The 144,179-nt window shown below is 37.9% G+C and overlaps 10 protein-coding genes and 3 pseudogenes across 10 annotated transcripts; 3 read left to right on the forward strand and 10 right to left on the reverse strand.

The window, feature by feature from the left end:
• The first annotated feature begins 4,617 nt into the window (after positions 1-4,617).
• LOC138092257 (olfactory receptor 5D13-like) lies at positions 4,618-5,568 on the forward strand. The gene has a single exon (XM_068988068.1). It carries the CDS (start codon positions 4,618-4,620, stop codon positions 5,566-5,568), a length of 951 nt encoding a protein of 316 aa, XP_068844169.1.
• Positions 5,569-11,478: 5,910 nt separating this feature from the next.
• On the forward strand, positions 11,479-13,883 carry LOC138092811 (olfactory receptor 5D13-like; annotated as a pseudogene).
• Positions 13,884-20,288: 6,405 nt separating this feature from the next.
• Positions 20,289-21,233, reverse strand: LOC138092864 (olfactory receptor 5W2-like). The gene has a single exon (XM_068988919.1). The coding sequence runs from the start codon at positions 21,231-21,233 to the stop codon at positions 20,289-20,291; it is 945 nt and encodes a 314-aa protein (XP_068845020.1).
• Positions 21,234-32,930: 11,697 nt separating this feature from the next.
• On the reverse strand, positions 32,931-33,860 carry LOC138092818 (olfactory receptor 5W2-like). The gene has a single exon (XM_068988863.1). It carries the CDS (start codon positions 33,858-33,860, stop codon positions 32,931-32,933), a length of 930 nt encoding a protein of 309 aa, XP_068844964.1.
• Positions 33,861-39,156: 5,296 nt separating this feature from the next.
• LOC138092882 (olfactory receptor 5W2-like) lies at positions 39,157-40,089 on the reverse strand. The gene has a single exon (XM_068988939.1). The coding sequence runs from the start codon at positions 40,087-40,089 to the stop codon at positions 39,157-39,159; it is 933 nt and encodes a 310-aa protein (XP_068845040.1).
• Positions 40,090-55,462: 15,373 nt separating this feature from the next.
• LOC138092874 (olfactory receptor 5W2-like) lies at positions 55,463-59,147 on the reverse strand. Its single transcript, XM_068988930.1, has 2 exons — positions 59,135-59,147; positions 55,463-56,394 (listed from the first exon to the last, which is right to left on the reverse strand). The coding sequence occupies exons 1-2, from the start codon at positions 59,145-59,147 to the stop codon at positions 55,463-55,465; spliced, it is 945 nt and encodes a 314-aa protein (XP_068845031.1).
• An 8,718-nt stretch (positions 59,148-67,865) lies between these two features.
• Positions 67,866-68,798, reverse strand: LOC138092890 (olfactory receptor 5W2-like). Its single transcript, XM_068988948.1, has one exon. The coding sequence runs from the start codon at positions 68,793-68,795 to the stop codon at positions 67,866-67,868; it is 930 nt and encodes a 309-aa protein (XP_068845049.1). The 5' UTR covers positions 68,796-68,798.
• A 5,573-nt stretch (positions 68,799-74,371) lies between these two features.
• On the reverse strand, positions 74,372-75,409 carry LOC138092258 (olfactory receptor 5W2-like; annotated as a pseudogene).
• A 15,530-nt stretch (positions 75,410-90,939) lies between these two features.
• LOC138092259 (olfactory receptor 10AG1-like) lies at positions 90,940-91,799 on the reverse strand (annotated as a pseudogene).
• Positions 91,800-96,817: 5,018 nt separating this feature from the next.
• Positions 96,818-97,786, reverse strand: LOC138092907 (olfactory receptor 10AG1-like). Its single transcript, XM_068988967.1, has one exon. The coding sequence runs from the start codon at positions 97,778-97,780 to the stop codon at positions 96,818-96,820; it is 963 nt and encodes a 320-aa protein (XP_068845068.1). The 5' UTR covers positions 97,781-97,786.
• A 13,072-nt stretch (positions 97,787-110,858) lies between these two features.
• Positions 110,859-111,827, reverse strand: LOC138093016 (olfactory receptor 10AG1-like). The gene has a single exon (XM_068989102.1). The coding sequence runs from the start codon at positions 111,807-111,809 to the stop codon at positions 110,859-110,861; it is 951 nt and encodes a 316-aa protein (XP_068845203.1). The 5' UTR covers positions 111,810-111,827.
• Positions 111,828-125,895: 14,068 nt separating this feature from the next.
• LOC138092956 (olfactory receptor 10AG1-like) lies at positions 125,896-126,834 on the reverse strand. The gene has a single exon (XM_068989031.1). The coding sequence runs from the start codon at positions 126,832-126,834 to the stop codon at positions 125,896-125,898; it is 939 nt and encodes a 312-aa protein (XP_068845132.1).
• Positions 126,835-140,060: 13,226 nt separating this feature from the next.
• LOC138092260 (olfactory receptor 5T1-like) lies at positions 140,061-141,053 on the forward strand. Its single transcript, XM_068988069.1, has one exon. It carries the CDS (start codon positions 140,061-140,063, stop codon positions 141,051-141,053), a length of 993 nt encoding a protein of 330 aa, XP_068844170.1.
• Positions 141,054-144,179: the final 3,126 nt, after the last annotated feature.

Raw genomic sequence — 144,179 nt, forward strand, 5'->3', positions numbered from 1 at the left:
TGTGGTTGGTTAACTAGCTGAAAACTTTAGTAGAATTTTGAATAAACAGCAAAAGTGGATATCCTTGACTTCCTCATCTAAAAAGGAAAGTATCAATACTTAACATTTCATGCTTAAAATGTTAAGCAAAGTTATCTCATGTATTTTTTTGGTATGTGTCTGTTTGTTATATTTTGTTTTTTAGTGAGTGAATGTTGAATTTATCAAGCTAATTTTCCTCATTTTAACTCCTTTAATATTTTGATGTGGTAAGTTATATTTTAAAAAAATTTCATTTTTAATTTTTTTAAAATATATAAATTTATTTATTTTAATTGGAGGTTAATTACTTTACAATATTGTATTCGTTTTGCCATACATCAGCATGAATCTGCCACAGGTATACATGTGTTTCCCATCCTGCACCCCTCCTTCCACCTCCCTCTCCCTCCCCATACCATCCCTCTGGGTCATCCCAGTGCACCAGCCCCAAGCATACAGTGTCATGCATTGAACCTGGACTGGTTATTCGTTTCACATATGATATTATACATGTTTCAATTCCATTCTCCCAAATCATCCCACCCTCTCCCTCTCCCACAGAGTCCAAAAGACTGTTCTATACATCTGTGTCTCTTTTGCTGTCTCGCATACAGGGTTATTATTACCATCTTTCTAAATTCCATATATATGTGTTAGTATTCTGTATTGGTGTTTTTCTTTCTGGCTTACTTCACTCTATATAATTGGCTCCAGTTTCATCCACCTCATTAGAACTGATTCAAATGTATTCTTTTTAATGTCTGAGTAATACTCCATTGTATATATGTACCTCGGCTTTCTTATCCATTTGTCTGCTGATGGACATCTAGGTTGCTTCCATGTCCTGGCTATTATAAACAATGCTGCGATGAACATAGGGGTTCTAATCAAAATATATGTTTTATCCTGAGAAAATTCCTAAAAGTATTGTATATTTACCTTTCCTTAGTTGATTGGTTTAATGTGTCAACATTTTATGTATAATTTAATATCCAATGATCATTAGTAATGTTGTTCTGTCCTTTTCTTTTATTGTCTTTTACTTGTTAGTTTTCGCCATCAAGATTATATTTGTCTAAAAAAAAATGGTAAGAGAGTCTTCTTATTCAATTCAGTGAATATTATGTAGAAATGAAAAACAGAGTGCGGTAGGGAGATACACAAGGACAGAATTCATATCAAAAACACCTATAAGTTAATTGCTATTCAGTTCAGTTCCGTCACTCAGTTGTGTTCGACTCTGTGACCCGAAGGACTGCAGCACGCCAGGCCTCCCTGTCCATCACCAACTCCAGGAGCCTACTCAAACTCATGTCCATTGCTTCAGTGATGCCTTCCAACCATCTCATCCTCTGTTGTCCCCTTCTCCTCCCACCCTCAATCTTTCCCAGGATCAGGGTCTTTTCCAGTGAATCAGCTCTTCGCACGAGGTGGCCAAAGTATTGGTGTTTCAGCTTCAACACCAGTCCTTACAATGAGTATTCAGACCTGATTTCCTTTAGGATGGACTGCTTGAACCTCCTTGCACACCAAGGGACTCACAAGAGTCTTCTCCAGCACCACAGTTCAAAAGCATCAGTTCTTTGGTGCTCAGCTTTCTTCATAGTTCAGCTCTCACATCCATACATGACTACTGGAAAAACTATAGCTTTGACTAGACCAATCTTTGTTGGCAAAGTAATATCTCTGCTTTTTAATATACTGTCTGGGTTGGTCATAACTTTTCTTCCAAGGAAGAAAGGTCTTTTAATTTCCTGGCTGCAGTCACCATTTGCAGTGACTTTGGAGCCTTCCCTCCCCTCAAAAAAATCTGCCACTGTTTGCACTGTTTCCCCATCTATTTGCAATGAAGTGATGGGACCGGATGCCATGATCTTAGTTTTCTGAACGGTGAGCTTTCATGTTTATTCAATGAATACCTATATTTCAAAAGTTCAATATCAAACAAGTAGTTAATGGGATAAATGTGGTGGTGTAATTATCTTTAATGATTTAGAAGAAAATGCATCCACTAAAATGACACAAGAGACAGTGTTTCACCTAATTAAATGGTTTCTGGTCCATTGAGTAATACTCCAATTATAATTCTATGTACTTCATATAATCATGGTTACGGGGGGAAATATAAGACCCAGGGTTTGGCAGAATTTAGATTGTGAATTCAGCTTTAAAATTTTTCTTTGTATTTTTTGATATTTCTAATGTCCCTAAAAATAAAATGCCATTTTCCTGGCATGCACATTGAAATATACTACCATTTTTGCAAGCCTAAATTCTTCTAATATCTTAAAGAATGTTTGAATGCTGAGAAGAAATATACCTGAGACTCATTAATCCTAAAAAGAAATTCTCAGTAAATTAATCAAGAACATCTGGTTTCAGGTCAGTTCATGTTTCTTTCTGTATCTTTCAAATTAAGTGGAAAAGATGGAGCTACAGCTCATATAGATTACTCCACAAACTATAGACAATCCCTTTCTATGATCAGAAACATTTTAATTTGCACTAATATGGCATGAAGTGGTTTAGACAATTAAGATTTGTATTACTGAACCTGGCAGCAATGAGCAATAGGGAAATTGAAAAAATACATAGAATTCTGTAACTCCATACAGTTAGTTCCAATTTGAGTACAAACCTACCATTAATCCACTGATTTTCTCCAAAAGCCTTTGAAATTGGTAAGGTTGAACACCAAATCAAATGTCCAGTCTCTTTTGCTATTGATGTGAGTATCCCATCAGTAAACCAAAACAGTGGTTCCAGTCTCCCTAATATACCCAGGTATTGGTAATACTTTCAAATGTTGAAGGAAAGCCATTTATTAAAATAGTCTGAATCATAATGGGTATTTACAATGTATCTGCCCAGTCCCTCTTGCTATTGGAAAAAATATTCTGATGACATATTGTTTATGTCTAGGGTTGTTTGTAGCGGATATCAAGTAGGCCTTCATGGAGCTGAGTCTGTAGCCTGACACTTGATCTGGACAAAACTAAGATGAAGCAGACCATCCATCTAATTTTACTGAAGTTTTATGTCTGTATCTCGGGGCCATTCATATTAAGGCATGGCAGCTCTTGCTTCCCCAACTTCTCCAAGTTTGCCTCATCATAACAGAGGTTTACTCATTGGTAGAGAAAATCTGTAATTTTCACTGTATCTTGAATTCATTTTGTATAAAATTATTGTTGGTGAATATAATTAATTGTATATAATTATATATAATTTATAAATATAAATTATATCCTTTTTCTCATAACATAATATATACTCTATATTATATATTTATTTATATATTGGTGGCTGAGACAGTAAAGAATCTGTCTGCAGTAGACCTGGGTTTGATCTCTGTGTTGGGAAAATGCCCGGGAGAAGGGAATGGCAATCCACTCCAATATTCTTACCTGGACAATCACATGGACAGAGAAAGCCAGCGGGCTACAGTCCATGGTTTTTCAAAAAGTCAGACAGGAGAAATAACTAACACTCACTTATAATTTTAGATATATATCAAAAAGGTTTAGCTGCTAAGTCATAGTGGAGTGGGTTGCCATCTCCTCCAGGGGGGCTTCCTGACCTAGGGATTGAACTCAGGTCTCCTGCTTTGCAGGTGGTCTCCTGTACTGCGGGTGGATTATTTACTGACTCAGGCATCAGGGATGCCCACAGCAATACTGTGGTGGGTTGCCATTTTCTTCTCCAGGGGATCTTCCCCACCCAGGAATCGAACCTGTGTCTCCTACATTGAAAGTGGATTCTTTACCATTAAGCCACTGTGGAAGCCTTATACATTAAAATAGATGATCTAAAATCACATTTACAAATAATTAATATGTTAATTAGATTAAATTCAATGTTAAGCAAAATGTCAATATAAAAACCCAAAAATCATCCCAGGAGGCAGTATAACCTTAATGGAGGTTTTGATGGAAGGTACAAGATTATTTCTAAATAAGATTCTATAATTAATTTAAGCACAAGATGGAAGGCATAAACTAGTTACAACTTAAGACTTATGCCAATTCACTCACTTTATGGGTGCTTAATTCTTTAATATGACTAGAATATAAAAAAAGTTATATCAAGATTTATACGGCACCTTTTACACATCAGGTGATCTCCTTGATCCTTGATGTAACTCTTAGAACCATAACACAGTACTCTGCTTCTTTTTGGCATCTCAAAATTTTGTGATTTACAATATTTCTTTCTTAAAATATAAACCAAATTTATATTTTAGTTGTATATTAACAAAGTAACCAAGGGCTAAATTTTAAATGATAGGATGAATAGTCTGTATTTTAGTGGTTCTCATAATTTATCATGCATCAGAAATCACCTGGAGGGCTGGATAAATCACAAACTGTGGGCTCCATTCCAGAGTCTTTGATTCAGGACGTTGGAGACAGGGCTTGAGCATTTGCGTCCCTGACGTATTCTTAGGTGTCCCTGCTGCTGGTGGTTTGAGGACCATACCCGGAGAATATATACCAACTCCACGGAGACATAGGAAGCTTCTGCCTTCTCTGTTTCTCTTTTCTATTCATTTCTATTTTTCAGGAATAATGTTCGGTCCTTTGTTCAACAGGAATCATGCTGCTATCAGAAGGAAACCAGAGTTTCATACCCACATTTATTCTCCTGGGTTTCTCAGAATATCCAGAACTCCAGGTCCCACTCTTCCTTGTTTTGTTGTCTGTCTACACAGTCACTGTGGTGGGGAATTTAGGCATGATCATAGTCATCAAGGTCAATTCAAAACTCCACACGATCATGTACTTTTTCCTTAGTCACTTGTCCTTTGTCGATTTCTGTTTTTCTACTGTAGTTACACCCAAACTGTTGGAGAATTTGGTTGTGGAGGACAGAACCATCTCTTTCTCCGGCTGCATTGCACAATTTTGTTTCGCTTGCCTGTTTGGTGTAGCGGAAACGTTCATGTTAGCAGCAATGGCCTATGACCGCTTTGTGGCCGTCTGCAGCCCCTTGCTCTATATCACTGCGATGTCTCCGAAGCGCTGTGCTCTCTTGGTGGCTGGCTCTTACTCATGGGGTGTAGTGTGCTCCGTGACACTCACGTATTTCCTTCTTGCATTATCCTACTGCAAGTCTAGCACCATAAATAATTTTATCTGTGACCACTCTGTAATTGTTTCTGTCTCCTGCTCAGACCCCTATATCTCTCAGATGTTATGTTCTATTATTGCAATATTCAATGAGGCGAGCAGCCTGGTGATTATTCTGATGTCCTATATATTCATTTTTATCACTGTTATGGGGATGCCTTCTGCAAGTGGGCGCTGGAAAACCTTTTCCACCTGTGCTTCCCACCTGACAGCCATCAGCATCTTCCATGGAACCATCCTTTTCCTTTTCTGCATTCCTAACCCCAAAACTTCTTGGCTCACAGTCAAAGTGACTTCTGTGTTTTACACAGTAATGATTCCTATGCTGAACCCCTTGATCTACAGCTTGAGGAACAAAGAAGTAAAAAATACATTCACAAGATTAATTTTCACAAAACCACTTTGTTACTATGCATAATATTTTAAAATTCATTATTTCTGAAAAAATAAATGATATCCTATGCTACAGATTGTTCAGTTCTTGCAGTGCAATTGATGATTCAAATCTTTTGATAAATATGCTTTACGTTAATATATCTATGGCAGGATAGCAGTTTATTGATGATTATTGAGTTTTACATACGTCAATGTTTAGTAAAATAGCCATAAACCATATGTAAACCAAAATTTTAAAAAATGACTGCTTTTTGTAGTATTTGTAAGTCATTTTTGAGTGAATTCAAATGGATTAAAAGTTTATGGGTATATGATGAAATAAACTATTTTTTTCTGCCTTGGCCTGTTGGCATGTACATCATAAGAAAAATGATTAAGGAGAAGGTTCAAGCTTCAGACAAAGAAGGCATAAACCTTTTTATGACTTCCTCTTCAAAACACAAGTCTGAGAAAATTAAAGACCGGAGGGCAACATGGACTCCAGGAACGAATCAATCCAACACAGAGTAACAAAAAAATATGAGTAACCAACCAACAATGCAATTACTCCAATCATGCAATGACCAAATGTTGTCTTAGACTAAAGTGTTTAGGCATGCATGACAGCAATCTGTCCTTCACTATATCCCAGAGTTTGCTTGTACTCATGTCCATTAAGCCAGTGAAGCTATCCAACTATCTCATCCTCTGTTGATCACTTCTCTGCCTGTCCTCAACCTTTCCCAGCATCAGGGTCTTTTCCAGTGAGTCAGCTCTTCTCATTTGGTGGCCAAAGTGTTGGAGCTTCAGCTTCAGCTTCAGCCTCAGTCCTTCCAATGAGAATTCAGGGTTGATCTCCTGTAGGACTGACCTGGTTTGATCTCCTTGCTGTTCAATGGACTCTTAAGAGTTATCTCCAGCACCACAATTTGAAAGCTACAATTCAGCCCTCAGCCTTCTTTATGGTCCAACACTCACATCTATACATGACTACTGGAAAAACCATAACTTGGACTATATGGACCTTTGTCAACAAAGTGATGCCTCTGCTTTTTAATACACTGTCTACAATCATCATAGCTTTCTTTCCACGGAATCATAGATGAATGAATCATAGATGCAAACATAGAAATGAAAACTAAAAAAATATTTAGCATAAAACAGAAAAGATCTTTCAAAAGCTAGGATGATAATTTTTTGAATGAACATAAAAAGGATGGATCTTTAAAAAACAATAAAAGGAGCTTCATTGCCATTAAAAAATGTTTGGTAAAAGTTTCTTAAGCATAAATGACACCATTAATAAGGTGAAAATACAAGCCATAGATTGTGAGTAGGTATTTGCAGAACTAATATTTGATAAATGATTTCAATGTAAAACATACAGAGGAAGTCTTTGTACTCAATACAAGAAAAAAGCCTGCTTAAGGTTTTCATGAACCATCTGAGCACACATTTGACAAAACGGAACACACAAATACACACATGAAAAAATGCTAAGTATAGCTAGTCATCAATGACATTCTTATTAAAATTAAAGCTTAAACCACAAGGAGAAACTACTGTACTCCATTTAGAATAGCTAAAATGAATAAAAGTTTCAAATACGGGTGAAAATGTGGAGCAAGTTAAATGCTTATGCATTTCAGAGAAGACTACAGGGTTAAATAACTTTGAAAATAGTTTAGCAGTATCTTATGAAGTTACAAAAAGACTTCCCAGATTATTATGTTACAGAAACTGTGATAGCAGTTTAAGCCTCGAAGTTGGTGGCAATTTGTTATGCAGCATGGAAAACTAATGTCCAACAAGGTTGCTAGCTCTGGGTGACTAGGGTGTAGATATTGGCTCCAAAGCTAGTCTAGGGGACAGAGGTGTCAGCAATGGGGGGAAGATGCATTGTGGAACTCAAGCCTATCTCAGTGAAAGAATAACCATGCAGACTTGTGGGATTTTGGATCAAGCCATACTATGTACAATACTACTATGCCTGGTGGGAAACAGCCTTTGGCGTGTTATGCCTTCACGGTAGAGTCTGGCAAGTGTTAGGTTGTCAGGAGCCTAGGGAAAGCATTTGTTGCTGCTGTTTAGTCACTAAATTGTGTTCAAATCTTTTGCATATCCATGGACCGCAGCCCACCAGGCTTCTCTGTCCGAAAGATTTCCCAGGCAAGAATACTGGAGTGGGTGGCCATTTTCTCTACCAAGGGTTATTCCCAACTCCAAGCAGGGATAGAACCTATGTCTCTTGCACTGCAGATGATTTTCTTTTTTTTTCTTACCACCGAGCCACCAGGTAAGACAGTGGATCTAATTGTGTGATATTTCAGTATGGTAGAACCAGTGGATTGATTGACACTCAGAGGTTTTAGAGATTTAAACATGTTTCCAAAATGCATTTTCCATTTATGAGACTGTATTATTTAATTGTATTAATATAAGCTTGAAAGTGTGGATTGCTTATATGTATTGCTTATAAGAAAACACGGTTTAGTTTCAGTAAAGAACATGACTGTTTCTGAAGACAATAATATTTATTTAGGTTAAGCAATAAAATCAGAGACCAAATTATATTGTTTATACATCTCAAAACACATGCATTTCATGCACAGAATGGGAAAGAAAGAGCACACTGGAAATATATATGGTAGCAGTTAACATCTCTGAACAGTTTCATTTTAGCTTATTTATCTTTTGTTTGGGGTTTTATTATAGTCGCCAAGTTTTCTTATTCAGTTTATATACTTTTTTATAATTATTTTTAAAGAAATTAATGAAATGGGCTATTTGAGCTGCCATCTCCAGTGATTCAGAAGGAACTACCTTCTTGCAAATTGCCACATGAAAAAAGCATTCAAGCTAGTTTATTCATGTGTGATATAAAAATAAATACCTCAAGAAATACTCTCTGGGGCCTAAATCCCCGAGGTCCTGGAAGCATACACAAACCCTACATTTTGTTCATAGGAATCAGATTCAGCTTCCACATCTCTCTCCCCCTCTCTCTGTTTCTTCTTTTCTCTGAGTTTCTCTGGATGTTAAGAAAGAAGTATATTCTGGTCACATTAAATTTTTGTGGGCTCCTCCTATATTGGTTAACTCCTTAAGGTTTTACATGATGTTTGAATTCTGAGTGGAAACTCCCCTGGAGACAATTAATAGTAGAAACAGAATCTTCAGGTGAGTTGGTTCAGGTGGGATGATCTATCTTGTTTCTTTTCCCTCCTTTGGGGAACACTGAGATCCTGAAACCTCTAAAGCAGTGGACACTGTCAGTCTCCGTGCGGTAATGTCTCCCAAGTCCGTTTTCCTGAAGGCTGAGCTTTGATCTCCTCCCCTGTCACTGGGGTATCATCCTGGATTTTGCTTTGATAACATCCACACTGTGCTTTGCAGAGTAGTCACAATGAACTTTTTAAAAAGAATATTATAATTCCTCAACACCTCAAAATTGACTTGAAAGAAGATAAGAATCATCTGTATAAAATAACAATGAACCCCATAGTATACAATTCCATTTTTCTGACAGTAATGTATCCAGGTATGTCAAGGGCGTGGAAAATATGGCTGAAGTGAAAAGGAAACGTGTCCTCGTGACAGTAATTTGCATGAAATGCTTTATATACTGTTCAAGTGCTGCATCAGTGTGTAAGAAAAAAGGAAATTGCAGGCATTATCTTCTGAGAATACTGACTTGATTAAAGAGGGTTGAAAATTGAATATAGCTAGGATAAGGGTTTAGGTAAAATGGAGCAGAGAAATTTAGATTTGATAAATTAGTTAATGGGGAGAAATTAAAGTTTTTAAGAGTCAGAAACTGTCATAACAGCCACAGTAATCAAGAAAAGAAGAAAGTGATTTTCTCACAGTGCAGGTTACCAGCAGCACAGAGCAGCTGGCTGAGCCTCGGTGACCACAAGATTAAAAAGGGATGATTAATAAGAGTCAGATAATGATGAGAAAACACAGGGGGAACAGAGACAGTTACTGAAGGACAGTGATTGATGAATTAGCATGAACAGGGCCAAGAGGAAATTGAGAAAAAGAGCTGAGCTACTCTTTGACCTCACAAACTGTTCCTGCAGTTCTGTTGCTGCCAACTTTGAACCTTGATCTGTTTCTTAGATTGTTTAAAATAATAGGTGTTTAAAAATAATACCAGTTATTCAGAGTATTAAGAATTAAAATGGATGAGGGTGGGAAAACCTATATATTTTGAATTGCACAACTGTCAGACTTTGTGCTAATTATATTAACGTCATCTCCTAACTTAATACTTATATACCTATAAAATATATATTATCATGTCATTATTATTGATAAAGAAGCTGAGGCTCATAAAATTTGAGTGATTCACCAAATATCATACAGTAAATGCCAAAGCTTGGAGCTGAATTTAAATCTATGTTTCCAACTCCTTGCTTCTTTCACTGTGCCAGTCTGTCTGTCACTAACTCTCTTCCACTTCCCACCCATTCCCTTTTCTGCATATGGGAAATACATTTTTTGAGTGTCAAAAGTACCATGAAGCTATTAAGAAATAATGAATTATTTCTCCCTTCACATGATCAGAAAAAACTAAAATTGCATCTGTGTTTATGAGAGTTGAACTAATAGTCCGTTTATTAATGAATATTTCAGATGTGTGCTTGTTATTGGTTAAACTTATTTTAAAATCTTTGCTAAATAAATATACTTCTGTTGTTATAAACTGCTTACCAGTACAAGATGTTTTTGGTTTCTGAAAATAATGTATACAAATAATGACTGTATGACTCAAAGCAAAATTATCACCTATAGTTTTAATCAAACTCAATATTCCTGTCACCAGAAGTTTTGAGGGTGATAATGTAACCACTTGTGTTTATTACTGTATTCTCTGATTTTCTTGAGAAACAGTATAGAATGTGAAAGAGTTGAGCAAAACATATTTTAAGTTACTCTGTAATTCAGATATTCTATAAGCCTTTAATGCTATAAGATTCCTAATAAATTTATTAGATTAGAAATATTGATAGTAGATTAAGAGATATTGATCAAAGAGTTTAAAAGGCTATACTGAGAGCATCAGTGAGAAGCTGAGAGACATCAGTGGCAGTATGTGAGATAAAATGATAAACAGTCAAATAGGAAAGAAAACAAAAGGGAGCATACAATTATAATATAGCTTCCTGACTTTACCAGGTCACTGCGTTGAACCCAAGGCCAGTAATTTTAGCATCAAACTGCAATCACTGGAAAACTTGAAGATAGAGCTTTATTTTCTTCAATGTCCATTTATGCTTTCCAAGATGTGAAATTCTTGTGGTGACTCATGACCTCTGCCTTTTCAATGATCTTCAGTTTGAACATTATGATAGAAGTACTACGGCCTCTAAAAACATTACACCTCCTGCCTTTTAAAATAAATCTGAGTGCCATGTTTTCCTTTATTGTTCTGTTACTCCCACTAAACAACACAGGCCTTCAGAATGGTGGAACTGTGAAAAACATGTTTTTCTACAACACTATAGAAAATATTTCTCGCTCACTCTACACTAAATTCAATTTCTGTCACTCATGATCAACTTCAAACCTTACTCATCACTAGCAGGCTGTGTTAATTCAAACAAGTGTCTTAACTCAGATATGCTTCCATTTCCCTTTGTAAAATATGAGACTGCTTGTTTTGAAATTCAAAGTCTCTTTTTTTCAAAGTCGTATTTACTGGTCAAAATTGCTACTGCTAAGTCGCTTTAGTCGTGTCTGACTCTGTTCGACCCCATAGATGGCAGCCCACCAGGCTCCGCCGTCCCTGGGATTCTCCAGGCAAGAACACTGGAGTGGCTTGCCATTTCCTTCTCCAACGGAGGAAAGTGAAAAGTGAAAGTGAAGTCGCTCAGTCGTGCCCGACTCTTAGCGACCCCATGGACTGCAGCATTATCACTGTCTCAGATTTTCTCCAACAACAATTATGTGGTTTGCTGAAGGAAATCAGAGTGCCGGAGCCATCTTCACCCTTTGGGCTTGTCAGAATATCCCGACCTCCAGGTTCCCTTGTTCCTGGTTTTCCTCACCGTCTATGCAGTCACCGTGGTGGGGAGCCTGGGCATGATCACCATCATCAGGATCAGTCCCAAACTCCACATCCCCATGTACTTTTTTCTCAGTCACTTGTCCTTGGTTGATTTCTGCTATTCCACCACAGTTACACCCAAACTCTTGGAGAATTTGGTTGTGGAAGACAGAACCATCTCGTTTACAGGATGCATCATGCAATTGTTCTTGGCTTGTATGTTTGCAGTGGCAGAGGCATTCATGTTGGCAGTGATGGCCTATGACTGATTTGTGGCCATTTGTAAGCCTCTACTCTACACTGTGGTCATGTCCCCAAAGCTCTGTGCATCCTTAGTGGCCTGTCCCTACATGTGGGGTATAGTCTCCTTGCTGACACTCACCTGTCCTCTCCAGACATTATCCTTCTGTGGGTCTAACGTCATAAATAATTTCCCCTGTGAGCACTCTGCCATTGTCTCCGTCTCCTGCTCTGACCCCTTCATCAGCCAAGTGATCTCTTTTGCCATCGCCATATTCAACGAGGTGAGCAGCCTGGCAATTATCCTCACTACGTATATTTCCATTTTTGGCACTATCATAAAATGCCCTCTGCTGGGGGACGCCAAAAAGCCTTCTCTACTTGTGCCTCCCATCTGACCGCCATCACCATGTTCCACGGGACAATCCTGTTCCTTTATTGTGTACCCAGGCCCCAAAACTCATGGCTCAGGGTCAAAGTAGGTTCTGTGTTTTATATAGTAGTGAGTCCCATGCTAAACCCTCTGATCTATAGCCTCAGGAACAAAGATGTGAAAGAGAGTGTCAGGAAATTAATGAATCACTTAATACAATTTGGTTGAAGATCTGTATGTCCAAAAGAAATATGATCTATTACATAGTGTTGATTAAATCTTCTTGTAGAGATGATGACTCAAATTATGTAGTCAACTCACTAGATCGTAAATTTAGAGCCATAAATTGGCTATTTGATCTCTTAGTTTTTGTTCAGTTCAATGCCAAATAAAAGAGCTGTATATCATGTGTAAAATGATGTGTGTTGTGCGTGTATGAAAAGTGAAACTGTGAGTTGTTCGGTCATGTTTGACTATTTGCCACCCCACGGACTATAGCCTGCTAGGTTCTTCTGTCCGTGGAAGTCTCCAGGAAAGAATAATGGAGCGGGTAGCCATTGCCTTCTCCAGGGGATCTTCCTGACCCAGGGATTAAACCTGGGTTTCCTGCATTTCAGAGAGCTTCTTCAACTTCTGAGCCAACATGGAAGCACTGTGGGTGAAAAGTGTCTCCCAAATATCCATGTCGCCCAACACTCAGAATGTCACCTTATTTGGAAATAAGAGCTTTGCAGATGTAATTAAAGTAAGAGTCAAGATGAGCTTAAAGTGAACCCAAAATCCAATGAGAGTGTCCTTATAAGAGACAGAAAAAGATACACAGAGACACAGGGAAGGAGGGTGTGTGACTCCCACTTCTCTCTCTTTCCTCCTAAACCACACACAACTCTTAAACAACAACAACTAATTTTTAGTATTGTTGTTCATAACTGCTTCCTGGCTGTTTGTAAACCTGCACTCTACACAGCTGTTGTGCCCCAGAAGCTGTGTTCCATCCTTCTGGCTGGTGCTACAGCTGAGCATAGACTGTTTCTCACACTCATCCTTTCAGTTGTACTCCCTACTGTGAGTCCATCTTAGTAAACATATTTTGTATGAGTATTCTGCTGCCCTTTTGGACCTTGTTTTACTTTAGCCAATTCAATGAACTAAGAAAGTTCATAGCCATCATTTCCTAGCTTTCCCTTCTGTCACTATTTTAAAGATACTTTCTACCTGTGGGCATCACAGAGTCCTGTCTACCTGTGCCTTCCACACATCATCATCCTTTCTCTCTATAGCACGTGCGTGCTGTGTGCTAAGTCACTTCACTCATGTCTGGCTCTTTGAGACCCTGGACTGTAGCCTGCCAGGCTCCTCTGCCCATGGGATTCTCCAGGCAAGAATACTGGAGTTGGTTGCCAAGCCTTCCTCCAGGGCATCTCCCAGACGCGGGGACTGAACCAGAATCGCTTATGTCTCCTGCAGGTACCTTATCACTAGCGCCAACTGGGCAGCCCTCTATAGTATGCTCAGTTCCAAATGCTCATAAGTGATTGTTCAAGTAGAGTCTGTTTTATACCATGCCAATCCTCACACTGAACTCAGTGACATACAGTATACATACTGCCACACTCACTGACATAATAGCTTGAAATGGAGAAAGATGAAACACCTTGTAAGGAAGTTAATAGGCTCCAAAATATTTTAGTGCTCAATACACTGTTAATAAATATATTTCTATTAAATCATGTATGTGCCTATTCAAATACCACCTACCAAGAAAGTTCTTTTCTGAAAATCTAATAAAATGAGATAATCACTCCTTACCCCCTTAATGATAATTTTTTTGTAGGAACAGATGATATGTTAAATACATGCAATAATTTATTTGCCTCATTTCCTTCTCCCTCTATACACTCCAAGAGAGTAGAAATTTCTGGTATTATTATTGGATCTTATATCTCTAATTCCTAGAAATTTACCTAGAAAACACATTTGGCCTTCAATGAATACTTGCTGGATGAATAAAAATGAAAATTTCTGACTAAATTCATAACATTTACTACTGTGCTCACCTAGGTAAGGGTGCTTCGCTGGTGGTTCAGATAGTAAAGAATCTCCCTGCAATGCAGGGGACCCAGGTTCAATCCCTGGGTCAGGAAGATGCCCTGGAGAAGGAATGGCAACCCACTCCAGTATTCTTGTCTGGAGAATCCCAGGGACAGAGTAGCCTAGCTACAGTCCATTGGGTCACAAAGAGATGGACACGACTAGGTGACTAACTCTTCACCTGGGTAAGACTTTAGATGATGTCTCCTTAATGAATATAGTTGTCACATGAGATTTAAAAAGCTAAAATAGCATACATAATACACTCAGTGACTTATATGAGTGCTTCTATTGCTGAGCACTCTAACTTGAAGTATATTTCTTTGTCTAATTTTAAGTCTTTAGCTGTAGCTGCACATTCTATAAACATTTGACTCTCCTGCAGTTTTCAGAACCACAAAATGACACTTCCATTATCAAAAGGGTATCTCGCAAATAGTCCTTGAATGTAGTTTATTAACACTGGTCATGATCAATTTAGAGATCCTGCCCTTTCTAAGCTAATACCGATTTCAGAAAATCTGAAGAGTTTATTCAAAATTCTCCAAGCCAGGCTTCAACAATACATGAATCGTGAACTTCCAGATGTTCAAGCTGGTTTTAGAAAAGGCAGAGAAACCAGTGATCAAATTGCCAACATCCGCTGGATCATCAAAAAAGCAAGAGAGTTTCAGAAAAAACATCTATTTCTGCTTTATTGACAATGCCAAAGCCTTTGACTGTGTGGATCACAATAAACTGTGAGAAATTCTGAAGGAGATGGGAATACCAAACCACTGGACCTGCCTCTTGAGAAATCTGTATGCAGGTCAGGAAGTAACAGTTAGAACTGGACATGGAATAACAGACTGGTTCCAAATAGGAAAAGGAGTGTGTCAAGGCTGTATATTGTCACCCTGCTTATTTAACTTCTATGCAGAGTACATCATGAGAAATGCTGGGCTGGAGGAAGAACAAGCTGGAATCAAGATTGCTGGGAGAAATGTCAATAACCTCAGTTAGCAGATGACATCACCCTTACCGCAGAAAGTGAAGAAGAACTAAAGAGCCTCTTGATGAAAGTGAAAGAGGAGAGTGAAAAAGTTGGCTTAAAGCTCAACATTCAGAAAACTAAAATTATGGCATCTGGTCCCATCACTTCATGGGAAATAGATGGGGAAACAGTGGAAACAGTGGCTGACTTAAATTTTTTGGGCTCCAAAGTCACTGCAGATTGTGATTGCAGCCATGAAATTAAAAGACGCTTACTCCTTGGAAGGAAAGTTAAGACCAACTTAGAGAGCATATTAAAAAGCAGAGACATTACTTTGTCAACGAAGGTCCATCTAGTCAAGGCTATGGTTTTTCCAGTAGTCATGTATGGATGTGAGAGTTGGGCTGTAAAGAAAGCTGAGGGCCAAAGAATTGATGCTTTTGAACTGTGGTGTTGGAGAAGACTCTTGAGAGTCCCTGGACTGCAAGGAGATCCAACTAGTCCATCCTAAAGGAGATCAGTTCTGTGTGTTCATTGGAAGGACAGATGTTGAAGCTGAAACTCTAATACTTTGGCCATCTAATGTGAAGAGCTGACTCATTTGAAAAGACCCTGATGCTGGGAAAGATTGAGGGCAGAAGGAGAAGGGAACGACAGAGGATGAGATGGTTGGATGGCATCACCAACTCGACGGACATTGATTTGGGTAAACTCCGGGAGTTGGTGATGGACAGGGAGGCCTCGTGCTCTGTGGTTCATGGGGTCGCACAGAGTTGGACATGACTGAGCGACTGAACTGAACTGAAACTGAGGGTGTTTGTGTCACTCAAGAGCTTTGCTACCATTATCTACTTCTCTAGTCACATATTTGAACGTTGGAGTTTATCCTTGCTTACTTCACTATGATTATTTTCCAAAATCACTTTTTCCATCAGGCACTTCTCTATTTCCAGGGATAGCAGATCTCTTAGGCTTTCACTCTGTTAAGAAGCACTTAAATTCTTGTCTTGTTCCTTATCTTTGAGGGAAAGATTTTGCCTTTTCACTATTTAATGTCATGTAAGCTGAGTGTCACATATGTCCTTTATTTATGTTGAGATAGGTTCCCTCTTTAACTGGTTTACTGAGAATTTCATCATGAAAAAAAATTGAATTTTGTCATTTGTTTTCTGCATTTATTGAGATGATTAATTACTTTTACTTGTGTTTGTTAATGTGGTATATCACATTAATTGATTTGCACATGTTGAACTGTCCTTGCATGCTTGGAATAAATAACACTTGATCATAGTGTATGATCTTTCCAATGCAGTTTTGAATTTGGTTTTCTGAGAGAAATTTTTGCATTTATGTTCATCAGGAATATTGACTCTTAATTTTCATTCCTTGATGTGTTTTGTCTGGTATTGAGATCAAGGTAATGCTGGGTTCATAACATGAGTTTGGAAGTACTGCCTGTGCTTCTATTTTTTTTTTGGAAAAGTTTAAAAATTATTAACTCTACAAATGTTAGAGTTCACCAATGAAGCCATGTGGTCCTGGGCTTATCTTTTGGGGGAGCTTTGGATAACTGATTCATTCTCCTTATTAGTATTTTGTCTATTCAGATTTTCTATTTTTTCATCATTCAGTCTTTGTAGGGTGTTATGCTTTAGGAATTTAACAATTTCTTCTAAGTCATTTGATTATTTTTTTGGGGGGGCAAGGGATGTATATTGTTCATAGCAGTTTCTTATGATCCTTGGTTTTTGTGTAGTATTAATGGTCATATCCCTTCTGCCATTTATAGTATTATTTATTTAAGACTTCTCCCTTATTCTTGATAAATTTAGCTATTTTTTCCTCTATTTTGCTTACCTTTTCAAAAGTACAGCCTTTATGTTGATTGACTTTTTCTATTTCATTTTTTTAAACTCTGATCTTTGTTATTACTTCTCTTTTACTAACTTTTGACTTAGCATGTTCTGCATTTCTAGTTCCTTGGGGTATAAAAGGTCTAGCTTTTTTTTTCTTCTTCTTCTTAATGTAAGCATTTTTTCACTGCAAACTTTTCTCTTAAAGCTGTGTTTATTGTAATTTGTTATTGTCCTCTAATTTTGGTCATGATATTTTTCTATTTCCATTTGTCTCAGGATATTTTTAAATTCTTTTCTGATTTCTTCTCTAAACTACTGGTTGTTCAGGGATATGTTTAATCTCCATACATTTGTAAATATTTAAACTCATTTCTCTAGCTGAGTTCTAGTTTTACACTGTCGGGGTTGGGAAAGTGTTGGATATGGCTTAGATTTTCTGTGACATCCTTGAATGAAGGTCTTACTGTCTGCCAGAGTCAGATGATCTGGAGACATGCCAGCCCTTAAAGCGTTAGTCACTCAGTCACGTCAGACTCTTTGTGACCTCATGGACTGTAACCCACCAGGAACCTATGTCCACAGAATTCTCCAGGCAAGCATACTGAAGTGGGTAGCCATTCCCTTCTCCAAGGGATCTTCCAGACCCAGGGGTCAAACCCAGGTCTCCCATATTCCAGGCAGATTCTTTACCATATCCCTAAGGATAGTCACAAAAGCTGAGGTATATCTACGTGTACAAGTTCCTTCCTGGGAGATACTGGTAAATTGGGGTTGGAAGCCCTCAGACAATTGAATAAGTCAATTTTAATTTTATAATTCCATCGATAGGACTTAAAATATTCTAGCCTTTAGTTCACATCCACTAGATCTCATAATAACAGCCAATTTGTAGATCAAATGAATTTTTAGATGCTCTGATACAGGGCAGTCAAATGGAGAGAGATTACTTAACCAGATTACACATTTATATTCCCTAAATTAGCAACAATCCACCAACACTCCATTTTTCTTGGACAATATAGCTCAAAAAATGATTTCTACCATGTTTCTGCTGATAAATAACAGTTCTAAAATATTGTGTGTAAAATGAGAAAACATAGTACAGGTGAAAACCCCTGAAGTCTTTTTTTTTTTTAAATTATTCATAAGTTCTTTCCAGTATGATTCTGTGGAAGAGGTCAGTTTCTCACAAATGCCCCCTGTGGAAGCCAGAGAATCTTCTTGGGCTTTAATTTCATTCTGAAATGTTTTTGCACAAAGTCACTCTACAATGATAGCTAGAAAATCTAAGAAACAGTGGGTTTTTTAACTTTTGCAACTGTAATAAATAAGTACATGAATTTTACATGCTTCTTCAAATATATCTGTATTGTTTAGACATACTGATTCAGTGCTTTAGCATCAGATTCTAGAGCAGAAACCCACAAAATAGATACATATTAAGAATGTATCCAGATGAATGCTCTTTACCTCTAGTGTGATATGTATCTTCTTTATAGATCAGCACCCTAGTATTCACAACCATTTTATATTCTTTCTTAAAATTTATTATATATATATATATGTATTCAAGCCACATACCATATCTTCAGTTAATTTTTATTTCGTTAATTATTGATGTCTAATAAACACTCACAAATGTTATCTACTCTTTTTATTCCTTCCTTTTTCTTTACTTTGTTCTCTCTCTCTCTCTTTCTCCACTTGTGTCCCAAACATTAGGTAAGTGCTTTGGATAATACAGACAGAATGTAGAATCCTTGAGCAAAGATTGTTCACAATCTCATACTGTAGGCCATGATTTCACAAACAGGACAATATTAAATAGAATGATTAAAGAAAATGGTGGTCTGTGAACTATGAAAAGGAACATTTAATCAGAGCTAAGAATGGGAGGAGTTGATAGCTAGTTATTAAACAAAACTATGCAATTTACCAAGGCACTTTATTTTTTATTTATTTATTTTTCGCTAGGCAAATGTAATTTTATTTATTTATTTATAAATATAAATTTATTTATTTTAATTAGAGGTTAATTACTTTACAATATTGTATTGGTTTTGCCATACATCAACATGAATCCGCCACAGGTATACACGTGTTCCCCATCCTGAACCTCCCTTCCTCCTCCCTCCTGGTACCATCCCTCTGGGTCGTCTCAGTGCACCAGCCCCAAGCATCCAGTATCCTACATCGGACCTGGACTGGCAATTCATTTCATATATGATATTATACATGTTTCAATGCCATTCTTCCAAATCATCCCACCCTCTCCCTCTCACACGGAGTCCAAATTGCTTTCAGTTTTGGATTTCTTAATTCTAAAAATGTGTGTGTATGTATGTGTCTGTGTGTTCAGTTGCATCCAGCTCTTTGTGACCCTAGGGACCACAGCCTGCCAGGCTCCTCAGTTCATGGAACTTTTCAAGCAAGAATATTGGAGCAAGTTGCCATTTCCTATTCCAGGGGATATACCTGACCCAAGGATTAAATCCGAGTCCTCTGCATCTCTTGCACTGGCAGGCAGATTGTTTACCACTGAGCCACTGGGAATCCCCTGAAAAGGTATACAGCTGCTCAACTCAAGACCTCTATAAGTGTCAAATTATCTTCCTAGAATCATTTCCTTCCCAAATTTTTGGATCTGACAATATCTCCTTTAAAGAAAACCTTTCTTCTGCACACTATGTTTTGACATTTGTTCCTAGATTTTTAACCCTAGTTTTTTTTTTTTAATTAATGAAAGTCTTAAACTTTACTATGAATTGGATGTGTGGTTAGTTAGTAAATGTTTCTTTATTCATCTAGATTATACGGTTCATTTTTATATAAACTAATGGGTTTTTAAAGAAATGTAAAGCACTTAGAGGCAGAAAAAGAAGAATTAAATAGTTAATAAATATTAATACACTTGAAATAATAATGTTTGAATGAATGGATACATACAAAACGTATGATAGAATTTGAAGAGCCAGGAAGTTTTACACAGGGTTTCACAGATAAGGTCAAGACATAAAACGAAGCATGACAAGTTTTGAAAACTGCAACAATTTCCTATGGCTGAACTTTAGTATAGATACTCATTTATTAAATAATTTGATAAAATTATATTTCTCATGTATCATACCATATAATTTTGCAAAAACAATAACCACTATATGTGTGTGCATGTGTGTTATATAAATCTTTGAAACCATCTTTTATTTTTTAGTTTTCCTAGAGCATTTTTCACATCCTTGTTCCGTAGGCTATAAATCAGAGGATTTAACATGGGAATCATAAGGGTGTAAAACAATGAGGTCATTTTGTCTTGATCTAAAGAGTAGATTGAACTTGGCCTAAAGTACATAAAGAGCATAGTTCCCTGGAAAATTGCCACAGCAGTTAAGTGAGAGGCGCAGGTGGAGAAAGCTTTGAACCTCCCCTTAGTAGAATGGATCTTTGAGACTGCTAGGATGATATAACAGTAAGAGACAAGAACTCCTGAAATTGAGCTCAATTCAATGAAGCCGAAAACAATAAATACTGTCCATTCATTGACCTGTGTATCAGAGCAGGAAAGAAGGTAGAGTGGAGGTAAGTCACAGAAGAAGTGGTTAATCTCATTTGACCCACAAAAGCATAAGTGGAATGCTAATGTCGTGTGGATCAAAGCATCTGTCATTCCCACCAGGTAAACCCCAGCCACGAGCAGGGAGCACACCCCACTGGACATGCTGACCGCATAGAGCAAGGGCCTGCTGATGGCCCTATATCGATCATAGGCCATCACTGCCAGCAGGAGACACTCAGAATCTGCAAAGGTACAGGCAATCAAGAACTGTAGGGCACAGCCGTAGAAGGGGATTGATTTGTTCTTGGCCAAAAGGTCAACCAGCATTTTGGGCCCAATGGCTGTGGAATAGCAGAGGTCACAGAAGGAGAGGTGGCTGAGGAAAAAGTACATTGGCGTTTGCAGCTGGGGATCCATTCTAATCAAAATTATCATTCCAAGATTTCCCAGAAGATTAATGAGATAGACCATCAGCAACATGGCAAATAAGGTCACTTTCACTTCCAGACCACTGGTAATCCCCAAGAAAATGAATTCAGTCACAGAGGAGCAATTTTCTTTCTCCATTCTTTAATTTTTCTTATCTAATTTTTTGACAAAATGATCAGGAAAAGTATAGATAAATGTGCGGACATCTGCAAAATATCTGTAAAGGAGAGCACAGTCTCTTTGTGTAAATGTCATTTTATACTCAGAAAATTACCCAGTCATGTCCCTACTTTTTGAAGGAACATTGTTACCTACCTGGAAAAATAAAAACAAACAAAAAACTATATTACACATTGAAAAAGTTTTATTTAAGTCTGCATGTCATTATGATGTATATAAAACTCTGCGAGTTTTTCATTTTCCTAGGTTTTTGCCTTCTTACCTCTGGAGGTATAATTGGAAGAATTAATGTCTTATTTTATGTGCAAAATACCATAGAAGAGATGCCAATGTTTGAGAGACCTGGCTGTCAGTTATAGGATTATGCATTTTCCATCTCTGGAAATAGTTATTTGGGCACAAAAATTTGTTACCATTGTTATGTTTCTTAGAATACAGCTCAGATAATGTTGATTTGAAATGATTGTCTATACATTCTAGAGCATATCAGCAACCATTCATAATGAAAATTACTATGTTACCGTCCTGGTCTGTTACCTTCAGCATCTGGTAGACATAAAATAGGCATTATTGAGCTTTACTGTAGAAACGTGTTGCTCCTTCGCCACACTTCTCATTACTGATCTCTGCTTCGCCCTGGTGCCAGAGGATGGATCCCTTGACCAGCCAAAGAAGAACGATACAAAGAAGTGAAAACAACAGAATTTAACACACACATTTGTGTGTCTTTGATTTTAATTGACTTTTATATTAAAAAGAAAATGAGATGTGGTGTAATGAACACTTCCGATGTGTCGAGTGTCCTCCTTGTGTATGTATCTGCTTGCGTCATGTCTGCATGTCTCTATTGATTTAAGAATTAGCACATTGGTGACAGGTTTTCTTTAAGTATATATTGGCATATGATTTACATGGAGTTAAGTTTGCAAATATTGCTATTTATAGTATTCTGCCTATATTATGTTTGAAATAAAATTTTAAAAAATATGTACATGCTTCCCCAGTACAAAGAGTAAAGGCTTTCCTGTGAATCTAAATTAGAAGAAAATAATTAAACAATCATTTTATAGATGCTAGAGACAGATTCTTCCAATTCTGAGAAGAAAATATTTTCTGATTTTTAAACTCATGAGTTTATTATATTGAATTGGTAGGCATAAGTAATTAATTGATAAATTTCTCATTTTTTAATGCTAAGTTTTTTTCCTGTATTCTTAAATCTGGAGACTCAAGAACATACCTGGAATGAGCAGGGCTTTCTGTCCTTGCTGCTGCTGCTGCTGCTGCTAACTTGCTTCAGTCGTGTCCGACTCTGTGTGACTCCATGTCCTTGCTACTGATGTCTAAAAAATGAACAGCTAACGTTTTATTTTGCCAGGTAGCATTTGGGACTTAAGTCTCTGAAGCATCCACCCTCTGGCTCAGTGTTTGCTAACATTTGGTTAATTATATTTTATGCTCTGTATTTTCCCCTGTGAAAACAGTAACAATCTTTGCAAAAATTAAGCTTTATTTCTTCACTATTGTCAACATATTGATCTGACAGTAAGAAAAATACAGATTATGTTTAGTCTAAGCTGCACAGTTACACTGAATCTAAACTCCCCTTACCTAGTCAAAGCAGAGATCCGATGAATTACAAGATTTCCCAAGTTAGTAATTTACATCTCCCTATTATTCATTTGGTTTCTTCCTTTTTGAAATTCACCTTCTCTATGTCATTTAGCAATATTTCTAGTAATAAAAGTATATGAAGAAATGTCAAAGCAATGCATGAAAAGCCAATAGATTCAAATAATCCATACCTAAAATCAATTATTTTTGATTAAGGCAATGATTTGATGTAGTTTGTGGGGATACTTGGATTCCACTAACAAACATTAGAAATGAAAAGTGGGGAAAATGCACTTATTTTATTCCTGCACTATATCTTTTTAGAAAAAAGATTGACTTAGGTGTTAAAGCCTTTTTATGGCTCACAATTTCCTCTCTTATTAAAGGTGCAAAAATGAGATATGTGTGTTAAAGAGAATTGATGATGAATTTAAGTCCTCTTATGCTTCAAATCACTGCAGATGATGACTACAGCCATGAAACTAAAAGATGCTTGTGACTTGCCTAGTGGCTAGATGGTAAAGCGTCTGTATACAATGCAGAGACCTGGGTTTGACACTTGGGTTGGGAAGGTTGCCTGGAGAAGGAAATGGCAATCCACTCCAGTACTATTGCCTGGAAAATCCCATGGATAGAGGAGCCTGGTAGGTCTCAGTCTATGGGGTTGCAAAGAGTCGGACACAACTGAGCGACTTCACTTCACTGTGCCTTGGAAGAAAAGCTAGGACTAACCTTGGAAGGAAAGTTATGACCAACCTAGACAGCATATTCAAAAGCAGAGATATTACTTTGCCAAAAAATCTGTCTATCAAGGCTATGGCTTTTCCAGTGGTCGTGTATGGATGTGACAGTTGGACTGTGAAGAAAGCTGAGCGCCAAAGAATTGATGCTTTTGAACTGTGGTGTTGGAGAAGACTCTTGAGAGTCTCTTGGACTGCAAGGGGATGCAACCAGTCCATCCTAAAGGAGATCAGTCCTGAATGATCATTGGAAAGACATGCTAAAGCTGCAACTCCAGTACCTTTGCCACCTCCTGCAAACAGTTGACTCATTGGAAAAGACCCTGATGCTGGGAGGGATTGGGGGCAGGAGGAGAAGGGGACCACAGAGGATAAGATGGCTGGAAGGTGTCACAAATCGATGGATGTGAGTTTGAGTGAACTCCAGGATTTGGTGATGGACAGGGAGGCCTGGTGTGCTGAAATACATGAGATCACAAAGAGTTGGACACAACTCAAACGACTTAACAGCAGCAGCAGCAGCAGGCATAAAATGTTTTATTTACAAATTTATTTTACCAAAACAGTAGCTATTTGTTCTAGAGTCTTGAAATCATTACCTGGAAACCTTACCTGAGATGAGTAGGACTTGGGCACCTGAATAAGCAGATAGGCTTTTATTTTACCAGGCACAGTTCAGTTCAGTCGTTCAGTCGTGTCTGACTCTTTGCAACCCCATGAATCTCAGCACACCAGGCCTCCCTGTCCATCACCATCACCCGAAGTTCACTCAAACTCACGTCCATCGAGTCAGTGATGCCATCCAGCCATCTCATCCTCTGTCGTCCCCTTTTCCTCCCATCCCCAATCTCTCCCAGCATCAGAGTCTTTTCCAATGAGTCTACTTTTCGCGTGAGGTGGCCAAAGTACTGGAGTCGCAGCTTTAGCATCAGTTCTTCCAAAGAACACTCAGGGCTGATCTCCTTTAGAATGGACTGGCTGAATCTCTTTGCAGTCCAAGGGACTCTCAAGAGTCTTCTCCAACACCACGGTTCAAAAGCATCAATTCTTCAGTCCTCAGCTTTCTTCACAGTCCAACTCTTGCATCCATACATGACCACTGGAAAAACCATAGCTTTGACTAGATGGACCTTTGTTGGCAAAGTAATGTGTCTGCTTTTGAATATGCTATCTAGGTTGGTCATAACTTTTCTTCCAAGAAGTAAGCCTCTTTTAATTTCATGGCTGCAGTCACCATCTGCAGTGACTTTGGAGCCCCCCAAAATAAAGTCTGACACAGTTTCCACTGTTTCCCCATCTATTTCCCATGAAGTGATGGGACCAGATGCCATGATCTTCGTTTTCTGAATGTTGAGCTTTAAGCCAACTTTTTCACTCTCCTCTTTCACTTTCATCAAGAGGCTTTTTAGTTCCTCTTCACTTTCTGCTTTAAGGGTGGTGTCATCTGCATATCTGAGGTTATTGATATTTCTCCTGGCAATCTTGATTCCACCTTGTGCTTCTTCCAGCCCAGCGTTTCTCATGATGTACTCTGCATATAAGTTAAATAAGCAGGGTGGGAATATACAGCCTTGATGTACTTCTTTTCCTATTTGGAACCAGTCTGTTGTTCCATGTCCAGCTCTAACTGTTGCTTCCTGATGTGCATATAGGTTTCTCAAGAGGCAGGTCAGGTGTTCTGGTATTCCCATGCTTTCAGAATGTTCCACAGTTTCTTGTGATCCACACAGTCAAAGGCTTTGCCATAGTCAATAAAGCAGAAATAGATGTTTTTCTGGACTCTCTTACTTTTTTCCATGATCCAGCCTGTATGCAGGCCAGGAAGCAACAGTTAGAACTGGACATGGAACAACAGACTGGTTCCAAATAGGAAAAGGAGTACGTCAAGGCTGTATATTGTCACCCTGCTCTTTTAACTTATATGCAGAGAACATCATGAGAAACGCTGGACTGGAAGAAACACAAGCTGGAATCATGATTGTCAGGAGAAATATCAATAACCTCAGATATGCAGATGACACCACCCTTATGGCAAAAAGTGAAGAGGAACTAAAAAGCCTCTTGATGAAAGTAAAAGAGGAGAGAGAAAAAGTTGGCTTAAAGCTCAACATTCAGAAAACGAAGATCATGGCATCTGGTCCCATCACTCCATGGGAAATAGATGAGGAAACAGTGGAAACAGTGTCAGACTTTATTTTTTTGGCTCCAAAATCACTGCAGATGGTTATCACAGCCATGAAATTAAAAGACGCTTACTCCTTGGTAGGAAAGTTATGAGCAACCTAGATAGCATATCCAAAAGCAGAGACATTACTTTGCCGACTAAGGTCCGTCTAGTCAAGGCTATGGTTTTTCCAGTGGTCATGTATGGATGTGAGAGTTGGACTGTGAAGAAGTCTGAGTGCCGAAGAATTGATGCTTTGAACTATGGTTTTGGAGAAGACTCTTGAGAGTCCCTTGGACTGCAAGGAGTTCCAACCAGTCCATTCTGAAGGGGATCAACCCTGGGATTTCTTTGGAAGGAATGATGCTAAAGCTACAACTCCAGTACTTTGGCCACTTCATGCAAAGAGGTGACTCATTGGGAAAGACTTTGATGCTGGGAGGGATTGGGGGCAGGAGGAGATGCGAACGACCGAGGATGAGATGGCTGGATGGCATCAGTGACTCGATGGACGTGAGTCTGAGTGAACTTGGGAGTTGGTGATGGACATGGAGGCCTGGTGTGCTGAGATTCATGGGGTCGCAAAGAGTCGGACACGACTGAGTGACTGAACTGAGCTGAACTGAACTGAGCGGATGTTAGCAATTTGATCTCTGGTTCCTCTGCCTTTTCTAAAATCAGCTTGAATATCTGGAATTTCACAGTTCATGTATTGCTGAAGCCTTACTTGGAGAATTCTAAGCATTACTTTACTAGCGTGTGAGATGAGTTGGATATTTATCCAAATCTAACATTGTTTTTTGTCATATTTACACTTTTTATTTCAGTGGCAAGGATGAAGGAAGAGGTCAAAATATATGACTATAATATTAACACATGACACACTCATTGATAAATTGCATTTGGACAATGATATTTACCATCACACATTGCACTGGTTGTGTGAGAAGAATGTGGTGTTGAAAGACTAAATGGGTTGACCAGTTTTCCCAGTACCACTTGTTAAAGGGATTGTCTTTACTCCATTGTATATTCTTGCCTCCTTTGTTGAAGATAAGGTGTCTATAGGTGCATGGATTTATCTCTGGGCTTTCTATTTTGTTTCATTGATCTATATTTCTGTCTTTGTGCCAGCACCATACTGTCTTGATGACTGTGGCTTTGTAGTAGAGCCTGAAGTCAGGCAGGTTGATTCCTCCAGTTCCATTCTTCTTTCTCAAGATTGCTTTTGCTATTCGAGGTTTTTTGTATTTCCATACAAATATTGAAATTATTTGTTCTAGCTCTGTGAAAAATACCGCTGGTAGCTTGATAGGGATTGCATTGAATCTGTAGATTGCTTTGGGTAGTATACTCATTTTCACTATATTGATTCTTCCGACCAATGAACATGGTAGATTTCTCCATCTATTAGTGTCCTCTTTGATTTCTTTCATCAGTGTTTTATAATTTTCTATATATAGGTCTTTAGTTTCTCTAGGTAGATATATTCCTAAGTATTTTATTCTTTTCGTTGCAATGGTGAATGGAATTGTTTCCTTAATTTCTTTTCTACTTTCTCATTATTAGTGTATAGGAATGCAAGGGATTTCTGTGTGTTGATTTTATATCCTGCAACTTTACTATATTCATTGATTAGCTCTAGTAATTTTCTGGTAAAAGAATGAAATTAGATCACTTTCTAAAACCATACACAAAAATAAACTCAAAATGGATTAAAGATCTAAACATAAGACCAGAAACTATAAAACTCCTAGAGGAGAACATCGGCAAAACACTCTCCGACAAAAATCACAGCAGGATTCTCTATGATCCACCTCCCAGAATACTGGAAATAAAAGCAAAAATAAACAAATGGGATCTAATTAAAATTAAAAGTTTCTGCACAGCAAAGGAAACTATAAGCAAGGTGAAAAGACAGCCTTCTGAATGGGAGAAAATAATAGCAAATGAAGCAAATGACAAACAACTAATCTCAAAAATATACAAGCAACTCCTGCAGCTCAATTCCAGAAAAATAAATGACCCAATCAAAAAATGGGCCAAAGAACTAAACAGACATTTCTCCAAAGATGACATACAGATGGCTAACAAACACATGAAAAGATGCTCAACATCACTCATTATCAGAGAAATGCAAATCAAGACCACAATGAGGTACCATTTCATGCCAGTCAGAATGGCTGCAATCCAAAAGTCTACAAGCAATAATGCTGGAGAGGGTGTGGAGAAAAGGGAACCCTCTTATACTCTTGGTGGGAATGCAAACTAGTACAGCCACTATGGAGAACAGTGTGGAGATTCCTTAAAAAACCGGAAATAGAACTGCCATATGACCCAGCAATCCCACTGCTGGGCATACACACTGAGGAAACCAGAATTGAAAGAGACACGTGTACCCCAATGTTCATCGCAGCACTGTTTATAATAACCAGGACATGGAAACAACCTAGAAGTCCATCAGCAGATGAATGGATAGAAAGCTGTGGCACATATACACAGTGGAATATTACTCAGCCATTAAAAAGAATACATTTGAATCAGTTCTAATGAGGGGGATGAAACTGGAGCCTATTATACAGAGTGAAGCAAGCCAGAAAGAAAAACACCAATACAGTGTACTAACACACATATATGGAATTTAGAAAGATAGTAATGATAACCCTGTATGTGAGACAGCAAAAGAGACCCAGATGTATAGAATGGACTTTTGGACTCTGGGGGAGAGGGAGAGTGTGGGATGATTTGGGAGAATGACATTGAAACATGTATACTATCATGTAAGAAACGAATCGCCAGTCTATGTTTGATACAGGATACAGGATGCTTGGGGCTGGTGCACAGGGATGATCCAGAGAGATGATATGGGGTGGGAGATGGGAGAGGGGTTCAGGACTGGGAACTCATGTACACCCGTGGTGGATTCATGTCAATGTTGGCAAAACCAATACAGTATTGTAAAGTAAAATAAAGTAAAAAATAAAAATTAAAAAAAAGAAAGATTAAATAGGAAAAGAATGAAGACTATTGAGATAGACAGAGTGTTAACATATATTAGTAAGCCAATAATTAATGGCATAACATTGAAACCATGGGCTTCCCTTGTGGCTCAGCTGGTAAAGAATTTGCCTGCAATGCGAGAGCCCTGGGTTTGATCTCTGGGTTGGGAAGATCCCCTGGAGAAGGGAACAGCTACCCACTCCAGTATTCTGGCCTGGAGAATTCCATGGACTGTTTAGTCCATGAGGTGGCAAAGAGTCAGACACGACTGAATGCCTTTCACTCACTCATTGACACCATATATTATCTGACTTTAGTATATTCCAGCCAATGTTTTCTGCCATGTTACTTCTCATAAGCAACAGTTGAAAAGAAGTTTGAGTAAAGTAATAAAATATACCAGAAATAGAAACCCATAAATCTTTTATATTATAGAATAGCTATTTTACGGTGTTTTCACCATGATAACTCTTCTTAACATGCCATCAGTTCAGTTCAGTTCAGTCACTCAGTCGTGTCTGACTCTTTGCGACCCCATGAATCACAGCACGCCAGGCCTCCCTGTCCGACACCAACTCCCTGAGTTCACTCAGACTCTCATCCATCAAGTCAGTGATGTTATCCAGCCATCTCACCCTCTGTCGTCCCCTTCTCCTCCTGCCCCTAATCCCTCCAAGCATCAGAGTCTTTTCCAATGAGTCAACTCTTCACAAGAGGTGGCCAAAGTACTGGAGTTTCAGCTTTAGCATCATTCCTTCCAAAGAAATCCCAGGGTTGATCTCCTTCAGAATGGACTGGTTGGATCTCCTTTCAGTCCAAGGGACTCTCAAGAGTCTTCTCCAACACCACTGTTCAAAGGCATCAATTCTTCGGCACTCAGCCTTCTTCACAGTCCAACTCTCACATCCATATATGACTACTGGAAAAACCACAGCCTTGACTAGACAGACCTTAGTCGGCAAAGTAATATCTCTGCTTTTGGATATGATATCTAGGTTGCTCATAACTTTCCTTCCAAGTAGTAAGCGTCTTTTAATTTCATGGCTGCAATCACCATAGTGTTTTACAAATACCACCATGAAAAGCAAAGGAATTTCATAAGCTTTATTTTTTCATTCTGAAATATTTTTACATAAGGACATTTTATTTACAATGGCAGCTGGAAATTTTAAGACCATCTGAGGCTTTTAACTTTGCAATTTTAATGTGTAAATAAGAGTGTTCTTCAGTAGTTTATGGCATTTCAAATATATGATTGGATTGTAGCCTAGCTTTCTCAGCAAACTGATTCAGTGTTTTAGCCTTCAGGAAGCCATATCAAAGTCAGATGTAATAGTCAAATATCAAGAAGTTATACCTTCTTACTTCTAGTGCAATTAACAAATACATGTGTCTTTATAAGAATATTATCTTAGTGTCCATAACAATTTTATGCACCTTCCAAAAAACTGTTGTGTATATACATACAATATATATACACTGTTGTGAGATATGTGTCTATGTGTGTGTGTGTGTGTGTGTTAAGATACTTAACAAATCTTCAATGAATTTTGTGTTATTGAGACATAAGTAATAGTCAAAAAATGTTGCTGACTATTTTTAGGTAAATTCATGTTTATTTATTTTATATCCAAGGCAAAATTCAGTGCTTGTTAACAAGGATGAAATACTAGTTCTTTAGCAAAGAATGCTCACAAAAAGGGTTATATAAAGCAATGCCTTAAAGGTGATTGTTTGTAAACCACACAGAGGTGGGCATTTAACCAGGGTTGAAAATGAGGAGGCAGGAAAGAAAATTATCTTGGAAGAAATGCAGAAGAATTGATAGTTGATAACAACAACACGATATTGTACTTTAACAAGTAGACAGCTCTTCTGTATGTCTTTAAACTCTAATCTTTAGATATCTTATTTTTATCTAACTTTAACTTATATGCAGAGTACATCATGAGAAACGCTGGGCTGGAAGAAGCACAAGCTGGAATCAAGATTACTGGGAGAAATATCAATAACCTTAGATATGCATATGACACCACCCTTATGGCAGAAAGTGAAGAGGAACTAAAAAGCCTCCTGATGAGAACGAAAGAGGAGAGTGAAAAAGTTGGCTTAAAGCTCAACATTCAGAAAACAAAGATCATGGCATCTGGTCCCATTACTTCATGGGAAATAGACGGGGAGACAGTGGAAACAGTGTCACAAGACTTTATTTTTGGGGGCTTCAAAATCACTGCAGATGGTGACTGCAGCCATGAAATTAAAAGACACTTACTCCTTGGAAGAAAAGTTATGAGCAACCTAGATAGCCTATTCAAAAGCAGAGACATTACTTTGCCAACAAAGGTCCGTCTAGTCAAGGTTTTGGTTTATCCAGTGGTTATGTATGGATGTGAGAGTTGGACTGTGAAGAAAGTTGAGCACCGAAGAATTGATGCTTTTGAACTGTGGTGTTGGACAAGACTCTTGAGAGTCCCTTGGACTGAAAGGAGATCCAACCAGTCCATCCTAAAGGAAATCAACCCTGAATATTCACTGAAAGGACTGATGTGGAAGCTGAAACTCCAGTACTTTGGCCACCTCATGTTAAGAGTTGACTCGAGGAGAAGGGGACGACAGAGGATGAGATGGCTGGATGGCATCACCGACTCAATGGACATGAGTTTGGGTAAACTCTGGGAGTTAGTGATGGACAGGGAGGCCTGGCGTGCTGCGATTCATGGGATCACAAAGAGTCAGACACGACTGAGCGACTGAACTGAAGTGAACTTATTCAAACGTAACTGGCTAACACCATGTGTAATTGTAAGTACAGAATGTGATATAATGTATACATTGAGAAATGATTAGCACAATAAGGTTGATTAACACAGGCTTCATCTCACAGTGTTACCATTTTGAGTGTGTGTATGGTGAGGACAGTTAAGATATACTTTTTTTTGCAAATTTCTCATGTTTTCATTATTGCTAACTAGATATACCATATACATTTAGATCCCCCTAAATTATTCATCAAATAACAAAGTTTGAACACTTTCTCCAATATCACCAATTTCCCTTACCTTTTGGGCCCTAGCAACATTCAACTCAGTCTGTTTTTGTGAATTTCATCTTTTTTTGTTTTTTTTTTTGGACTGTAGCACTCAGCTTGCCGGGATCTTAGTTCCCTGATCAGGGATCAAACTGGACTCAGTTTGTGAATGCATTGAATTCTAATCACTGGGCTGTCAGGGAGTTTCTGAATTTGACCTTTTAGATTTTACACATATGTGAGATCATATAGTACTTGTCTTCCTCTCTATTAATATTTCACATAACACATGACCTCACAGTTCTTCCATGTTGTAGAGAACATGACTTCTAAAAGACATAGACATGTACACTTCAGTTCAGTTCAGTTCAGTCACTCAGTTGTGTCCAACTCTTTGAGACCCCGTGGACTGCAGCATGCCAGGCTTCCTTGTCCATCACCAATGCTGGAGTTTACTTAAACTCATGTCTGTTGAGTCAGTAATGCCACTTTAAGATCTGAATAACTGTCAGATCCTCTGACTACAAACTTTTCATTTCCCAGATTGAATCTTTTTAAAATTTGACTGAAGATCTCTATCCAAAGTAGCTTTTCTTTTTGAATAGTTTTAGATATTTTTGTTTTGAAATTACATCCCTTTATATTTTATGTCATGATGAATTTGAAGCCAATTATGAATTACTTGACTATTTTTAAAATTTGTTTTTAGTACTAACTTCCATAGTGCATAAACTATAAGATCTAGAATAATAAACAAAAAGGCTACAGGCTCAAAGATCACTGAGTAAATGCATAATAAATCTTAGTGTAGTTGAAAACGATGTTTGAATTAAACAATGAACAAAATTACTACAATGGGAAAGACAGAAAATTTTTCACACAAAGTGCTACACACACACACACACACACACACACACACACACATAAATCCTTAAAGCATAATGAAACATGACATGTGTGGGGGAAACAGAATTAGGATTTAGTACAAATATCACTTTAATAGTTTGAGAAATTATTATTCTCATGTATCCTATCATTAATTTTAGTAAATCAACAAACAATATATGTATATGAATGCATAGGTGTACACAAATGCCTAATACAAAAAACTAAACCCATTTATTTTTCAATTTTTCCAGGGCCTGTTTTACATCCTTGTTCCTTAGGCTGTAAATCAGAGGGTTTAACATGGGAATCACGAGGGTGTAAAACAATGAGGCCATTTTGTCTTCATCTAGAGAGTAGGATGAACTCGGCCTGAAATACATGAAGAGCAGGGTTCCCTGGAAAATTGCCACGGCAGTTAGGTGGGAGGTGCAGGTGGAGAAAGCTTTGAACCTCCCTTCAGCAGAGTGGATCTTCAAGACTGCTAGGATGATATAACAATAAGAGACAAGGACTCCTGAAATGGAGCTTAGTTCAATGAAGCCAAAAATTATGAATATCACTAACTCATTGACCTGTGTGTCTGAGCAAGATATCAACAGGAGAGGAGGAACATCACAAAAAAAGTGGTTAATCTCATTTGACCCACAGAAGCATAAATGGAATGCTAATGTCGTGTTTATCAAACTGTCTATCATTCCCACCAGGTAAACCCCCGCCATGAGCAGGGAGCACACCCTACTGGACATGCTGACTGCATAGAGCAAGGGGCTGCTGATGGCCTTGTACCGGTCATAGGCCATCACTGCCAGCAGGAGACACTCAGAATCGACAAAGATACAGAAGACCAAAAATTGCAGAGCACAGCCATAGGAGGGGATTGATTTGTTCTTGGCAAACAGGTCCACCAGCATCTTAGGGCCAATGGCTGTGGAATAGCAGAGGTCACAGAAGGAGAGGTGGCTGAGGAAAAAGTACATGGGTGTGTGCAGCTGGGGATCCATCCTAATCAGGGTGATCATTCCCAGATTTGCCAGAAGATTGATGAGATAAACAAGGAGAAACATTGTAAATAGGATCACTTTGTTCTCAGCGTTATCAGTAATTCCCAAGAAAATGAACTCAGTCACGGAGGAGCAATTCTCTCTTTCCATTCTTCTTAGATCTTGTGCAAACTTTTGAGAAAGTTATCAAGAAAATCACATATGCGTGTTTAATGCTTCTGCACAACAACAACAAAAATCATAAGGCAGAGCATGCTTTTTTTCCTTAATTGTCTTTTTATCCTTAGAAAATAATCCAGTCTTGTACCTACTCCTTAAAGAGACATAACTGTCTATTCTGCAATAATAAAAGGCATATGAGGAAGACCTTTGAGAATGTTTCAAGTCAATCTAGTTGCCACTCATGAGGTTGCTACTTTCTACAAACTCTTCTCTGAGCCTTATTTTTCTTATATCAGAGAGAAAAGCTGGATGATTTTGCCTTTCTAAAGTTCTTTAAAACCACGCGGAAGAGACACCAGTGTTAGCAAGACCAGATTCTAAGACTTTGTACTGAGCTTTCCCTTTGTTTAAAAATATTCACTTGAATACAAAAAAGATTACTATTTTTTGTCTCTCAAAAAGACATGATTGGTTTAAGAATGTTCTTCTTAGTTCCAGAAGCAGTGAGTACATCAATGACTAGTAATAACAAAAATCATTGTGTTACTGGTTTTAGCTTATCTTCTGCTTAGCATTTGGTGAGACATGGAATAAGTTATTACTGACCTGCTCCTAGAAACTTGCTATTGCTTTCCCATAATGCTCATTACCTCTTTGTGGAGAGGTTACCATCTAGGATGACTCTCTTGACCAGTGGAAGAAAAAGAGCTAACAACAGAATGTACCACATATATTTGCATCACTTTAGATTTTAAATGGCTTTCAATTTAATTGAATGTAAATTAGATGAGGGATAATTAATGCTTCTAAAATGCAGAGACCTTGCTCTCTCTGCTGTGTTTATGTGTATGCCTGTGTAAGTGAAAGCAATGGACTTTTTTTTTTAGACCTAAGTAAATATAGTACCTGGTTTACATGGAGGTGAATTTGTACAGGTTTTTGTTTTTATTGTGGTATCTATGCTATACAAGAAAACACACCTTAATTTTTTTGTTTCTATAAAGCAAAACACACTTTAAATTCATGTACAGTTGCTCATTGAAAAAAGAGCAAAGACTTTTATGTGAGCCAGCATGAAAATAAAATTACATTATGAATGTTAACAAGTTCAGACAGATTTTTCCAATTTTGTGAAGAAAATATTATTTACCATTAAATGCAGATTTTAGTGAGTAGGTAGGCATAAAGTCCTTCATTTACAAACTTTTATTTTTCCCCCAATTTAAATATTTTCTCTTAATTTTCCTCAGTTAGGTTCTGCAAACGTACCTGGAAAGAGCAGGTCTTGGGTAGCTGAACAGTAATGAGCATTTGGTCTTTTATTTCACCAGGTATATTGGGACTTAAATCCCTGTGCTATGGCCCTTAGGCTTTAGTGTTATTCAAACACTTCATTAATTATATTTCTGCTTCCGTATATTCCCCTGACAGAGGAAGACATGGCTAGATAGCATCACTGACTCAATGGACGTTAACTTGAGCAAACTCTAGGAGATAGTGGAGGACAGAGGAGCCTGGTGTGCTGCCATCCCTGAGGGTGCAAATAGTCAGACAGACTTTGAAACAGGACAACCAGCCCAACATTCCCCTGTGAATTCAGAAACAATTAGCAGAAGCGGAGTTTTTGTGCTTCATTATTGTGTCCAAATTGCTCTATGGAAGGAAGGGTACAGCAAATGGTGTGTATGGTGTGTGTCAGCTACCCGAAAACTACCTCCTCCTTCTCGAGTCAAAGAGGAAACTAAGTGAAATTCTAAAAGATCCCCCTTCACCCAACTCTTTTTGATTGTTCATTGTGTTTTTGAACACAAAATATCCTCCTTCACTACCTCACGTCGGAATATTACACTTTGACCACATTTTCTTTTATCTTGAAATATGACCTGTGTCATAAACTCATCCTTCTAATGTATGCAGTTCTTTGATTTTTAGTGCACTTTCAAATTTGTTCACTCATTACTACTGTCTACTTCCAGAACATCTTCATCAGCCCCAGAAGAAATCTACACCTTCCAGCTCTCACTCTCCTTTCCTCCCTCTCGAGCCTGGCAACTGCTAATCTACTTTCTGTCCTGTGTGGTTTCCTATTATTGGCCTTGCATATAAAGAGAATCATGCTGTGTGTGTGTATGCTTCTTGTCAGGTTTATTTTCTTTGGTAAAATATTTACAAGTTTCATCCATGTTGTTACATGTGTTAGAATTTTGTTTCATTATGTGGCTGAATAACATTTCATGTTAAGGGTATAATATAATTTGGCGATCCATTTTTCGGAAGGATGAACACTGGCTTGCTTCTACTATTCAGCTGATATGACTAATGACACTGTAAACATTCCTGTCAATCCCTTTCAAGATAGCCCTCTTTACCAAATATCAGCTTTTTCCCATTCTCCAACCACATATCATCCAAGGACATTTCACTGCTTTTGTGACTTCATCACATTGTCTAAATAGTGCACTCTTTTCTGAATTATATTTATTTTATTTATTAAAAAATTTTTTTTTTACTACATTAAGGCCACGGGAATGAAATCAATGGCTGCTTTGTACTTCCTAAACTAATGGTACTAGGATTTGTAAAGTTAGTGGTTTCTAAATATTTATTGTTATTCACTTTTCACTATTAAATGAAGAACAGAGAACAATTACAAGGATAAAAACATACTTGTTTTGGGAATTTTTTATGTATATAGATCACATGAGTGAAGATGTCTCATTTTAAAAGTTGTGCATGGTGACGATTTTTTCTAAATCAGCGGAGTTCTATTCAGTTCAGTTCAGTTCAGTTCAGTTTAGTTGCTCAGTCGTGTCCGACTCTTTGCGACCCCATGAATCGCAGCACGCCAGTCCTCCCTGTCCATCACCAACTCCTGGAGTTCACTCAGACTCACGTCCATCAAATCCGTGATGCCATCCAGACATCTCATCCTCTATCGTCCCCTTCTCCTCCTGCCCCCCCCCCCCCCCAGTCTCTCCCAGCATCAGAGTCTTTTCCAATGAGTCAACTCTTCGCATGAGGTGGCCAAAGTACTGGAGTTTCAACTTTAGCATCATTCCTTCCAAAGAACACCTGGGACTGATCTCCTTTAGAATGGACTGGTTGGATCTCCTTCCAGTCCAAGGGACTCTCAAGAGTCTTCTCCAACACCACAGTTCAAAAGCATCAATTCTTCGGTGCTCAGCTTTCTTCACAGTCCAACTCTCACATCCATACATGACCACTGGAAAAACCATAGCCTTGACTAGACAGATCTTTGCTGGCAAAGTAATGTCTTTGCTTTTGAATATGCTATCTAGGTTGGTCATAACTTTTCTTCCAAGGAGTAAGTGTCTTTTAATTTCATGGCTGCAGTCACCATCTGCAGTGATTTTGGAGCCCCGCAAAATAAAGTCTGCCACTGTTTCCACTGTTTCCCCATCTATTTCCCATGAAGTGATGGGACCAGATGCCATAATCCTAGTTTTCTGAATGTTGAGCTTTAAGCCAACTTTTTCACTTTCCTCTTTCACTTTCATCAAGAGGCTTTTTAGTTCCTCTTCACTTTCTGCCATAAGGGCGGTGTCATCTGCATATCTGAGATTACTGATATTTCTCCTGGCAATCTTGATTCCAGCTTGTGCTTCTTCCAGCCCAGCATTTCTCATGATGTACTCTGCATATAAGGTCAATAAGCAGGCTGACAATATACAGCCTTGATGCACTCCTTTTCCTATTTGTAACCAGTCTGTTGTTCCATGTCCAGTTGTAATATTTTTCTTAAAATAATTTGTTTTCTATTATTTATATTAGTTATATATAAAATTGGAAAAAACATCTTGGACATTACACTTTTATGTCCTCCTTATAAACAGATAGCAATTGAATTCTCCATACTCCTCAAACATGGTCTACCATCTAGGTATCTGGTGTGACTGGGCTGCTTCTTAAGGTCACAGAAAGTAAAATAATGCCTTAAGTAGATGGTTGCTTGTGGAACTCAAAGAGACAAAGAAAGATGTTTAACAATGGCGGAAAATGGGGGAAAAGGAAAGGAAATTGTCTTAGGTGATATGACACAGTGTTGATGGCTGATAATGGCAGCGCAGTAATGCAGTTTACCAAGGCTTTCCCCATTGCTCTTTGTAACCTAATTTCCAACTTCCTTTCTTCTTTTTTCCCCTTATTTATTGAGATATGACTATCAAATAGCATTTACATTCATTAGATATACAAAGTGATGATTTGATATATGTATACACTGTGAAATGATTACCACACTAAAATTGGTTAACACATTCACACCTCACATAGTTACCATTGTAGTGTGTGTATAGTGAGACCATTTAAGATCCACTTTTGTAGCTAATTTCAAGCTTATAATATGGCATGGTTAACTAGAGTCACCATGGATATTAGATCCCTAGAACTTATTCGTCAAATGTAATAACAAAAGCTTTGCACACTTTGAACAGCATCACCCATTTCTCCCACCTTCCAGCTCCTAGCAACCAAAAATCTTCTTTCTGTTTCCATGAGTTCATTCTACCTTTTTAGATCCCACATGTACATGAGATCATACCTTACTAGTTTTTCTCCGGCTGACATAGTTTACTTAGATTAACATCCTTGGAATATCCCACGTTGCAGAAAACATGACTTCTTTACCGCTAAAGACAGGGGATTCTCTACTTCAACACTTGTCCAATGGTCACATCGTCTGACTGCTATCTGTTCATCACCCAAAATGGATCTTTCTTAGATATGAGACAGAATATCTTTATCCAAAGATGCGTTTACTTTATACTAGTTTTATAGAGTTTGCTTTTGGATTTACAGCACTCAATTTTTTATTCCATGATGATTTTAAGTCTAATTATGACTTACTTGACTGTTTAGTTCATTATTGTCTAATATTAGCACCAACTTAAGTTCATTAAAATCTAAAAAAAAAATGTACTATATAAAATATAAAGAACCTAAGTGGTGGAAGATTGCTCAATACATGCATAATGTCTTAGTGAAATTGAAATAATGTTTGAATGGAAAATTACTCCAGAATTAGCACAACTAGAAATGTCAAAAGCTTTTTCAAAAATAGCAAGTGCCTTATAGAAACTCTGGCCACATACTAAGCATAACATTTGAGGGGAACTGCAATATCTCTTAAGAGCGGGGTTTAATACAAATAATTGTTCATTTAGGAATCTGGAAAAATTATGTTTATAGTGTATTATGCCATATAATTTTAATTAAGCAATTACTATATGTGTATAGCCATATGTACAGATATATAATAAAAGATTTAAAAATATAGTTTATTTTTCAATTTTTCTAGGGCCTCTTTTACATCATTGTTCCGCAAACTATAAATCAGAGGGTTTAACATGGGAATCACAAGGGTGTAAAACAATGAGGTCATTTTGTCTTGATCTAGAGAGTAGGAAGAGCTTGGTCGGAAATTCATGAAGAGCAGAGTTCCCTGGAAAATGGCCACCGCAGTTAGGTGGAAAGTGCAGGTGGAGAAAGCTTTGAACCTCCCCTCAGCAGAGTGGATTTTCAAGACTGAAAGGATGATATAACAATAAGAGACAAGGACTCCTGAAATTGTACTCAGCTCAATGAAACCGAAAACAATAAACAACACCAACTCATTGACCTGTATATCAGAGCAGGAAAGGAGGAAAAGTGGAGGTAAATCACAGAAGAAATGGTTAATCACATTTGACCCACAGAAACATAAGCGGAATGCTAATGTCGTGTGTATCAGAGCATCTGCCATTGCCACCAGGTAAACCCCAGCCACGAGCAGGGAGCGCACCCTGCTGGACATGCTGACTGTGTATAGCAAGGGGCTGCTGATGGCTTTGTACCGGTCATAGGCCATCACTGCCAGCAGGAGACACTCAGAATCGGCAAAGATACAGAAGACCAAGAATTGCAGAGCGCAGCCACAGAAAGAGATTGACTTGTTTTTGGCAAACATGTCCACCAGCATCTTAGGGCCGATGGCTGTGGAATAGCAGAGGTCACAGAAGGAGAGGTGGCTGAGGAAAAAGTACATGGGTGTGTGCAGCTGGGGATCCATCCTAATCAGGGTGATCATTCCCAGATTTGCCAGAAGATTGATGAGATAAACAAGGAGAACCATGGTAAATAGGATCACTTTGTTCTCAGTGTTATCAGTAATTCCTAAGAAAATGAACTCAGTCAAGGAGGAGCAATTCTCTCTACTCATTCTTCTTTGTTCTTGTCTAAAGTTTTAGCAAGTGATCAAGAAAATGACACCTGGATGTGTAACACTTCTGCACATCTGCAAAATATAAGATAGAGCATGATTTTTTTCTATATTTTTATATTTAGAAAATAATTCATGTCAGGTGTATGTACACTTGAAGAGGGATATCTGTATGCTAAGCAGTAATAAAAACTATCTAAAATTGAGCTTTGAGAAATAGTGATGTAAATTTAGATATCATTCATGAGGTATGCTCCTTTCTACAAGCTCTTCTCTGAGTATTATTTTCCTTATCTCAGTGGGTAGATATCAACAAATTCCACTCTCCTTATCTCTTCAAAATAATTTGTAAGAGACACCAGTGATAGAGAAGCCAGGTTTAAGACATGAGACTAAGCATTTTCTATGCTTGAAAATATTCACTTGAATACAAAAAATGATTAGAAAAGATAATTACAAAATTTATGTTTCTCAAAAACACATGATAAATTTAAGAGTCTTTAACTTAGTTCCAGAAACGAGTATAACACTGTCTAGAAGTAATAAAAAAAATAATTATGGTACAGATTTTAGTTTATGTTGTGTTTAGTATTTGGAGATACATGAAGTATCATTTACCTTTTTGCTAGAAATTTATAATTGCTTTTCCACAATGCTCATTATCTCTTTTGTAATAGTTGTAGTCAAGGGATGAATCTATTGACCAGTGGAAGAAAAAAGTTAAAAAGAAATAAAAGCAACAGAATGTACCACATACATTTGCATCACTTGAGATTTTAAATCTCCTTTCTGGATTCAATTTATGATAGGAACATATTTCTATCTCAATTTGTAAACACTGGACCATTCAGAGATGGCTTAGTTATTTCAGCCCCAAAGTATCAAATCAGTAGTTTAAAAAAATATTCAGCATAGCAGTTGGCAAAAGAAATTTGGAGGTAAATGGAGTCCACAAGTGAGAAAACAATAAAAAAGTGTAGGAACAATAGCATGCCATAAAAAAGAAATCTGAAGAAAAAGCCAAATGCTCTTTCTGGCTCATCAACAAGGATTTGTAGGGACTTCCCAGAGGAAGGTGCAATTTCTGGGGCTGTGGGAGGCCTGACCTTGAGACTACGTCGCCAAGTTGCCTTTCCCCTGTAAAATAGCATCATTCCTGTGGTTAGGAGAAGGCCCGGCCTGCAGGCCTGCCAAGGTGAAGGCAGTGCTGAAGGAAAGAGGGGAAAGGTTTAGCATCGGGATGGTTCTGTAAGAACAGAGGGTGATGTGGGTGACCAGCCATCCCCGTTTGTCTGGGATTAAGGTTTCCTGAGTGCAGAGCTGTCACTGAGCCTATGACCAGCAGCCATATGTCTATTCATTGCCAGGTACCTCATGTTCTTTCCCCTGAAATCTCAGATCCTGTTTCCCCACATGAGCTTTCATAGGTATATCAGCAAATGTTACACAACTCCCCAAAGTGCAGGCATAGCTTGTTTTGTTGGGCTTCTCTTCACTGTGCTTCTTGCATGTGGTATGTTTCACAGATTGAAGGACTGTGGCACTCCTTCATTGAGCAAGTCTACTGGCGCCATTTTTCCAACAGCATTTGCTCACTTTGTGTCTTTGGGTCACATGTTGGTAATGCTCACAATATTTCAACCTTTTTCATTATTACTATGTTTGTTATGGTGATCAGTGATTTTTGATGTTACTGTTGTGATTGTTCTGGTATTTTTTAGCAATAAAGTGATTTTAAATACAAAAAAATCTCCTTTAATTTAATAAAATATAAATGAAAAGAGTGACAATAAATACTTCTAAAATACATAGACTTCTCCCTATGTTATATGTATGTATTTATGTGTGTGAATGTGTATATACATATTTAATGTATCTGAGAACAGAATATAAGTAATAGACTTTTTCCCTTAGTTCAGTTCAGTCGCTCAGTCATATCTGACTCTTTGTGACCCCCAGGGCATATGGTTCATGTGGAGATGAATTTCTACATATTTTTATTTTTACTGTGGTACCTACACTATTTTTTCAATAAAACAATATATACCTGAAATTGTTTTTTATTACTTACAAAATGAGAAAAAGAGTGAAGGTGTTCCCATGAACCAAGAATAAAATGAAATAAATTAAAAGTAATTATGTGTGGATATTAACAAGTTCAGACTCATTCAGTTCTGAGAAGAAAATATTACTAGCCATTAAATGCAGATTTTAGAGAATAGGAGGTATAAAATATTCTATTTACAAAACTTTTTCTCAAAAAGTTAAGTGTTTTCTCCTATATTCCTTAAGTTAGGATCTAGAAACTTACCTGAGATGAGCAGGGCTTGAGTAGCTGAACAGCCACCAGGGTGTGTTAGTCACTCAGTCATGTCCAGCTCTTTGTGACCCCGTGTGACCCTCTCTGGCTCCTCTGTCCATGGACTTCTCCAAGCAAGAATACTGGAGTGGGTTGCTATTCCCTTCTCCCAGGGATCTTCCCCATCCAGGGATCACACCTCGGTCTCTTGTACTGCAAGCAGGCTCTTTACCACCTGAGCCACCAGGGAAGACCCACAGGCAGGTGGCCTTTTATTTTACCAGGTACATTAGGACTTAAATCCCAGCCTACTGCCCTTAGGCTTTGATGTTATATAAACACTCCATTAATTATATTTCTGTTTCTCTATATTCCCTTGAGAATTCAAAACAACTTAGTACCAGCTGAGTTTTTGTGCTTCACTATTGTTACCAAATTGCTCTGTGAAGAAAACTGCAAATTTTAAGACTGCTTAACAGTTATCCTGAAACCATTTCCTCCTTCTCTAGTAAAACAGGAAACCTAAGGAAACTCAAAAAAGGTCCCTCCCTCCATCACTTCTAACTTCTTCACATTATTCATTGTTTTTGAAACATTCTCTTTCATACCTCATTTAGGAGTATTACTACATTCCTATTGTATTTTCTTTTATATTGAAATATAATACTCATATCACATATACCATAAAATTCACCCTTTTAATGTAGATAGGTATTTTTTTGTGTTTAGTTTTATTGTGTTGTCAAGGATTTTCAGTCATCGCTAGTATCTACCTCCAGAACACTTTCATCAGTTCAGTAAAAAGCCCGCACCTATTAGCTCTCATTCCCTGTCCCTGCTGACCCCAGCCCTGGCAACCGCTAATCTATATTCTGACTCTGAGCAGTTTCTTAGTCTTGCATATAAACAGAATTATGCAATATGTATTCTATTTTTTCTTCTCTCAAGCTTCTTTTCTTCAGTGAAATATTATCAAGGCTCATCCATGTTGTTCATGTGTCAGAATCAGAATTTTGTTTCATTGAAGGGCACAACAACATTTCCTTTAATGGATATTACACACTTATTGACCCATTGTTCAGTTGGATAAATGTTGGGTTGTTTCTACTCTTTATCTGTCATGGATAATGATGCTATGTTATTCTTGTCAATGCTACCTTTCAAGGCAGGCATCATCACCAAACATTATCTTACTCCTATCTTCCAACCACATACCAAAGGATATTTCATAGATTTTATGTCTCCCTCACATTCTCTAAACTATGCACTTTTTTTCTGAGTTATGTTAATTTGTTCTTGTAAGAATCTCTGATAAATTTAAGACCTCATAAATTAGAGCACTGATTATTTTGTATTTTCTAAACTGAATGGCACAAGGATTTGAAAAGGTAGTACTTTCTAAATATTTGCCATTAAGTATTTATGACTATAAGGATAGAAAATAATGTGCTGTGCTCAGTTGCTCGATCATGTGCAACTGTTTGCAACCCCCTGGACCATAATCAGCCAGGATCCTCTGTCCATGGAATTTTCCCAGCAAGAAAACTGATACTCCTCCAGTCTATCTTCCCAACCCAAGGATGGAACCTGTGTCTCCTGCATCTCCTGCACTGGCTTGCAGATTCTTTATCACTGAGCCACCTGGGAAAACAATGTAAAAATAGTAGTATACCTGCTTTGAAAATTTTTCTACAGATATAGCTCAATTATACAAAAAAGGTCTTAGTGACCTGGATAACCACGATGGTGTGGACACAAACTTAAAGCCAGACATCCTAGAGTGTGAAGCCAAGTGGGCCTTGGAAAGCAGTACTATGAACAAAGCTAGTGGAGGTGATGGAATTATAGCTGAGTTATTTCAAATCTTAAAAAGATGCTGTTAAAGTGCTGCATTCAATATGCCAGCAAACTTGGAAAACTCACAAGACTGGAAAAGGTCAGATTTCATTCCAATCTGAAAGAAGAGCAATGGCAAAGAATGCTCGGACTACCATGCAATTGTGCTCATTACACATGCTTGCCAAGGAAATGCTCAAAATCCTTCAAGCTAGGCTTCAACAGACATGATGTAAGAGCTTCCAGATGTACAAGCTGGCTTTAGAAAGGGCAGAGGAACCAAAGATCAAATTGCCAACATCAGATATTCCGGAAAAAAAAAAAAAAAACATTTACTTCTGCTTCATTGACTGTGCAAAAGCCTTTGACTGTGTGGATCACAAAGAACTGTGGAAAATTCTTAAAGAGATGCAAATACCAGACCACATTACCTGCCTCCTGATAAACCGGTATGCAGTCAAGAAACAACAGTCAGAATTGGACTTACATCAAGGTTGTGTATTGTCACCATGTTTATTTAGCTTGTATATGAAGAGTACATTGCTCAAAATTCCAGATAGGATTAAGCCCAAGCCGGAATCAAGATTGCCTTAAGAAATATCAACAACCTCGGATATGCAGATGATACCACTCTAATGGCAGAAATGAAGAGGAACTAAAGAGTCTCTTGATGAAGGTGAAAGAAGAGAGGGAAAACGATGTCTTAAAACTCAACATTCAAAAAACAAAGATTACAGCATCTGGTCCCATCACTTCATGGCAAATAGATGGGGAAAAAGTGGAAGCAGTGATAGAGTTTATTTTCTTGGATTTCAAAATCCCTATGGACATTGAAATTAAAAGATGCTTGCTCCTTGGAAGGAAAGCTATGACAAACCTAGAGTGTGTATTAAAAAGCAGAGATACCACTTTGCTGACAAAGACCCAAACAGCTAAAGCTATGGTTTTCCCAGTAGTCATGTAAGGTTGTGAGAGTAGGACCATAAAGAAGGCTGAGGGCTGAAGAATGGATGCTTTCAAATTGTGGTGCTGGAAAAGACTCTTGAAAGTCCCTTAGGAGCAAAGGGATCAAATCAGTCAATCCTGAAAGATATCAACCCTGAATATTCATTGCAAAGACTGATGCTGATGCTGAAGCTCCAATATTTTGGCCATCTGCTATGAAAAGCCAACTCACTGGAAAAGACCTTGATGCTGGGAAAGATTGAGGGCAGGAGGAGAAGGGGGTTACAATGTATGAGATTGTTGGATGGCATCACTGACTCATTGGACATGAGTTTAAGCAAACTCCGAGAGATACTGGAGGATAGGAGAGCCTGGCATGCTACAGCTCATGGGGTCACAAAGAGTCCAACATGACTTGGCAACTGAACAATAATAACAATATTGGAAAGTGAGGAAAATGTTTGAAAATCATGTATGTATATATCTGACAAATAACTTGTATCCAAACTTTTTGAAAATCTCTCATAAATAATACAAATCAAATTAATAAATTTATACAAAGGATTGGATAGGTAATCTCACCAAGAAGATGTATAAATAGCAAGGTCATGTATAACAGTTTGCTCAGCATCTTTACTTCTTAGGGACAAGACAATAAAGTAAATTATGATCATGCCTAATTTTCTGTTTTATCTGAATTTTCATTTGGTATTTAACAGAAACAAAGATTATATTTTTATTTGTTTGGATTACATTTCTATTTGTTTGTTTCCTGCTTTTTTTTTGTGTGTGTAAACCTAAGAAACTCATCAAGCTAAATTTTGTATCATTAGTACATTTTTAATTTGGGAAGAAAGATTTATAGGGACAATTGTTGATTCATTTTTAATGCGTTGCCATTCTTGGTGTGATCAACCCAATACTCAAATATAGCTGAGTCCCTTCACTGTTCACCTGAAACTACCACAGCATTTTGTTAAATGGCTGTACTCCAATACAAAACAAAAAGATTAAAAAATAAAAGAACTATGACTTACGAAAAAAATCAAATATCTAATGTATTACTGTGGAGATATTGTTGAGACAAAGCTCAAACCACATAGCTAATTGCCAATAATTTTCCACTGGTTAAAATCAAGAAATTGATGCATTTATGTCACAAAAGAATTTCAGTGTCATTATTAACCTCTCTGGCACATATTTGCTGTATGTAGAATTGTCCTTGATTACCCAATTCTATTTCTATCCAAATTAATTTTCCCTCAGGTACTTCCTGATCTTCTGGGATTCAAAAATCCCTTGAGATGCATTTTATTCCCCCAGGACCTGACTTTAGCTTTGTAACAGCTCCTCAAAACCATGTAGACTATTGTGGCTTCAGTCTGGTCCCACCTAGCCACTTAAAACTGAGTTTGGATAGCTACATTACAATTGTAAGTTGGATAAACTAAAGTATTTCCCAAAGGGATCTATGTCTCGTTACAAATGGAGACCTGAAATAATTGGAAAACATGTCTTAAGGAGAAAATATATTCCTCTGGTACAAACAAGTGAGAGAAAAGCAATCTATACTTAGAGTTTTTCTAGTGCCCCTGGTGACAGTACAATTGTGTGTAGGTAGCTGTCTACCCAGAAGGTCACTTTTTCAGGACACAGTTGTATGTTCCTCACACTTGGAGTATTGAGATGCAGAGTTCACTACATGATCGGGCACCAAAGTTCATTATGTCCCACTGTTGGTGGGAGTAAGACTAGGAGAACCTGTGAACGGATACAGACTGTGCTGTTCTGTAAACAGAGCAATGCTCTAGTAGCATAAAGGTTAATTATGCACTGAGATAATCTATGAAACAATGCGCCACATCATTTTCACAAATATATCAACACTTATTTGCACAAGAAACTGTTAGATAAAAAAAAATTAAAAGTTAACAACCTGCAGTGAGGGTACTTTGTTTATGGAAATTTCTTTTTAGAGTGTGATACACATAAAGAAAACATTCTTCTATCAAAGTATACTACAAGAAAATTTTCAATAATGAAAAGATGCTAATCCCAGAACACCAAAGATAAAACATGCTTAGTGTCTCAGAAACTGTCATCTCACATCTGTCACAAATTGATGTCCAATACAGTACTTTGTGTTTCCCTGATGGCTCAGTGGTAAAGAATCTGCCTGCAATGCAGGAGACACGGGTTCTATCCCTGGGTCAGGAAGATCACCTGAGAAGAGGGAATGGCACAAACTCCAGTATTCTTGTCTAAGAAATCCCATGAATAGAGGAGCCTTGTGGATCTATGGGGTTGCAAAAGAGTCAGACAAGACTTAGCAACTAAACCACCACCACCACCACAATAATTTAGTTTTAATAGTTTGAGTTATATATTAGTATAATCATAGGTTTTATATTTTCACTTCTGACTTCTTCCACTAAATATTTTTTTATGAAATTTCTCTACACTTTTGTGTCTCAAGGCAGTTCATTCATCCTCATTGTTGTGTAGTCTTCCTAGGTATAAACTTACCATATAGTAATTTATTTAATCAAGAGCAGGTATCAGTGTACTTGACCTATAAGTTTTCATTGAAACTAAACATACCATTTATTTATATGCTATTCATGGTTGCTTTCATAATTCAGAGAAAACCTGAGGGTTGTGACGAAGTTTATGAACTGTGACCTCTAAAATGTACATTATTTAACACTACTGAAAAGTTTGTTAGGTCTTTAATGTGTTGAAGAAAATTGAGTTTAAGAAGAAAAGCTGAAGAAAATTTTAGTTCTATATTATTATAAATAAAGCAGTGAAGAATAGTTTGTGTACATCTTTTGGTTGGCATAGTCACTCATTTATTTTGGGCAACATTCAAAGATTTGCAGTTTTTGAGTTGTATGACGTGTTACATGTCCAGCTATATTAGAACCCCCTTAGAGTTTTACAAGACTTCCCTGGTGGCTCAGATGGTAAAACGTCTGTCTACAATGTGAGAGACCTGGGTTCGATCCCTGGGTTGGGAAGATTCCCTGGAGAAGGAAATGGCAACCCATTCCAGTACTCTTGTCTTGAAAATCCCATGGACAGAGGAGCTTGGTGCAGGCTACTATCCATGGGATCGCAAAGAGTCGGGCATGACTGAGCGACTTCAGTTTTACAAAGTGTAGCAACAAGTTTTATTCTACTGTTAATATGTCAAAGTCACGGTTGTTCCACATCCTTACCAAGAGTTTCTAATTCAAATATTTGCATCTTGCAATTTTTTAGATTGATTAATTTGATCAAACCAGTCAATCCTAAGGAAATCAACCCTGGATATTTATTGGAAGAACTGGTGCTGAAAACAAAGCTCCAATACTTTGACCACCTGATATGAAGGGCTGACTCATTGGAAAAGACCCTGATGGTGGGAAAGGTTGAGGGCAGGAGGAGAAGGGGGTAATAGAGGATGAGATGGTTGGATGGCATCACTGTCTTAGTGGACATGAGCTTGAGCAAACTCTGGGAGATCGTGAAAGACAGGGAAACCTGGTGCTACAGTTCATGGGGTCACAGATAATTGGACAATTTAATGACTGAACAACGAAGAAAATCTTTAGATGGATCATAATACTGTGTTTATTTACTGTTATCTTTTAATTTGTTTTACTTACTGGAGTGCCGGGTCCAGCCCCAGTGGATCCAGGGAACTCAAAGCGGGGACAGCGTTGGCGTGGAAAGACTTATTTGTTTATTGATATAAGATTAGATTAAGAAACAATAGTATAGTAGGAAAATTAAGTGGAGAAAGAGGGCTGAATAACTTGGATTACATGAAAGACCAATAAAATTCCAGACAAGAAATTTGCACCATCTACGTTGGGCCACTGGCGCTCGCTTGAATGTCTAAGGGTGCCTCACCTTAGGCTCCCTTTTGTGTGGGTCTTAACAGCCAGGGCAAGTAAGTAGACTTGGCGAGCCTCCACACCCCAGATGGGAATTCAGCCTGAAATTAAAGTAAAGAGGAGAGGGAGGGAAAGGGAGAAAAGGAGAGAGAGAGAGAGAGACACGGGGGAAACCAGTCCAGCGACTGGCTCCGTCCTCTATCATTCAGAAGGCCTTTTATACTTTTGATAAAACATGGAGATCAATGGGTAAAACGGGCCAATTAACATTTTACAGCCTTTTTTCTGATAAGGGTTTGTCAACCGGAAGACTTATTTGTGTTGATCTTCCCAAAGTCTGGTGCCATTCTCAGAAAGCACTAAATAAAGTTACATTCTTACATAGCAAGGACACAAGAGGAGTGCAGTGATATATAACAAAGAGAAAAGTAATTAACTCAAAGTCTAGTGTTGCTAACATCAAAACTACTATATATCTTTTTCCATATCCCGTTTACATTGATTAACATCCTCTCAGGTGCCTAAAAGATAAAGAATATGGAGGCCTGGCGGCAATCATTGAGTCAACGGTGAAAACCCGTCACCAATATGATTTTTAACTCTTTAGAAAAGGCTCTGTATCTTTAAGATGCTTTTAAGCTTTGTGCCTCTCGTGGTTGGGGGCTGCAAGCAGTTCACAAGTTGTAAGAGGTCGGGGAACCTAGAGAGCAATCAGAGGAGGTTTTACTGAAACATCCCTTTTAAATGCAGAAGACTAAAGCCCTGAATTGACTTTTTTCCAGAGAATATCAGAAGAGTGGAAAAGCAGAGTACAAAGGCCGGCAGATTTTTGGTTTTGGGGGTACATGCTCAGGAAATGCCAGGGGGAACTCCTGAAGTCTGATCACGACCTTGCATATGTCAGCTTCCTTCCTCATGACCTTGTCATGGGTGGGATTCCTCACACTGGCTTCCGACACTGGAGGGCTACTAAATTTGGATATCCACTTCTGTGAGGAGTCTATATGATTCTGAATTTGAATAACAAGCCACACCAAAGAGCCATGATTAAAAGCTTATGGCTTCCTGAAACTCATTCTATCCCCAAAGCTTCATGTCATCATTATTGCAGGTTAATACAGCCTAGATTAATAGTATAATTTTTTTCCCTTGAAATTAAATGACTTTTTAAAAACATTTTCCAAATTTCTAGTACGTTTCAATAGTAGGCATGGATTGAAACATCAGCAGAGTCATATTTTATAGACAAAGAGTGTATCAGCTGGAGAGAACATTACAGGTAATCTAGTTGAAGTCTTGTTTTACACAGGGGGCTCAGAGGCATTGAAAAGAAGTTTTGCTTTAGAGTTGCACTGCTACCGGAATCATAGCACATTTCTAGAGAGAGATATCTAGGGACATTAAATGTTGCTGCTTCTGTATTTAACACAGAACTTTGTGCTTATTGAATTGCTGAACACTCATACTGCTCTATTTTTGCAAATATAGTTATACAGCCAGTGACCCACATGTATCTCTCTATTTTCTGCATTGGACATATGCTCAAATCTATCATTGTTGCATCATATTTGTACTTAAGTATTTCAGTGACAGACGCTTCTTTGATGGCTCAACACTTACAGAATCTACCTGCAATACAGGAGACATAGGAGTTATGGGTTTGATCCCTGGGTCTGGAAGATGTCCTGGAGAAGGAAATGGCAACTCACTGCAGTATTCTTGCCTGAGAATTCCATGGACAGAGGAGCCTGGCAGGTTCCATGGGGCTGCAAAGAGTCAGACATGACTGAGCAACTAAGCACATACACACATTTCAGTTGCAAAGATGAAGGGGTCAAACTACAGGAACTTGACTACAGTATCAGTCTACCAACGGGGTTCCCAGGGGCTTTCTTTATGGTCCAGCTCCCACAACCATATGTGACCACTGGGAAGACCATATCCTTGACCACATGGACCTTTGTCGGCAGAGTAATGTCTCTGCTTTTCAACACACTGTCTGGATTTGTCAGTGCTTTCCTGCCAAGAAGCAATTGCCTTCTGCTATCATGGCTGCAGCCGCCCTCCACAGTGATTTGCCCAAGAAGAGGAAATCTGTCACCGCGTCCACATTTTCCCCTTCTGTTCGCCAGGCAGTAATGGGGCTGGATGCCATCAACTTAGTTTTTGGTTTTTTAAAAAAATATTTATCAACTATCAATTTCATCACTTTCTCCATGATAATTTCCTTCCCTTGTTTCCTCTTCTCATGCCTGTTTTGACGTCTCTGTCTTTTTGTGATGAACAGTCATCTATTTAAGTGTTATTTTATTTTATCCTATGTGTGAGCATTCTTTGTTGAAGGACTGAGCATGCCATACTGTTATCCAAAACACTCTATGTTGTCTGGGTCACAAAAGGAAAATAAACAAACACCTAATAAAAAATTACCAGAGGAATAGTATAAATATATGCCTGTCTATGCAGGAGACACAAGAGACACAGGTTCAACTCCTAGGCGGGGAAGATCCCCTGGAGGAGGAAATGGCAACCCACTCCAGTATTCTTACCAGGAAATTTCTGTGAACAGATGGGCCTTGCAGGGTACAGTTCATGGTGCCACAAGAGTTGGACACAACTGAGGAACTGAGTACACAAACACAGATTAGCCTACTACACACTGTCATTGATAACACTGCAGTTGTACGATGGCACTTTTTATTAGTCATTGGTGGATATATGAGATGGAAGTGATGTAAGAAGGGGAGTGAAGTGATGAGATTGAAGCAGATAGGCTAGAACACATCAATGTCTTTAGTGCAGATTTCTTATTTTGTAAAATCTCAAGATGGAAGAGTTATTATACATTCTTATACATTTTTTAAAATTTTAGTTTTTGATTCCAAAAATAATTTTCTCATAATTGGTTATTCAACCATGCAAGGAGAAGGCAATGGCAACCCACTCCAGTACTCTTGCTTGGAGAATCCCAGGGATGGAGGGGCCTGGTGGGCTGCCATCTATGAGGTCGCACAGAGTCGGACACGACTGAAGCAACTTAGCAGCAGCAGCGGCAGCAACCATGCAAATTCTGGGAGAGGCAGAATCAGTCAGTCAATTCCATGTTGGCTTTCCATTTAATGGGCTTTTTTTTTTTCTTTTTTATACCACACAAGTAGATCTAATAAAATGAGCCAATTTTGGGTGAAATTAGTCTTTAGATACTATAAGAAATTTCCATTATATTAATGAAAGTTGGTTATTCATGGCAATCTATTGACAGTCTATTCTGCTTGGAATTTAATATATTTCAAAGTTTTTCTGCCATATTTCTGCTCATAAGCAGCAATTCCAAAAGAGTTAGCATGAATTGATAAAATAGGTTAGAGATACAATTTTGAAGCTTTTCTCTAAAACAAGAATTTTCTGGAGGTTTTTAATCTATCATGAGATCTTTGCCTAAAATGCCATAATCTCTAACAAAGGCCTCCCTGAGTATTAGAGGCATTTCTTAGACTTTACTTATATCTAGAATATTTTCACACAGGAAATTTTATAGGGCAGTGTGAACACCTAAAACCTCAGTGGCTTTTAGCTTTATCATTTTAATAGGTAATTAAGAATGTCTTTCAGTCTTGCAAGGTTTTTCAAATACATGACCACATCCACACTTTCTCAACAAATAGATTTAGCTTTAGCCTTCAAGAAACAAAAACAAAAACAGATGAAATAGTCAAATATCAAGAGCCTATAGCTCTTTGTACCTGTATGTGTGTGTGCTCAGTCATGTCCTACGCTTTATGACCCCATGAACTGTAGTCTGCCAGAATCTTCTCTCCACAGAATTTTCCAGGTAAGAATACTGGAGTAGGTTGCCGTTTCCTCCTCCAGGGGATCTCCCAATCCAGGGATTGAACTTGCATCTCTTGCATTGGCAGGTAGATTCTTGGCCATTGTACCACCTAGTATAATTAATATGCACGTCTTCATCGTGCCATTATTTTAGTATCCACACTGTGTGACGAACCTTCCCCTAAATCTGTTGTGTATACCATATATATACGTATATATTTGTACTATTCCTCTGGTAATTTTTTATTAGGTGTTTGTTTATTTTCCTTTTGTGACCCAGACAACATAGAGTGTTTTGGATAACAGTATGGCATGCTCAGTCCTTCAACAAAGAATGCTCACACATAGGATGAAATAAAATAACCCTTAAGTAGATGACTGTTCATCACGAAAAGACAGAGACGTCAAAACAGGCATGAGAAGAGGAAACAAGGGAAGGAAATTATCATGGAGAAAGTGATGAAATTGATAGTTGATAAATATTTTTTTAAAAAACCAAAAACTAAGTTGATGGCATCCAGCCCCATTACTGCCTGGCGAACAGAAGGGGAAAATGTGGACGCGGTGACAGATTTCCTCTTCTTGGGCAAATCACTGTGGAGGGCGGCTGCAGCCATGATAGCAGAAGGCAATTGCTTCTTGGCAGGAAAGCACTGACAAATCCAGACAGTGTGTTGAAAAGCAGAGACATTACTCTGCCGACAAAGGTCCATATGGTCAAGGATATGGTCTTCCTAGTGGTCACATATGGTTGTGGTAGCTGGACATATGGTAAAGAAAGCAGAGTGACAAAGAATTGAAGTCCTGGAACTGCGGTGCTGGAGAAGACTCCTGGAGGTCCCTTGGACAGCAAGGAGACCAAACCTGTCAATCTTAAGTGAGATCAACCCTGAATATTCACTAGAAGGACTGATGCTGAAGCTGAAGCTCCAATATTTTGGTCATCTGATGCGAACAGATCACTCATTAGAAAAATCCCTGATGCTGGGAAAGATTGAGAGCAGAAGGAAAAGAGGGCATCAGAGGATGAGATGGCTGGATGGCATCACCAATGCTATGAATGCGAACTTGTGCAAACTCTGGGAGATGGCCAGGGACAGGGAGGCCCGGTGTGCTACAGACCACAAGGTTACAAAGAGTTGGACACGACTGAGCGACTGAACAACAACAAAGACAGCATGGTGATGCACAAAACTAATGTCCTGTCCATTGGTCTTTATATTGATACTACTGTCCTGTCCATTGGTCCTTATAACAATACTACTGTCCTGTCCATTGGTCTTTATACCGATACTACTGTCCTGTCCATCAGTCCTTATAATGAAACTACTGTCCTGTCCATCTGTCTTTATACCTATACTACTGTCCTGTCCATTGGTCTTTATACCGATACTACTGTCCTTGTCCATTGGTCCTTATAACGATACTACTCTTCTGTCTATTGGTCCTTATAGCCTTCTTTCCTTCCTTTTATCCAAGCTTTATTCAGTTAAAATTCACAAATAGCACGTATAAGGTATTCAAAATGAAGATCTGATATATGTATGTGTTGTGAAATGGTCACCACCGTATGGTTAGTAAACAGTTCGTTAATTCATAGAGTTAACATTTAGAGCGTGTGTATGATAAGGACCATTAAGATCTACTCTCCTGGGAAATTTCAAGTTTATAACATAGAATGATTACCTAGAGTCATCATATACATTAGATCCCCAGAACTTATTCACTAAATAATAGTAAGTTTGGCCATTATTACTCATTTCGCCCACCTTTGAGACTCTGGAAAAAAACACCAGTCTACGCTCTAATTCTATAACTTTGAACTTTTAAGATTCAACATATATGTGAAGCTATACAGTATTTATCTTTATCTGTTTGCCTATTCTAGTCAGCATAATGCATTTATGGTTCTTCCATATGTGGTAAGCAAAGCTTCTTGAATTCTAAAAGACACAGTCTTGTCCCTCTCAAGACCCATCTAATTGTCAGATCCTCTGCCCACTATCATTTTATCTCCCAAGTAGAATAATTATTAGGTCTAAGCCTGAATATATCTATCAAAAGATACACTAGTTTTAGATTTTATTTTGGATTTTAAATCCTCATTTTTTATTTCATAGATTTTGAGATTTCTTAAAAGTTATATAGCTATTTAATCAATTAATGCTTCTTATTAGCATTAGCTTATATTCATTTGTATAGAAAGTACAGTGTATACCATAGAACATAAAGAGACTCAAAGATTTCTCAGGAAATACAATAATTCTTAAGGTAGCCAAAATATTATTCAAATGAAAGAATAAAGCAGCAATATTTGACAAAATTAGAAAATTCTGGAAAGTTTTCAACAAAGGGAAAGCACCATATGTAAACTCTTGATACATGAATCGAAGTATGCAATATTTCAGAACTAAAATATTTTCTAAAACTTAGACTTTATAACAACAAATTCTCATTTGAACTGTTTAAGACAACTGTTTCTCTTGCATTGCTCAGTATAAGTTTATATTAAAAAAACACAACAATGTGTGTGTACTTGTGACTATGAGAGTGTGTGAAATAAAAACCTTTAAAATCACATTTAAAGTTTCAGTTTTTCCAGGGCCTGTTTCACATCCTTGTTCCTTAGGCTGTAAATCAGAGGGTTTAACACGGGAATCACGAGGGTGTAAAACAACGAGGACCTTTTGTCTTCATCTAGAGAGTAGGATGAACTCGGCCTGAAATACATGAAGAGCAGAGTTCCCTGGAAAATCGCCACGGCAGTTAGGTGGGAGGTGCAGGTGGAGAAAGCTTTGAACCTCCCTTCGGCAGAGTGGATCTTCAAGACTGCTAGGATGATATAACAATAAGAGACAAAGACTCCTGAAACGGAAGTCAGTTCAACACAGCCAAAAAAAATGAATAATGCCAATTCATTGACCCGTGTATCAGAGCATGAAAGGGAGAGAAGTGGAGGTAAGTCACAAAAAAAGTGGTTAATCACATTTGATCCACAGAAGCATAAGCGGAATGCTAATGTCGTGTGTATCAAAGTATCTGTCATTCCCAACAGGTAAACCCCCGCCATGAGCAGGGAGCACACCCTGCTGGACATGCTGACCGCATAGAGCAAGGGGCTGCTGACGGCCTTGTACCGGTCATAGGCCATCACTGCCAGCAGGAGACACTCACAGTCTATAAAGTTAGAGAAGACCAAAAATTGCAGAGCACAGCCATAGAAGGAGATTGAGCTCTTTTTGGCTAAAAGGTCCACCAGCATCTTGGGGCCAATAGCTGTGGAATAGCAGAGGTCACAGAAGGAGAGGTGGCTGAGGAAAAAGTACATGGGTGTGTGCAGCTGGGGATCCATCCTAATGAGGGTGATCATTCCCAGATTTGCCAGAAGGTTAATGAGATAGACAATAACAAACATGGTAAATAAGATCATCTTGACTCCAGGCTTATCCGTGATTCCCCACAATATGAACTCAGTGAAGGAGGAGCAGTTTCCTCTTTGCATTCTTCTATCTTCTGGTCTAAACTCTTGAGGAAATGATCAAGAAAATGATACACGTAAGGGAACCACTTTGGAGTGTTCACAAATATCTGCAGGGGAGAACACAATTTATTTCTGCAACGGTCTTTTTTTTTTTTTCTTTAACATTTTCAGCCTGATGTCTCTAAGATTAGTGTTTTCTGCACACTATTTTGAAGATGTGATGAGATATTAGTTCATCCAAATATCCCTCCTGATACAAGGAAGGTAGTGCTCAGAGGAACTGAAGAGTTCATGACAGCAACCAGTTGATCCCTAAAGGAAATTGGAAGGACCCACTGTTGCTGCAGCTGAAGCTCCAATAGTTTGGCCACCTGTTGCAAAGAACCAACTCATTAGAAAAATCCTAATGCTGGGAAAGACTGAAGGCAGAAGAAGAGGCAGCAGAAGATGAGATGGTTAGATAGCATCACCAGCTCAATTGACATAGATTTGAACAAACTCCAAGAGACAATGAGGGACAAGGAAGCCTAGAGTGCTGCAGTCCATGCGGTCACAGAGAGTCAGACATGACTTAGTGACTGAACAACAACGTAGGCAGTGACATACTTCAGCAATTACATCTAGATTTGCACAGGTTTCTCAGCTGCCCATCTCAGATACTTTTATTATTATCCAGACTGATAGCAATACCTCTTTAAAGAGTGCCCATTGATCAAGTCATTTTCTGAGTGTGTGCCTCCATGCATGCTCTGTTGCTAAACTCTGACTTGTTGTGTTCTAATAGGCTGCAGCCCTCCAGGCTCCCTATCCATGTGATTTTCCAGGCACGATTCTTATCCCGTGGAGAAGGAAGCCTGGTGGGCTGCAGTTCATGAGGTCGCAACGAGTGAGACAGAACGTAGCAACAGAGCATACACTCAGAAAATGACTAAGTCAGTGGGCATTCTTTAAAGCGGTATTGCCATCTACTTGATAATAATAAAAAATACCCGAGATAGATAGTTTTGAAACTTCTGTCTATTTCTAGATGTTGTTCCTAACTAAACTACTGCCATAAGCTCTTTAATTTCTCTGAGCACTGTATTCTTTGTATCGAGAAGGATATTTAGATGAATTGACATCTCGTTACATTGTCAAAGCAGTGTGAAAAAACACCGATGCTGGAGACAGCAGGCTGAAAGTATATGAATAACCATTTACTATGCTGAAAAAATTCCTTGGATAAAAAATTTTATTTTCATTATCATGTTGCACATAAAACATAATTGAAAATATTTATTACTAGTTTTACAATCTATTAGTATAGCATGCACTGATAGCAATGAAAATAATTGTTATTGATCCTAGTCTTTAGTATATAGTGAGACATGAAATAAGTAACACTGAAATTTTTCTCTAAATATTCATCACTGCTTTGCCACATGACTTATTACCTACTTACAGAGTTTCTGCTGCCAAAGGAGGAAGCTCTTGAACAAAGAAAAATGCTAAAATGAAGTGAAGACCACAGAATCTAACACCTACTGTTGCATCTCTTTGGATTTTAACGGACTTTTATATTATAAGAGTGGAAATAGGTTTAGGGACGATAAGTGCTTCTGTGATACGTAGGTTTCTCTGTCTAGGATGAACGCATTATGGGTCTGTCATATGTTTGCATGCAGGTTACAAGTCTCTGATGTAGATAAGAACAGTGAGTGGGTAAGGAATTTTTTCTTTTGATCTTAGCAGCTATGGGGCTTCACATGAAGATGAATATGCACATTTTAACTTTTAAATTCACTCATACATTATATTTTAAATAAAGAGAACAAACCCACCAAGCCCCCTTTAAATTCACCTATATGCTACTCTGATTATAAAAGGAGTAATATCTTTCCTATAAACCAGGATAAAAATAAATTAATAGTTATATTATGAATATTAACAAGTACAGAATCTGCCAGTTCTAAGAAGAAAATATTGTTCCTGAACATTAAATTACAGAATGTATTCAACTGAGTAAACAGGTATAAAATGTTGTATTTATAAATTGATTTTCCCCCAAATGGGAATGTTTTTGTCCTACGTTCTTTAAATCAGGACCTCAAAACCTACCTGAGATGAGCTGGTCTTAGGTAGCTGAACAAGCAGATAGCATTTTATTTCACCAGGTACATTGGGATTTAAATCCCTGGGCCACTGCCTTTGGGTGTTGGTGTTGTACAAACATGCCATTAATTATGTTTCTGCTTCTGCGTTTTGGCTCATGAATCAGGGACAATTTTAGCACAGGATGACCTTGTACACATCAGTTATTTAGTGATCTTGTCACTAAATTAATCTAGCATAAGGGGGGCTTCCCTCGTAGATAAGTCGGTAAAGGATATGCCTGCAATGCAGGAGACCCGGGTTTGATTCCTGGGTCAGGAAGATCCCTGGAGAAGGAAATGGCAACCCACTCCAGTACTCTTGCCTGGAAAATCCCATGGATAGAGGAGCCTGGCGGGCTACAGTCCATGGGGTCCTAAGGGTTGTACAAGACTTAGTGACTAAACCACCACCACCAAGGATGAAGCAGTGTGAGTGAATACAGAGAGAAATATCTCCATAATATATGATGAAAATACTTAAAATATTGAGAAACCATGCATTTGTATATATAACAATTTGTATCCAAAATATATGAACTTTCATCAATAGCAAAAAAAAAAAAAAAAAAAGAAAAAGTGAGCAAAAAAAAAATTGAACAAATACTCTCAACAAGATGATAAATCGGCAAGACGTTAATGCTTAAGAATTCCATTCTTATGTGAATCAGTAGGTATTAAGGCAGTGGCATGGAGAAGCAATGGCACCCCACTCCAGTACTCTTGCCTGGAAAATCCCATGGATGGAGGAGCCTGGTGGGCTGCAGTCCATGGGGTCGTGAAGAGTCGGGCACGACTGAACGACTTCACTTTCACTTTTCAGTTTCATGCATTGGAGAAGGAACTGGCAACCCACTCCAGTGTTCTTGCCTGAAGAATCCCAGGGATGGTGGAGCCTGGTGGGCTGCCATCTGTGGGGTTGCACAGAGTTGGACACGATTAAAGTGACTTAGCAGCAGCAGCAGCAGCAGCAGCAGCAACAGCAAGGCAGTGGCAATAAAGCCACAGTAAGATAACATGACTTAAATGTTAATGGACTGAAATTAAATACTGATCATAACTAATTTTCTGTTTCATCTGAATTCTCATTTGCGAAATACACAGGCTTTCTTATCAGTTTGGGTCTTTTCTCAGTTCTTTCCATTTTTTGTTTGTTTTTCTACTTTTTTCCTTATCAATCTGAGAAATTATGCTAAAATTCATAAATGTAGTACATATATAATTTTGTAAAAGTGATTCTCAATTTTTAAAAATGCCTTTATATATGTCATTGTCATTCTTGCCTACGAGGAGCTCAACACTAAAATGTCACCTGTAACCTGGGGAGATTTCATTGAGGCCAATCTCAGACCACAATATGATTGCTAAAAATTTCCCACTAAAATTAAGAAGGGCTCCCAGGTAGCTCAGTGGTAAAGAAAGAATCCAACTACCAATGGAGGAGACTCAGGAGACATATGTTCGATCCCTGGGTCAGGAAGATCCCCAGAGGAGGAAATGGCACCCCACTGCAGTATTCTTGCCTAGAAACTTCCATGGACAGAGGAGCCTGGCAGGCTACAATCCAGGGGTTGCAAAGAGTTGGACATGACTGAGCACATGCACACACACGTGCACACATACACACACACATACACACAAAATCACAAAACTGATTATGTTTCAAAAGCATTTTGATATCATTACTTACTTCTCTGTTACACATATGGTGTATGTACAGTTGTTCTCAATCCCCTAATTCTACTCTTATCCAAATTAATTTTTCCCTCAGGTATATCCCTATCTTCAGGGATGCAAAAATGCCTTGGGTTACATTTTGTTCAGCCTGAAGCAAGCGTTAATTTTTAACAGGCCTGCTCCTCAAAAACATGTGCACTAACATCATTTCTATGTTCCCCCACATAATAATTTAAACCTGAGTTTGGGCAGCTACATTAAAAATTGCAAGGTGAGTCACCTAAAATATCTCCCAATGGGATTGGTGCTTCATTAAAAATGGAGATTTTAAGTAATCAAAAAACATCTTAAGGAGAAATGTATGCTTCAGATACAAGTGAGGAAAAAACAATTGTTTTCTCGTGTTCTGCTGACACGAAAACAATTTTATGTTGGCAAATACTACCCAAAGATGATCTTTTTTTTAGACTATAATGGTCAGTTCCTCAAACTTTGAGTAGTATGACACAGAGCTCATTGCATGGTCTGATATTAAAGTACATTTCAGCTCCCCGCTGCTGTGAGAGTGGCCAGGAGAGTCAGTGGGTGGACGAACGCAGTGCTGTTCTGCAAGAAAGGCAGCGCTTTCAGTGATATAAAGATCAAGAAGGTGCTGAGATACTCTGGTAATTATACTCTACATCAATTTCATAATTCTATATGAATAATCATTTTATATAAGAAAATTTTAGACAGAAATAAATATTAATATTTTTCATAATCTCATAGAAAAACATAAAGACAGTTATTTTAAAGTATAATATACATACAGCCAGAGAAGGCAATGGCACCCCACTCTAGTACTCTTGCCTGGAAAATCCCATGGATGGAGGAGTCTGGTGGGCTGCAGTCCATTGGGTCGCTGAAAGTTGGACACGACTCAGTGACTTCACTCTCACTTTTCACTTTAATGCATTGGAAGAGGAAATGGCAACCCACTCCAGTGTTCTTGCATGGAGAATCCCAGGGATGGCAGAGACTGGGGGGCTGCCATCTATGGGGTCGCACAGAGTCAGATATCACTGAAGTGACTTAGCAGCAGCAGCATACATACAGGAAAAGTTTCCATCTAAAAATGTAGACTTCAAAAAATCGTTCAAAATTGGAAAGATTCCTGCATCCAGAACCAAATCCAAAAAAAAAAAAAAAATACTAGATTCTCAGAAACTGTCCCTACATCCATCAGAAATTGATTTTCCATATGATATGTGAGTCTGTATATTTTTAAGGTATAAAGTAGTGAGATCATACAGCTTTTACACTTCTATGTTTGGCTTTTTTCACTTAAGATTATGTTTGTGAAGTTTTCCCATGCTCTTGTATGAGGGTGTGGTTATTCATTTTCATTGCTGTGTACTTTTTCAGCATACAAACTTATCATAAAGTCATTTGTCTAATCTAAAGCAGGAGTCAGTGAACTTGACCTGTGAAGTTTTATTGGAGCTGTGACACACCATTTATTCATGTTTTATGGATGGCTGCTTTTGTGGTAGAGGACAAAACAGTTCAGATGTACCAAGATTTTATCATCTACAAACCCTAAAATATACATTATTAAATACTTTCAGAAAAGTATGTCATCTTGATATAATGTATTAAAAGATATGAGTTGCTTTTGGTGTTATACTACTGTAATTAATACAATGGTGAACGTTTCTATGAATGCCTTTTGGGTGCATTCATTCTATATGCTTGGACATGCTTCTAGGAGTGATATTTTTGGACATTTATTTGTTCAGCTATAGGAGACTCAGACATAGAATATTGCCAAGTGCAGTGTCAAATCTCAATCTACTGTCAATGCATAAAAACCATGATTGTTTCACATCCTCAACAATAGTAGATATTTGTTTACTATTTGGTGTGTAAACAAGTACTTTTGCCATTTGGTAAACTCTTAACATTTTATTTCACTTCCATTTACTTCAGCACTAATAAAGCCAGATATCTATCCGCTTCTATCAGCCTCGAGCCATGAGCTACTCCAGAACTCGTGACCTCCAGAGGAGAGGATTTTGATCTGGAGTCAGAGAGGAGGCTTGATCACTTGAAGGTTTTGTGTAATAAAGTTTTATTAAAGTATAAAGGGATAGAGAGGGGTCTGACATAGACATCAGAAGGGGGCAGAAGGAGTGCCCCCCTTGCTAGCATTTAGCAAGGAGTTATATATCTGTTAAAGAATCACCTAAAAACAGAGAGTTGCATCAGGCCCCTCTCCCACAACATACATTTTGAGACAGCACGGGGCACAAGGCGAGTCATCCCTGGCCATAAAACAATTGACATGAACCTTAAAGAAAGGCAGATTTCCAAGCAAATACATAGTTTCATTAACATAGCTTAAGAGAACATTCTCATGAGTAAGAGATATGGATTTGTTGGGCCATTATCAGTTCAAGGTTTGAGAAAAATTAAGTCCAGGCTGAACCAGGGGTCTTCCTGACAACACAGAATTTAAAACATACCTTCTTTAAATTTTGTATAGAGAAGGAACAAACAAAACAAACAAAAAACATCTGCCACTTGCAGCTCATTTCCTCTTCTTGGGGATCCCTCGCCTTCCTGCCTGTTACCTTCTCATAAGGAGTCCATGAGATGTTGAACTTGGATAACAGGGCATGTAAAACAGCTGCTTTTAAAAGTTTTTGGCCTACTAAAACTCACACTGTCTTAATGACTTCATGTAACTGACATTTCAGGTTGAGTGAGTGAGTGAAAGTCACTCAGTCATGTCCAACTCTTTGCAACCCCATGTACTATAAAGTCCATGGAATTCTCCAGGCAGAATATTGGGGTGGGAAGCCTTTCCCTGTGGAAAATTCTGAAAGAGATGGGAATACCAGACCACCTGACCTGCCTCTTGAGAAATCTGTATGCAGGCCAGGAAGCAACAGTTAGAACTGGACATGGAACAACAGATTGATTCCAAATAGGAAAAGGAGTACGTCAAGGCTGTATATTGTCACCCTGCTTATTTAACTTCTATGCAAACTACATCATGAGAAACGCTGGACTGGAAGAAACACAAGCTGGAATCAAGATTGCTGGGAGAAATATCAATAACCTCAGATATGCAGATGACACCACCCTTATGGCAGAAAGTGAAGAGGAGCTAAAAAGCCTCTCGATGAAAGCGAAAGAGGAGAGTGAAAAAGTTTGCCTAAAGCTCAACATTGAGAAAATGAAAATCATGGCATCCGGTCCCATCACTTCATGGGAAATAGATGGGGAAACAGTGGAAACAGTGTCAGACTTTATTTTTGGGGGCTCCAGAATCACTGCAGATGGTGACTGCAGCCATGAAATTAAAAGACACTTACTCCTTGGAAGAAAAGTTATGATCAACCTAGATAGCATATTCAAAAGCAGAGACAGTACTTTGCCGAGAAAGGTCCATCTAGTCAAGGCTATGGTTTTTCCTGTGGTCAAGTATGGATGTGAGAGTTGGACTGTGAAGAAGGCTGAGCACTGAAGAATTGATGTTTTTGAACTGTGGTGTTGGAGAAGACTCTTGAGAGTCCCTTGGACTGCAAGGAGATCCAACCAGTCCATTCTGAAGGAAATCAACCTGGGGAATTTCTTTGGAGGGAATGTTGCTAAAGTTGAAACTCCAGTACTTTGGCCACCTCATGAGAAGAGTTGACTCATTGGAAAAAACTCTGATGCTGGGAGGGTTTGGGGGCAGGAGGAGAAGGGGACGACCGAGAATGAGATGGCTGGATGGCATCACGGACTCGATGGACGTGAGTCTGAGTGAACTCTGGAAGCTGGTGATGGACAGGGAGGCCTGGTGTGCTGCGATTCATGGGGTTGCAAAGAGTCAGGCACGACTGAGCGACTGAACTGAACTGAAGTGAGCCTTTCCCTTCTCCAAGGGATCTTCGCAACCCAGGGATCAAACCCAGGTCTCCCTCATTTCAGGCAGATTCTTTACCAGCTGAGACACAACGGAAACCCTAAAATACTGGGATAGGTAGCCTATCTCTTCTCCAGGGGATCTTCCTGACCCGGGAATCGAACTGGGGTCTACTGCACTACAAGCTGAGATACCCGGCCTACATGTTCAGATCAAATCTTCGACTGAATGTGAAGTGACTCTTTTTTGTTTTTTCTTCATATTCTTTCCACTGATATGGATGGATTTACACTACAGTAAAGCCATATTTTATAGAGGCAGATCATATGGCCTGAAAAGAGCTTTAGAGGTAATATAGCTTAAATCCCTCTTCTTCACAGGATGATCTGAGGGATAGAAAGCAAGTGTGAGGTATTTAGAGTAGTGTTCCTGCCTGGTTTATAGCATGGTTCTAATGAAAGAGAAAGACATCCAGGGTGGTTGAAGATTTCTGCTTCTAGCTTTAACCCAGATCCTCCTACTTACTGGTGTGTTGAACATTACTGCTTTTCTATTTGTAACGAGTATACTTGTACAGCCTGTAACAAGTATGAGTCTGTCTGTCCTCTGCATTAGACATTTACTGAATCTAACATTGTTTTGCCATGATTCAGTTCAGTTCAGTCTCTCAGTCGTGTCTCTTTGTGACCCCATGGACTGCAGCACGCCAGACTTCCCTGTCCATCCCCAACTCCCAGAGCTTGCTCAAACTCATGCCGTTGAGTTGGTGATTGCCATGTTTATGTTAAAGTATTTCAGTGGCAAGGATGAAGAAAGAGGTCAAGATATAGGAATTTGACTGTAATATTAAAACATTACATATGTCATTGATAAATTGTATTTGCACAATGGTATTTTCCATGAGTCACTGGTGCATGTATGAGGATAATGTGATGTGAAGACATTAAAATGGTACAGAATGAAGAACACTGAAGTTGACAGGCTAGAATACAGTTTTTAAAGTATTGTTCCCTATTTTTCACAGATTACTGTCAAGAAAGAAGAATCATTTTGCCCAAATTCCTATCTGAAATTCCTGTTTAGAAATTATCTAAAAAAAAAATTCCATAATTTCTCATTAATTTCTTCAATTTGAGGAGAGGAAGCCTGCAATTAACTGAACCAGTCAGTTCTATTTTTGGAATTCCATTTAATGGGCTTAAAATATTCTTCTATTTACATATTCCTCACTATATTCAATAAAATGGGCTAGTATTCATGTTGAATTAGTCTTTAGATGGTGACATAAAACGTATCATATATATGAAGATGGGTTAATTAGATCTATGTTTATTAACCTCTGAATTAATGGTAGCCCACTGACACCCTATTTTAACTATATTTCTAACTATATTTGCTGCCATTTTGCTGCCCATCTGCAACAAGTCAAAAGAAGTCTGAGTGAATTGATGAAGTGTGCCAGGAGGACACATACTTAAGTCTTTTCTATTAGGCAGGAATTATCCTAATTTTTTTACTATGAGAATTTTTCTTAACATGGCATTGCTAAGTCGTGTCCAACTCTGTGCGACCCCACAGACGGCAGCCCACCAGGCTCCCCCATCCCTGGGATTCTCCAGGCAAGAACATTGGAGTGGGTTGCCATTTCCTTCTCCAACGCATGAAAGTGAAAAGTGAAAGTGAAGTCGCCCAGTCATGTCCGACTCTCAGCGACCCCGTGGACTGCATCCTACTAGGCTCCTCCACCCATGGGATTTTCCAGGAAAGAGTACTACCACCCTGAACAACAGAGGAATTATGTAGGCTTTATTTTTCCATTCTGAAATATTGTCACATAAGGTCATTTTACAATGGCAGCAAGAAAATTGAAGACCATCAAAGGCTTTTAATTTTATAATTGCAAAGAATAAATATGTCTCTTTCAGTACATTATGGTATTTTAAATACATGGTCACATCCTAGCTTTCTCAACAAACTAATTTAGTGCTTTAGCCTTCAGGAAACCAGATCAAACGCAGATGAAATAGTCAAATAGCAAGAACTTAGAGCTTATTCTTTATAGTGAAATTAATAAGCATGTCTTTATAGTATATTATCTTAATGTCCGAAACCATTTTATGGACCTTCCAAACAAGCATGTGTATATGTGTTCAATGTGTTAACTATAATCTGATATACATTTTTAAGCTACTTATCAAACCCTCGTTTTACTACTGACATACAATTAGCAGTGAAAAAGTGTTGTATTCTATTTTTAGTTTATTATACTTTTGTTTATTTGATTTTCCAGACAACATGCAATGCTTTGTTTGTATAATGCAATGCTCAGTCTTTAGCAAAGAACTCTGATAAACAGGGTGATATAAAGTAATCTTTTAAATAGGTGTTTTTTTGTGAACCACAAAGAGACAAAGAGGGGTATTTGCATGCAATGTGGGAGACCCGGGTTTGATCCCTGGGTTGGGAAGTTCCCCTGGAGAAGGAAATGGCAACCCACTCCAGTATCCTTGCCTGGAGAATCTCATGGATGGAAGAGCTTGGTGGGCTACAGTCCTTGGGGTCGCAAAGAGTCGGACACAACTGAGCGAGCTCACTTCACTTCAAGAGTAAGGAAAATGGGAAGGAAATTGGTGTGCAGAGAGTCACAGAAGAATCGATAGCTGATAATGAAGCACAATTATGTACTTTATCATGATTCTGTCCACTGCGCCTTAAATTCTTTTACCTTTTTTTTTTAAACTGTATTCAGATAAAATTGACAAATAACATGCTTATGATATAGGGCATGAAGATTTAATATATGTGTACATTGTGAAATAATTACTACAATAAAGTTAGTTAACACAGTCATCAATTTACATAGCTATCACTTTGAGTGTGCACACCATGGAAACCCTTAAGAACTCCTCTCTCAGCAAATTTCAGTCTTACGATACACAACTGTTAACTAGAGCCACAGTGCACATTAGACGCCCAGAACTTGCCCATCGAGTAACAGAAGGTCCGTAAACTTTGACCAACATGACCCATTGCTCCCACCTTTCAGCCCGTAGCAACGGCCACTCTACTCTCTATCTCTATGTGCTTGACCAGCTGGATTCCATGTGTTGGTGAGACCGTACAGTACTTGTCTTCCTCTGTATGAATTATTCCATTAGCATTTCCCCCTCACGGTTCTTCCCTGTTGTAGCCAACATGACTTCTTCTAACAGGCATGGACTCGTACACTTCAAGATCAGAGGAACTGTCAGATCCTCTGCCTGCTATTTTTTCATCTCCCAAATTGAATCCTTTTCTGATTTGACTGAATATCCAAAGATGCCTTTCCTTTAGATTGGTTTTAGATATTTTTACTTTTGAATAATAGACCACTATGTGTTATCACATGATGAATTTCAGGCTTATTATGAATTACTTGACTGTTCAGTTAATACATTATTAATGCTAACTTATATTTAGTAGTATTTAAACTACAAGATGTATCGTAGTACATAAAGAACTGAAAGGCCCAAAGATCAGTGAACAAAGTGCTCTGTATATCTTTAGTGTAACTTAAATCGTGCTTGACTAAAAACCGAACAAAATTAACATGTTGAAAAAGTCAAAAAAGTTTTTCCCAGAAACTAATACCATGTACAAATTCTGGAAATATAAAGAAGCATGACAGGTGGGGGGAATAGAAATATACTTCAAATAGAAATTATGTTTCTCGTGTAACCTACCATTTAATTTTAATAAATCAACAATCACCATATATGTATGTATGGATGTGTATGTGTGCACATACACAAAATATAAATTTTTAAAACCATTTGTCCTTCAATTTGTTCAGAGTCTGTTTCACATCTTTATTCCTTAGACTATAAATGAGAGGGTTCAACATGGGAATCACAAGGGTGTAAAACAAAGAGGTCATTTTGTCTTCATCTAGAGAGTAGGATGAACTCGGCCTGAAATACATGAAGAGCATCGTTCCCTGGAAAATTGCCACAGAAGTTAGGTGAGAGACGCAAGTAGAGAAAGCTTTGAACCCCCCTTTGGCAGAGTGGATCTTCAAGACTGATAGGATGATATAACAATAAGAGACAAGAACTCCTGAAACTGTACTCAGTTCAATGAAGCCAAAAGCAGTAAATATCAGTAACTCGTTGACCTGTGTGTCTGAGCAAGATAGCAATAGGAGAGGAGCAACATCACAGAAAAAGTGGTTAATCTCATTTGACCCACAGAAACATAAGCGGAATGCTAATGTCATGTGTATCAAAGTCTCTGCTATACTCACCAGGTAAACTCCTGCCATGAGCAGGGAGCACACCCTGCTGGACATGCTGACTGCATAGAGCAAGGGGCTGCTGATGGCCCTGTACCGGTCATAGGCCATCACTGCCAGCAGGAGACACTCACAATCTATAAAGGTATAGAGCACCAGTAATTGCAGGGCACAGCCATAGAAGGGAATTGGTTTGTTCTTAGCCAGTAGGTCCACCAGCATCTTGGGGCCAACTGCTGTGGAAATGCAGAGGTCACAGAAGGAGAGGTGGCTGAGGAAAAAGTACATGGGTGTGTGCAGCTGGGGATCCATCCTAATCAGGGTGATCATTCCCAGATTTGCCAGAAGAGTAACGAGATAAACAAGGAGAAACATGGTAAATAGGATCACTTTGGTCTTGGTGTTATCAGTAATTCCCAAGAAAATGAATTCAGTTAAGGAGGAGCAATTCCCTGTGTCCATTCTTCTTTGCTCTTGTGTAAACTTTCGGAGGAAATGATCAAGAAAATGATACTTGCAAGCGTAACACTTTTCGGCATCTACAAAATGAAACGACAGAATATTTTTTTCTGTAAGTGTCTTTTTATACTTAGAAAATTATTCAGTCATGCACCCACTCTTTAAAGAGGCATGGCTTTCTACTCTGCAATAATAAGAAAGTCTCTAAGAAAGACCTTTGAGAAAGTGGGTGTAAATCTAGATGTCATTCATGAGGTTTTGTTACTTTCTATAAGCTCTTCTCTGAGTGTTAGTTTCTTCATCCCAGGGAGCAGATTTAGAGAAATTTAACTCTTTACCTCTTGAGGAAAACCTAGAAGAGAGAGACACCAGTGTTAGAGAGACCAGACTGTAAGACATAGGACTGAGTATTTATGAGGGCTGACAATAGTCACTTAGATACAAAAAACGGTAATGATTTTAATGGTTCTCAAAAAAGCATGATTGGTTTCAGAGCATTTGATTTAGTTCCAGAAACAGCGAGCATATCAATGACTAGTATTAAAAAATAATTATAGTCCTGGCTTTAGTTTATGTTATGATCAGTATTTGCTTGGACGTGAATTAAGTGTTACTGATCTGATTTTCTAGAAATTTATTCCTGCTTCCCCACAATGCTCATTACCTCTTTGTGGAGTGGCAGTTGTCAAAAAGTGAATCTCTTTTAATGAGTGGGAAAAAAAGAGCTAAAAGGAAGTGAAAACAACAGAATTTATTGTCTGATTCACATCATTTTAGATATTAAATGGCCCATTAGTTACTGAACTGGAAATAAGATGAGGGATAATAATGTTTCTAAAATGCATAGACTTTCCTCTTTGTTATATGTGTGTGTGTGTGCATTTTAATGTTTATAAGAATAGAATGGAAGCAATGAACTTTTTCTCCCCTCAGACCTAAGTAAATATGGCATGTGGTTCACATGGGGATGAATTTGTACATGTTTTTATTTTTATTGCAGTACCTACTCTATTTTAATAAAGCAAAACATACTTTAAATTCATGTGTACACTTTTCCAATGATAAAAAGAGTAAATATTTCCTGTGAAGAAAAAGCAAAATAAAATAAATAAACAGTTGCATTGTAGATATTAACAAGTTCAGTTTCTTGTGATTCTGAGATAGAAATATTTCTAGCCATTGATTTCAGATTGTCAGGAGTAGGCAGGCACACAACAGTTCATTTACAATTTTTTTTTCCTCAAAATGTTATGTATTTTCTTCTATACTCTTTAAGTTAGGAACTGGAAACCTACCTGAGACGAGCAGGTCTTGACTAGCTGAATAATAAGGAGATGGCCTCTTATTTTACCAGGTACATTGGGACTTAAATCCCTGTGCTACTGCCCCTCTGCTTTGATCTTATGCAAACATTTCCTTAATTGTACTTCTGCTTCTGTATTTTCCCCTGAGAATTCAGAAGCCACCTAGCACAGGCTGAATTTTCATACTTCACTATTGTCATCAAATTGATCTGTGGCGAAAAGAAAACTGCAAATTTTTTTGCATGATATGCTTCACAGTCATCCTGAAATGGTTTCATCCTTCTTTAGTTAAAGAGTAAACCTACTGAAACTCAAAAGACCTCCCTTCATTATGTCCGTTTAGTTAGATTTGTTCATAGTGTTTAAGAGCCTCCTGCACATCTCATTTAAGGATATGACCACACTTGGTCCATGTTTTCTTTTTTTACTGAAATGTAATCTGTACATCCTAAAACTCACCCTTCTAATGTATACTGTTCTTTGTTTTTACTGTATTTTTAAGGTTCTTAGGTTATCGCCAGTATTTACTTCCACAACATTTTCATTATTACAATAAGATAGCCATATTTATTCGCTCTCACTTTCCCTTCCTTCCTTCCTGAGCCCTGGCCACTACTACTTTACTTTCTGATTCTTTGTGCTTTCCAAATCTCGGCCTCCTTTTAAACAGAAATATGCAACATGCTTTTATTTGTTTTTGTTGTTCTTATTCTTTTCATCAGCCTTCTTGTCGTCACTGAAATATATTCAAGGTTCATCTATATTGCATATTTATCCTTCTTTGAATTTTTGCCATACTTCATCTGTTTTGACAAAATTAGCAGAAATATTGTAAGTCACTTCTGGGTCTTGTCTTGAAGAAGACAGTATGTGAAAGCCATGAATTACTATTACCACTAGCCATCTGATTAAACAGTGTGGCACATTCTGAGGTTGCATGAACTAAAAGGGGAGAATTTGGGTTCCTCTTTCTAGATAGTCTCATCTAATGTCAATTATTAAAGTACTTGCAACCTAGCCAGTCTTTCCACTGAATATTCCATGCAACCTCAGTAAACACGAGAAAGAACAAAATAAGGAGCCAGTGGTCATTCTCTTAAGTTAGTTTTGAAATACAGTTTATGTAGGAAGAGATAACTAGAACAGTGTGCAAAAATAAATCAGAGGAACAAGCTTTTGAATATATATAAATGCATGTATATTCAAAGATTGAGGAAAAGTGTTTGAAAACTATCTATCTATCTATATGTGTGTGTATATATATATATATCTGACAAAGAACTTGTAGCTAAAGTTTATGAACAGACAGTAAGACAACAAACAATCTAATAAAAATTGAACAAAGAATTTGAACAAATTTGTTAGGGAATGTTTAGCAGGAGGATTCCTACTTGCTGTTTCTCATAAATTCTCTGTTCCTTAGTTTCTGTTGTCAGAAACCAGTGGAGCAGCAAGCTGCTCCCAGGACTGAGGTCATGATATGAGACAGGCTTGAATCTCTTTCAGTAAACATTCTCTTTATGACAAGACTGCTTCGTCTCGATCCTCTTTCTTGAGATGTGGATTGTCTCCTGACCTTGTGCCCATTACTAATCCCTTGTTCCCTTGGTAACGGTGGCTGTACATTAGTTTTTCTGCTCTTTATCATTGTCAAAAGACATTTCTTGTACAACAGCCTATATATCCTCACAGAAAGATCATTAAAGCACCTTGGCTCCATCAGAGCTTGGATCCCTGTGTCTTTCTTTCTTTCTCTCCCTCTCTGCCCCTCCCTTCAGCTCTCTCACTTTCTTATCGTTGACTCTGGACCACCAGGTTCCAGTCCATTAAAGGACCCCAACACTAATTAAGTCTCATCAAGAAGGTATACACAAAGAAACTCACTTCAGACCTAGAGACACATACAGACTGAAAATGAGGGGATATAAGAAGATATTCCACATGCAAATGAAAATCAAGGAAGGCTGGAAAAGCAATATTCATAGCAGACAAGGTAGACTTTAAAATACAGAATGTTAAAAGAGACAAGGAAGGACACTACACAATGGCCAAGGGATAAATCCATGAATAAGACACAACAATTGTAAATATATATGCACCCAACACAGGAACACTTCAATATATAAGGCAAATGCTAATATCTATAAAAGGGGAAATTAGCAGTAACACAACAATAGTGGGGAACTTTAACACTCAAATTACACCAATGGATGGATCACCCAGGCAGAAAATTAATAAGTAAACCAATTCTTAAATAACACAATAGACCAGATAGTTTTGATATTTGTAGGACATTCCATCTGAAAGAAGCAGAATACACATTCATCTCAAGTAAACATGGAACATTTTCCACAATAGATCATATCATGGATCACAAACCAAGACTTGGTAAACTTTTAAATTTTAAAATAATAACAAGCATCTGTTTCCAACGACAATATAAGAAATCCATTACAAGATAAAGCTGTAAAAAACACAAACATATGGAAGCTAAACTATATGTGACTAAATAGCCAATATCACTGAAGAAAACAAAGAGGAAATTAAAAAAAAAATACTTAGAGACAAATGACAAAAAAAAAAAAAAAAAAAGACAATCCCAAACCTAAGGTGCTCAGCTAAAACAGTTCTAAGAAGGCAGCCTATTGCAATACAATCTTACCTCAGGAAACAAGAAAAATCACAAATAAACAACCTTACATTACATCTAAAGCAACTAGAGAAAGAATAAACAAAGCCCGAAGTTAATAGAAGGAACCAAAACATAAGGACCAGAGCATAAATAAATGAAAAACATAAAATCATAACAAAGCTCAGTGAAACTAAAAGCTGGTTCTTTGAGAATATAAAGTTGATAAACCTTCGGTCAGACTTATCAAGAGAAGCAAAGAGAAGACTCAAGTCAATACAATTAGAAATGAAAGATGAGAAGTAACAACTGACATTACAGATATTTTCCATCAGTCATCAGTGATGTGTAAGAGGGATGTGCTATGGAAAGAAGAAGGAAAGTTAGTGATGAGGACTGAAGTAGACAGCCTAGAATACATCAGAGTCTTTTGACATGCTGTTCCCTATTTTTGTGGAATTTCAAGAATTTTCGTGGAATAGAAGAGTATCCCCGTGCCATTGCCACAACTTGGATTTGAATTGTGAATTTCCTAAAAAACACTCAGTTCTTCTTTAAGTTATCCAATTCCAGATGAGGAAGCCTATTTTAATCAAATATTGTCTGCTGCAATACTATTTTTGACTTCCATTTAATTGGCTTTTTTAATTTTTTTCATATTTATTAGATTCAATAAAATGGACTAATATGTAGGTCACATCAGTCTTTAGATGCTGTAATATACATCTGACATTTGAATGGAGACAAATGAACTAGATTACATGTTTATTTACTGCACAATACCTGCCAATCCACTGATGCCCTGTTTGCCTTAGATTTTAATTTTCAGACATATTTTCAGTTAGGCTGCCTTTTATGAGCAACACTTTCAAAAGAATTCAGTGAATTGATAAAATATGGTAGAAATAGAAACCTATACATCTTTTATATAAAATAAGACTTTCATAAGTTTGTAGCTTTTTTTCACAATGAAAAGTTTTCCTAACATGCCATAATGTTTCACAAATGCCCTTAAATCTTTTATCCCATGATGATTTTGTGGCTCATTTATTACAAAACTGCTTAGCTCATTAATGTTTACTACTAATATCAGCTTAAATTCATTAGTATAGACCCTATAAGATGTACCATAAAATATAAAAAACCTGAGTTCTGAAAGATCGCTCAGTAAATCTTTGATTTACTTTATGACAAAACCTTTAAGACATTGCATAATGTTTTAGTGAGACTGAAATAATGTTTGAATGACAAATGAACCAAAAATTAGCCTACGTAGAAAAGTCAAAAGGTTTTTCCAAAACAGTAAGTGCCATATATCAACCCTGCCCACATACTGAGCATGATATCTGATGAAATCTGCAATATTTCTTAATAGTGAAGCTGTGCTTAGTCACACAGTCATGTCTGACTCTTTGCGACCCCATGGATTGTAGCCCATCAGGCTGTTCTCTCTATAGAGATTCTCCAGGCAAGAATACTGGAATGGGTTGCCATTTCCTCTTCCAGTCTTAACAGTGGAGTTTAATACAAATAATTATTCACTTAGGAACTTGAGAAAATTGTTTCTCACGTGTCATGCCATAAAATTTTAATTCCAAAATTACTATATATGTGTGGTTGTGTCCACATATGGATAGTACAAATGTTTAAAAATATAGTTTAGCTTTCGATTTTACTAAGGCCTCTTTTACATCCTTGTTCCGTAGGCTAAATATCAGAGGGCTTAGCAGGGGAATCACACGAGTGTAAAACAAAGAGGTCATTTTGTCTTCATCTAGACAGTAGGATGAACTTGGCCTGAAATACATAAAGAGCAGAGTTCCCTGGAAAATCGACACTGCAGTTAAGTGGAAGGTGCAGGTGGTAAAAGCTTTGACTTTCCCCTCAGCAGAGTGGAACTTCAACACTGAAAGGATGATATAAAAATAAGATCAAGGACTCCTGAAATAGTACTCAGTTAAATAAAACCCAAAGCAGTGAATATCACTAACTCATTGACCTGTGTATCCGAGCAGGACAGGGGGAAAAAAAAAAATAGAGGTAAACCACAGAAAAAAATGGTTAATCAAATTTGACCCACAGAAACATAAATGGAATGGTAATGGTGTGTGTATCTGAGAAACTGTTATCCCCACCAGGAAAACCCCAGACATGAGGAGGGAGCAGACCCTGCTGGACATGCTCACTGAATAGAGCAAAGGATTGCTGATGGCCTTGTCCCAGTCACAGGCCATCATTGACAACAAGAAACACTCAGAATCGGCAAAGATACAGAAGACCAAGAATTGCAGAGTGCAGCCATAGAAAGAGATTGACTTGTTCTTGGCAAATAGGTCCACCATCATCTTGGGGCTGATAGCTGTGGAACAGCAGAGGTCACAGAAGGGGAGGTGGCTGAGGAAAAAGTACATGGGTGTGTGCAGCTGGGGATCCATCCTAATCAGGGTGATCATTCCCAGATTTGCCAGAAGATTGATGAGATAAAAAAGGAGAACCATGGTAAATAGGGTCAATTTGTTCACAGTGTTATCAGTAATTCCCAAGAAAATGAACTCAGTCACGGAGGAGCAATTGTCTGTCCATCCTTCTTTGTTCTTGTCTAAACTCTTAGAAAAATATTTAAAAAACCCAAATAACAAAGATACATGGATAGGTAACACTTCTGCACATCCACAAAATATCATAAGGCAGAACACGTTTCTTTCTATAATTGTGTTTTTGTATTCAGAAAATCATCCAGTCATCTGCTCACTCTTTAAAGAGGCAAACTATCTATCGGGGCTTCTCTTACTGGTTCAGACAATAAAGAATCTGCCTGCAACATGGGAGACCCAGGTTTGATCCCTAAGTCAGGAAGATCCCTTGGAGAAGGGAATGGCTACTCACTCCAGTATTCTTGCCTGAAGAATTCCATGGACAGAGGAGCCTGATGGGCTACAGTTCTTGGGGTCACAAAGAGTCCAACATGACTGAGTGACTAACACTTGTTCAGCTATCTATTACCCAACAACAAAAAAAATCACCTAGAATAGACTGTTGAGAAATTGAACCAAATCTATTATGTCATTTATGAGGCATGTTACTTCCTACAAGGTTATGTCAGAGTCTGACTTCTTTTTATCTCAATGGATACATTTGAATTAATTTACCTCTCTTTTCCTCTTCAAAATAATATGAACAAGACTCTAATGTATTAGAGATGTTGAGCTGTAAGACAGGGCTAAGGATTCTCTACACTTGAAAGTATTTACATGGAAACAAACTGGGATTACAGTTTTAATGTTTCTTACTACATGATTGGTTTAAGAATATTTGTACTAGTTCCTGAAATAATGACCATGTCACTGACTAATAACAATGATCACTATTTTGTTACTGGTTTTATGTTGTGTTTAATAGAGACATCTAAGTATTATCAACCTTTATTCTAGTAATTCATTATTGATTTGTCACAATATTCATTACACCTTTGCAGAGATAGTTGTCAAAAATCAAGTCACTTGCTGAGTGAAAGAAAAGATCTAAAAGGAACTGAAAAAAATAGAACACATTTGCATCTTTTTGGATTTTAAATGAGCTCTAATATTATAAAATGGAAACGAGATGAGAGAGAATAAATTCTTCTGAGATAGGCACATACCCTCTCTTATGTATGTGTCCTTGTGTGTGTGTCATGTTGATTTGCCTATTTTTTTTAAAATTGGAGTAAAATTACTTTACAGTGTTATGTTGGTTTCTGCCATACAGCAAAGCAACTCAGCCACAATTATAAATATATTACCTCCCTCTTGACTTGTATATGTGTTTGATGTATATGAGAATGAAGTGAGGGAGTGAGTGAAGTCGCTCAGTCGTGTCCGACTCTTTGCGACCCCATGGACTGTAGCCTACCAGGCTCCTCCCTCCATGGGAATCACCAGGCAAGAGTACTGGAGTGGGTTGCCATTTCCTTCTCCAGGGAATCTTCCTGACCCAGGGATCGAACCTGGGTCTCCATCATTCCAGGCAGATGCTTTAAACTCTGAGCCACCAGGGAAGCCCCATATATGAGAATAGAATGCATTTAATGAACTTCTCCTTTAAGCCTAAATAGACATGACATTTTTTCACATGATAATTAATTTGCAAGTTTTTATTTTTACTGTGATAGTTGTATTATTTTTTAAACAAAATGAAACAACCTTCAATTCACATATGCACTTATCCAATGATATAAGGAATAAAAGTTTTTTTCAGTGAGCCACCAAGAAAATAAAATCATTAAGAAATTATGCTGTGGTTATTAACAAGTTCAGGAAGATGGATCCCAATCAGAGAAATCAATGTCATTTCTGGCAAATAAAGGCAGAGTTAATTTAATTGAGTAAGTAGACATACAATTTCTGTCCTTTATCGAGCCCATCTTTGCATGAAATGTTCCCTTGGTATCTCTAATTTTCTTGAAGAGATCTCTAGTCTTTCCCATTCTGTTGTTTTCCTCTATTTCTTTGCATTGATTGCTGAAGAAGGCTTTCTTATCTCTTCTTGCTATTCTTTGGAACCCTGCATTCAGATGCTTATATCTTTCCTTTTCTCCTTTGCTTTTCGCCTCTCTTCTTTTCACAGCTATATGTAAGGCCTCCCCAGACAGCCATTTTGCTTCTTTGCATTTCTTTTTCTTGGGGATGATCTTCATCCTTGTCTCCTGCACAATGTCACGAACCTCATTCCATAGTTCATCAGGCACTCTATCTATCAGATCTAGGCCCTTAAATCTATTTCTCACTTCCACTGTATAATCATAAGGGGTTTGATTTAGGTCATACCTGAATGGTCTAGCGGTTTTCCCTACTTTCTTCAATTAAGTCTGAATTTGGCAATAAGGAGTTCATGATCTGAGCCACAGTCAGCTTCCAGTATTGTTTTTGTTGACTGTATAGAGCTTCTCCATCTTTGGCTGCAAAGAATATAATCAATCTGATTTTGGTGTTGACCATCTGGTGATGTCCATGTGTAGAGTCTTCTCTTGTGTTATTCAAAGAGGGTGTTTGCTATGACCAGTGCATTTTCTTGGCAAAACTCTGTTAGTCTTTGCCCTGATTCATTCCACATTCCAAGGCCAAATTTGCCTGTTAATCCAGGTGTTTCTTGACTTCTTACTTTTGCATTCCTGTCCCCTATAAGGAAAAGGACATCTTTTTTGGGTGTTAGTTCTAAAAGGTCTTGTAGGTCTTCATAAAACCATTCAACTTCAGCTTCTTCAGCATTACTGGTTGGAGCATAGACCTGGATAACTGTGATATTGAATGCTTTGCCTTGGAGATGAACAGAGATCATTCTGTCATTTTTGAGATTGCATCCAAGTACTGCATTTCGGACTCTTGTCGACCATGATGGCTACTCCATTTCTTCTGAGGGATTCCTACCCGTAGTAGTAGATATAATGGTCATCTGAGTTAAATTCACCCATTCCAGTCCATTTTAGTTCGCTGATTCCTAGAATGTTGATGTTCACCCTTGCCATCTCTTGTTTGACCACTTCCAATTTGCCTTGATTCATGGACCTGACATTCCAGGTTCCTATGCAATATTGCTCTTTACAGCATCGGATCTTGCTTCTATCACCAGTCACATCCACAACTGGGTATTGTTTTGCTTTGGCTCCATCCCTTCGTTCTTTCCGTAATTATTTCTCCACAGATCTCCAGTAGCGTATTGAGCACCTACTGACCTGGGGAGTTCCTCTTTTGGTATCCTATCATATTGCCTATTCCTACTGTTCATGGGGTTCTCAAGGCAAGAATACTGAAGTGGTTTGCTATTCCCTTCTCCAGTGGGCCACGTTCTGTCAGACCTCTGCACCATGACCCGCCCGTCTTGGGTTGCCCTGCAGGCATGGCTTGGTTTCATCAAGGCTGTGGTCCTAGTGTGATTAGATTGACTAGTTTTCTGTGAGTATGGTTTCAGTGTGTCTGCCTGCCGGGAGCCAGCGTGAGGAATCCCGCCCGTGACAAGGTCAAAGGAAGGAAGCCTGACAAAACGCAAGGACGTGATTAGGCTTCAGGAGTTCCCCCTGGAATTTCCTGAGCACATACCCCAAAAACCAAAAAACTTTTGCATTCTGCTCTTCTAATATTATCTGGAAAAAGTCAAATCAGAGCTTTAGTCTTCTACATTTGAAAGGGATGTTTCGGTTAACCCCCCTCTGATAGCTCTCTAGCTTGCCTAACAGGTCCCCCGGACCTCTTACAGCTTGTGAATTGCTTACAGCCCCCCAACAGCGAGAGGCACAAAGCTAAAAGCATCTTAAAGATACAGAGCCTTTTCTAAAGAGCTAAAAATCATATTGGTGATGGGTTTCCCGAAATCAGATTGATTATATTCTTTGCAGCCAAACATGGAGAAGCTCTATACAGTCAACAAAAACAAGACCAGGAGCTGACTGTGGCTCAGATCATGAACTCCTTAATGCCAAGTTCAGACTTAAATTGAAGAAAGTAGGGAAAACCACTAGACCATTCAGGTATGACCTAAATCAAATCCCTTATGATTATACAGTGGAAGTGAGAAATAGATTTAAGGGTCTAGATCTGATAGACAGAATGCCTGATGAACTATGGAATGAGGTTCATGACATTGTACAGGAGACAGGGCTCAAGACCATCCCCACAGAAAAGAAATGCAAAAAAGCAAAATGGCTGTCTGGGGAGGTCTTACAAATAGCTGTGAAAAGAAGGGAAGTAAAAAAGCAAAGCAGAAAAGGAAAGATAGTCCCATTTGAATGCAAAGGAGAAAAGGAAAGATATAAGCATCTGAATGCAGGGTTCCAAAGAATAGCAAGAAGAGATAAGAAAGCCTTCTTCAGCAATCAATGCAAAGAAATAGAGGAAAACAACAGAATGGGAAAGACTAGAGATCTCTTCAAGAAAATTGGAGACTCCAAGGGAACATTCCATACAAAGATGGGCTCGATAAAGGACAGAAATTGTATGGACCTAACAGAAGCAGACGATATTAAGAAGAGGTGGCAAGAATCAACAGAAGAACTGTACAAAAAAGATCTTCACGACCCAGATAATCACGATGGTGTGATCACACAACTAGAGCATGACATCCTGGAATGTGAAGTCAAGTGGGCCTTAGAAAGCATCGCTACGAACAAAGCTAGTGGAGGTGATGGCATTCCAGTTGAGCTATTTCAAATCCTGAAAGATGATGCTGTGAAAGTGCTGCACTCAATATACCAGCAAATTTGGAAAACTCAGCAGTAGCCGCAGGACTAGAAAAGGTCAGTTTTCATTCCATTTCCAAAGAAAGGCAATGCCAAAGAATGCTCAAACTACCACACAATTGCACTCATCTCACATGCTAGTAAAGTAATGCTCAAAAGTCTCCAAGCCAGGCTTCAGCAATACGTGAACTGTGAACTCCCTGATGTTTAAGCTGGTTTTAGAAAAGGCAGAGGAACCAGAGGTCAAATTGCCAACATCCGCTGGATCATGGAAAAAGCAAGAGAGTTCCAGATAAACATCTATTTCGGCTTTATTGACTATGCGAAAGGCTTTGACTGTGTGGATCACAATAAACTGTGGAAAATTCTGAAAGAGATGGGAATACCAGACCACCCCACCTGCCTCTTGAGAAATCTGTATGCAGGTCAGGAAGCAACAGTTAGAACTGGACATGGAACAATAGACTGGTTCCAAATAGGAAAAGGAGTACGTCAAGGCTGTATATTGTCACCCTGATTATTTAACTTATATGCAGAGTACATTGTGAGAAACGCTGGACTGGAAGAAACACAAGCTGTAATCAAGACTGCCGGGAGAAATATCGATAACATCAGATATGCAGATGACACCACCCTTATGGCAGAAAGTGAAGAGGAGCTAAAAAGCCTCCTTGTGAAAGTGAAAGTGGAGAGTGAAAAAGTTGGCTTATGGCTCAACATTCAGAAAACAAAGATCATGGCATCCAGTCCCATCAGTTCATGGGAAATAGATGGGGAAACAGTAGAAACAGTGTCAGACTTTATTTTGGGGGGGGCTCCAAAATCACTGCAGATGGTGACTGCAGCCGAGAAATTAAAGGACACTTACTCCTTGGAAGGAAAGTTATGACCAACCTAGATAGTACATTCAAAAGCAGGAACATTACTTTGTCGACTAAGGTCCGTCTAGTCAAGGCTATGGTTTTTCCTGTGGTCATGTATGCATGTGAGAGTTGGACCGAGAAGAAGGCTGAGTGCTGAAGAATTGATGCTTTTGAACTGTGGTGTTGTAGAAGACTCTTGACAGTCCCTTGGACTGCAAGGAGATCCAACTAGTCCATTCTGAAGATCTGCCCTGGGATTTCTTTGGAAGGAATGATGCTAAAGCTGAAGCTCCAGTATTTTGGCCACCTCATGCGAAGAGTTGACTCATTGGAGAAGACTCTGATGCTGGGAGGGATTGGGGGCAGGAGAAGAAGGGGACGACCCGGTATGAGATGTCTGGATGGCATCACAAACTCAATGGATGTGAGTCTGGGTGAACTCCAGGAGTTGGTGATGGACAGGGAGGCCTGGCGTACTGCGATCGTGGGATCGCAAAGAATCCGACACGACTGAGCGACTGAAATGAACTGAACTGATGAGTTTTCCCTGTTGACTCAATGATTGCTGCCAGGCCTACATATTCTTTATCTTTTAGGCACCTGGGAGGATGTTAATCAATGTAAACAGGATATGGAAAAAGATATATAATAGTTTTGATGTTAGCAATACTAGACTTTTGAGTTAATTACTTTTCTCTTTGTTATATATCACTGCACTCCTCTTGTGTCCTTGCTATGTAAGAATGTAACTTTATTCAGTGCTTTCTGAGAGTGGCACCAGCCTTTAGGAAGATCAACACAAATAAGTCTTCTGGTTGACAAACCCTTATCAGAAAAAAGGCTGTAAAATGTTAATTAGCCCTTTTGGCCCAAAGATGGTGTAAATTACCTAAGACTTGTGTATACAACTAGGTATGCAGAGAGAAAAGCCTGGTTTTGATAAGAGTCTGGGCTGCTAACGCTGCATAACTTTGTGTTACCCATTGATCTCTATGTATAATCAAAAAGTATAAAAGGCCCTCTGAACAACAGAGGATGGGCCATTCGCTGGACTGGTTTCCCCCGTATCTCCTCTCTAAATTCTGGCTGAATTCCCATCTGGGGCATGGAGGCTCACCATGTCTACTTACTTGTCCCAGCTTTTAAGATCCATGCGAGGGGGAGCCCAAGGTAGGGCACCCCCCGATATTCAAGAGGACGCCGGTGACCTGACGTAGATGGTTCAAGCTCCTTGTCTGGAACTTTATTGGCTTCCCTCGTAAACCAAGTTATTCAGCCTTCTTTCTCCACTTAATTTTCCTACTGCATTATTTCTACCTAATCTAATCTTATATTTTTTTCTATATTAATAAATAAATAAGTTCTCCTCGCCAATGCCATCCCTGCTTCCAATTCCCTGGACCCCGGCATCTGCCCTCTGATGCCCTCTTGCAACACCTACCATCTTACTTGGGTTTCTCTTACCTTGGACATGGGGGTATGTCTTCATGGCTGCTCCAGCAAAGCACAGCTGCTTCTCCTTACTTTGGATGAGGGGTATCTCCTTACCGCCACTGTTCCTGACCTTTAACGTGGGATAGCTTCTCTAGGCCCTCCTGTGCCTGCGCAGCCACCGCTCCTCGGGTTGCTCCTCCTGGCTGTGGCCCCTGGCCTCCAGCGTGGGTGGCTCCTTCCAGCTGCTGTCCCTAGCCTCGGGCTCGGGGTGGCTCCTCAGGGTCACCGCCCCTGGCCTTGGGCACGAGGTGGCTTCTCCTGGCCAACCCTGACCTCAGACGAGGGGTGTCTCCTCCCTGCTGCCACTGACCTCGGATGTGGATTAGCTCCTCCCGGCCACCGCCCTGACCTCGGACACGGGGTGTCTCCTCTCGGCCGCCCCTGACCTCGGACACAGGGTAGCTCCTCTCGCCCGCGCTTAGTGCCCCGGCTCTCGCAGCCGCCCGTGCTTAGTGCCAACCTAGATAGCATATTCAAAAGCAGAGACATTACTTTGCTGACTAAGATCCATCTAGTCAAGGCTATGGTTTTTCCTGTGGTCATGTATGGATGTGGGAGTTGGACTATGAAGGCTGAGGACTGAAGAATTGATGCGTTTGAACTGTGGTGTTGGAGAAGACTCTTGAGAGTTCCTTGGACTGCAAGGAGATCCAACCAGTCCATTCTGAAGGAGATCAACCCTGGGATTTCTTTGGAAGGAATGATGCTAAAGCTGAAGCTCCAGTACTTTGGACATCTCATGAGAAGAGTTGACTCATTGGGAAAAACTCCGATGCTGAGGGGGATTGGGGGCAGGAGGAGAAGGGGACGACCCAGGATGAGATGGCTGGATGGCATCACGGACTCGATGGAAGTGAGTCTGGGTGAACTCCAGGAGATGGTGATGGACAGGGAGGTCTGGCGTGCTGTGATTCATGGGGTCGCAAAGAGTCGGACACGACTGAGTGACTGAACTGAACTGAACTGAAGTAGACATAAATGTTTCACCTACAAATATACTTTTTCTTTCTCAAAAAGTTATTTCCGCTTATATTCTTTAAGAGAGGACCTGGAAACCTACGTGAAATGAGCAGGTCTTGGGTAGCTAAATGATAATAAGCAGATGGTCTTTTATTTTGCCAGGTATATGGGGACTTAATGGAGAAGGAAATGGCAACTCACTCCAGTATTCTTGCCTGGAGAATCCCAGAGTCAGAGGAGCCTGGTGGGCTGCCGTCTATGGGGTCACGCAGAGTCGGACATGACTGAAGCGACTTAGCAGTAGCATGGGGACTTAAATCCCTGAGTTACTGCTCCTAGGTTTTTTTATTTTTTATTTTTTTATTTTTAAATATTAATTTATTTAATTGGAGGTTTTGATGTTAGCAAATATTTCATTAATCATGTTTCTGCTTCTGTGTATATCCCTGTGAATTCAGAAACAACTTTGCAAAGGCTGAGTTTTGAAGCCTCACTGTTGCTGCCAGACTGACCTATGGTGGAAGAGAAGAGCAATTAGTTTGTATGGTTTGCTGCACAGTTACCCTGAAACCATCTGCTCTTTGTCCAGTCAAAGAGGAAACCTAAAGAAACTCAAAAAGGTCCTCCCTCCATCATCCTCAGCTCCTTTGGATTGACCATGGTGTCCTTGAAACAGTCTCCTTCAATACTTTATTTAGAAATATTGCTACACTTTGACCATATTTTCTTTTTTAATGAAGTATGAAGCATGTACCATAAAATTGATCTTTCCTATGTAAGTAGGCAGTTGTTTTTCTTTTTTTATTATATTTTCAATATTGTTCAATTATCTCCAGTATCTAAATCCAGAATATTTTCATCACTTCAATAAGAAACCCTCACCTGCTACCCGTCAGTTCTCCTTCCTTAGCCCATAGCAACCACTAGTTCTATGTGGTTTCCTATTATGGATGTCTCATACAAACAGAATCATGTGATACCTTTTTTTTTTCTTTTCTAATATGCTTTGTTCATTGGTTTATTTTATTTTCCTATCAGGCTTCTTTCCTTGAAGATAATGTTTTCAAGTTGCATCCATGTTGCTCTGCTTATCAGTATTTTGCTTCATCATTTTGGGACAATAATATTTCGTTTTAAATATACAGTACACTTTGTAGATCCACTCTTCAGTTAAGTGACTATCAGGTTTTTTCTACTTTTTATCTATTATGAATAATGATGAACATTAGTAACAATGCTGCCTTTCAAGGTAGCTTTCATCACCACACATTGTCTTATTCTCATTCTACCACATTTCTTATAGGCATTTCATTGACTTTATGACTCCCTCACATTTCCTAAATAATGTACTTTTTTCTTTCTTCAGTTCAGTTCAGTTCAGTTCAGTTGCTCAGTCGTGTCCGACTCTTTGCGACCCCATGAATCACAGCACGCCAGGCTTCCCTGTCCATCACCAACTCCCAGAGTTCACTCAGACTCACGTCCATCAAGTCCGTGATGCCATCCAGCCATCTCATCCTGTGTCGTCCCCTTCTCCTCCTGCCCCCAATCCCTCCCAGCATCAGAGTCTTTTCCAATGAGTCAACTCTTCGCATGAGGTGGCCAAAGTACTGGAGTTTCAGCTTTAGCATCATTTCTTCCAAAGAAATCCCAGGGTTGATCTCCTTCAGAATGGACTATTTGGATCTCCTTGCAGTCCAAGGGACCCTCAAGAGTCTTCTCCAACATCACAGTTCAAAAGCATCAATTCTTCGGTGCTCAGCCTTCTTTTCTTTCTTAATTACATTTTATATATATATAAGAATATTTATATTACATTTAAGACTTCAGGAATAAAATAAATAATTCTTTTTTTTCATTTCTTAAAATTTTTAATGCAAGAATTTGAAAAGTAATACTATCTAAATATTTGTTTACTACTAACTATAGTACTAATATTTCTATTAAAGTGGAGGCTGAGGAACAAAAAATAAGAATGTAACTGTGTTGAGAATTTTCTGCTGATAAAGTTCATATATGCAAAGATGACTCATTTAAAAATTTTACAGAAATGATTTTTCTGAATAAACAGAGTTCATTTTTTTTTTCATGGATATCACATTTATTGTGTGGAAGACATTGTGTTAACATATTGGTACATTACTTTTGACCACTAAATAAAACATCAATTTCAAAACAAGCACTGTCATATTTTACAAAAGGAAATGGAAGCATATATGAGTTAAGAAAAAAGTTATTTATTTGCTACTATTCACATTCATTATATGAGACAGAAGTCTCAATATTCAGTTCAGTTCAGTCGCTCAGTCATGTCCGGCTCTTTGGGACCTCATAACTTGCAGCACGCCAGGCCTCCCTGCATCACCAACTCCTGGAGTTCACTCAGACTCATGTCCATTGAATCTCAATATTACATCCTCCCAAATTCTCCCTTCTAGACAGTAATGAAACTCTTTCAGTCAGTCAGTTCAGTGGCTCAATCATGTCTGACTCTATGCTACCCCATGGACTGCAGCATGCCATTCTTCCCTGTCCATCACCAACTCTGGGAGTTGAGTCAGTGACTTTGGTGCCCAAGAAAATAAAGTCTGTCACTGTTTCCATTGATTCTCCATCTATTTGCCATGAAGTGATGGGACCAGATGACATCATCTACTCAATGGACATGAGTTTGAGTAAGCTCTGGGAGTTTGTGATGGGCGGGGAAGCCTGCCATCCTACCGTCCATGAGTTTGCAAAGAGTTGGACATGACTGAGCATCTGAACTGAATTGAACTGACTTGGTGATGCCATCCAACCATCTCATTCTCTGTCATCCCCTTCTCCTCCAGCTTTCAGTCATTCCCAGCATCAGCATCTTTTCCAATGACAATCGTAGTAATTGGACACTCATTTTCCAATGAGTCATAGTCCTGGTATCTTTGGGAGTAGCCCAATTATACCAAATATGAAGATGTTAGAGCAAACTTTGAGTATGAAGTTTCTTGGACTGCAATGAGAGCAAAGCAGTCAATCCTAAAGGAAATCAGTCCTGAATATTCATTGAAAGGATTGATGCTGAAGCTGAAACTCCAATACTTTGGTCACCTGATGCAAAGAACTGACTTTTTAGAAAAGACCCTGATGCCAGGAAAGGTTGAATGCAGGATGAGAAGGGGATGACAGGATGAGATGGTTGGACGGCGACCCACTGGACATGAGTTTGAGCGAGCTCTGGGAGATGATGAAGGACAGGGAGGCCAGTCCATGGGGTCACAAAGGGTTGGGCACGACTAAGTGACTTAACAATAACAAATCCTTCATTATAAATATGTACTGCATCTTCTTTATCCATTCATCTGTTAACAGACATTTAAGTTACTTCTATCTCTTGGCTATTGTAAACAGCCCTGGAGTGAACATTGGGGTACACATATCTTTTCAAATTACTGTTTTCTCAGAATATATGCCCTGGCTTGGGATGGTTGGGTCATGTGCTGGCTCCATTTTTAAGTTTTTAAAGGGCCTTCATATTGTTCCCCATAGTGGCTTACCAATTTACATTCGCCCCAACAGTGTAGGAGGTTTTTCTATTCTCCACACCCGCTCCTAACCTGCCTCTTGAGAGATCTGTATGTGGGTCAGGAAGCAACAGTTAGAAATGGACATGGAACAACAGACGGGTTACAAATAGGAAAAGAGTACGTCAAGGCTGTATATTGTCACGCTGCTTAATTAACTTAAATGCAGAATACATCATGCAAAATGCTAGGCTGGATGAAGCATAAGTTGGAATCAAGATTGACGGGAAAAATAACAATAACCTCAGATATGTAGATGACACAGCACTTATGGCAGAAAGGGAAGAAGAACTAAAAAGCTTGTTGATGAAAGTGAAAGAGGAGAGGGAAAAAGTTGGCTTAAAGCTCAACATTCAGGAAACAAAGATCATGGTATCCGGTCCCATCACTTCACGGCAAATAGATGGGGATACAGTGGAAACAGTGGCAGACTTTATTTTTCTTGGCTCCAAAATCACTGCAGATGGTGACTGCAGCCGTGAAATTAAAAGACGCTTACTCCTTGGAAGAAAAGTTATGACCAACCTTGATAGCATATTGAAAAGCAGAGACATTACTTATCCAACAAAGGTCCATCTAGGCAAGGCTATGGTTTCTCCAGTAGTCATGTATGGATTTAGAGTTGGACTAGAAAGAAAGCTGAGCACCGAAGAATTTATGCTTTTGAACTATGGTATTAGAGAACAATCTTGAGAGTCCCTTAGACTGCAAGGAGATCCAACCAGTCCATCCTAAAGGAAATGAGTCCTGAATATTCATTGGAAGGACGATGTTGAAGCTGAAACTCCAATACTTTGGCCACCTGATGCGAAGGGCTGACTCATTTGAAAAGACCCTGATGCTGGGAGGGATTGCAGGCAGGAGGAGAAGGGGACAACAGAGGATAAGATGGTTGGATGGCATCACCGACTCAATGGACATGAGTTTGAGAAAGCTCCGGGAATTGGGGATAGACAGGGAGGCCTGGCGTGCTGTAGTCCATGGGGTCACAAAGAGTCGGACATGACTGACCGAATGAACTGAACTGAACTGACACCCTCTCCAGCATTTATTGTTTGTAGGCTCTTTGATGATGGCCATTTTAACCAGTGTGAGATAGTATCCTTTTGTGGTTTTAGTTTGATTTTCTTTAATGATTCATGTGTTGAGAATCTTTTCTTGTGCCTCTTGGCTACCTATATGTTTTGTTTGGAGAAATGCCTATTCAGATCTTCTGTGGATGTTTTTGTTTGGGTTGTTTGTTTTGTATACTGAACTACATGAGCTGTTTATACATTTTAGAATTAATGCCTAGTTGCTCACATCGTTTACAAATATTGTCTCCCATTCTATGGGTTGTCCTTTCATTGTGTTTATGGTATCCTTTGTTGTACAGAAGTTTTTGCTGTTTTTTTAGTTTAATTAGGTCCATTGGTTTATTTTTGTTTTTATTTCTGTTGCCTTAGAACGTGGATACAAATAAAAAATATTGCTGCAATGAATGTCAAAGACTGTTATGCCTATGTTTTCCTCTAAGAGTTTGGTAATACCTCACCTTATATTTATGTCTTTAATACACTTTGCATTTATTTTTGTGTACAGTGTTAGAGAATATTCTAATTTTGTTCATTTACATGGGCTGTACACTTTTCCCAGCACCACTTATTGAGGAGACTGCCTTTTCTCTTTTGATAGTCTTGCCTCCGCTGGATTTATAGTCCTAAATTTTTATTTCAAAGTCATTTTGAGGCTTCTTATGAATTACTTGACTGTGCAGTTAATTAATGCTTGCTATTAGCTCTAGCTTATACTCATTAATATAGAAAATGCAGTGTGTCTCATAGAATATAAGGGATCTAAATAGTCAAAGGTCTCTCAGTAAATATACAATAAATCTTAATGCAATTGAAATAATATTTGAATGAAAGAATTAACCATCAGTTCAGTTCAGTGGCTCAGTCATGTCCTACTCTTTGCGACTCCATGAATTGCAGCACGCCAGGCCTCCCTGTCCATCATCAACTCCCGGAGTTCACTCAAACTCACGTCCATCGAGTCAGTGATGCCATCCAGCCATCTCATCCTCTGTTATCCCCTTCTCTTCCTGCCCCTCATTCCTCCCAGCATCAGAGTCTTTTCCAATGAGTCAACTCTTCGCATGAGGTGGCCAAAGTACTGGAGTTTCAGCTTTAGCATCATTCCTTCCAAACAAATCCCAGGACTGATCTCCTTCAGAATGGACTGGTTGGATCTCCTTGCAGTCCAAGGGACTCTCAAGAGTCTTCTCCAACACCACAGTTCAAAAGCATCAATTCTTCGGCGCTCAGCTTTCTTCACAGTCCAACTCTCACATCCATACGTGACCACAGAAACAACCATAGCTTTGACTAGATGGACCTTTGTTGGCAAAGTAATGTCTCTGCTTTTGAATATGCTATCTAGGTTGCTCATAACTTTTCTTACAAGGAGTAAGCGCCTTTTAATTTCACAGCTGCAATCACCATCTGCAGTGATTTTAGAGCCCAGAAAAATAAAGTCTGACACTGTTTCTACTGTTTCCCCATCTATTTCCCATGAAGTGATGGGACCAGATGCCATGATCTTCATTTCTTCTGAGTGCTGAGCTTTAAGCCAACTTTTTCCCTCTCCTCTTTCACTTTCATCAAGAGGCTTTTTAGTTCCTCTTCACTTTCTGCCATAAGGGTGGTGTCATCTGCATATCTGAGGTTATTGATATTTCTCCTGGCAATCTTGATTCCAGCTTGTGTTTCTTCCAGCCCAGCGTTTCTCATGATGAACTCTAAATATAAGTTAAATAAGCAGGGTGACAATATACAGCCTTGACATACTCCTTTTCCTATTTGGAACCAGTCTGTTGTTCCATGTTCAGTCCTAACTGTTGCTTCCTGACCTGCATACAGATTTCTCAAGAGGCAGGTCAGGTGGTCTGGTATTCCCATCTCTTTCAGAATTTTCCCCAGTTTATTATTCAGCTGTTAGAAAGAGTGAAATGATTCCATTAGCAAGAACATGGATGGACCTAGATATTGTCATACTGAGTGTGGTCAGACATAGAAAGAGAAATATCATATTATATCATTTACTTGCAGAATCTGAAAAAAAAAAAAAAGTGAGATGTGCACACTGCTGTATTTCAAATGGATGTCCAAGAAGAACCTGCCTGTTGCAGAGGGAGTGCTGCTCAATGTTATGTAACAATGTAGATGGGGACTTGTCTGAAACAGAAAAGGGACATGTATATGTATAATTGAATCACTTATTTTACACATGAAATGTGAACTTAGACAGCACTATTTCCATGGTGCTGTGATTCCTGCTTTCCTAAATTTCAAAAACAAAACTACTATTTTCTCCATCTAGATTGTCATCTTTGTCATCTCTATTATAATCATCATCTTAGATTACATTACAGACTATACATAAAAGTTTATAAACATACTAAACATTTAATTAGAAGGAATATATACATATAGACACTATGATAAAATGCATAAGTAACTAAACCTAGTAGATCATATTTACTACCTAGATGGTAAAGGAAGCAAATGGACTGAGAAGTGAAGCATAACTAGCTTCACAAAAGGAGCTAGCATCGCCTTATACACATGCGTACAATTATAACTAAAACAACAAAAGCGCATAATTGTCAAAAGAATTGCCAGCGGACATATCCTCTAAATGAGTTGCTGATTGTGCTCATGTGCGTGTGTGTGCTCAGCTGTATCTGACTCTTTGTGACTGCCTAGACTGTAGCCCACCAAGCTCCTCTGTTCATGGAATTTTATAAGCGAGAAGACTGGAGTGAGTTGCTCTTTCCTATTCTAGGGGAACTTCCTAACCCAGGGATCGATCTCGTGTCTCTTGCATCTCCTGCTTTGGCAGGCAGATTCTTTACTACTGCAACATCTGAATGGAATTGGGAAGATACCTGTTAATGATTTTATTGACAGATGCTCATTTTCCTGATGAATATCAGTTCAAGGGTTTAAAAATTATACCACTTAGAGAAGGTTAAAAATATAGAGGATGAGGCAAGGCACACTAATGTAAAGGCAATTGTGAAAGCTTTGTGTAATTCTGAAAATAACTTCTAACATTTTCTTCACATTAAAATCACATATATTTATTTATAACACCAGAGTCACTATGGTGTAGAACAAGGAGAGAGTCGGTCAGTTCCTGCAGAGTGACTGGATTTGGGCCTTAAGTAGATAATGGCACAGATAGAAAAAAGCACAACAAACAAGTGAGAAGAACGTGTGGAGAAGGCTTTTGCTCTTCTGGCTGTTGGCAGCCTCAGAATAGTGCAGATGATTCTACTGTAAGAGGCAAGTATTAACATAAAAGGCACCGCAGCAACCAGCAGAACTACTGCCTAGACTGACAGCTCATGTGCAAAAGTGTCTCCACAGGCCAGCTTCACAATGCGGGGTGCGTCACAGAAGTGGTTAATCTGGCTCGAATGACAGAAATGCAGAGTGAAGATCCAGCACGTTTGCCCTATCTGCACTGGGATTCCACTGACCCAGGAGCCCACAGCCAGCTGGAGGCACGTCTTTGGGGTCATGATCAGGGGATAGTGCAGAGGGTCACAGATGGCCACACAGCGGTCATAGGCCATCACCGCCAGGAGGAAGCACTCAGTGATTCTGAGGCTAAGGAAGAAGCACATTTGGGCAGACAGGCCAGCATAGAAATGCTTCTGTCCTGAGTCCAAAGGTTCACCAGAATCCTAGGAAGCGGGACAGACATGTAACAGATTTCCAGGGAGGAAAAATTCGCCAAGAAAAAAATACATGAGTTTCTGCAGAACTGGGTCAAACCAAGTTATTATTAAGAGACTATTTTCAGCTAAAATAGGGATGTAAATTATGGAGAACACTCCAAAGGGTAACCCTTGGAGGTTTGGAAGGTCAGAAGACCCCAGGAGAACAAATTGTATGACTGTGCATGTGCTGTCTTCTGCTTCCATCTATTCATATCTCATTTGTGGGAATGATTCAATCTGAAGTACCATTATTTCACTTTTTGACTTTTGTTTCCTTATGTATAAATAGGATTTCATGTCCTCTTATTTTTCCAGTTCCCTAAAGAAACAAAACCTATTACTAATAAGACCTGTGAAAGTGTAGTGAAGTATATTCTTCATTAATATTAAATATATTTTTAAGAAAATATATCTCTAATTTTCTTGAAGAGATCTCTAGTCTTTCCCATTCTATTGTTTTCCTCTATTTCTTTGCATTGATCACTGAGGAAGGCTTCCTTTTGTTTTAATTTAAATTTATTTTAATTGGAGGCTAATTACTTTACAATATTGTGTTGGTTTTGCCATACATCAACATGAATCTGCTATGGGTGTACACGTGTTCCCCATTCTTATCTCTCCTTGCTATTCTTTGGAATTCTGCATTCAAATGGGTATATCTTTCCATTTCTCCTTTGCTTTTCACTTCTCTTCTTTTCACAGCTATTTGTAAGGTCTCCCCATACAGCCATTTCACTTTTTTGCATTTCTTTTTCTTGGGGATGGTCTTGATTCATGTCTTCTGTAAAATGTCACAAACTTCCGTCCATAGTTCATCAGGCACTCTATCAGATCTAGTCCCTTAAATCTATTTCTCACTTCCACTGTATAGTCATAAGGGATTTGATTTAGGTCATACCTGAATGGTCTAGCGGTTTTCCCTACTTTCTTCAATTTAAGTCTGAATTTGGCAATAAGGAGCTCATGATCTGAGCCACGTATAGAGCTTCTCCATCTTTGGCTGCAAAGAATATAATCAATCTGATTTTAGTGTTGACCATCTGGTGATGTCCATATGTAGAGTTTTCTCTTGTGTTGTTGGAAGAGGGTGTTTGCTATGACCAGTGCATTCTCTTGGCAAAACTCTATTAGCCTTTGCCCTGCTTCATTCTGTACTCCAAGGCCAAATTTGCCTGTTACTCCAGGTGTTTCTTGACTTCCTACTTTTGCATTCCAGTCCTGCATAATGAAAAGGACATCTTTTTTGGGTGTTAGTTCTAGAAGGTCTTGTAGTTCTTCATAGAACCATTCAAGTTCAGCTTCTTCAGCATTATTGTTCGGGGCATAGACTTGGATTACCATGATATTGAATGGTTTGCCTTGGAAATGAACTGAGATCATTCTGTCATTTTTGAGATTGCATCCAAGTACTGGATTTTGAACTCTTGTTGACTATGATGGCTATTCCATTTCTTCTAGATATTCAATGGTTTGCTAATGTTTACATATACTTTCAGTATGGAAATCCAATATATGAGGCAGTTATTAATTGATTCCCTGTTTTGTCAAGTATGTTGGCTGTCACAGAATAATGACACATTTTATAAGGAAGGCTGAGTGCCAAAGAATTGATGCTTTTATACTGAGGTGTTGGAGAAGACTCTTGAGAGTCCCTTGGACTGCAAGAAGATCAAACCAGTCAATTCTAAAGGAAACCAATCCTGAATATTCATTGGAGGGACTGATGCTGAAGCTAAAGCTCCAATACTTTGGCCACCTGATGCGAAGAGCCGACTCTTTAGAAAAGACCCTGATGCTGGGAAAGATTGAAGGCAGGAGGACAAGGGTACGACAGAGGATGAGATGGTTGGATGGCATCACCAATTCTATGGACATGAGTTTGAACAAGCTCCAGGAGATGGTGAAGGACAGGGGAGCCTGGCGTGCTGCAGTCTGTAGACTCACAAAAAGTTGGACACAACTGAATAGCAAGAAGAACAACAACAACAGAAATATATAAATAAATAACAACCTTGTGTGTGCATGCTAAGTCACTTCAGTTGTGTCTGGCTGTGCCACCCTATGGACTGTAGATAGTCAGGCCCCTCTATCCGTGGGATTTTCCTGGCAAGAATACCGGAATGGGTTGCCATGCTCTTCTCCAAGATATCTTCCCAATCCAGGGATCAACCCACATCTCCTGCAGCTCTTGCAGTTCAGTCAGATTCTTCAGTCAGCCACTGGGGAAGGCCGTATATGACAAACTTAATCATGATGAATATAATTAGTTCAATGAACCCACCTAGAAACCTTTGCATCTGTGTTATTGCATGCACATACACAGGCTCTTTTTATCTGTGTATCTATCATCTATCTAAATGCTTTAAACACAAAATATAAATGCACAGATATAAATATGTATATCTTTTGTGTGTAAAGCTTATTATGGTAAAGCTCAACCATCTTCCTTTTTGAAATTTCAACATCTCTCTAAAAGTTTGTTTCATAATTTATATTTTTTCCAACTCTTCCCTTAGACCATATGTTCGCTTTCTCTTTATCTTCCAATTCTATTATTCTATTTCCATATATGTTCTCTGTACTAATTATATGATAGTGAAGTAAGATTACATGCTTTCATGTCACAGCTAAAGAAATAGTTTATCGATATAAAGGTTAGAGATAGCAAAACACTATTCCAAGGAGCAATTATACATATGATACCTATATAAATATAAATACACAGATACCTTTAAAGGAAAGAAAGGGAAGATGTCTTCCATTATTTCCTGAATATTCTTTTCCAGCAGAGAATCCAAGCTATTAATACAATCCAGATGCACAATGAAGCATATTCACTTTTCACTTTCCCCAAATCAGGCTATTAATCTCAGAAAGACTTTGCACATATTATTGACCTTCCCATCCTTGTCAGTTGACTTCAGTCCACAGAAGCAATATTATCCTAAGGTACACACACAGACACACAGAGACAAGCATGCATACCTACATAAATGAGTATCTGTTTTCATGTTTCTAAATAATAAAATTGCGTGTGCTTAGTTTCTCAGAATTATAAGTGACTTGTTCTGGGAATAGTACAATGCAAAGTAGTAATGAAAGATTATTTTGCTAAGAAAGATATTTACAATTTACAAAGCACTGGTAGTATTTGCACACATTCATTTTGTTTGAAAAACAAGTGATAAAGATACAGATTTTTGGCAAGCTATTACCACTGAATGTGGTAACTAGTTTAGATATGGTTTGTTAGTTGCCAAGCCAAAGTGAAAATAATTTTTGAAGCTGTCCACTGACATTGTTAGCTTGTGAAACTTCAGTATCTACCCAAAAAAGTCAAATGCTCCAAGATATCACTTTTATTTCCCTTTCTCTAAGAAGGAGAGAGATCCAGTCATATCTGCCCAATATATCAATATTTTTAAATGTTGCCCCTCCATTAGTTGTCTCTTCTCTCCAAAAAAAAATTTTTTTTAATTAGGCAGGAGGGAGAGAAAAAAGAGAGGATTTCTTAATTTCTGTCTCAATCTTTTCAACATATGATAGTTTCAGGATTTATCCAAATTCGGCCTAGAAATTTTCCTGGAATTTTGTTGTTGCTGTTATTATAGTTCTCTTTCTTTTAACCTCCCCTGTATTCAATTGTTTCCATTAGATTTTACTAGGTTATGATGGCTGTATTATCTGAGAATCTTGGTGATACATTGTTTGCTTGGTTCTCAATAAGAGCTGGTTTTTCCTTCTTCACTTTATTATCAGAATTGATCGCACATCATCTGGTCATTTTCTCCCAAGGAGAACGTGGTACTGCACCTCCCTATCCATCTGGAAATAGCCAGCTCCATATAAATGTGACAAAACTGACATTTATTTTTATGAGAATAAACTTTAAAAGCAACAATTCAAGCTTCATCATATTTTTTAACTTTGAGTAATGGTGACAGGTCATATTTCTGCAATGATCCGTTGCTTGTCTATATAAAGGACTATTATATATACATGGAATTTTGAAAAATATGTAAATACAGAAATAGCACACACAACTAATAATTGTGATTTTCCTTGTCCAGAATGAATGCAAATATATTGTTTGTTATTTTGATTACCTGAATAGCACAAGCTTATTGTAAATCCCATGGATGGAGGAGCCTGGTAGGCTGCAGTCCATGGGGTCGCTAAGAGTCGACATGACTGAACGACTTCACTTTCACTTTTCACTTTCATGCATTGGAGAAGGAAATGGCAACTCACTCCAGTGTTCTTGCCTGGAGAATCCCAGAGACAGAGGAGCCTAGTGGGCTGCCTTCTATGGGGTCGCACAGAGTCGGACACAACTGAAGTGACTTAGCAGCAGCAGCAGCAGCATGTAATAAAGTGCAGAATTTCAATAAAACAAAGGGAAAAATAGAATGATTTACTCTGTGATTTCCATAATTAACAACGATGATTACTTTAGTATTGACAGTTTCTAACATGTGTAAGGTTTAATGTGTACAATACTTGTGCTTTTATAGCAGATACTTACTTTCACAAAAACTTAAATCCTTTCTCTTTTCCCCTAACTTTCCTATCCCCATTATAATCTCTAGGAAAATATATTAAAAACCCATGACTTATGAATATTCCCATCACTTTTTCCAAGCTCATCTTATTATATGTAAAGATTTCAATAATATCTTTTGTTTTACCCACTCAACAAATCACATTATGAATTTAAGCTGATATACACATAAATGATGCCTAATAATTACTAATATCATTGTAAAACATCATTTATTAAACTACATTCCAAAAGAGAGGTACTTTTCACTCGAAGACATTATTTCTCTGTAGCATAACTGCTAGGTCAAACTATACATAATATTTTAATTAATGCCCATTACTAACTTAGTTTAAAAAATTTGTGTAACAACTTTATGGAACTGAATAATATGCTTTCCAAAAAGTGATATAACTGAGTCTGTATTACAACTGGGCCTATTATAGCAATTCTTGTCTAAAGTTCTTACTACAAGAGAACATTTCACAATAAGGTTAGAGAATTCCCAAGCAAATGATTTGCTATTTGTTGACCCATACACAACTGTATAACTGGAGACAGAAAGGTTTCTCAGTGTTACAAGTAATTTTTATTTTGGTAATAACTACCACTTTATAGACAGATAAATTGAGTTTAAGATAAATGTCTATTGAAAATTTATAACACATATATAAGAAATCAAGTTCTGAAATACAAGTCACTTTTTCAAGGAACTAAGGTATTTGCATGGCCATTTTCTCAGTGCCATCATGACATCCTTGTTCCTTAGACTGTATATCATGGGGTTGAACACAGGCGTCACAATCGTGTAGAAGAGAGAAAGCACTTTGTCAGTTCCTGCTGAGCCTTGGGTCTTGGGTCTTAAATATGTGACAAGGCCTGATCCAAAGAACAATGCTGCAACCATAAGATGAGAGGAGCAGGTGGAAAAGGCTTTGCCCCGACTTGTGGCTGATGGCAATTTAAGGATTGTGGAGATGATTTTGCCATAAGAGACAAGTATCAACAGAAATGGAACCAAAACAAACAGCGCAGCAACTGTGAAGACCAACATTTCATTCAGAAAAGTGTCCCCACAGGCCAGCTTGAGTATGGGAGGGATGTCACAGAAGAAGTGATTGATGAGGTTAGAACCACAGAAGGGCAGAGAGAAAATCTGGCCTGTCTGGCCTATTTGGACTGGGATTCCACTGATCCAGGAGCCAGCCACTAGCTGGATACACACCTTGTAGTTCATGACTAGAGGATAGTGCAGAGGGCTACAGATGGCCACATAGCGATCATAGGCCATCACGGCCAGAAGGAAGCACTCGGTGGCCCCAAGTATAAGAATGAAGCACATTTGTGTGGCACAAGCAACTAGAGAAATCTTTCTTCTTTGTGTCCAAAGACTTGTAAGCATTCTGGGGAGTGTAACAGACACATAGCAGATTTCCAAAAGGGAAAAATTGCCAAGGAAAAAATACATGGGGGTCTGGAGACGAGAGTCTAGTTTTGTTATCAGAAATATGATGCCATTGCCCATCAAGATAATTATATAGATGAGTAAGAACAGTCCAAATAAAAACCTCTGGAGATGAGAAACGTCAGCAAAGTCCAGGAGAACAAATTCCATCAGTTTAGTGAGATTACCTTCTGGTGCTTTTTCTTGGTGTTCCATCTGTGAGAAAGGGTAAATATATTACCTGCTTTTTATTTTTACTATCAGGGATCAGTGCCTGTTTTATAAATTGTATCAGGATATCCAGGTTGATTTTCATGATCAGTGCAACTGTTTCTAATTTAAGAATTTTGTTATTTCTGCTTTCCCCTTTCTCAGTTTATAATCCATGTGTTATCACCATACACTCTCCCTTGAAATATCTTTTAAGGCATTCTTTCCGAATACAGTCCAAAGTCAAAAAAGTTAAGAGTGTTAGTCGTCCAGTCATGTCTGACTCTCTGATCCCATGGACTGTAGCCCGTCGGACTCCTCTGTCCATGAGATTTCCTAGGCAAGAATACCAGAGTGGGTTGTCATTCCCTTCTCCAGGGGATCCTCCCAACCTAGGGATCAAACCCAGGTCTCCGACATTGCAGGCGGATTCTTTATCGTCTGAGCCACCAGGGAAGCCCCAAATGCCCTGATCAGCACAGACACTGGACAAACTGATAGTTCCTGAAGATAGACCCACAGTGTTGTGATGTGATCTCAGTTTGAAATACTTACATTATTTTGTGGCCATGTTTCACAGTTTGTGGGATCTTAGTACCCCAACCAGAGATTGAACGTCAGGCTCACAGCAGTGAAACTACAGAGTCCTAATCATTGGACTGCTAGGGAATTCCCTCAAATATTTACACTTTTTGACAATTTTATTGTATTTCTCTATGACTTTACATACTTCAGTAGAACTATTAATATAACAGAAATTATCTTCCTTATATATTTTCAGCTACATATTTCAACTCTTTATTTCCCTCCCATCACTTGATGATCTTGATCATACTCGTTCTTATAAACAATTCACATTTTTAGGCAGTTTACAAAAAATATGAGAGAATATTTTATTGTATTGTACATAGGGGAAAAATACATATATTTCAGTAAGATGATATGTGGGGGCTATCAGAGGGTTTTATTCTGGAAAAGTTGTGTGGGAATAGATATAGAGAGAAACAATTAAGAGGATCACTTTGGGAAAAGAGGGGTCACCTGGAATGTGTTCACTGGCTGTGTAAGATAATTTTTGTTATGCTTTACCCCGTGTTCTGTGTGTATCTCTGATGTCTTTGTTGTTCCTCAAATAATAATAATAATAATAATAATAATAATAATAATTCAGATAACAGTTTCTAAACTCACTTTTCTTGAGCTAGGATATTGAGATTTAGCAATGATGGATACATTGCTCATTTACACATTGGTTTTGTGATTGCAAATCAGTGCCTATTTTTTAAATCATACTTAAGTCTGAATCCTAACTCCATTATTTATCATCTGTTATATTGTATTTAAATTTTCTGTTTGCTTTCTTATTTGAGATAATTAAATATGATTTTATTGATTAAATTACCTATCACTTTTAATATGTATGTCATGGTCCTATAATTATAATTATTAATATGGTATAATGTTCTTAAATCTTTAGTTGCCAGGGTTGTACCACACTCCTTAGAAAAATTGTTTTTGGTAGAGTTATTGAAGTTACTCATTGATGATTACTTTTTTCCACTTTTTCCTTTCATCAGAGTCAGGAGTAGGGTACGGTCTTACCTAAACAAGGAATAAGACTCCTCTAGTACAGAATCTAAGAGCACACACTCAGTTTCGGGGCTGATTCTGCATTGCACCATTGTTAAAATCACTGCCTCCTTAAATATTACACTCCAGGCATCACTTGACTCAACATGAGTCCCAGCCCTGCTTCTCATTTCCCCACCCTTTATGCTTCAAGTTTTTCCATGCAAGCATAATCTAAATATAGTGTCATGGACAAAAAACACAATCCTGACAAGATGGCCTGCAATTGAATTATGGCTTCACTTGCCAGCTGTGTGACAATGCGAATTGCTTAATCTCCCTGTGCCATAGTTCACTTGGTTGCAAAACTGAGTTAACAGTTGTACCAACAGTTAGGATTGCTACATGAATTAATTCATTTGATACAATAAAGCAACTTGAAGTTGTTTTGGCATTCATAGAAAGTCTATTTGAAAGCTAGCTATTATTGTTTTTACTAAAAGCTAAATTTTATTCTTCTAAATTTCACTCTCTGCTTTAACAGTATGGAAAACTGCTCTCTAATTTACCTTGGCTTGGTATCACACAGTTAATGTGGGAATGAAATAAGATATTAAAGCAATCATCACAGTGTTATAAAAATCCCAGACTTTTAGATGTGAATTCTCCATGGATTTTCTGCCAATAACTTAATAGTATTATCACCTCCACTCTGTAGATCTGATAGGCAGAGCACACATGACTTTGTAGCATGTAGTGTAGTAATTTGGCTCATTCCTTTCATACACTGCTTTTCTTTCCCACTGTTTCATGATCTAGGATCTAAGGACTGAGATCTAGGAAAGTAGTTATTGCATGATCAAGGAAAATAGTTCTAGTTTTCCTGCTTGGAAGCAATATAGATCTTAGAAAATGCTTGTTTACTTAATATATTGTTTATAATTTGATTCTGAAATTGAGTGAAGGAACAGACACTTTTAATTTAAAATTGTCAACTTAAAAGAGAGGAAAATTTAATACACAAAAGAATAGAATTGCAATCTTTATCATTTTTATGAACAAAAGCATTTAGTATTTCACTCATTACCTGCATAAACTTATTTCCAGTGCTATATAAAATATAATTTCTAATTGTACAGATGTGACATTTTGGTGATGAAATCTTGTATAACATGAAATAGGTAAGATTTGAGTTTGAATTTCTCAGGAGTAAAACAAGGTATACTTCAAGTATGTTTGTATATTTGATAAAAATTGGTAACTCAATCCTTGAAAATAATTTAAAAACACTGTTGAATTTAAAGCTATCTTTATTATTTTATAAATCCTGAATCTATAATTTTTTTTCAAAATAATTGTTCTTTGACTTCCAATGGTTAAAACTTTACTTTATGTATTACTTTATTTTAAATCTCTTATTATAATATCAAACTGAATAGACATATATAACCTTTTTTGTTACAATATGTGGGTTCAAATGAAGTTTTCTTTAATATTATCTATACCTAGACTTAAGCTATTACATTTTTTTGGCATTTTGAAGTGACTTAATACCATTATTTATTATAATTGTTTGACTGTAAATTTTATTTAATAGAATAAGAAATATATAGAAGTTGCTTTAATGAACAAAAATATTTGCTACCACGTGTAAAATTAATAATTTACACATTAAAAACCTGTGCACAAGATCAATTTTATATTTAAAATAAGAAGTAAGCCTTACTATCATTTTCATATTTACCTTTCTTACTTGAAATATTGCTGATTTTTCTCACTCGAGAGGCTTTGAATATTTACTGGAAGTGGAGTTACTTGTTTCATCAAAGTATTCAACTGGCCTTTAAATATTCTGTTATTTCTAAACATAAAGTACTCTTAAATAAAAGTAGTTATCTCTACCCAAGGGATCTCTGCCACCTGGCACATTTAAATTTCTAATTAAAATCATCACTTTTTGAATTCTCTGATTTGTTGTATTTTTTAAAAAAATTTCCCCAGAAAGCTCTCACTCTACTCAGAATATTTTTTTCTTCAGCTTCTCTAGGGAGTAGAGGACACAGTGCATTTTATTTCTCAGATGTGAACAGCGTGCTAAGTATTATTATTTGTGGGCTTCCCAGGCAGTAGAGTTAGTAAACAATTGGCCTGTCTAGGCAAGAGATACAAGAGGCCAATGCAAAGAGGCCAATGCAGGAGATAGAAGAGACACGGGTTTGATCCCTGGGTCATAAAACTCACATGGAGTAGGAAATGACAACCCACTCTAGAATCCTTGCCTGGAGAATTCCATGGACAGAGGAGTCTGGTGGGCTACAGAGTCAGATACGACTGAACACACACACACACACACACACACACACACACACAATATTATTTGGGTCGATCAAATAGACATGGGTCTAATTCTTACCTTAGCTGTTATGAATGCATTATGCAGAGCCTCTGTATGATATATTCCTTGGTTCCTAGTTAGAGGACAGATCTGTGTAGTAGTTTTAATACATATTCTGATGGCAAATATTTTTATGTGCAAAATTAGTGTGTTATTGATTTCTTAAGCAACCTGAGATTTAGCTGATGAATGTATTAAACATACATCAAAATTTAAAAATTTAACCCAAGGTTAATTGTTGCAGGAGAAAATTTTTCCTCTCTTTTGCAGCTTACCACCAATTTCCCCAAATTTATTTTACATCTTCAAGATTTGAATACTTTCAGCCTCAAGTTACAATAAAAAGACAATCTGGAATAAGTCCAGCTGACATTATGGGAAAGATGCGAAGCAAAAATTTTGTGAGTTATATGTTTCAAATGTGGAGAAATTTCTCCAACATAAAGGTTGTTTAAAAATCTTGGCTTACAGTCAGTTTCTCATGACCCCCCAAATTGGATATTGTTTCCTAGTAAATAGTGATTTCTCAAGGTTTATGATTAGGAAGAGAAAATATTTACAAGAGAGGGAACACATAGAATAATGTGACAGTGGGAGTGATTTGGAAAGTTAATTAAAAAGTATCAGGAGCCTTGTGGCAAAGATCATGAGTAGTGGGTGGTGGGGCAGGCTTTACATGGGGACCAGATGTGATAAAGGACAGAAAGGGAGAGGCCAGCCAGGCCTGAGCTCCTGCCGGGACTCATCCAAGAAATAGCTAGTGCTGGAAAGGAGTTATCTGTTGATCAGCAGAATGCAGTATTATGCATGGGCTTCCCCGATGGCTCAGTGGTGAAGAATCTGCCTACCAAGTCAGAAGAGGTCAGGGGGGTCCAGAGGGCTATCATCCATGGGGTCACAAAGAGTCCAACACAGCTGAGCAACTGAGCACAGCTCAGCACAGTATCATACGTAAATAAAGAAGCCTTCTGCTAGAATAGAATAGAAATTCCAGAAAAGGCTCAAATATACATGAAAAGTTGCCATTGACTAAAAATAGCCTACCAAATTGGTAAAGCATGGACATTTAAAATAACTGTCATTCAGACAACTGGGCAACCATACAGGGGAAAAAAGAAAAAGAAGAAGAAAAAAACCAGTATATGTGTTTTTGATAACTGTCACACAGAATAAACTCCAAATGATACATTTTAGAGTGAAATGACTGAAGTATTGTAAGAAATGGGTTTTATAATTTTGGAGTAAGGAAAGTTTAACTCATTAAAATTTAGAATGCAGGACACACACACACACACACACACACACACACACATACACACTGTGTAAAAATAGATGATTTTAGATGCTAAAAAGTAGCAAGCTCCATTAAGTATCAAATATAGTTAATATAACAGAAAAAATTGTTACAACTGATTTCAAATAAAGTGATCTTGGCTCCTTCTTTAATACAGAGGAAAAGTCCAAAGTATAAATTTAAAATATGAGTAAAACAGATGAACTAACAATTCACAGAAGAAAATTATTCTTTCAACATACAGACAACAGCTCCATTTGTAAAAAAAGGAAAAAATTGTAATCTGAACAATGATAAAGTCTTAAAAAATCTGAGACATTTTCCTATGCATTGTGTATGCGTGGAGAGGAATATCCAATCAACTAATATCACAATTGTGCTCACCCTTTGAATTAATCAGTAAGCATGCGCACATACTAAGATATGTAGTAACACTGCAACAAATTTGTGGCTTGAAAATGTGTGAATATTTTATGATTTAATGAGCCTTGATTTTGATATTCTCATCTATTCTTTTTTCTCCCATATTTATATGAGACCTTTAAAATATATTCTATAATTTATCAAAAATTTCTAGTGCTTGAAACTAGACTGGCTTGTTGTGACCCAGTGCCTCTTAACCACAAATGAAAGTTATTTTTCGGTGTTGTTGTTTTAGAGATTGGAAAATTAAACTTGGCTTTATGTCCTTTTATAAAGATGTTGATTTATTTTTCAAAGCAATTCAGCGGCATCACCAGTCTTGAAACATTTTTGTTGCTTGATTAGTACTTTTTTTATAATACAAGCTAATTCATTTTTATGAATTAGTTTCAGAAAAAAATAGAAGCATAGCCAAAAATAAGAAAGAGTATTATGCTTTTTTCCATGATAGAATGTGCTCATTAAGTAAAATTTAAGAAATAGAGGGAATTATGTATATACATATGATACATGGTGTTCCAAATATGGCTTTTTAGCTTAACAAAAAGGATATGTACAGTATGATTATGATTTGGTTTGCTTAAAAATATGCTTAATGCATGTTGTATGTAATTACATTTTATTCATTTCTATAACTTCTTGGCTTTCCTCTGTGTGAAATTATCATAATTACATACAATTCTAGTTTGATAAAAATTTGACATTATGAATGATGGGAAATGAACATTCTCAGATGTGTCCCTTGGCACACGTGTGCACACATATCCTCTGGGACACGGCTAAGGGTAAGATTTCTTGATGAAGGCAAGCTGTGTGCTAATATGGTGTACAATTCATATAGCAGCATCAGGGGAGAGCTCTCATTCCTCCACACCCTTTACATATGTGATAGAGTGAGTCTTTTTGTTTGTTTTATTTCATCCTTGTAATGAATGTGTCATAGATTTCATTTGGTTTTAATCTGGTTTTAATTTGCATTTACCAGTTACTAATGAGTTATTTTCTTATTTTTCTGGGGATTTAGATTATTCTCTTTTGAAATGCATCTTTAAGTCTGTTGTCAATTTTTCTCCTGAATTTTCTATGCTTTTGATTTAGAGCACTCCTTTAATGATAAGAGCAGTTCTCCTGGGTTTACTTACCCTACTGCTCTCCACCCGGATGCCCACAGCCTGCTTTCCCAATAAAATCTCTTGCTTTGTCAGCACATGTGTCTCCTCGGACAATTCATTTCTGAGTGTTAGACAAGAGCCCAGTTTCGGGCCCTGGAAGGGGTCCGCCTTCCTGCAACAAATGGCGACTCAGGCGGGACTCTTCTTTGCTGAGACTGACATCCTGACCACTTGGGATACTCAGGGGCCAGCTTGCCTGCCAATGGACCCGACCCAGGGGCTGCAACTGGGACCCTTTCGTCCCTGGTCTCCTCCTGACGCGGACAACTGGCCAGAGTGCCCTGACCGGTAGGGAACAAGAGACTTTATTGACCTCTCTCCCGTTCCCTCTCTCTTTCCTCTTCTTAACCCTTCCTATCCTTCCCCATTTTTCTAGTCCCGTGGTCCTGGACACAGGAATCTGGTTGAAGGGCCCTCAGCCTGAGCTGAGAATCAGAGAATGATCACCTCCTCTTGGCAGAGAACTCGAATTCTGGTTCTGGTCTGGTCTGATTTCTGGTAGGGCTGAGTTCCAGTCCTCCCTTCCCTGGAGGCCCAGGGAAAAGTCCCGTAATGGCTGAGTATCTGTAGGTGGCCAGAGACCTCTGTAAGGCCACCCCTTTTGCCCCCTTCTTTCAACCTGGCTTCCTTTCCTCCCTTGAAATCTTTGATGTTAGTACTTGGATCTGAAGTTCTGTGTCTCTTTAGGAGGTTTTCTGAGAGACTGTATTCTTGTATTTAAGGGCTTCCCTGGTGGTGCAGAGGTTAAAGCATCTGCCTGCAATGTGGGAGACCTGGGTTCGATCCCTGGGTCGGGAAGATCCCCTGGAGAAGGAAATGGCAACCCACTCCAGTGTTCTTGCCTGGAGAATCTCATGGACAGAGGAGCTTGGTGGGCTAGAGTCCACGGGTCGCAAAGAGTAGGACATGACTGAGCGACTTCACTTTCACTTTAACAATAGTGTATTTAAACCTTTTATATTAAAAAATTTTACTCTGAATAGCAGCATTTCTTATTTTTTAAATATAAATTTATTTATTTTAATTGGAGGCTAATTACTTTATAATATTGTATTGGTTTTGCCATACAGCAACATGAATCCACCACAGGGATGCATGTGTTTCCCATCCTGAACCCCCCTCCCTCCTCCCTCCCCAAGCAGCATTACTTAGTCCAGGAAGTTCAGCTGATTAATGTTTACATTATGACTAATAATTTTGTCAAAATCACTTTTCTTGCACCAACGTCATGAAGTTAATAAACATTATCTTGAAAAAGACTTGTTATGCATTTTTACTTAAGTTTACAAATTATCTGAGATCACATTTTAAAATACATTTTGTGAAGTGAGGGTCAAGCTCTCTTTTTTGTACCATTATATATATATTTAAATTCATATAATTTATTAAAAGACCATCTTTTCTACATTTTCTGCTGTATGAACTTTTGCTTATTCAAGTGTGCCCATGTTCTATAGTCAATCAACAAGTATTCTCTAAAGCTTTCCATACGCAGTAATCTTTGCTAGCTGGAATCTTTTGGTTTTAAGTAAATTATAACAATATAGAGGGAGAAAAACTAGGATATACATTATGAATTTTGGATAAAAATACTGGGAGGCCAATTGCTAGATAAAATATACTATATTGTTTTAGTACTTTTGCCACCTGATGCACAGAGCCAACTCAATGTAAAAGACCCTGATGTTAGTAAAGATGAAGGCAAAAAGGAGAAGGAGACAGCAGAGGATGAGATGGTTGGATATTAATAGTGTCGCTGACTCAATGGACATGAATCTGAGCAAATTCCGAGACATAGTGGAGGACTGAGGAGCCTGACATGCTATATGGTCCATGAAGACACAAAGAGACGGACATGAATTACCAACTGAACAACAACAAATCAAATAAGCAGTGAATTTTTCCTGACAGAGACTAGTCCTTTAAATATGAGATCAGCAAAAAAATTTATTTCTTATAAATACAAACACTAGGGAGATAATCCTGATATCAGAAAGTCAAGCACAAAATGGCAGGATCACGAGGACAATGAATTTATACTAATGCAGGAAGCAAAATTCCATATAATGTCTGATTAAGACAACAGCAGAACTAAGTGGGGGAAAAGATCACTAGCTCAAAGCAGTGGATAAGACTTTAAACATTAAGGCAGTCATTTTCTCAAGGCTACCGTGACAGCCTTATTCCTCACAGTATATATAATGGGATTAAACATCAGGGTAACATGGTTTAGAAAGAAGAGAGGAAAAATCTTTCCTGTAAAAATATTTAGAATCATGTCATGAATATGTAATGGTTCTGGGTTCACAAAATAAAGGCACAACTATGGGGCTTCCCAGGTGGCGCCAATGGTAAAGAACCTACCTGCCAAGGCAGGAGACATAAGAGACACAGGTTCGATCCCTGGGTAGGGAAGATCCCCGGGAGAAGGGCACAGCAACCCATTCCAGGGTTCTTGCCTGGAGAATCCCATGGACAGGGGAGCCTGGTGGGCTATGGTCTACAAAGTTGCAGAGAGTCAGACAATACCGAAGCAACTTAGCACCCACGTATGTTGTGAGGTGAACAGGTGGAGAAAACTTTGGCTCATTCCGTTGCTGATAGCAAACATGGGATGGAGAAGTGATTTTACTGTAGGAGCCAGGTATCAGCTGAAGAGGGATCATGACCAACAGTATCCTAATGGCACAACCATAGAGACTGACACCTCATTCAGAAATGCATCGCCACAGCCCAGCTCGTAGGGCGATCCAAAACAGGACAGAGGGAAAATCTGGCAAGTCTGCCTTATCCTGATGGCAACACCACTGATTCAAGAGCCAAGAGTCACTAGTGGAATCCAGAGCTCCTGGTTTATAACTAGAGGAAGTTGTGAAAGTTACAGTTGGCCACATGACAGTCACGGGTCATAACTGTCAAGACCAAGCATTCTATGTGGCCAGGAACAGAAATAAAAGATATCTTTGTAGTGCATGCTATATATATATATATATATATATATATATATATATATATATATATATATACATTCTGATTGAAGGTTTATGGATATTCTAGAAAGAGAGACAGATACATAACAGATTTCCAGGAAGGAAAAGTTAACTGAGGAAAATATACATGGGAATTTGAGAGCCTGGTTAACTCTGATTATGGGAATATTGATGTTGCTTCTCACCAGGATAATCACATAAAAAAGAAAATATCACAAAAAGAAACATTCAGACACTGGGAATACAGAAAAATCCATGGAGGACTAATGCTATCGCTGAAGTGAGATACAATTCTGGGTTGTGTGTGTGTTTCCTGTTCTCTCTGTGCAGAGAGTGAAATCAGTCATTTTTCTACTTTTGCATCAGTTCAGTTCAGTTCAGTCGCTCAGTCGTGTCCGACTCTTTGCGATCCCATGAATTGCAGCACACCAGGCCTCCCTGTCCATCACCATCTCCTGGAGTTCACTCAGACTCACATCCATCGAGTCCGTGATGCCATCCAGCCATCTCATCCTGGGTCGTCCCCTTCTCCTCCTGCCCCCAGTCCCTCCCAGCATCAGAGTCTTTTCTAATGAGTCAACTCTTCACATGAGGTGGCCAAAGTACTGGAGCTTCAGCTTTAGCATCATTCCTTCCAAAGAAATCCCGGGGTTGATCTCAAGCTTTATCTAAATATATATTTGTTGTTGTTGCTCAGTCTTCCAGCTGTGTCCAACTCTTCACACCCCTGTGGACTGGATCACTCCAGGCCGCCCTGTCTCTCACCATCTTCTGGAGTTCGCCTAAGTTTATGTCCACTGAATCTATGATGCCATCCAGCCGTCTCATCTTCTGATGCCCTCTTCTCCTTCTACCTGCAATCTTTCCAAACATCAGGGTCTTTTCTAATGAGTTGGTTGTTTGAATCAGGTGGCCAAAGTATTGGAACTTCAGCTTCAGCTGAAGCTCAGTCCTTCCAATGAATATTGAAATATATACATTTATATTATATAAAAAATATATTATACATATGAAAAAGTGCCTATGTACATATATAACCATTTCATAATCTTAAATTTATCTCTATTTGTAACTGTTAGTTATCTTCGTCCTTTTTAAAAAAGAAATGATAAAATACTATATATTCTGATTCTGTTTAGTTCACAAAAAATGCATTATTTATTTCAAATATCAAAGATTATTTGGCTGATATTAAAGTTACCCTGTTAGCTACTAAATATTCTGTAAAATGTTAGGAGGCAATAAGAAAAGCAGATATACAGTCATTTTCTTCCATACGTATTTTTTTTCTGAATAAAATTTATGATTTTTGTGATGTGCACATTATTCTCTTTGTAATAAAACCATACTCCAAAAAGTATAAATATATAAGTCAGACATTATCTGAACTCCCTTCACTGTGAAGAAGCCCATTCTCTCTTCTAATACACATCCAGATACTGCTGACATGTATACCTACCAACTATAAAGATGCTCATGTGAAATGTTATATGAATATATGGATGCTATCTCCCTTTGTTTTACAAAAATAGAGTTATGTTTTATACATGTATTTATGTACTTACATGCTTGAAAAGCTTGGGATTTCCTCACTGGCGTGGCTCTAAAACATTGTCTTGAGAGACTGCAGCATCACATCGGAACGGGCGCCCGTGTCTACTGTGTTCCAAATGAGAACAGCTTCCTTTTGCTTTGCTAGTGTTCTGTTTTGCGGTACTGAAAAAGCTTTCAACATCTTGGACAAGCACAGGTAGCCATCATTCTTGGGCAAATATTTTTAGGAGGTTTCATTGATATAGTTTTTAAAGTTAAAAATAATCCTACATTAAAAAAAAATCACTGTTCTTAAATGATACAGAATTCATTCCAGATGATTAGAATAAAAACACCTTAATAAAATGACTGCTTACACAGTGTACTAGCACACAGATCTTTTGTAGATCTATTGTAACAAATTATCACAAATTGGGTGGTTTAAGTAACAAAAGTTGACTTTCTCACATCTTTAAAAGCCAGTGTCCCAAATCACAGTGCTGGCAAGGTTTCCCTCCACAGGCTCTGAAGGGACAGTCACTCCTCTGAAGGGACAGTCCTCCTTCCAGCTCCCGGTGGTCCCCGAGCTCCTTTGCTTCCTGGCTTTGTCATGTGCCGCTCCCGGCTGGTTCCTCCATCTTCACGTGATATTCTTCTAGGTGTCGCTGCACCTCTAGTCTTCACTTAATCTCTCTTCCCCGCTTATAAGAACTAAGAACACTGATCATAGGATATAGTGCCCTTCCCTTAAATTAAGATAATCTTATTTGAAAGTCTTTAACTGAATTACATCTGCAAAGGCTTTTATTTTCCTAATAAGTTCAGGTTTGCAGGTTATAATTTGACACATATATAGAGGGATCAACATTCAACCCAATGCCATTTATACTTTAAATTCCCAATATTCCTAATACTAAGGAGACACCACAAAAGCAAAACATGAAGCTACCAGCAGCAGGAAATGGGGTCACCAGAGAAGAGTCAGCATTGAGGTAACAAAGGGTCCTTTCAGGGTTTGTACTCTGAAAGGAATATGGACAGTTGCAAAACAGAGAAAGAAGGGAAAAAAATGCCAGAAAATACTAAGATTCCGCTACTCCCACCAACTTGGATGTGGTTGTTGTTTGCTCATCGTCTAAATCCAATCCTAAGTACAGAAAAGGACAGGGAATATGTCTGAAGGAATGGGAAGTTTCAAGCAAATTTCTTACAAGGCATGACCCTGATCATTAGTTATATAGCAGTTAACTATCATTTTATTGCTCAGGAAATCTCTCAACTCACCCTTTCCTAGTGAAAGGAAAGATAGGTCTTCAGAATAGATCATTGCCATGGAGATAATGCATACTTTGATAACCCAGAAACCCTTAACTCTTTGCCACTAAGGTCCTTTCACATAGTGTGAGATGGCAGAGATGATATTAACTATCAGCTCAGAGGTTAAAGCATCTGCCTGCAATGCAGGAGACCTGGGTTCAATCCCTGGGTCAGGAAGATCCCCTGGAGAAGTAAATGGCAACCCACTCCAGTACTCTTGCCTGGAGAATCCCATGAACAGAGAAGCAGTCCACGGGGTTGCAAAGAGTCGGACATGACTGAGAGACTTCACTTCCTCATAGGAAGATATAAATAATACTAGATGGCATTTTTCTGATGTATTTACATGAGAAACAGAAACAAATTGCTTCCATAATTTCAAGCCTTCGAGTCAAGTTGATAATTTACTTAGTAGTTTTCTCAGTGCTACGGTGATATCTTTGTTCCTCAGCGTATATATAATGGGATTCAACGTTGGGATCAAAACTGTGTAGAAAAGAGAGATCAGCTTCCCAGTTTCTTCAGATTGATTTGGTTTGGGCTGTAAATAGGTGGTAGAGGCTGTGCCATAGAATAAGACCACCACTGTGAGGTGAGACGAGCAAGTGGAGAAGGCTTTAGCCCTCCCTCTGGCAGATCGCGATTTCAGAATGTTGGAGATGATTTTGCCATAGGAGACAACAATCAACAGAAATGGGACCATGATGAACACAACTGCAACTACATAGACTGCTATCTCGTTCACAAATGTGTCCCCACAAGCAAGCTTGAACACTGGGGGGAGGTCACAGAAAAAATGATTAATTGTGGTAGACCCACAAAAGGGCAGAGAGAAAACCTGCCATGTTTGCCCAATTACAACAGGAACTCCACTGACCCAGGAGGCAGTGACCATCTGGACACAGACCTGGGGGCTCATGATCAGACCATAGTGAAGAGGGTTACAAATGGCCACGTAGCGGTCATAGGCCATCACGGCCAGGAGGAGACACTCTAAACCTCCAAACAGAAGGACCAAACACATTTGTGTAGCACAGGCAATGAAAGAAATGTGTCCTTTCTGGTTCAGGAGGTCCGTGAGCATTCTTGGGATAGTGACAGTTACATAACAGATTTCTAAAATGGAAAAGTGGTTGAGGAAAAAGTACATGGGGGTCTGGAGAGTAGGGTCAATTCTTGTTATCAGTACAATGACACTATTGCACAACAGGATGGTCAGGTAGAGGACTAAAAATATCCCAAAAAGAATCCATTGGAAATTGGGAATATCGGAAAACCCCAAGAGGATAAATTCCATCATTGTAGTGATGTTTGATTTTTCTGTTCTTAATTTGTACTCCATCTGTAGATATGGTAAATTCAAGATGGTTAATTCATTAATGCTTTTGACCAACATTTCCCTTCTGTTAAGTGAATTAGTTGCATGAACTTATTTACATAATCCCTTCAATTACTGCTGCCTTTGCCTTCCTCAGTTTCTAAGAAATGAGATTTGAGACCTCAGCAATGAACTGATGTGCAGTAAAAATCAATTAGAGAAATAAAATCTTCATCTTTTATACTTGGATGTAGTGATACCAGAGGGCTTCCCTGGTATTTCAGCAGTAAAAGAATTTGCCTGAAATACAGGGGATACAGGAGATATGGGCTTGATCCATGGGTAAGGAAGATCCCTTGGAGGAGGGGATGGCAACCCACTCCAATATTCTTGCCTAGAGAATTCCATGGACAGAGAAGCCTGGTCGACTATGGCCCATGGGATTACAAAGAGTCAGACATGACGGAAGTGACTGGGCAGCAGCAGTAATGATACCAGAAACAATAAGATATACTCATTTTTATTTAGAGCTTATTGTGCAGCAATAGTATTAAATTATTTCACCCCTTTTAAGGGTAAAATTATATATGACACAGGCTTGAAATTGTTTTCCTTTGGGTTCATCAATATCTTTTTCTGTACCTATTGACTTATTCCATCTCCTTTCAATTCAAAGATTTTCACTTAAAAATTTGCCTAATTCTTACTCAAAACATTTTAAGCCTTCCCATTTCTACTTCAATGAGAGCTGACTTTCTTAAACTTATCCCTTGTTACTGGGGGAACAAATATGTGTGATTGTATTGTTCTCTTCTGTGTACCTCATCCATCAGTTATGCTACACATGGAAAGCATTAGTTACATCATGGGGTCCAATAACGTTTCCTGTTAACACCCATTGTACATTGCATTGCAAATATCAATTAATCTTTAACTCAGTCCATAAATATAACCCATTCCTCATGATATTTGGGGTTCCCCACTAGCTCAGTTGGTAAAGAATCTACCTGCAATGCAGGAGACCCTGGTTTGATTCCCGGGTCAGGAAGATCCACTGGAGAAGGGATAAGCTGCCCACTCCAGTATTCCAGGGCTTCTCTTGTGACTCAGCTGGTAAAGAATCTGCCTGCAAGGTGGGAGACCTGGGTTTGATCCCCGGGTTGGGAAGATCACCTGGAGAAGGGAAAGGCTACCCACTCCAGTATTCTGGCCTGAAGAATTCTATGGACTGTATAGTCCATGGGGTCACAAAGAGTTGGACACGACTGAGTGACTTTCATTTTCATGATATTTTAATATAGTTTCTTCTTAACATATGTGAGTCTCTGATCCATTGTCATCTACTTCTCTTACAAGTGCATAAAATATGTCCTATATAATTCCATTGTAATTTTATCAAATAAATGTAACTTTACTTAAACCCTATGATTATTTATTTTAGGAATTTAAGTGGCAAAAGCATATGAGTGGGACTAACACACACACACACAGAGGCCCGGTATCTTGCTTCATTTCTAGTTCATGTAATCACATATCAGGCACTCCACACTTTGACAATTCTCATAACAGTTCATTAATGTTTGTTCCCTAATGTGTTTTCATATTTCATTAAATCTACTATATCTGTTCCCATCTTCCAGCCCCACAAACTATTGTTTTTTGCATTAATAGTTTGATAAATAAAATTGAGTCAACAAATATTCTCTCACATTTCTCTATTTCCACTAGAATAAAGTTTCAAAATTACCTTAAGTGAAAATTTTATTATAAATACTATTATTATTGTTATTTCACTTATATCTACTTTTATTTTATCATTAAAAATTAAGAAATTCATTGGTTCATATATTAACTAATTTTCAGATAAAGGTCTCAGAATTTCATATTTTTCTGTTTTATCCTTTGTATCTTAAACCTCAAATTCAGAACTATTTTAAATAAAACCATTTATCATCTTACCTTCATGGATTTACATGAAGTTATCTATGAGAATATGGATGTTTTTACCCTGTAAACTTTTATAATTCTTTAGAGTTGGGAAGTCACTGTCATTCTGGAGTAGTCTTCAAAGATCAGCTGCTCTGAAATAGGAGGTAGTCATGCTCCCCCTGGGGGATATTTTCTCTTGAGTATCAGTTTAATTTCTAGAAGACTGCTCGCTGATCATCTGGGTTTATGTTTTAAAACTACTTTTTCTGTAGATGACTTGTCTTCTGCAGCTCCTTCTTGGCTTAAAGGTTCCCCTCTGTGGGGGTAGAAACTTAGCAGAGAAATGACACTTAATTTAAAACTTTCAATTTATTGCATTTCAGACCATTAGTAATGGCTGTAAATTTGCCTTCCTTAATTTTATTCCCATAATTCATCCAGATCTCATCTTCCACATCTTTAGAAAAATGTGTCACTAATACACAAACGTGGTGTGTTCCTTCCAATCCATTGCAGGGAAGGTTAGATCCCTTTTCAGAAGTGGAACACTCTGTTCCTAGATTAACTTTGGTGGAAATTAAAGTATTTTGTATCTGCTGACAAAAATCTAGGTAGGTTTATTCATGTTAGGATAGCTAGTCGGTCATCAGCATAGGTATCTAGCAGATTCAAAATGAAATGCACCTTAAAAATAGCCTAGAGCCTGTTATGCAGAGTGAAGTAAGTCAGAAAGAGAAAGACAAATAGCATATATTCACACACACACACACACACACACACACACACACACACACATGTGCTCTAGAAAACTGATACAGAAAAACCTATTTGCAAGGCAGGAATACAGATGCAGACAGGGAGAACAGACCTGTGGAGACAGAGAGGGAAGGAGAGGGTGGGGCGAACTGAGAGATTAACATTGAGACATAAACTGCCACATGTAAAACAGATAGCTAGTGGGAAGTTGCTACATATATAAATCACAGGGAGCTCAGTCTGATGCTCTGTGACAACCTGCAGGGGGTGGGGAGGGGGAGGGAGGCTAGACAGACGGGATACTTGTAGGCTTATGACTGATTTACTTTGTTGTACGGCAGCACCAACACAATCCTGAAAAGCAATTACCCTCCAATTATTAAATTAAAAAAAATAAACATTTAAACACAATTATTTAAGACAGGAAAACAAAAAGAAACCTCTCCTGTCAAAATGTATTTTCTATTTCAGCTGCTTCCAGGCAGATATGCAGGTAAAATTGTCAGGAATGAGGTTACAAGGCCAATATCCACTTCCGCTTATAAGCACATTTTTTTCTTTCTGTTTAGAGATTCTTTGACAATTTGAAAACACTATCAGTGTTTCTAAAATTGCATTTCATTTTTGTATTTTAAATTTGCTTATCTTTATTACAGCATGTTCCTCATAAATTGGGCCTAAGTACTCTTTTTTAGGATTGACATGGTATCCATGTCATTTAATGTCATGCTTATTTACAAATGAGAATTGCACTCATGATTTGTTTCAACTAAGTTTTACTTACAGAATGGAACAAATCGAATGTCCATCACCCATGTGAGTAAACTGATCTAATCCCTAATTCTATCATTAGGATAGTGACTTGAATATTTCTCTGTTCAATTTAATATCACCATCATCTGAAAACAAATCTACAGTTTGAGACAATACCTCAAATATATCAGTGTAACAAAATAAAGAAACATCTTGCAATCGTATTACAGCACACGTTTGCAGTCAGTGTTGAAGAAACCCTGGTTGTTTCCATCTAGGAGCCCCGCTGTCCCTACTTCTGCTCTGTAGTTTCCTACTGGATCTTCAGCACGCAGAAACCTGAGACGCCAAGACAGACAGAACAGAAGGGAACAAATTCTCTATTCAGAGCCTCCATGCATAATAAACACATCACTTCTACACATACGCCATTGTAGAAACTAATCACCTGATCCAATGTAGTTCTGAGAAGGTTAGGGAATGATGTTCACTGTATGTCAATAAAACAGATGTATTTGAAGAGCATAAAGCCAGACTCTGCCACAGTCCTCACCTTTGGTCACCCAAAATAAGGGTATTATAGCATGCCACAACATGTATACCTTTAGACTGAAGACTTAGCATGACACATAATGGGATAAGTATTTATGGTACATAGTTATACATATTAATTTGTTTTATAGATATATTTGAGCCTAACAACACAATGTTATTATTATTTCCATTAGGGTTTGATGTTTAAATTAGCAATAGTATTGAGGCATAATCTGCATAACCCAAACCAAGACCTTTAAAATTCAAAGTGATTATTTGAGATATACTTGACTTATAGCATTATATTAACTTCTGCTGTTCAACATAAATATATTTTAAATAATCATCATAATGTCTAGTTAATATCCACCACCACCCAAATTTATGCATTTTTTTTCTCGTGATGTGAATTTTTAAAAATTTCTCTTAGCAACTTTCAAATATACAAATTTACTTAACTGTAGTCACCAAGCTCTATTATATTTTCTTGGGCACCAAAGTCGTTGTGGGTGGTGAGCAGCCATGAAATTAAAAGGTGTTTGTCCCTTGGAAGAAAAGCTATGACTAACCTAGAGAATGTATTAAAAATCAGAGACATCAGTTTGCTGACAAAGCTATGGTTTTTCCAGTAGTCATGTATGGGTATGAGAGTTAGAAAATAAAGAAGGCTGAGCACCAAAGAATTGATGCTTTCAAACTGTGGTGTTGGAGAAGACTTTTGAGGGTTCCCTATACTTCAAGGAGGTCAAACTGGTTAATCCTAAAAGAAATCAACCCTGAATATTCATTGGAAAGACTGGTGCTAAAGCTGAATTCCAATAAATTGGTCACCTCACGCATCACTGGGACATGAGTCTGAGTAAGCTATGGGAGTTGGTGTTGGACAGGTAAGCCTGACATGCTGCAGTCCATGGGGTCGCAAAGAGTCGGACATGACTGAGCAACTGAACTGAACTGAACTATTTTTTTTAATCCAATGCTCCTTATTAACTTTTAGCTGTAACTGTAGAGTTTGCAAAATAAATATCTGCCTAATATAATCTATCATTAAATAAATTATATACTTTAATATGAAAAATGTTAACATCCTGAAGAGAAAATATTCCTATTTGTACAATCTTATCTTTTGTTTTGTGTTATTGCCTTCAGTTCAGTTCAGTTCAGTCGCTCAGTCATGTCCGACTCTTTGTGACCCCAAGAATCGCAGCACGCCAGGCCTCCCTGTCCATTACCATCTCCCGGAGTTCTCTCAGATTCACATCCATCGAGTCCATGATTCCATCCAGCCATTCATCCTGGGTCGTCCCCTTCTCCTCCTGCCCCCAATCCCTCCCAGCATCAGAGTCTTTTCCAATGAGTCAACTCTTCGCATGAGGTAACCAAAGTACTGGAGCTTCAGCTTTAGCATTATTCCTTCCAAAGAAATCCCAGGGTTGATCTTCTTCAGAATGGACTGGTTGGATCTTCTTGCAGTCCAAGGATGCTCAAGAGTCTTCTCCAACACCACAGTTCAAAAGCATAAATTCTTCGGTGCTCAGCCTTCTTCACAGTCCAACTCTAACATCCATACATGACCACTGGAAAAACCATAGCCTTGACTAGATGGACCTTAGTCGGTAAAGTAATGTCTCTGCTTTTGAATATACTATCTAGATTGGTCATAATTTTCTTCCAAGGAGTAAGTGACTTTTAATTTCATGGCTGCAGTCACCATCTGCAGTGATTTTGGAGCCCCCCCAAAAAAGTCTAACACTGTTTCTACTGTTTCCCCATCTATTTCCCATGAAGTGATGGGACCAGATGCCATGATCTTCGTTTTCTGAATGTTGAGATTTAAGCCAACTTTTTCACTCTCCTCTTTCACTTTCATCAAGAGATTTTTAGCTCCTCTTCACATTCTGCCATAAGGGTGGTGTCATCTGCATATCTGAGGTTATTGATAATTCTCCTGGCAATCTTGATTCCAGCTTGTGTTTCTTCCAGCCCAGCATTTCTCATGATGTACTCTGCATATAACTTCAATAAGCAGGGTGACAATATACAGTCTTGATGTACTCCTTTTCCTATTTGGAACCAGTCTGTTGTTCCATGTCCAGTTCTAACTGTTGCTTCCTGACCTGCATACAAATTTCTCAAGAGGCAAGTTAAGTGGTCTGGTATTCCCATCTCTTTCAGAATTTTCCACCGTTTATTGTGATCCACACAGTCAAACGCTTTGGCATAGTCAATAAAGCAGAGATAGATGTTTTTCTGGAACTCTCTTGCTTTTTCCATGATCCAGAGGATGTTGGCAATTTGATCTCTGGTTCCTCTGCCTTTTCTAAAACCAGCGTGAACATAAAGGAGTTCACAGTTCTCGTATTGCTGAAGCCTGGCTTGGAGAATTTTGGGCATTACTTTACTAGCATGTGAGATGAGTGCAATTGTGTGGTAATTTGAGCATTCTTTGGCATTGCCTTTCTTTGGGATTGAAATGAAAACTGACCTTTTCCAGTCCTGTGGCCACTCCTGAGATTTCCAAATTTGCTGGCATATTGAGTGCAGCACTTTCACAAAATCATCTTTCAGGATTTGAAACAGCTCCCCTGGAATTCCATCACCTTCACTAGCTTTGTTTATATGATGCCTTCTAAGGCCCACTTGACTTCACATTCCAAGATGTCTGGCTCTAGATTAGTGATCACATCATCATGATTACCTTGTCGTGAAGATCTTTTTTGTACAGTTCTTCCGTGTATTCCTGCCACCTCTTCTTAATATCTTCTGCTTCTGTTAGGTCCAGACCATTTCTATCCTTTATCAAGCCCATCTTTGCATGAGATGTTCCCTTGGTATCTCGAATTTTCTTGAAGAGATCTCTAGTCTTTCCCATTCTGTTCTTTTCCTCTATTTCTTTGCATTGATCACTGAAGAAGGCTTTCTTATCTCTTCTTGCTATTCTTTGGAACTCTGCATTCAGATGCTTATATCTTTCCTTTCCTCCTTTGCTTTTCACCTCTCTTCTTTTCACAGCTATTTGTAAGGCCTCCCCAGACAGCCATTTTGCTTTTTTGCATTTCTTTTCCATGGGGATGGTCTTGAGACCTGTCTCCTGTATAATGTCACGAACCTCATTCCATAGTTCATCAGGCACTCTATCTATCAGATGTAGGCCCTTAAATCTATTTCTCACTTCCACTGTATAATCATAAGGGATTTGATTTAGGTCACACCTGAATGGTCTAGTGGTTTTCCTTATTTTCTTCAATTTGAGTCTGAATTTGGCAATAAGGAGTTCATGATTTGAGCTACTGTCAGCTCCCGGTCTTGTTTTTGTTGACTGTATAGAGCTTCTCCATCTTTGGCTACAAAGAATATAATCAGTCTGATTTTGGTGTTGACCATCTGGTGATGTCCATGTGTAGAGTCTTCTCTTGTGTTGTTGGAAGAGGGTGTTTGCTATGACCAGTGCATTTTCTTGGCAAAACTCTATTAGTGTTTGCCTTGCTTCATTCCTCATTCCAAGGCCAAATTTGCCTGTTACTCCAGGTGTTTCTTTACTTCCTACTTTTATATTTCAGTCCCCTGTAATGAAAAGGACATCTTTTTTGGGTATTGCTTCTAAAAGATCTTTTAGGTCTTCATAAAACCGTTCAGTTTCAGCTTCTTCAGCGTTACTGGTTGGGGCATAGACTTGGATAACTGTGATATTGAATGCTTTGCCTTGGAGATGAACAGGGATCATTCTGTCATTTTTGAGATTGCATCCAAGTACTGCATTTTGGACTCTTTTGTTGACCATGATGGCTACTCCATTTCTTCTTAGGGATTCCTGCCCACAGTAGTAGATATAATGGTCATCTGAGTTAATTTCACCCATTCCAGTCCATTTTAGTTCACTGATTCCTAGCATGTCGATGTTCAGCCTTGCCATCTCTTGTTTGACCACTTCCAATTTTCCTTGATTCATGGACTTGACATTCCACGTTCCTATGCAATATTGCTCTTTACAGCATTGAATCTTGCTTCTATTTTGCTTTGGCTCCATCCCTTCATTTTTTCTGGAGTTATTTCTCCACTGATCTCCAGTAGCATATTGGGCACCTAATGACCTGGGGAGTTCCTCTTTTGGTATCCTATCATTTTGCCTTTTCATACTGTTCATGGGGTTCTCAAGGCAAGAATACTGAAGTGGCTTGCCATTTCCTTCTCCAATGGACCACATTCTGTTAGACCTCTCCACCATGACGCGCCCATCTTGGGTTGCCCCGTGGGCATGGCTTGGTTTCATTGAGTTAGACAAGGCTGTGGTCCTAGTGTGATTAGATTGACTAGTTTTCTGTGAGTATGGTTTCAGTGTGTCTGCCCTCTGATACCCTCTTGCAACGCCTACCATCTTACTTGGGTTTCTCTTACCTTGGGTGTGGGGTATCTCTTCATGGCTGCTCCAGCAAAGCACAGCTGATGCTCCTTACCTTTTACGAGGGGTATCTCCTTAGCACTACCGTTCCTGACCTTCAACGTGGGATAGCTCCTCTAGGCCCTCCTGTGCCTGCGCAGCCAATACTCCTTGGGTTGCTCCTCCCAGCAGCTGGCCCTGGCCCCAGGCTCGGGGTGGCTCCTCAAGGTCACTGCCCCTGGCCTCAGGTGTGAGGTGACTTCTCCCAGCTGCCCCTGACCTAGGACGCGGGGTGTCTCCTCCTGGCTGCCGCCCCTGACCTTGGACTCGGGGTAGCTCCTCCCAGCCGCTCACTAAGCACACTTACTCTTTTTAAATTAATTTTTATTGGAATACAGTTGATTTACAATGTTATTTAGCTTCCACCATACAGCGAAGTGAATCAGTGATACATATATACACTTCGACTCTTTTTAAGATTCTATTCCCATATGGATTATTACAGAGTTCTGAGTAGAGTTCCTGTGCTATACAGTAGGTTCTTACTAGCTATCTATTTAAACAGGTTAGTATGTGTATTTCAATCCCAATCTCTCAGTTTACCCCTCCCCTTCCACCTTTCCCTCTTGGTAACCTTAAGTTTGTTTGCAACATGTGTGATTCTGTTTCTGCCTTGTAAAGAGATTTATTTGTACCAGTTTCATAGATCCCATTATATACATGATATGTATGAGGCTAGCTTCCCTCAAAGCTCAGTTGGTAAAGAATCTGCCTGCAATGCAGGAGACTTGGCTTCGATTTCTGGGTCGGGAAGCCCCTGGAGAAGGAACTGGCAACCCACTCCAGTATTCTTGCCTAGAGAATCCCAATGGACAGAGGAGGCTGGCAGGCTACAGTCCACCATGTCACAAGAGTTGGACACGACTTAGCGACTAAACCACCACCACCATACATGATGTGATATGATACATTTTTTCTCTGTCACTTCACTCAGTTTAACAATCTCTAGGTCCATCCATGTCACTGCAAACGGCATTATTTCTTTCTTATGACTATTATTTATATATATATATATATATATATACGTATAAGTAGCACACTTATTCTTTAATTTATAAACACCATGATACTTGTTTGTTTTCAATTGTTATTTATTATTTGATGGACATTTTAAAATATGAAAAATGTTAATATTGGTCATCTTATTTTCCGTTTTATGATCCGTTCACTCTTTTGTGTTGATCCAAATTATTTTAACCTGTATTATTTTCTTCTACTTGAAGAGCTTCCTTTTACATTCTCATATGCAAATATGCTTGTGATATTTTTTTTCCCTTTAGTTTGTATGTTGATGTTTTTATTCTTAAAGTTCACTTTCTGTTTTGTGGGATAATTTTGTTAGAAAAATCATTCTAGTTTGATATTTGTTTTATCCAGTTCTTTAAAGATGTAATCTGTTCTTCTATCCAGTTTCCAAATTGAAATCTGTGTCAATCAAATCTGTCCCATTGCTATGATATGTATTTAACTCTGGTTATGTTGCCTCACCAAAAGATGAAAGGTTGTTGTTGAATCACGACACCGGGATTCTTGGCCCCCGGAGGAGAAAAATTCAATCCGGGGCCAGAGACAAGGCTTGATCACTCAGAGCTTTTGTGTAATAAAGTTTTATTAAAGTATAAAGGAGATAGAGAAAGCTTCTGACATAAGCATCAGAAGGGGGCAGAAAGAGTGCCGCCCTGCTAGTCTTCAGCTGGATGTTAAGTCAGTAGCAGTCTGTTAATGAAAGAAAAGAATGTCTTAAAACTCAGAATGGCACCAGGCCTCTCACCCATAAGATGCATTTTGTAATAATCTTGGCACCAAATGGTTCATCTTGGGCCATAAAATGATTGACTTGAATCTTGAAGAAGGGCAGATCACCATACAAATAGCTTCATTTACATGGATTAGAGGAACAGTATCTGAGTATTCAGTTCAGTTCAGTCGCTCAGTCGTGTCTGATTCTTTGCGACCCCATGAATTGCAGCGCGCCAGGCCTCTCTGTCCATCACCATCTCCCGGAGTTCACTCAGATTCATGTCCATTGAGTCCGTGATGCCATCCAGCCATCTCATCCTGGGTCGTCCCCTTCTCCTCTTGTCCCCAATCCCTCCCAGCATCAGAGTCTTTTCCAACGAGTCAACTGTTCTCATGAGGTGGCCAAAGTACTGGAGTTTCAGCTTTAGCATTATTCCTTCCAAAGAAATCCCAGGGCTGATCTCCTTCAGAATGGATTGGTTGGATCTCCTTGCAGTCCAAGGGATTCTCACATACTGGTTTGTCAAGTAGGTTCTGAGCCAAAAAGGCAGAAGGCACTTTAAGACAGAGTTTGGGGTAAATGCATAGCACATTAGCATAGCTTAAGATAAACATTTCCATAAGAAAAAGGCATTGGTTAACTCTAAGTTTGAGAATAGTTAACTTCAGGTGAAACCAGGTGTCATTATGGCAACACAAAATTTTAAGAGAAACCTCCTTTTAAATTTGTATAGAGAAGGAAAAAATATTGCTAGTTTGTTTCCTCCTGCCACTTAAGAGAGATAAAATGTCTGACACTTGCAGGCTATTTCCTCTGTTTGGAGACCCCTGGCCTTCCTGCCTGTTACCCTCTCAGTTACTTCTATCTTTATCTTTTTTTTTTTTTTTTAAGATGTGTGTGCGTGAAGGAGATATTTGTTGGGCTCTCTATCACATATCACTGATGTCTTTATCAATCACTGTGTGAATTCTGCACTATTATGAAAAGGCATGCTGTCCAGTAAAGGAAACCCTCTCACTTTACTGCTCTTCTGGAGTGCCTTGGCAATAATTGCTTTTCTTTATATACACAATTTAGAATCAGCCAAGTCACACACACAGTCTCCGTATACCACCTCACTCACCCATACACCAAAGGAATTTTACCCTACTTTATGGAATTTCTGTATCACTGAATTGAATTATATCAGGGAAAATTGACATCTTTTAAATATTGAGTTTTCCAGTACATAAAAATGTTATAGCAATCCATTTAGTTCCTTACCTGAAATTTCTCCCAAATTATTTTCTAGTTTACTAAATAAACTTCCTGCAGGTTTTTCATTTCCATTACTTTAAAATGTTCATATCTTTGTTCCTATTTAAATAATATTTTCCATGTCTACTTATTTTTTTGCTTTTCAATGTGGAAATAAGGGCTTCCCAGGTGGTACTAGTGGTAAAGAACCTGTCTGCCAATGCAGGAGACATAAGAGATGCGGGTTTGATCCCTAGATCAGGAGGATTCCTTGGAGGAGGGCATGACAAGCAACCCCAGTATTTTTGCCTGTAGAATTCCATGGACCAAGGAGTCAGGCAGGCTACAGTCCATAGGGTCGCAGAGAGTCAAACACGACTGAAGCAACTTAGCATGCATGCACATATGGAAATAATTTGATTTGTGTTTGTTGATTCTGTATCCAGTACACATGTTAAATTCATTTATTATGTCTAATAATCTCACTGTAGATTATTAAATATTTTCCACATATTCATATATAACACCTTCAGGTTATACAACAGGTTAATAAAACCCTGGAGGCTCAGATGGTAAAGAATCTGCCTGCAATGTGGGAGAACCAGGCTTGATCCCTGGGTTTGGAAGATCCCCTGGAGAAGGAAATGGCTACCCACTCCAGTATTCTTGCCTGGAGAATTCCATGGACAGAGGAGCCTGGCAGGCTGCAGTCCACTGGGTCGCAAAGAGTCAGACATGACTGAGTGACTAACACTTTACAGTGTTCACATATACATTTTATTCTCTTTCCCCCTCTCTCTTTTTTTTCACTGTATAGGCTAGTATCTCTAGTAAAATGTTGGGGGGAAAAATGTAAGAGAGAAAAATCCCTTTCCTTGGTTCAAATTACAGAAAGACACGTTTCAATACTTTTTAATTTAATTGTGTTTGTTAGCCCTATTATTGAGATTAAAAAAAAATTACTTTAGTGTCATCCTTTACTGAAAGCATCCAACTTTTTATTTTCCAAATTTAAGCACCATTCTAATATTACAAGTTCAATGTGGATGATTTTACTGTATGATTTATTTTATGCTTTTATGCTAAATTACTTTATTATTTATCTAGTAACAGTTTGTTCCCCTAGAGTATGAAATTTAAGTGAAAACTGAATTTTTCTTCTCTGTAATGCATCATTGTAACTGCATGATATAGTGATGTGAAGCTTTTTTAGACATGAAAACCTAATCAGTCACCAGATGAATTCTCTAGTGATGACAGTCAGTGCTATAGGGAAGAGAACAACCATGCAGCTGATCCCTGCCTCAATACTGGACAATGTACGGGATACAATCAAATGATATTATTCTAAATTGTAAATTCTGGACATAATTTGCTGTGCAGTAACAGAGTATTGAAACAGAGGACTTTAAAATGGCTACAAAACCAACTTTCAAATTTTACTTCCTTCATTCCTTTCAATGGGTAAGATGTAATACCCACAGTAGTCATCTGTGACTGCCATCTGCACATTATCTCCTCTGAAATGATTGCTGTCATTTTTGTGTGCTTTTTAGGTGTCTTTTTGGATGACATGATACCTACTCAAAGAAGAGAACTAGCTGATGGATGAATTATGGTCTTGTGAAAAATAATTTAAACACATAGTATAATAAGAGAAAGACAGATTTAAAAAGAAAATATAAAAGAAAAAACCTTCCTCAGATTGCATCATTTCCCAATCATTTTGACTGAAAATGTTCCAGTGTACTGTCCATTGTTCAACTCTTTCCATTTGAAGAAACACAATATTTTTTTTCAATTTTTAATTTTATCTTTTAAAATATAAATTTATTTATTTTAATTGGAGGTTAATTACTTTATAGATTTTTTTTGGTTTAATATAATGATTCTGTCTTATCAAGTATCATCCCTTACAACCAGGAAAACTTGGGAATATAATATAATAAATGTTTACGTACTTTTATTTTAATTTCAGTTTATACTTCACCAAAATAATTTAAAAAAAAAAAGAGTTCTTATGGACACAAAAAGGCTGAATCCTGTACATCTTATATCTCTGAACAGCAAACAGGCATTAATATTTTTTTGCATTAGTAAAAATTAAGGTAACAAATTATCGAGATGCTAGTAGCATGCTTTGGCTACATAAACAAAACATATCTACAAAGAAACATTCAGAGAGAAGCAGAAGGTAAAAATTTAGTGCCACACTACAAAATTCAAGGGTCATTATGCAGAGTTTTGTTTTTAATGTTACAGAAGGATCAAATTGAAGTCGTTGAAAGGTAAAATGTCTAAAGTTAAAAACACATAGCCATTTAACAACTGTTCTCCAAACGTTTGCCATCTGTACTATCTAAAAACATCATGAAAAGAAAAAAAAGTGCATGATAGTTATATGAACAGGAAAGTACAAAAATATCTATGGTTTTAGGGGAAAAGGTAGGTAAGTGATACTACCTTTTCTTATAATATTGCAAATCACCAGTAAATTTGTGGACTGAATATAAGATTGCCTAAATACATAGTTTCTTATCAGCAACACACCATAATATAATCCTGATACTAGAAAATCCAGCATAAAACAATAAGGCCAAGAATGAATAAACATAAAAAATCTATTAATCATGTGGAAAAAACAAACTATTGCTGATTATACAATGACAAAATTAAATAGGAAAACAGAAAATGAATTTAAATCAAGCCTCTAATGCTTTACATTAGGGTATAAGTTTTCTCAAGGCTGTCAAGACATCCTTATTTCTCAGAGTGTATATCAGGGGGTTAAACATTGGGGTGATAACAGTATAGAAAAGTGAGAGAAATTTGTCTGTTCTGGAAGAATTTTTGGATTTAGGTCGTAAATATGTAACGATTGCAGATCCAAAGAATAAAGTCACAACCATGACATGAGATGAGCTGGTGGAGAAAGCCTTTGCTCTTCCCGTTGCCGATGGCAGCTTGAGGATGGTGGAGGTGATTCTACTATAGGAGCCAAGTATCAGCAGAAAAGGGACCATGACAAACAGCACAGCAACTGTAAAGACCAGCATCTCATTCAGAAACGTGTCCCCACAGGCCAGCTTCAGCACTGGGGGAATGTCACAGAAGTAGTGATTGATTTGTTTGGATCTACAAAAGGGCAGAGAGAAAATCTGGCTTGTCTGCCCTATCTCAATTGGAACTCCAGTGACCCAGCAGGCAGCCACCAGCTGGACACAGATCTTGTGGTTCATGACCAGAGGATAGTGCAGGGGGCTACAGATGGCCACGTAGCGGTCATAGGCCATCACTGTAAGAAGCAGGCACTCTATGTTTCCAAATATTAGGACAAAACTCATCTGTGTTGCACAAGCAAACAAAGAAATATGTCTTTTCTGGGTCCAAAGGTTCATGAGCATTCTAGGAAGAGTGGCAGACACATAACAGATTTCCAAGAAGGAAAGATTACCGAGGAAAAAGTACATGGGAGTCTGGAGGGTCTGGTCTGTCCCAGTTATGAGAATAATGATGCCATTTCCCATCAGAGTTATCACATAGGTAAACAGAAAAATCACAAAAAGAAACATTTGGAGATTGGGAATGTCAGAAAATCCCAAAAGAACAAATTCCATCACTGAAGTGAGATTCACATTCACTAGATATTTTTGAGGTTCCATCTGTGAAAATAGCACAGTTAGACATTTATCTTTTTTGTTTTGTAATTTATATAAATTAAAGGGATTTAGGGGAATCATTAATAGTACATAAGATTTCTATTCTCTATCAATGTCTAGTATTTTACATCCTGGACTCAACATAACTGAAGGTTAATGGAGAATATGTGTGCTAAGTTCTAAATATAAAAGCATAAGTTACAATTCAAGGTTTAACTTTAAATAAAAGTGATATGTTTAAGAATTATGCACTTTCATTTTGAATCTGTGTGCAGAGCAAAATCTATCCATTTTACTTTTATTAAAATGGCAAAATTCTGGAGCAGAAATATTTGCATCCCACTTCCTCAGTGGTAGGGCATCACCAAATTCTGTAATGCATTTTTCAGGAATTTCCCAACTCTTCCATTAGAACTTTTTCAAGAATAAAGCATGCTTTTCCTTCCATATTCTGCAATGATAGCTATTACTTATTGTGTGTGCACCTTATTTGAGACCATTCTGACTGCCTTTATCTAATAAGCAACATAGCCATCAGGCATTATAAAGCAGGAGCATTTATTTATCTTTTACAAGGATACAGCTTATGTTTGGCAGTGTTCTTATCGGTTATTTAATTAATAATGACAATCTTGAAGGAATTACATTGATGATATGATTTCTGAAACTTTGCCTGGTAAGTCTATTCTAAAATCTCTTACAATGTGACAGAGGTCACTTTTATCTAAAAATTATCATGCTAATAATATTTATATGAGATGCAGCATATGAAAATTAAAACTGAAAACTATAAATTATTTAAAATATGGCTACTACACATTTGTCAAAAATATCAAAAGCAGAGAATATATATTTTAGCTAGTAGTATAGTATGGTTTAGTGAGTAATTGATGGACAGGGAGGCCTGGCGTGCTGCGATACATGGGGTTGCAAAGAGTCAGACACGACTGAGCGACTGAACTGAACTGAACAGACACTCAAAGTTCTCCTATACTGAGATACACTTGGAAAATATAAGAATTTTAAAAGAAAGGTGATTAGTAAACTGTAGCTTTAAATAATATCTAGGAAATTGGAAAACCCAAATTACCTTGTCCTACTTTTGTGTTAGTAAGCTACTTGCTGTAACATATTATTAAATTGTGTTAATGTCATGTTTTATTGATATTCTAGATGAAGAAACTAGGGCTCAAAGGTTTACATGATTAAACTAAGATAAAAAAAAAAAAAAAGATGTTGTCTTTGACTTCCAGGATTCATGAGCATTGTGAAAAGGGTAACAGAGGGAAACATAGCTATTTCCAAAAGGAAAAAATTGCCAGGGAAAGAATACACAGAAATGTAGGGGTCAAGACCTACTTTTGTTATTAGAATTATGGTTCTATTGCCCATCAAAATAATGATACACCTAACTAAAAACAACCCAAACAGAAGCTACTGGAGATGGGGAACATTAGCAAAGACCCAGAGAAGAAATTCCTTCAGTTTAGTTAGATTTTATTCTGGAATATTTCCTTTGGTTTTTTGTTTTTCATTGCTGTTCTTTTTTTGTTCTCTTCTCTTTTTTGTGTTTTCTCTATAGAAGAAGAAGATTTAGCATTTGCTTCAACTACTTCATCCCCAACATTTCTTGTTCTTCAGTGCTAAATAAATTATAATTTCTAATTGTACAAGTCCAGCATTTTTGTAGTTAAATTTCCAGCATATGCCATGAACAAGATTCATGGTAAGACGAAATTTTTGCATGTTATTCTCAACAGCAAGCAATTTAGAAAAAACTATGACTCTGTGTGCTGTCCCTAAATTATCTACACTATACCTCTTTCTTGTAAATGTTTAAGTGTTTATTATTAAGGCAAGTAGATATTAATGCTCTAATACTGCTATTTTGGAGCTCAAGTCTCCATTACTTGGAAAAATTCAAATTATTAAGAAGATGTATGATGGTATTCCATATCAGTTTGCTATTGATCATATCACCATCTCTACCCTATCTACTTCAGTTAGGTCTGTATATTTAATATTAATTAGCAGGTTAAATCATGTAAGTAATTTAAACACGGTATTGAACTCAAAATTATTTCATTATATTAATTTAAAAGCATTTATTTTTTTCTTAAAATAGATGTTCCTTGAATTCCCCAGAACTTGCACCTGTATGAACTAGATTGTTTAATATTCGTTTCAGTTCAGTCACTCAGTTGTGTCCAACTCTTTGCAACTCCATGGACTGCAGCATCCCAGGGTTCCCTGTTCATCATCAATTTCTGGAGCTTGCTCAAATTCATGTCCGTTGAGTCAGTGATGCCATCCAACCACCTCATCCTCTGTGCTCCCCTTCTCCTCCTGCCTTCAGTCTTTCCCAGCATCAGGGTCTTTTTTAAAAAAATATAAATCTATTTATTTTAATTGAAGGCTAATTACTTTACAATATTGTATTGGTTTTGCCATATGTCAAGTCGGTTCTTCACATCTGGTGGCCAAAGTATATGAGCTTCAGCTTCAGCATCAGTCTTTGTTTTACATTAAATCTCTTCTTAAAATATCATCAGGATTCTAATTAATTAAAAAATGCTCATTAAAATATATTGGCTCAAAACCAAGTTTATCTCTCCACGTTATATAAAATATATCAGTTACTTAAGTCTTTATCATTTCAAATAATTTAATATTATTATTAAATATTTTTTAACTGTAAAGTATATTTGACCTAGTCAGAAATACATGGAAGTTCCTTTAACATATCACTCTTGCTATTATAAATTAAGTATTAGATTTTAAAATAAAAGTTATAAACTAAAGCTTACAAGAATATAAAATAGTTCATATTTGTCATTCTTATATAAGATGATACTGATTTTATCTCTCTGTAGAGGATATAAATAATTATATTAGTTTATATGAAATTACAATTTAATCAGACATTCAACTTACCTTTAAAATATTCCATTCTTTCCAAAATAAAGGGCTCTTTAATAAAGTTTCTCTACCCCATGAGATTTCTTCGACCAGTCATGTCACATTTCCAATTAAAAGCATCCTTTGGCACGCTATGATCTCTTTTATTTTTCCCAGGTAGTTCTCACTCCACCCAGAATACTTTCTCCTCAGCCTCTCCATGGACCACAGTGCACAGCAGATTTTTTATTTCTTAAAGATGAATAAGGTGCTGAGCAGTATAACTGGAGACGCTCTAAAACGGACACACACCCAGTTCAAAGGCTGTCACGAACACTCTATTGTGAGCCTCTTTCTATTAACACTGAGCTTGCAGCACAGTTTCCCAAACATGTTTTTCTTATATCCTCCTATATTATATTATTAATTGATATTTAGGGTCCTGCACATATAATTGGCCAGATGATAAATACTATTTTAATCTTATATGTTACTGATTCTTCCCCAGGCACCAGGGGGACCTAAGAGATAGATGCTGTATTATTATTCCTCAGTTCAATTCAGTTCAGTTCAGTCACTCAGTCGTGTCCAACTCTTTAGGACCCCATGAATCTCAGCATGCCAGGCCTCCCTGTCCATCACCAACTCCCAGAGTTCACTCAGACTCACATCCATCGAGTCAGTGATGCCATCCAGGCATCTCGTCCTGTGTCGTCCCCTTTTCCTCCTGCCCATAATGCCTCCCAGCATCAAAGTCATTCCCAATGAGTCAACTCTTCACATGAGGTGGCCAAAGTACTGGAGTTTCAGCTTTAGCATCATTGCTTCCAAAGAAATCCCAGGGTTGGTCTCCTTCAGAATGGACTGGTTGGATCTCCTTGCAGTCCAAGGGACTCTCAAGAGTCTTCTGCAACACCACAATTCAAACGCATCAATTCTTCGGTGCTCAGCCTTCTTCACAGTCCAACTTTCACACCCATACATGACTACTGGAAAAACCATAGCCTGGACTAGACCGACCTTAGTTGGAAAAGTAATGTTTCTGCTTTTGAATATGCTATCTAGGTTGGTCATAACTTTTCTTCCAAGGAGTAAGCGTCTTTTAATTTCATGGCTGCAGTCACCATCTGCAGTGATTTTGGAGCCCCCCAAAATAAAAAGTCTGACAAAAATAAAGTCTGACACTGTTGCCACTCTTTTCTCATGTATTTCCCATGAAGTGATGGGACTAGCTGCCATGATCTTGGTTTTCTGAATGTTGAGCTTTAAGGCAGATTTTTCACTCTCCTCTTTCACTTTCATCAAGAGGCTTTTTAGTTCCTCTTCACTTTCTGCCATAAGGGTGGTGTCATCTGCATATCTGAGCTTATTGATATTTCTCCCAGCAATCTTGATTCCAGCTTGTGTTTCTTCCAGTCCAGCATTTCTCATGATGTACTCTGCACGTAAGTTAACATATATAGCCTTGACGTACTCCTTTTCCTATTTGGAACCAGTCTGTTGTTCCATGTCCAGTTCTAACTGTTGCTTCCTGACCTGCACACAGATTTCTCAAGAGGCAGGTTAGGTGGTCTAATATTCCTATCTCTCTCAGAATTTTCCACAGTTTATTGTGATCCTCACAGTCAAAGGCTTTGGCATAGTCAATAAAGCAGAAATAGATGTTTTTCTGGAACTCTCTTGCTTTTTCCATGATCCATCAGATGTTGGCAATTTGATCTCTGGTTCCTCTGCCTTTTCTAAAACCAGCTTGAACATCAGGGAGTTCATGGTTCACATATTGCTGAAGCATGGCTTGGAGAATTTTGAGCATTACTTTACTAGCATGTGAGATGAATGCAATTGTGAGGTAGTTTGAGCATTCTTTGGCATTGCCTTTCTTTGGGATTGGAATGAAAACTGACCTTTTCCAGTCCTGTGGCCACTGCTGAGTTTCCCAAATTTGCTGGCATATTGAGTGCAGCCCTTTCACAGCATCATCATTCAGGATTTGAAATAGCTCCACTGGAATGCCATCACCTCCACTAGCTTTGTTCGTAGTGATGCTTTCTAAGGCCCACTTGACTTCACATTCCAGGATGTCTGGCTCTAGATTAGTGATCACATCATCATGATTATCTGGGTCGTGAAGATCTTTTTTGTACAGTTCTTCTCTATATTCTTGCCACCTCTTTTTAATATCTTGTGCTTCTGTTAAGTCCATACCATTTCTGTACTTTATCGAGCCCATCTTTGCATGAAATGTTCCCTTGGTATCTCAAATTTTCTTGAAGAGATCTCTAGTCTTTCCCATTCTGTTCTTTTCCTCTATTTCTTTGCATTGATCACTGAAGAAGGCTTTCTTATCTCTTCTTGCTATTCTTTGGAACTCTGCATTCAGATGCTTATATCTTTTCTTTTCTCCTTTGTTTTTTGCCTCTCTACTTTTCACAGCTATTTGTAAGGCCTCCCCAGACAGCCATTTTGTTCTTTTGCATTTCTTTTCCATGGGGATGGTCTTCATCCCTGTCTCCTGCACAATGTCACGAACCTCATTCCATAGTTCATCAGGCACTCTATCTATGAGATCTAGGCCCTTAAATCTATTTCTCACTTCCACTGTATAATCATAAGGGATTTGATTTAGGTCATACCTGAATGGTCTAGCGGTTTTCCCTACTTTCTTCAATTTCAGTCTGAATTTGGCAATAAGGAGTTCATGATCTGAGCCACAGTCAGCTCCTGGTCTTGTTTTTGTTGACTGTATGGAGCTTCTCCATCTTTGGCTGCAAAGAATATAATCAATCTGATTTTGGTGTTGACCATCTGGTGATGTCCATGTGTAGAGTCTTCCCTTCTGTTGTTGGAAGAGGGTGTTGCTATGACCAGTGCATTTTCTTGGCAAAACTCTGTTAGTCTTCGCCCTGCTTCATTCCATACTCCAAGGCCAAATTTGCCTGTTACTCTGGCTGTTTCTTGACTTCCTACCTTTGCATTCCAGTCGCCTAAAATGAAAAGGACATCATTTTTGGGTGTTAGTTCTAAAAAGTCTTCTAGGTCTTCATAGAACCGTTCTATTTCAGCTTCTTCAGCCTTACTAGCTGGGGCATAGACTTGGATTACTGTGATATTGAGTGGTTTGCCTTGGAAATGAACAGAGACCATTATGTCGTTTTTGAGATTGCATCCAAGTACTGCATTTTGGACTCTTTTGTTGACCATGATGGCTACTCCATTTCTTCTGAGGGATTCCTGCCTGCAGTAGTAGACATAATGGTCATCTGAGTTAAATTCACCCATTCCAGTCCATTTTAGTTCGCTGATTCCTAGAATGTCGATGTTCACTCTTGCCATCTCTTGTTTGACCACTTCCAATTTGCCTTGATTCATGGACCTGACATTCCAGGTTTCTATGCAATATTGCTCTTTACAGCATCGGACCTTGCTTCTATCACCAGTCACATCCACAGCTGGGTATTGTTTTTGCTTTGGCTCATCCCTTCATTCTTTCTGTAGTTATTTCTCCACTGATCTCCAGTAGCATATTGGGCACCTAATCACCTGGGGAGTTCCTCTTTCAGTATCCTATCATTTTGCCTTTTCATATGTTCATGGGTTTCTCAGTGCAAGAATACTGACGTGGTTTACCATTCCCTTCCTAGAAAAGCATTTAGAACCACTGATAGTAGAGGTTTTATTTTCTCAGTTTCAAATTCCTAGTGTGAATGCAGTTGTAAGAGAAAATAATTACAAAACTTTGTAGAGGATAAAATAACTTGAATTCTCCAACTGAGATAGTGTGGAAAAGATACAACCTGTGTCTTCTGGGCTTCAGTTCTGGGAAAAAACAGTTATTCCCCACACCTATATTGTTTCAAAAATGTTGATTTGTACCCAGTCATGTTACTTATTAGTAAACAGTGGCTTCTAAGAGTTTATGCTTACAAAAATAAAATATTTCCCTGAGAGCAAGCTCTGATGGTAGTGTTATAACAGAGTGAATATGAAGGTAATAACACAGACAGTATCAGGGATCAGGCCCAAGACATTATGGAAGGTGACTGAGGAGTGGGTAATGTGAGAAGCCAGCCAGGTCTGAGCTACTGCAGGTGCATAACCAGAAGCAACTGTGCTGAAAGGAGTTCTAAAGTCTCACAATTAGCACAGTGCAGCATTATGCATAGATAGAGGAAATTTCTAATGCCATAGAAAATAAAATTCATAAAAAAAGACACTAATTTATTGTCCAATACCAAAATACCATAACATATTTGCAAAATATAGACTTTTAAATTAACTTTATTGGAAGAGCATGGTAGCTTTAAAATAGGAAAGCTTTACATGATGCATAGGTTTAAAATAGTGTAGAAAGTAAGTGAAACAATGAAAGCATTCTAAATTAAAATTTGTGTAATCTTGAGGTAAGAATACTTTGACTTTGGCTCCAAATTAGAATTCAGGACACAAAGCATGAAAAAAGTTAACTACATAAAAGTAGGTAATTCTACCTGATGGAAATGAGCATGCACCGAAAGTTAAGTTAAGCTAGTATGGGTAAAGTTTTGGAAAAAAATATGTCATATCTCAGATAGATTTTTATTTTCCATTACAAAAAGATATGTTTCAGTTATCAAGGAAAAATCTAAAATCAAATTAGAAAATGATATAGTTTAAGGAACACTTCACAGAAAACTGAGGGAAACAATTGCTTAAAAATGGGAAGATACTCAACTTGTTAATGAACACGGAGTAAAATTTAACTGTACAGAGATTTAGTTGTTAAAAGCAATCTGATATTTTTCTATGTAGTTTTCTGGGAAAACACATTAATACACTAAGTATATTGAGAAAAACTGTGATAGAAATTAAAATATATCCTATAATAAAAATAGCATACCAAATTGACAAAATAAGAGCATTAAAAAAAAAAAACACCTGCTATTGGACTACTGAGAAAACTTTGAGAAAGAAATATGGATTTTTATTAATACAGTATAATAGAGTAGGAAAATCTTCTAAGGGTTTACACATTTATATATTTTGAAAGTGAAATAACGAAAGAGTTATAGTACATGTTTCTATACTGTTAAAGCAAAGAAAGTTTTTCTCTATTGACTCAGAGTTAGAATGCAGAACACAAAAACCGGAAAATCTACACAAAAATAAATAATTCTACTTGGTACAACCTTACACTAAGAGTAAAATTTAAAATGTTTTGATAAAGATGACAAAACATAATACCTCACCTAAACTGCCATTTGCTTTTATTAATAACCTCCACTTAAATATCAGGAAGTCAAAATTTTAAAAAAAAGTAGAAAAATTAACCAACTAGTTGAAGTAACAGTTCACAGAAAACGGAGGAAAATCATCATGTAGAAATAGAGACGAAATCTCAATTGCATTCAAGAAAAAGGAATGAAAAATGTATGTTGTGTAGATTTAGTACACAAAACAGTCTAAGACATTTCCCCAATCAATCTCTTGGGAAAATATACTTTTTACACTCATGAGAATGCCAATGCCCAAACCTGTGGAGAAGAACTGGGCATCTTCGATGACTCTTTGAATCAATAAATATGCATAAGTATGATTTTATGCCCTTCCGCATTTTTCAGCATTGTTTGTAAAAGATGATCATTCACTCAATTGCAAATGATCAGGTGGACTGTCTCTCTTTGACTTAACGAGCCTTCATTTTGATGTTGTCATTGACTTTTTACTTTGTTCCATAGCTATCTGTTTCCTTCAAAATAGGAGTTTTGTAATTTTTTATCCAAATTTGTCTAGTGTTTTCAGTAGGAAGAATGTCTTGCTGTGACCCTATACATCACAACCAGAAATGAAAGTTACATCTTCATTGTTTAAATGTTTCTAATTATATTCAACTTGATTTTACTACATAAAGTATTGTTTTTGTGTACTTTATAATCCCTCCTTCAATAATCTTATTCATTTATTAATACATCTCCTCTATAAACTGCCAGTGAACTTTATGTCTTTTCCTCTTTACCCCTTCATAGTGTAGCACTTTAAAATTTAAATATCTACAATAATCTTTATTTAATGATAATGAAGTCTATTACAGGTATTTTCATATTATTTCATTATGTAAACATTTACAACATTTTGAGAGTAGTAGCAAGTTATGTTCTCAAGTAGAGGAAATTGGATTTCAGAGTAATTAATTCATCAACCCAATGGCATAGCTGTTAAACATCAGAGCTTGTTCCATGTCCTGCATCATTAGACGTCATTCCAGTTCTGCGCATATTCTTCTTCCACTGAGAGATCATTTTACACCAGAGGCCAGAGTGCATTCACATAATCATTTAACTTTGCTGTGCATTGCTCCAGAATCAAGCTTTTTTTTTTTAATCACTAAGAAGAGGAAAAAAAAAAAAATCTTTTTACTTTTCTATCCCAGAAGAGAATTAGTGTTTTTTTGTCCCTGAGATATCCCTAAAGATTTCAAGAGCCAGAGAATCTGGTATAAGAGTTCAAATGCTCAATACTCATAGCATCTTTTAACTGAGCACGCAGTTCATTTTCACAGGTAATATGAAAGGATTTTCTTTGACTACAAAATATTTTAGAAGTGATAACCTTGAATCTTGTACTAGATTCTATGCCTTAATATTTAACTCTTAGATAAATTTTTGTTGTTGTTGATTCAGAACTGAATTAAGGATTGAGTAAGGAAATTCATGAGAACATAGTAGGGGAAATAAGAAAGACTCCCTGAATTTTTAGCCCAAAGTGGCTATAAATTAGAAAATTGTTTTAATTTCCTAGATGGAAGACAGCAGTCAAAATTAGGATATAAATAAATGGCTATATTTTTTCAGAATGATGATACTTTGTCAATAATCTGGGATCCATCTTCCCAGACTCTTTCTCTCAAAGTGAAATCAGCTAGATGCAAAAACAATTAGTTCTAATTTCCTTAATTAGTGGACAGAATCGCCTGTTTGAAGAGCACCCTGGATGAAGTAAATGACCCCATACTTTTTGTCTTTGTGTGCTAAGTCATGTCTGACTCTTTGCCACTCCGTGGACTGGCCCACTAGGCTCCTCTGTCCATGGAATTTTCCAGGCAAGAGTACTGGATTATATTGCCATTTCCCTCTCCAGGGTATCTTCGTGATCCAGGGATCAAACCCACATCTCCTTCATTGGCAGATGGATTCTTTACTACTGGCACCACCTGGGAAACTCGTTTTGTCTATCATTCCTAATTTTTCTACAATGGATAGGTAACTGCTCTAATGAAGCATGATTAAGAATAATATATGGCTTCATTCATAATCCACCTTTTGTACATATGGCTGATTCATGTTGAAGTTTGATAGAAAACAACAAAATTTGCAAAGCAATTATCCTTCAATTAAAGAAAAAATAAATTTTAAAAAGAAAAGAAAAAAATGGAGTGCAAAAAAATAGATCAGAGATATAAAGGTTTATGAGAAAGTTGTAAAGGACAAAATTATCGGGATATTTAAGTAAACATACTATTATTTTATTGATATGCCCCACATCAGAATGCAATGAAAGAAAATTTTTAAGGTGATCGATAGGATTAAATACTGGAATTCAGTTAGTTTAATTTCATGAGAATGATATTTTTAATTTACATTAAATGTCATGTAACACATAAGCTTAAGTAAAAGAAGAGCTACTTAGATTTTGGAGTCCATTTATTATCCAATGCTTTGACAAAAACTTGATTTCCTAGCTCCCTATTTATTTATAACTGCCCATCAAGTTAAAAATTTGAAGCAAATTATAGTCATATTTAATATGTATGCATCTTTCACATATCAATGATACTTTAATAAAACATTTTAATGCATTTCATAAATAAGAAATCTGTTGTCATACCATGTTCATGTAGTCGAACAAAATATGCACCAACATTTTGATCAATTTTATTCTTTCATTTGAAGGCTCAAGTTACTTTGGCTAAATCACATTAGGCGCTAAACCTGAGATTAATAGTAAGGTTCTAGAGTTAAATACAATATTTTTTATCTTCCACAATTGTGCTGTCTCAAACACATCAGTTAAATAAAAATTAGAATCAAAATAAAGCTAAAGTTTCCCTTGTGAAGGTTAGTGAACATGTATTTTAAGAATTTCCTTATTAGACAATCGATGTATTTTTCAAAATTTGCCTGCATATTTTTATTATCTTTACTGTATTTCTGATCTGTCTAATTCCTATTTTGAAACTTATTCTTGTCAATCAATATTTTTGTGTGTAATATATGGATTCTTGAAGGAGAAAGATTGATAATAAAGAATTTTAAAAACGACTATATTGTCGATACTCAAATAATACATTTAGTACACTTAATACCTTTTATGTTAATAAACTTGATAGTTTTATAAGATATTTTATTAATATAACCATTCAAACTAAACTGGAATTTTTATAATACATTTGTGTGTATATATGTGCTTTCAAGAGTAATATGTGAGTTCTTTGAATTAACAAAGAGATAAACATTTGACTTAATTATATATTATATTTGTACCATATATATTTCTTTAAGGATTAAGTAAGATTTTCCTTTTTGATTTGACAACTCCATAGGTTAAAAATTATTTATTATATGAATTAAGAAAAATTTTCACTTGAATGGTGGAACTATCTGGGAAAATGAAGACACAAGACTGTTTTTCTTCTAAAAGTGGTTTTAAGCTGATTTGCTCATTCTCTATTTGATGTATGCATGTCTCACTATAACAAAGATAGAGTACATTTCATGTTAGTAATATAAGCTATTGGTAGGTCACTGAATTCAGCTCATTCCCACTCACAGCAGATTTCTCATTCTTTTAAATACATGTTGATCTGTATAGCACACTGAAGAAAAACAGGAGTCATGATACTGAAATCTTGGTCCTGAATACAGTAAATGAAATATCTAATTGCTTCAATACTGCAGACTTTAGGTACAGATACTGATGACCTTTTAGCATTTTGCTTGTTTGTTATGCACTTTGCTTTCTTCATACTCCACTGAATAAGCAACAGTCTGACATCATGGGGAAATATGAGCCATAGTAACACACTACATTGTGGTTTATACAGTCATGTGCTTCTTTTAGCAATACCCCTTCTGAAGAGTTATTATCTGTCAACAGGAGATATTCACAATTAGTGCCATTTATATCCAAGGGTTCTACTTTCCCTGGATTCAACCAACTGTAGATCCAAAGTACTGTGAAAATAATGATTTGCAGATCATTATTACTTCAAAAAGTGAAACAAACTTGCAGCACATAACAACTATTTTAAAAGCGTTTAAATGGTATTCACAGCCTTTTAGACAACATGCACATTATATTAGGTTTTATAAGTAATCTATAGATGGGTTCAAGTATGTGAGAAGAGGTGTGTTGCTTACACTGTAAATATCTCCCCATTTTATATAAAGAACTTGTGCATCTTTCATTTTGGTATGGGGAAGGGGAATTCTGGAACTACATGCCCCCCACCTAGGGGTGACTGTATCTTATAGTAATTGTAGAAAATTCAGGTACCAGAATGCCCAAGTAGTTAAGGCACTGGACTTAAGATCCAACGGATTTATATCCTTGTGGGTTCGAATCTCACTTCTGGTACAAGTGGATCTGCTTGGACTTCCCTGGTGACTCAGATTATAAAGAGTCTGCCTGCAATGCAGGAAACCCAGGTTCAACCACTGGGTCAGGAAGATTCCCTGAAGGGAATATCTACGACACACTCCAGTCTTCTTGCCTAGACTGAGGAGTCTAGTGGGCTGCAGTCCATGGGGTTGCAAAGAGTTGGACATGACTAAGTGATATCACTATAATAATAATAATCCTATTTCTTAGTAATCTGGGGACATGATAAAGTTAAGTAATTTTCACATCAGTTTTAACATTTAAATTTAACACTATCTTATGATGTAAACGTATTTGTTCACATTCTACGAATTGTAAACTTCATGCATGCTGTAGAAAGTCTGGGATTAGCACTTAGATGTGTATTTTCTACTATAATAATTTTGGGATTAAAAACTCCTATGTTCATTTGTATTTGTGGATTTTAAGATGACATAATATGAAAGTGAGCAGTCATAAATTTAAGAGAAAATAAATTGGAAATTAAAACATGTAAACTGGCACTATTTGTAACATGAAAATGTAATCAACAGTAGTTAATTTATTTTTACAGAGTAATGCATCCACTTGGACTCAACTTTTAATCACTGGACTGTTCCCTCACTGAAAAGGATTTCTGAGACACAGACGTGAGGATATAATTGGTGGACTCCATTTTTGCCATATATTGCTTTTGGAACTTAAAAATGAAAACTGAGATGTCAGGGTCACCATCAGGTTTAGACTTATACAGGATTCAGATAAAAAATGGGACTGAGGTCACCATGTTTATACTGATGGGCTTTACAGATGATTCGGAGGTGCAAATCTTTCTCTTTTTACTATTTCTAGCAATCTATCTTTTTACAATGATAGGAAATTTGGGGTTGGTTTTCTTGGTCATTATGGATTCCCGGCTCCACAACCCCATGTACTATTTTCTGACAGCATTATCCTTCTTGGATGCTTGCTATTCTTCTGTTATCACCCCCCAAATGCTGATCAATTTCCTATCAGAGAATAAAACCATTTCCTTTCTTGGATGTGCCACACAGATGTTTCTCTTTCTTACTTGTGGGACCACAGAGTGCTTCATCTTGGCCGCAATGGCCTATGACCGCTATGTAGCCATCTGCAATCCTCTCCTGTATTTAGTTACAATGTCACCCAGAGTCTATGTGCCACTTATAATTTCCTGCTATGTTGTTGGTATCTTGCATGCTACTTTACACACAGTGGCTACTTTTACCCTATCCTTCTGTGCCTCCAATGAAATCAGACATGTCTTCTGTGACATCCCTCCCCTCCTTGCTATTTCTTGCTCTGATACTCGCATGAACCAGCTTCTAGTTTTCTATTTTGCAGGCTCTATTGAGATATCCACCATATTGATTGTCCTGATCTCCTATGGCTTCATCCTGCTGGCCATTCTGAGGATGCGTTCTGCTGAAGGGAGAAGGAAAGTCTTTTCTACCTGTGGCTCTCACCTAACTGGAGTGTCCATTTTTCATGGTACAGTTCTCTTTATGTATGTGAGACCCAGTTCCAGCTATGCCTTGGATCATGACATGATTGTGTCTGTATTTTACACCATCATAATTCCCATGCTGAATCCCATCATCTATAGTTTGAGGAACAAAGATGTCAAAGAGGCGATGAAGAAAGTGTTTGGGAAAAATTGGTTTATGAACAAAGTATACTTTTCACACTAAACATTAAATTGAAATAAATTAAGAATGATGTTTATTGTTTTCAAAAAAACAATTTTTTGTTTTCAATTGTTTTTGAAAAGTTATAATTAAAATATTTTCTATTAGTTTATTTGTGTCTACCTGTTATTCTTAGATGTTTAAAATAAAGATTACAGTCAACCTACCATATATGCAGTTTTTGCTGTGACATCTATGTATAACTTTCTCCACATAACATGGGTATGCAATATGTATTTTGTTATCATATTCATATGAAGACTGTATACATATACCTAAACATATATGTATCTACAGATAAACACATACACATCTATACACACACACACATATGCATATATACACACTGGTTGTTTTTCTGGAATTCTTTTGCTTTTTTAATGATCCAGCGGATGTTGGCAATTTGATCTCTGGTTCCTCTGCCTTTTCTAAAACCAGCTTGAACGTCTGGAAGTTCACAGTTCATGTATTGCTGAAGTCTGGCTTGGAGAATTTTGAGCATTACTTTACTAGCGTGTGAGATGAGTGCAATTGTGTGGTAGTTTGAGCATTCTTTGGCATTGCCTTTCTTTGGGATTGGAATGAAAACTGACTTTTTCCAGTCCTGTGGCCACTGCTGAGTTTTCCAAATTTGCTAGCATATTGAGTGCAGCACCTTCACAGCATCATCATTCAGGATTTGTAATAGCTCAACTGGAATTCCATCACATCCACTAACTTCTTTCGTAATGATGCTTCCTAAGGTCCACTTGACTTCATATTCCAGGATGTCTGGCTCTAAGTAAGTGATCACACCATCGTGATTATCTTGGTCATGAAGTCTTTTTTGTACAGTTCTTCTTTGTATTCTTGCCACCTTTTCTTAATATCTTCTGCTTCTGTTAGGTCCTTACCATTTCTGTCCTTTATCGAGCCCATCTTTGCATTTAATATTCCCTTGGTATCTCTAATTTTCTTTAAGAGTTCTCTAGTCTTTTCCATTCTATTGTTTTCCTCTATTTCTTTGCATTTATTGCTGAGGAAGGCTTTCTTATCTCTCCTTGCTATTCTTTGGAACTCTGCATTCAGATGGTATATCTTTCCTTTTCTCCTTTGCTTTTTGCTTCCCTTCTTTTCACAATAAAACATCTATTCTGCTTTATTGACTATGCCAAAGCTTTTGACTGTATGGATCACAATAAACTGTGGAAAATTCTGAAATTGATGGGAATACCAGACCACTTGACCTGCCTCTTGAGAAACCTATATGCAGATCAGGAAGCAACAGTTAGAACTGGACATGGAACAACAGACTGGTTCCAAGTAGGAAAAGGAGTACGTCAAGGCTGTATATTGTTACCCTGCTTATTTAACTTATATGCAGAGTACATCATGAGAAATGATGGGTTGGAGAAAGCACAAGCTGGAATCAAGATTGCTGGGAGAATTATCAATAACCTCAGATATGTAGATGACACCACCCTTATGGCAGAAAGTGAAGAAGAACTAAAGAGCCTCTTGATGAAAGTGAAAGAGGAGAGTGAAAAAGTCGGCTTAATCAACATTCAGAAAACGAAGATCATGGCATCTGGTCCCATCACTTCATGGCAAATAGAGGGGGAAACAGTGGAAACGGTGGCTGACTTTATTTTTGGGGGCTCCAAAATCACTGTCGATGGTGATTGCAGCCGTGAAATTAAAAGATGCTTACTTCTTGGAAGGAAAGTTATGATCAACCTACACAGCATATTGAAAAACAGAGACATTACTTTGTCAACAAAGATCCATCTAGTCAAGGCTATAGTTTTTCCAATGGTCATGTATGGATGTGAGAGTTGGACTCTAAAGAAAACTGAGTGCAGAAGAATTGATGCTTTGGAACTGTGGTGTTGGAGAAGACTCTTGAGGGTCCCTTGGACTGCAAGGAGATCCAATCAGTCCATCCTAAAGGAGGCCAGTCCTGCATGTTCATTGGAAGGACTGATGTTGAAGCTGAAACTTCAATACTTTGACCACCGGATGCAAAGCGCTGACTCATTGGAAAAGACCCTGATTCTGGGAAAGTTCGAAGGCAGGAGGAGAAGGGGACAACAGTGGGTGAGATAGTTGGATGGCGTCACCGGCTCGATGGACATGAGTTTGGGTAGGCTCCGGGAGTTGGTGATGGGCAGGGAGGCCTGGCATGCTGAATTCATGGGGTCGCAAAGAGTCAGACACGACTGAGCAACTGAACTGAACTGACCTGAATTGCAAATGGTGTTGAACATTTTTTTTTTAATGTACTAAGTTGCCATCTGTGTATCTTTTGTGATAAAGTATCTGCACTTTATGTCCATGTTTTACTGCTAATCTTTCATTTTCATATTGTTAAGATTTAGTATTCTTTTAAGCTGTTATCCATATTTAGAAAAAGGGCTATCCTTCTTCTCTGTATTTTCCTTAACGGCTTTGTCAAAAATCAGTTGACTATACTGTGTAAGTTTACTTCTGAAAAGTCTATTTTGAGGCAGACTTAGATGTCTGTCCTATAACCAGTGCCACAATATCTTGGGTATTTTAGGTTTGTGTTAAATCTCGAAATTATGTGAGGCCTCCAACACTTTCAAAAGTGTTTTGAATACCTTAGCTCCTTTACATTTTCATAAAAATTATGTTTTATTACCTTGTCTTTTCTGTAGAAATGCTTGTGTAAATGCTGAATATAAAGATCTTTTGTGATTGCATTTAATCAATGGAGCCTTTGTTTACAGTTGGGCTGTTTACAAAATTCCTTCCTTCTTTCTTCCTTCCTTTCCTCTTTTCTTCCCTCCTTTTTTTTTTTCTTCCTGTTTCTTTTCATTCTTTTCTCTTCTTTTTTCTCTCTTTGGTTTAGTACTCAGACTCTATCACCAGCACTTCCTAATTACTGATTTAGAATCTCTGGATGTAGACTGGAAGCATGTATGTATTGTTTTACAATTGTTTGAAAACAGTTTAAATGCATTGCTAGGTACTAATTTATGGAGTGGTGTATGGCACACTCCAAAATACAAGTCTCTATGCAACTGAAAAGCTTGGAATTTATCTGCCAAATCTCTAATTTAAAAGGTGCTACCACACAGAATATTAAAGTTACCTGTATACTATACCATGTCTTCTGTCAAACTATCT

The sequence above is a fragment of the Capricornis sumatraensis genome, chromosome 16, assembly GCF_032405125.1.
Source record: "Capricornis sumatraensis isolate serow.1 chromosome 16, serow.2, whole genome shotgun sequence".
Taxonomy (NCBI): Eukaryota; Metazoa; Chordata; class Mammalia; order Artiodactyla; family Bovidae; genus Capricornis; species Capricornis sumatraensis.

What these genes read in the sequence shown, in the direction of transcription:
- LOC138092257 (XM_068988068.1), top strand. Translation starts at nt 4,618, where the DNA reads ATGCTGCTATCAGAAGGAAACCAGAGTTTCATACCCACATTTATTCTC.
- LOC138092882 (XM_068988939.1), bottom strand. Translation starts at nt 40,089, where the DNA reads ATGAGTAGAGAGAATTGCTCCTCCTTGACTGAGTTCATTTTCTTAGGA.
- LOC138092260 (XM_068988069.1), top strand. Translation starts at nt 140,061, where the DNA reads ATGTCAGGGTCACCATCAGGTTTAGACTTATACAGGATTCAGATAAAA.
- LOC138092864 (XM_068988919.1), bottom strand. Translation starts at nt 21,233, where the DNA reads ATGGAGAAAGAAAATTGCTCCTCTGTGACTGAATTCATTTTCTTGGGG.
- LOC138092907 (XM_068988967.1), bottom strand. Translation starts at nt 97,780, where the DNA reads ATGGAACACCAAGAAAAAGCACCAGAAGGTAATCTCACTAAACTGATG.
- LOC138093016 (XM_068989102.1), bottom strand. Translation starts at nt 111,809, where the DNA reads ATGGAGTACAAATTAAGAACAGAAAAATCAAACATCACTACAATGATG.
- LOC138092890 (XM_068988948.1), bottom strand. Translation starts at nt 68,795, where the DNA reads ATGGACACAGGGAATTGCTCCTCCTTAACTGAATTCATTTTCTTGGGA.
- LOC138092818 (XM_068988863.1), bottom strand. Translation starts at nt 33,860, where the DNA reads ATGGAAAGAGAGAATTGCTCCTCCGTGACTGAGTTCATTTTCTTGGGA.
- LOC138092956 (XM_068989031.1), bottom strand. Translation starts at nt 126,834, where the DNA reads ATGGAACCTCAAAAATATCTAGTGAATGTGAATCTCACTTCAGTGATG.